This window comes from Elephas maximus, chromosome 7 (genome assembly GCF_024166365.1).
Source record: "Elephas maximus indicus isolate mEleMax1 chromosome 7, mEleMax1 primary haplotype, whole genome shotgun sequence".
Taxonomy (NCBI): Eukaryota; Metazoa; Chordata; class Mammalia; order Proboscidea; family Elephantidae; genus Elephas; species Elephas maximus.
Window position 1 is genome coordinate 27096836 of NC_064825.1, and position 121896 is coordinate 27218731.

Consider the following 121896-nt stretch of genomic DNA (forward strand, 5'->3'; position numbering starts at 1 on the left):
GATTGGAGTCCCAGAACAGGGAGGGAGGACAGAAAACACAGAGAGAATAGTTGAAGATCTGCTGACAGAAAACTTCCCTGACATCATGAAAGACGAAAGGATAGCTATCCAAGATGCTCATCGAACCCCATTTAAGATTGATCCAAAAAGAAAAACACCAAGACATATTATCATCAAACTTGACAAAACCAAAGATAAAGAGAAAATTTTAAAAGCAGCCAGGGATAAAAGAAAGGTCTCCTTCAAGTGAGAATCAATAAGAATAAGTTCAGACTACTCAGCAGAAACCATGCAGGCAAGAAGGCAATGGGATGACATATACAGAGCACTGAGGAGAAAAACTGCCAGTCAAGGATCATATATCCAGCAAAACTCTCTCTGAAATATGAAGGTGAAATTAAGATATTTACAGATAAACACAAGCTTAGAGAATTTGCAAAAACCAAACCAAAGCTATAAGAAATACTAAAGGATATTGTTTGGTCAGAAAACCAATAACATCAGACACCAGCACAACACAAGGTCACAGAACAGAACATCCTGATATCAACTCAAATACGGAAATTGCAAAAACAAATTAAGATTAATTAAAAAAAAAAATGCTCATAAGAGGGAATCATTGAAGTCAATGTGTAAAAGATCACAACAATCAAAAAGAGGGACTAAATACAGGTGGCATAGAACTGCCATATGGAGAGGAATACAAGGCCATATAGGACAATACAAGTCAGGTTTTTACTTAGAAAAATAGGGGTAAATATTAAGGTAACCACAAAGAGGTATAACAACTCCATAACTCAAAATAAAAACCAAGAAAAACGTAACGACTCAACAAACATAAAGTCAAATACTGTGAAATGAGGATCTCACAATTTACAAAGAAAAACGTCTCAGCACAAAAAAGCAAGTGGAAAAATGAAATTGTAAAAAACACACATAAAAAGGCATCAAAATGACAACACTTACTTATCTATAATTACTCTGAATGTAAATGGACTAAATGCACCAGTAAAGAGACAGAGAGTGTCAGACTGGGTAAAGAAACATGATCCATCTATATGCTGCCTACAAGAGACACACCTCAGACTTAGAGACACAAACAAACTAAAACTCAAAGGATGGAAAAAAATATATCAAGCAAACAATAAGCAAAAAACAAGAGGAGTAGCAATATTAATTTCTGACAAAATAGACTTTAAACTTAAATCCACCACAAAGGATAAAGAAGGATGCTACATAATGATAAAAGGGACAATTGACCAGGAAGATATAACCATATTAAATATTTATGCACCCAATGACAGGGCTGCAAGATACATGAATCAAATTTTAATAGAACTGAAAAGTTAGATAGACACCTCCACAATTATAGTAGGAGACTTCAACACACCACTTTCGGAGAAGGACAGGACACCCAGTAAGAAGCTCAATAGAGACACGGAAGACCTAATTACAACCATCAACCAACTTGACCTCATTGACTTATACAGAACTCGCCACCCAACAGCTGCAAAGTATACTTTTTTTTCTAGCACACATGGAACATTCTCTAGAATAGACCACATATTAGGTCATAAAACAAACCTTTGCAGAATCCAAAACATCGAAATATTACAAAGCATCTTCTCAGACCACAAGGCAATAAAACTAGAAATCAGTAACAGAAAAACTAGGGAAAAGAAATCAAATACTTGGAAACTGAACAATACCCTCCTGAAAAAAGACTGGGTTATAGAAGACATCAAGGAGGGAATAAGGAAATTCATAGAATGCAAGGAGAATGAAAATACTTCCTATCAAAACCTCTGGGACACAGCAAAAGCAGTGCTCAGAGGCCAATTTATATCGATAAATGCACACATACAAAAAGAAGAGCCAAAATCAGAGAACTGTCCCTACAACTTGAACAAATAGAAACTGAGCAACAAAAGAATCCATCAGGCACCAGAAGAAAACAAATAATAAAAATTAGAGCTGAACTAAATGAATTAGAGAACAGAAAAACAATTGAAAGAATTAACAAAGCCAAAAGCTGGTTCTTTGAAAAAATTAACAAAATTGATAAACCATTGGCTAGACTGACTAAAGAAATACAGGAAAGGAAACAACCCGAGTAAGAAACGAGAAAGGCCACATCACAACAGACCCAACTGAAATTAAAAGAATCATATCAGATTATTACGAAAAATTGTACTCTAACAAATTTGCAAACCTAGAAGAAATGGATGAATTCCTGGAAAAACACTACCTACCTAAACTAACACAATCAGAAGTAGAACAACTAAAAAGACCCATAACAAAAAAAAGAGATTGAAACAGTAATCAAAAAACTCCCCCCAAAAAAAAAGCCCTGGCCCGGATGGCTATACTGCAGAGTTCTACCAAACTTTCAGAGAAGAGTTAACCGCACTACTACTAAAGGTATTTCAAAGCATAGAAAATGACAGAATACTACCTAACTCATTCTATGAAGCCACCATATCCCTGATACCAAAACCAGGTAAAAACATCACAAAAAAAGAAAATTACAGACCTATAGTCCTCATGAACATAGATGCAAAAATCCTCAACAAAATTCTAGCCAATAGAATTCAACAACTTATCAAAAAATAATCTACCACGACCAAGTGGGATTTATACCAGGTATGCAAGGCTGGTTTAATATTAGAAAAACCATTAATATAATCCACCATATAAATAAAACAAAAGACAAAAACCATATGATCTTATCAATTGATGCAGAAAAGGCATTTGACAAAGTTCAACACCCATTTATGATAAAAACTCTCACCAAAATAGGAATTGAAGGAAAATTCCTCAACATAATAAAGGGCATTTATACAAAGCCAACAGCCAACATCACTCTAAATGGAGAGAACCTGAAAGCATTTCCCTTGAGAACGGGAACCAGACAAGGATGCCCTTTATCACCACTCTCATTCAACATTGTGCTAGAAGTCCTAGCCAGAGCAATTAGGCTAGACAAAGAAATAAAGGGCATCCGGATTGGCAAGGAGGAAGTAAAATTATCTCTATTTGCAGATGACATGATCTTATACACAGAAAACCCTAAGGAATCCTCCAGGAAACTACTGAAACTAATAGAAGAGTTTGGCAGAGTCTCAGGTTATAAGATAAACATACAAAAATCACTTGGATTCCTCTACATCAACAAAAAGAACATCGAAGAGGAAATAACCAAATCAATACCATTCACAGTAGCCCCCAAGAAGATAAAATACTTAGGAATAAATCTTACCAAGGATGTAAAAGACCTATACGAAGAAAACTACAAAGCTCTACTACAAGAAATTCAAAAGGACATACTTAAGTGGAAAAACATACCTTGCTCATGGATAGGAAGACTTAACATAGTAAAAATGTCTATTCTACCAAAAGCCATCTATACATACAATGCACTTCCGACCCAAATTCCAATGTCATTTTTTAATGTGATAGAGAAACAAATCACCAACTTCATAGAGAAGGGAAAGAAGCCTCGGATAAGCAAAGCATTACTGAAAAAGAAGAAGAAAGTGGGAGGCCTCACTCTACCTGATTTCAGAACCTATTATACAGCCACAGTAGTCAAAACAGCCTGGTACAGGTACAACAACAGGCACATAGACCAGTGGAACAGAATTGAGAACCCAGATATAAATCCATCCACATATGAGCAGCTGATATTTGACAAAGGCCCAGTGTCAGTTAATTGGGGAAAAGATAGTCCTTTTAACAAACGGTGCTGGCATAACTGGATATCCATTTGCAAAAAAATGAAACAGGACCCATACCTCACACCATGCACAAAAACTAGCTCCAAGTGGATCAAACACCTAAACATAAAGACTAAAACGATAAAGATCATGGAAGAAAAAATAGGGACAACCTTAGGAGCCCTAATACAAGGCATAAACAGAATACAAAACATTTCCAAAAATGACGACGAGAAACCAGATAACTGGAAGCTCCTAAAAATCAAACACCCATGCTCATTTAAAGACTTCACCAAAAGAGTAAAAAGACCACCTACAGACTGGGAAAGAATTTTCAGCTATGACATCTCCGACCAGCGCCTGATCTCTAAAATCTATATGATTCTGTTAAAACTCAACCACAAAAAGACAAACAACCCAATCAAGAAGTGGGCAAAGGATATGAACACACACTTCACTAAAGAAGATATTCAGGCAGCTAACAGATACATGAGAAAATGCTCTCAATCATCAGCCATTAGAGAAATGCAAATTAAAACTACGATGAGATTCCATCTCACACCAACTAGACTGGCATTAATCCCAAAAACACAAAATAATAAATGTTGGAGAGGCTGCGGAGAGATTGGAACTCTTATACACTGCTGGTGGGAATGTAGAACGGTACAACCACTTTGGAAATCTATCTGGCGTTATCTTAAACAGTTAGAAATAGAACTACCACACAACCCAGAAATCCCACTCCTCGGAATATACCCTAGAGCCTTCACACAAACAGATATATGCACACCCATGTTTATTGCAGCTCTGTTTACAATAGCAAAAAGCTGGAAGCAACCAAGGTGTCCATCAAGGGATGAATGGTTAAATAAATTATGGTATATTCACACAATGGAATACCACGCATCGATAAAGAACAGTGACGAATCTGTGAAACATTTCATAACATGGAGGAACCTGGAAGGCATTATGCTGAGCAAAATTAGTCAGAGGCAAAAGGACAAATATTGTATAAGACCACTATTATAAGATCTTGAGAAATAGTATAAACTGAGAAGAACACATACTCTTGTGGTTACGAGGCGGGGGAGGGAGGGAGGGAGGGTGGGAGAGGGTTTTTTACTGATTAATTAGTAGATAAGAACTGCTTTAGGTGAAGGGAAGGACAACACTCAATACACAGAAGGTCAGCTCAACTGGGCTGGACCAAAAGCAAAGAAGTTTCTGGGATAAACTGAATGCTTCAAAGGTCAGCGGAGCAATGGCGGGGGTTTGGGGACCATGGTTTAAGGGGACTTCTAAGTCAGCTGGCAAAATAATTCTATTATGAAAACATTCTGCATCCCACTTTGAAATGTGGTGTCTGGGGTCTTAAATGCTAACAAGCGGCCATCTAAGATGCATCAATTGGTCTCAACCCACCTGGATCAAAGGAGAATGAAGAACACCAAGGTCACACAACAACTAAGAGCCCAAGAGACAGAAAGGGCCACATGAACCAGAGACCTACATCATCCTGAGACCAGAAGAACTAGTTGGAGCCCGGCCACAATCGACGACTACCCTCACACGGAGCACCACAGAGAACCCCTGAGGGAGCAGGAGATCAGTGGGATGCAGACCCCAATTCTCACAAAAAGACCATACTTAATGGTCTGACTGAGACTAGAGGAATCCCGGCGGTCACAGTCCACAAACCTTCTGTTGGCCCAGGACAGGAACCATTCCCGAAGACAACTCATCAGACATGAGAGGGACTGGACAGTGGGTAGGAGAGAGATGCTGATGAAGAGTGAGCTAATTATATCAGGTGGACACTTGAGACTGTGTTGGCATCTCCTGTCTGGAGGGGGGATGGGAGGATAGAGAGATTTGGAAGTGGGCAAAATTGTCACGAAAGGAGAGACTGGAAGGGCTGACTCATTAGGGGGAGAGCAAGTGGGAGTACGGAGTAAGGTGTATATAAACTTATATGTGACAGACTGACTTGATTTGTAAATGTTCACTTGAAGCTCAATAAAAGTTAATAAAAAAAATGAAATAATTTAACACACACAAAAAAAGTAAAAAATGTCACCCTTGAGTACTGTGCTCTTTTAAAAAATTACCTATATAAGATCAAATAGACAATAGTTACTCTTAAGCATAGACGAGAAATTTGGGGCAGTGAGTCTAAGTTAATGGGAGTGAAACAACTAGAAGAGAAATAATGAAAATGTTGACACAATGTGAAGAATGTAACCAATGTCATTGAATATTATGTGTAGAAACTGTGTTTTGCTGTGTATATTTTCACCAAAAATACAACTAAAAAAGTTTTTTAACTCCTTTACCATTGTTAATGCAGAGGGGTTTCAAGAGGGCGTAAATACAAGTGGATGTGTTCAACTTGCTTTCCTTAATCCGAAGTCCATCTCCAGGTTTTGGTCCCTATTAAGTAAGTTTCAGAAACCCTGGGGGCATAGTGGTTAAGAGCTATGGCTGCTAACCAAAAGGTCGGCGGTTCAAAACCAGCAGGTGCTCCTTGGAAACTCTGTGGGGCAGTTCTACTTTGTCCTGTAGGGTCACAGTGAGTCAGAATCAACTCAATGGCAGTGGGTTTGGTTTGGTTTGGTTTAAGTAAGTTTCAATCACATTTGTTTGAACACACATCTTTTTAAAACTTCCTTGAGATCTTTCATATTCTAGCCCTGCGCCTGGGAGCAGAAGGGATAGTGTTGGTCATTGGTAAACGTGATAAACAAAACTTGTCTATACCACTTTTCTTACGTATTTTAGGTACTTCAAGAGGCTTAACCCAAACCAAACCAAACCCGTTGCCATAGAGTCGATTCCCACCCATAGTGACCCTAGAGGACAGAGTAGAACTGCTCCATAGGTTTTCTAAGGAGAGGCTGGTGGTGTGAGGTCCCCAACTCTCTGCTTGCTTCCCTTTCCCTTTATCTCCTGTGAGATAAAAGGTGGTGCAGGCCATACCCCAGGGAAACTCCCTTTACAATGGATCAGGGATGTGATCTGCTAAGGGTGTTACAATCCGACCCTAATCCTCTTTAGCATAAAATTACAACCACAAAATGAAGGACAACCACACAATACTGGGAATCATGGCCCAGCCAAATTGACACACACATTTTTGGGGGGGACATAATTCAATCCATGACAGGGGTCATGCCCAACTCTAAACTCCTCTCTTTGTTGGCTCCACTGTCCAAAATTGAAGGCCACCTGTTTTCTGTAGCTGCTGCTGCATTTTGAGAGATGTTCACGGGAAGAAGATGCAGGGGTGACATTCACCCACTGTATTTATTACCTCATCTCTCAGAGGGGTGTTTTCACTTCATCTTGGCCCCATGTTCTGGTGCTTTTTTTCTGTATATAACGAGGTGACACACTATTGCTATAAAGGCAATAAGATGCAAGAGAAAAAACATTGGACTAGAAGCCAGGGACTGGATACCACTTACCAGCCATGTGACTGGGGCAACATCTCAGAATCTCAATTTCCTCATCTCCAAAATCACAGTGTTGTTCTGGAGATTAAATACAATGGCGTATGTGAAAGCAGGCTTTGTCTCTGGCATATCAAAGTGCTCCAATGTTATCTGAGTCTAATTGTAGGACTATAAGAGATGACAGCAGCTCCTAGTCTGCTCCCCCAGATGTCATTTCGCTTTTAACGTAGAATGAAATCTTCAGTCACAAGAGTAAGTAGTTAATGGGGAATTTCACATACTAGGGACAGGTTACTAGGGAGCTGGGAAGCAGGTTCTGACTCATCCACTCAAACCCTTCCACCAGGCCTTACTTCTCCACTGTCTGGTCACAACCTCCTCACACCTCAAGTCCCTCAGTCTTGACCCACTTGGCTTCCATATTATTAACTATTTTTTTCTTGTCCATGTTTCACTTGGGGTTTAGTAATCCTGGATATGGCCCTGAAAACCCACAGGGCTCTGACTCTACACGTTCCCAGAGTCCTTCTCTCTGTGTCTAAGTATAGGTAGCACATGCCCACCCAAGTCTCCCCTCTGCTCCTCCTATACAATTTATGGGGAGATCTGACCCCAGACACAAGGACAACATGAGAAATCAGTCACCAGCCTATGGATAGCCCTTCCTGCCACTATACCCACCATGGCACTTTTGGGGTCAAGCAGGGCCCACACATGGCAGGTACAGGTAGCTTTATCTGAGGGAACTGCCTCCCCGGGTGAGTTTGGCCTGATTACTTACTCTATACCTTAGATACCATTAACTGATTTGTGAAGAAGATATATGTTATAAGAACTAGAAAGCTGTATTGTCTTAGCATATCTGGGCGTAATATGAAAATGCTGAACCCCCTTCACCTAGCTGGCTGGTTACTCAACCAACAATTGTCCCTCCTACTAGACTGTAAACCACACAGGGAAGGGGCCTGGTCTGTTTTACTCACAGGCTTCACTGTTGTGCTTGTGTTTACACACAACTTGTCTTCTAGTCCAAGAATCCAGCCCACAGAAAATAATAAATTTTCAAGAATGGATGAATAAAGGATGAAAGAGTGTGGGTAGATAGGATTCATCTTGACTAAAATAAAAGCAGAGCCCTGGTGGTACAATCGTTAAGAGCTACGGCTAAAAACCAAAAGGTTGGCAGTTCAAATCTACCAGGCACTCCTTGGAAACCCTGTGGGGCAGTTCTACTTTGCCTGAGAGGGCCATTATGAGTCAGAATCAACTCGATGGCACACAACAACAAAATAAAAGCAGCCCTTCCAACATCACTGGGGAACAGGAGAGGAGGTAAGTTTGAAGGTGCAGTGTTAGATGCTGAGGGAGTTTCCACAAACATCTTGTTTTATCCATGAACTGGGAAGGAGAGCTATCTTCTGAAAAGGAGGGATGGGGAGAAAGGATGGGGAGGATTGAGGAGCAAAGTGAAGGTCTGAAACAATTCCTGTGGGGAATGAGTGGAGAATGCTGAGCACAGACCCACTGCCGTTGCTGGGGAGCAGAGTGGCTCTGACAGACAGATGACATCAACCAAAAAAGGAAATGGAGGAAAGCCTAAGGCAGGGAAGAGTTTATGGGGATCAGACTTTCAGGTAGAGATAGTCATCTCAGTTCAACCTTCTATGTGCTGGATCTTGTATTCAGTACAGAGAAGTATAAAACAGCCCCTGCCCTGGAGAAGATAGAAAATGCATCAAATATCAGGAAATCATAAATGCCTAAAACTACAAAAAGTCTTGTGCTATAGCTCAGCCGTGGAATCAAAGAATGCTAAGACCAAAGGTTTTTTTCCTCCTCTTCCCTCCACTTTCTATTCTCCTCCCTCCTCCTCCTTCTTTACCCCTCTTCCCCTCCTACTTCTCCAGCAAAAAATCACTGATATTTCAGCTCCTGGACCTCGACACAAAATTCCTCAGTAACTTGCAGTGAGTAGTCCTGGAGCACCACCTCGTGGCTATTCAAAGGATTTCATATTTAGCTCCCAGAGAAAAGGGTTCTAGGCTTTAAGACTAGGAGAAAAAGCACTCATTCAGCACAGAAGCATAGGAAGCGGGGCAGAGGAGGTTACTTGCCCCAAGCCCTAGGGGACGCCAGATGGGGCATGGAATGGCATTCCCAGTTGCCTCAAATATGAAAGGTACCTGACTGAGGCAGCTGGACAAGAGAGGGGAACGCGTTTCTGCTGACCCAACTCTGCTATCAGTGTCTACTTCATCTTGAAATTGGGGCAGGGAGGTGCAATTTAGAGATTGACCCTGGACACTGGAATTAAAAAAAACCAAACCTGTTGCAGTCGAGTGGATTTTGACTCATAATGACCCTATAGGACAGGGTAGAACTGCCCCATAGAGTTTCCAAGGAGCACCTGGTGGATTTGAACTGCTAACCTTTAGGTTAGCAGCCGTAGCTCTTAACCACTGCACCACCAGGGTTTCCAGGATGCTGGAATTGGGGGTGGGTGGGGTACAATGTAGAGATTGCCCCTGGGCACTCTCACTATGCTTCTGATTCAGCAAATATTTACTGAGAACCTACTCTGCCCCAAATACTGTGATAGGCACCGAGAATACAAATATATGTCCTCACAGGTTTCTTAAACAATTATAAAATGAACCGATAAATTCTGACTACATTAAAATTAAAATCTTCTGTTCATGAGAGGATATCATTAAGAGAATGAAAAAGCAAGCCACATATTGCAACACACAACTGACAAACGACTCACATTCAAAATATATAAAGAACACCTTTAAATCAATAAAAACAGAAAATACAATGGGAAAGATACTGGAAATGAATTGGCAATTTACGAAAAAGTAGATACAGGAATGTCCAATAAACTTCATTAGTTATCAGGAAATTGCAAAATTAGAACCACAATGAAATACCACTACGTGCCCACCAAATTGACAACATTTTAAAAAGCCGATATTAAATATTGGTGGGGATGGAGATGATTTAGGACACAATATTGCAATCATTTATTCCCTGTCCTTGAGCATAGAGAATGTGACCCAGCTGGAGCTGGTTGGGCTCACAAGGACCCACAAGGACACCTCATCTGGGCCCTGAGATAAAGACAATAGATGGAATAATCTTGGAAAATATCTTTTAGGGAAACTTTCACGTAAGCCAGAACACAAAAGACTTTCCACTCATCTTTTTCTATTAACATTTAGTGAATAGAAGTTTGTTGGACCAATGAAGACCCTCCTGACCGTGGTTACTGAAACCTGCACCAATGATCTTTAAGAAAGACAATTCAAAACATAAGATCACAGTTTCTAGCCAATCTGTGAAAAGGTGAAGCTTTCAATGGTGTTACCCATTTGTAATGTTAATATATACTGATGATTCTGTAACCTTCCTTGGACTGGGGCAGGCAAGGCTGTGGCAACATGCTTGTCCGTTTTCCCATTCTTGCTTATTCTGTAATATTTCCTTGGACTTGCGCAGACATGGCTCCAGCAACATGCTTGTCTGCTTCTCAACTTTTGCCTTCTTGAATGTATGCCGAATAAAACTTTCTTTTTGCTTTACGAAACTTTGTGATGTTTTTACCCCACAAAGGAGAGCAACTGGAACTCTCATACACTGCTATGGGGATTATAATTGGTACAACCATTCTGGAAAACTGCCTGGGGTTATCTACTAAAGTTGAATATATGTTTATTAAGTGACCTAGAACTTTCACTCCTAGGTATAAACCCTAGAGAAAAAACGTACCTGTACACCACGTTACATATACAAGAATGTTCATAGCAGCCAAAAACTGCAAACCACCCAAATGCCCACCAAGAATAAAAAGGGTAAATAAATTATGGTATATTCACATACAGCAAGGGTCAGAAAACTTTCTCTGTAAAGAGTCAGTAAATATTTGAAGATCCGAATGCTACATATGGTCACCGTCCCATATCCTTCGTTTTTTGTTTTGTTTTGTTTTAACAACCCTTCATAAATGTAAAAAAGCACTCATAGCTCACAGACTGTACAAAAACAGGCCGCCAGTTGGATTTGACCCATGGGCTATAGTTTGCCAACCTCTGACACGGAGGAATACTGTTGTCTTAGTTATCTAATGCTGCTCTAACAGAAATGTCACACGTGGATGGCTTTAAAGAACAGAAATTTATTTTCTCACTGGTTGATTCAGGACACTGGCTACAAAGGCAGGTGCTCTCTCTGTTGGCTCTGGAGGAAGGTTCCTGTCTCTTTCAACTTCTCTAGCCCAGGCATTCCTGTGTTCCTTAGAGAGCTTCTTGTGACATCTATTTTCCCCCTTTTGGGTTTGCTTCTGTGTCTAATCTCCAGTTTTATAACTCAGAGATGATGAGGTTTAGCACACACCCTACACTGATATGGCCTCATTAACTTAACAAAGAAACCCTATTTCCAAGCAGGATTACACCCACAGGTATGGGGGTTAGGATACCAACACATATTTGTGTGGTGGAGGTGTGGGGGACACAATCCAATCCATAACAGCAGGATAGAGCAGGTCTGAACGTGGGGGATAATAACCAGTTTGTGCCCTCTGTGCCCCACCCCCGCAGACAGCCCATCATGGGGATGAGGGAGGCGCGCAGGGGAGCTGTACACAAACAGCAGGAAAGAAAAAGAGATTTAAAAAAAAATACCTATTTTACAGATCGAAAAATTGACAGTCAGAGAGATAACAAAATTAGACCAGAGTCACCCATTAATAAATGGTGAAGATGGGATTGAACCCACGTTGGTTGGGCATGAGCAGGAATAGTGACTGAATCTAGCCTAACACATGATGAATCAAGCTTAGGCAAGTAGCTTGGGTAGGAAACATGGACCACACGGTAGTGTTTCCATTTTACAACAAGGAAACAACAGGCAAGGCCATATGAAATGACCTGCTCTAAGCCTTCTGAGTAATTAGCATCAGGGCTGGGGCTGGTTCCCAGGTCTCCTGTCTCCTAATGCCTTGCTTTTTCCTCCCTCCACACCACTTTCTCTAGCTGCTCTTTCTCTTTCCCTCTCCCTGGGTTCTGCAGCAGCCCAGCCGCTAAGCCCAAACTGCCAGACTTTGGCCCTAGAGGGCTTCTGTTTTTACTCTCTTAATGACAGCATTGATCTGTTCTTGGAAATTTTTTTTTTTTTTCTAGACTGTTCAACAAACTTGCATCAGGGATATTTGATGGTAAATAATGCAAACCCTTGTGTGACTAATGGCCTCCCGTTTCTCTGCATGTAAGAACATACCAACCATTCTGCAGCTCAAAAGTCTACAGAAAGAAGCCTTCTCTCTCCAGCTCTCTTCTCATTAAAACAGAGACCCTGCCTGAACCCCTGGGCAACAGCCCAGGTATAAGAGCAGAAAAGATGTTTGTGACATAGTGTATCAGGGGTTTTGCCATACCAGATTTCAAAGTGAAAGGTGTTGGTGAAAGAGTAATTCTGATGACTCAACACGGGGTTCAGCCTGGGTAGGAAGAGTGTGCATAGTACAATGTCTGACACACATTAGGTCTTCAATAAATATTTATGGAATGATGAGAAGGAAAAGAGGTATGGATTTTTACTGTCCCCCACATTTCCCCCTTCTTTTTTTTTTCTACTAAGAGACCCAGATTCTCCTGACTACATGAGTGCACATGTGACCCAGATGTGGCCAATCAGGGCACTCCATCGCCCATTACAGTGATAGGCCAAAACTGGTCATGTGACCCATGATAGGCCAATCAGTGTTCTTTCCAGCACTCTTCAGCTTGAGCTAGCTGGGAAGTGGACCTTTTTCCTGTGGAGTCACAGTTCTGGAAGGATGAAACTCTGAGGCTCAACGCTATACTCACAGAGGAGCCCCTCCACAATAGTGAGGAATAAAAGAAGCAGTGCTGAGAGATGAAGTAAGACTGACAAGCGCCACCCAGCCCATATAGCGCTTTTCTGTGGCTCAAGAAAGGCACCCCTTCCTCAAGTTTAAAAAAAAAAACAAAAAACCTTTTTGTCAAAATATCATTGCACAACCTGAACAGCCCTAAGTCACTCCTGAAAGTAAGAACAGATGTGGCAGCGCTCTCTGCCATGTTAGCTGAGCCCTGGTATGGTCCACTCTAAAGGAGCTTTATAAGCCAATGGCTATCCTGCCTTCTCCTCGACTCATGAAGTGCCTGTCAGATAGGAATGCTGGGGTCATGAACACAGGGACACGATTCATGCCTCTGGGAGCTGTAGGTGTGGCAAGCAGTCTCGGGGGTGGTCCAAATAATAGCTGGGGCATTTATGTGTGTGTGTGTGTACATATTCTCCTGTGCATGTCTGTGGCTTCATATGCCAACATGGATTTATTAAAGAGGGGGCTCTCCCTCATTGCTCCTCACCTGATCTGACTAGGTTAGTATGTAAATAGCATATATTTCACATGTAATATGACACAACGGCCCTTCTTTAGATGTGGTGCCCTTATGCCGTGCACAACCTGAACAACTGCACGCAGGGACTCTGAGTCTAACAACTTCCCCTGATCCTGGATATTGCACCTCTGTCCTTCCCAGTTGTCTTAGTCATCTAGTGCTGCTATAACAGAAATACCACAAGTGAATGGCTTTAACAAACAGAAGTTTATTGTCTAAGAGGCCAGAAGTCCAAATCCAGGGTGCCAGCTCCAGGAGAAGCCTTTCTCTCTCTGTCGCCTCTGGAGGAAGGTCTTGATCATCAATCTTCCCTAGGTTGAGGATCTTCTCCATGCAGGAACCTCAGGTCCAAAGGATATATTCTGCTCCCAGCACTGCTTTCTTGGTGGTATGAGGTCCCCCACTCTCTGCTTACTTCCCTTTTCTTTTATCTCTTATAAGATAAAAGGTGGTGCAGGCCACATTCCAGGGAAACTCCCTTTACATTGTATCAGAAATGTGAGGTGAGTAAGGGTGTTACATCCCACCCTAATCCTCTTGCCTCATCAACCACAGAGATTAGGATTTACAACACATAGGGAAATCACATCAGATGACAAACAGTAGAAAATCACACAATACTGGGAATCATGACCTAGCCAAGTTGACAAGACGTTTTGGGGGTACGCAATTCAATCCATGACACCAGTTAAAAAGCCAACACATCTTTTTTTTTTTTTTTACATAATTTTTATTGTATTTTAAGTGAAAGTTTACAAATCAAGTCAGTCTCTCACTTATAAACTTATATACACCTTACTACATACTCCCAATTACTCTCCCCCTAATGAGACAGCCCGCTCCCTCCTTCCAGTCTCTCTTTTAGTGATCATTTTCCAGCTTCTAACCCCCTCTACCCTCTCATCTCCCCTCCAGATGGGAGATGCCAACATAGTCTCAAGTGTCCACCTGATGCAAGGAGCTCACTCCTCATCGGCATCTCTCTCCAACCCGTTGTCCAGTCCAATCCATGTCTGACGAGTTGGCTTCGGGAATGGTTCCCATCCTGGGCCTACAGAAGGTTTGGGAACCATGACCGCCGGGGTCCTTCTAGTCTCAGTCAGACCATTAAGTCCGGTCTTTTTGTGAGAATTTGGGGTCTGTATCCCACTGTTCTCCTAATTCCTCAGGGGTTCTCTGTTGTGTTCCCTGTCAGGGCAGTCATCGGTTGTGGCCAGGCACTACCTAGTTCTTCTGGTCTCAGGATGATGTAGTCTCTAATTCATGTAGCCCTTTCTGTCTCTTGGGCTTGTAATTACCTTGTGTCCTTGGTGGTCTTCATTTCCTTTGATCCAGGTGGTTTGAGACTCATTGATGCATCTTAGATGGCTGCTTGCTAGCGTTTAAGACCCCAGACGCAACCCTTCAAAGTGGGAACACATCTCTTTTTTACCTTAAGCAAGTTTAAAATGGGTTCTATAAACTAACAAACAGAATGAAGGATAAAGGAGGGGCCAAGGCCTAAACTCCAGGCCCCAGATGGATACTTCCATAAGAATTGAAATGGCACTAGGAAGGAGACTATTAGAAAACTGAAAGGGGGGAAGGTAAGAGTTTAACCCTTTGGAGCCCAGCGGTACGTAAAGTGACCATGAGCTTCTTCAGCCTCTGGGGTTTATTGGGAAGCTCCTGTACCACTGACAGTGGGTGCTGCACATGAGGCAGGGGCCTTTATGACTGTTTGAAGCTGAAGACATGGGCATGTGCTGCAGATTACTGTTTTTACAGGGTATTGTATGATGTGTAAGAATTTTTGGTAGGAAAAATAGGAATTTCGAAAATTTTTATTTTTTACACACTTGAACCAATAGACCCTGGTGGAGACTCTGGGGTATAATTAGTGGTAATTCATATGTACAACTAAACACTTAAGGTAGGCTTGTGGAATGGAGCAAGAAAAAAAATCCATACTACCTACCAGAAATTCAGATATATGCAGTGATTCAGCATGCTTCCGTTAATGAAAACCCAGTGTCAGCAAAAAATTCAAAGCAGAAAATAACTGGGTCACCAGAGGGTTAAGATTTTAGAGGGAAGGCTGTTCTTGGTAATAACAAAGTCTTGGGTGGGCCAAAGGAGTGGGGGGCTAAAGCAGATGAAGCAAAGGTCAGAAGGTTGAACTGAGAGGCTGGGCCAACCCCTGGGACACTGAAATCACCCAAGCTGGCGGCAGGCCTGAAGTGGACTTACTGGCAAATTCTTTTCTTCCCCCTCAGAACCGCTCCTCTACTTCAACCTGATTGGTTGGTTTGTCCCTGAATTTGCCTGGGATCCCAAATACCCCAACTAATGAGATCTTTTCCCTGTACCTACCTCTGTCATTGTATCCATCACTGAGGCTTGGTGGTGCAGTGGTTAAGAGCTCAGCTGCTAACTAAAAGGTCAGCAGTCCAAATCCACCTGTCGCTCCTTGGAAACCCTATGGAGTAGTTCTACTCTATCCTATAGGGTTGCTATAGGAATCAACTCATGGCAATGGGTTTGGGTTTTTGTTGTTGTTGTTATTATTTCCAAAGAAAAGCCAGATAAGAGGCAGTGTGTTCACTCCTCAAGGAAGAAACCCCAAAGTGACTCTGGGGCCTGTAGATGCACAATCTCCACCCTTCTACCCCACCCCTCCTAGAGCAACTGTGACTTGTTGGAAGAAACGTCTATGTTATCACTTTGCTCCCCTCTCTTCAAAATTACCTCAAATAACCCAGATCCAATGGGAAGAGTGTGTGGTTGGAAATCCAACAGATCTGGTTTGAATCCTAGCTCTGACCTTGGACAAGTTGCTTGATTTTTCTGAAACTATATTTCCTTAGTCCCTGGGTGGTGCAACAGTTAATGTGCTTGGCTGCTAACCAAAAGGTTAGAGGTCTGAGTCCAACCAGAAGTGCCTCAGATCAAAGTCCTGGTGATTGAGTTCCAAAAAATCAGGGATTGAAAATCCCGTGGAGCACAGTTCTACTCTGACACACATGAGGTCTCCATGAGTAGAAATCAGCTCAATGGCAATTGGTTTTATATTTCCTTAACTCTAAAATGGAGATAAAGAAGCCCTAGTGACACAACAATTAAGTGCTCAACTGCTAATCAAAAGGTTGGCAGTTTGCACTCACCCAGCAGTTCCATAGGAGAAAGACCTAGCAATCTGCTCCCATAATGACTACAGCCTGTAGAACCCTATGGTGCAGTTCTGCTCTGTCACTTGGGATCCCTATGAGTTGAAATTGACTTGACGGCACCTAACAACAATTTTTTTTTTAACAACAACAGCAAGAAAATGGGGATACTAATTCCCTTCTAGTAAAGCCACTGTGATAGGTAAATGCAATAACTTATATACAGAAACTGCATTAGTGCTAGCACATAGTAGTTTCCTTCTCCTTAGGCCCCCCCTCCACCACCATCACCCCTTCTGTCAAATCCCCATCTGCCTCAGAGCCCCCTCCGTTAGCTATTATTACGCGTGAGAATGACCACATGGAGCAGTGGACCAAGACCTGGATTAGCTGTCAAATGCCCTGCCCTCCAGATATGGTTCTAATACTTCAAATGGGCATAATACCCAGACTCTCTGACTCTCAATTTCTTCATCTGTAAAATAAAGACGATGACTCTGGTCCTATTCAACTCACCAAGTGGAAAGAAGTATTAAGGGAGCTAATGTGATTTGTGAGGAGCCCTGGTGCCGGAGTGGTTAAGAGCTCAGGCTGCTAAGAGGTTGGCAGTTCTAATCCACCAGCCACTCCTTGAAAACCCTATGAGGCAGTTTTACTCTGTCCTTTAGGGTCATTATGAGATGGAATCGTCTTGATGGCACACAACAATGTGATTTGTAAATAAGAGCAAAAATGGAAGACATGAGTAAGTTCATGATAAAGTATAGTCTGGGGCATTGGTGGTTCAAGTGGTAGAATTTTTGCCTTCCATATCATACATACCCACCAACTATCTGTCAGTGGAGGCTTGCATGTTCCTATGATTCTAACCATGTATCACTGGAGCTTCCAGACTAAAACAGACTAGAAAGAAAAGACTACTTATCTACTTCTGAAAATCAGCCCCTAAAAACCCTGTGCATCACAATGGTCCGCTATCCAACCAGTCATGGAGATGGTGCAGTGCAGCATTTCATTCCATTGCGAAGGTTCCCTGTAAGTCAGGAGTTGACAACAACAACAAACTAGTCTATAGTGCTACCTCCCTGGGGAGTATTTGCATTTAAAGGGAGGTCACTAAGTGACAAAGCTTTACCCATTCTCTGCAGTGAGGTTTAGTCAGCAAATCATTTAATAGAACTGTATTGGGCATCAAGCAAGTGTCCAACCCTGTGCAAAGAATTAGTTCATAAATAAGCCTTCCTCCTCTGTGCTCCTAGACACACGGATTAAACTTTATTCATTCATTCATTCAATAAATTTTTATTGAGCCCCTCCCATTGGAAAGGAGCTACCGTATTTACCTCTTACAGGACACATTTCAATCTTAGTAGTAGTTTACTTGACTGTCACCTCCCACGGACTAGACAGATGGTGAGCTGTTTGAGGGCAGGTGGGATCAGTGTCTGCTGACTGTCTGAATGAACCCAAAGGACTGATCACTCTACAAATACCAGAGCTGCCATAAGCTGCTTCTCTCTGACCATTAACTATACCCACAGGGGCTGCCTGTCACCCTGATCCAGCTGGGGAGAGGGAACCGGACTCACACATTCGGATCACCCCAAACGAACTACTCCATCCGCTCCAGATCTATCAGCAGCAGTGAGGTAGCCAGTCTCCAGGCCCTGGCCGGGTATCAGGCCCCAGGATGGCCCCAGGGATGGGGTGAGGACGGGTGCCATCTCTGTGAGCACAGCCTGGCATTTGCCCAAGCAGTATGTTAGCTCTCTCCAGTCCCTCTGCAGCCCACAAAGCTCAGGGGCCATTACGGCTGGCTCTCAGCACCAGTCAGCTGTGAGTCCTGGACGTCAGCCCACTCAGGAGCATAGATGGAGCCCGCAGCCAATGCATTTCCCTCCAGTCTGGAGCCATTACAAGGCTGCCTAATGGACAGATGGCAGGGCAAAGATTTGGCTCCTCTATCTCTTTTTTGGAAACCCTGGTGGCGTAGTGGTTAAGTGCTAACGGCTGCTAACCAAAGGGTCGGCAGTTCAAATCCACCAGGCGCTCCTTGGAAACTCTACGGGGCAGTTCTACTCTGTCTTATAGGGTCGCTATCTTTTTTTAAGTCCTCCATTTCTTCACCTCTCCTCTCCATTCCTCCCTCCTCTTCCCTGTCCCTGCTTAAACGAATAAGTTATTTTATAAGGAACACCGCAAAGGTGGTTCTTATGAAGCAGAGGTTAAAGACATCCCAAAAGTCCAGCTTTTCCAAACTGCTGTCCCACTCTATCATCTCTAACATCAACTACTCCCTCTCCCCTCAGTACTCTCCCTCCCATCTCTGGGTTCTCTAAGTCACCGCAACATCTCACAGAACTCATGAACCATATAAAGCAAATGGCTCATGCAGTTCTGGTGGCTGGCAAGTCCCAAATCTGTGAGTCAGTTGTAGGCTTCTCTTGACCCACGTGGCTGCAAGAGCTGACAAACCGAAACTGGCAGTTCAAACCACAGGCTTCTGGCTCACAAGGTTGTGGAAGCTGGTGAAATCAGGTCAGATAGGCCACCAGCAGGTCAGACAGCAGACCTCTGGCTCAAATCCCAAGAGCCATAGGTCAATCAATTGCAAACCAAATGCAGGATCTAAATGCAGAGAGAGAGCCCTGCCAGGTCATCCATATGTATATCTTAGATGCAGTCCACACCCCAGGGAAGGGTGTAACTTTAGTAAGGATGAGGCTTGAATCACGCCCTCCTACAAGGCTGTGACCCAAGACACACCCTACACCAATCCTGCTTCATCAAATATGTAGAGGTAAGAATCTACAACACATAAAATGGAGAACAACCACACAACACTGAGAATCATGGCCTTGCCCAGCTGACACATAACCCCAACCATCACAGGTTCCATATACTTTATTTGCACTGTCCCACTCAATCACTGTGTGAGTCACAAAGACCATGGCTAGAAGAGCCACGTTAAATAATTCATTATACTGCACTGCTTCATTTTCTTCTTTGTTCCCCTATCTCTTCTTACTCTTTCTTTACCTCTCACTCCTTTTCCTACTTTCTCCTTTATCCTGTGCCCACTTCCTTTCCTCTGCTATCCCTGTCTCTTTCTATTTTTATTATTTCCCTCTAATTCCATCTCTCTCTCTGCTGCTTTACTTCTCTCTGTCTTTTTGTGTATGTCTCTGTCTGTCTCCCCTTCTCGGTCTTCCTCTTTCTCATTCTCCTTTTCCACTCCTAACTAACACCTCCAGTCTCTCAGCCACTGCAGAGACAGGAAAGTACCAGGCAGGTCCAGGAATAAGAAAAGTCCAGATCAAATGGTATACAGGATACATTTATGGGAGTAATGAGAGGAAAGTCTGGAAAGCTTTTTTGAAACTATTTATTAGATAAACTTGAAACCAGGCTAAGGAGTTTTTTTCCCCCAAAATAAAACACATTAAGATAACACTTCATATTCACAAGAATGGCTAAAAATTTGATTTGACCAAATGTTGGCAAGGATGTAGAGCAACTGAAACTTTCATAAACTGCTGTGGGAATGTAAAATGGTACAATTGCTTTTGAAAACTGTTCTTTTTTTTGTAAAGTTAAACATACATCTGCCCAATGATCCAGCAAGTCTATATATTGGTGGTATACACCCAAGAGAAATGAAAACATATGACAACACAAAACAATGTACAAAAACATGAATGTTTATAGCAACTTTATAATAGCCAAAATCTAGAAACAATCCAATGCCCATTGTAAAAGAGTAAGAACACTCACTCTGTTAAAGTAAAAACAAAGAAATTTATTGAGGGTAATACAATTCACAAACTGGAGATACACAGGGCAGAGAGAAATCTACTAAGTCCTCCGAAAGCATGGAGGGAGAGGTGTCCTTTTATAGTAAAGACAGGGAAGGAGTTGTGTGATGGTCACATGGTCACAAGGTGGGTATGTCATCAGCAACTCTATTTTCAACTACCTTCTTCCTGGAACACCTTGAGTGAACTCGTTCTCCTACAACCACATTCCTGACCCCCACCCTTATTCAGTGGCTTGGGGTAAGATCCAGGCTGGTTAGACAAGATGACTGATAGGGGGCTAGGGTCTTCTGGTCCCATCCAGCTATACTCCCAAGAAAACTCCCCTTTCAACTGATTGGCTGCTCACATCAGATCACAAAATGGAGGATGATTATATAATCTCTGCAAACCACTGAGAACCATGGCCTAGCCTAGTTGACACATAATCTTAACCATCACAGGTGTCTCTTTGTGTAGTAGTAAGGATGTTGAGGGCCATTTGGTTTTGAAGAACTACTTCTCTCATCATAGTCATCTCAGTATTCATTTCTTGGAGACCATGGGTCAATCATTTAAAATACTCTGAATATACTTAGTCAGAACTTTGACATGAGCCATAACATTTCCTAATCCTATCTGAGGTAGAAAAATAGAAGCCAAATGATTATACTATTGAAATACAGATCTGGACTAATAAGCTATTAAAAAAGGGGGACATCAGTTGCAAAAGGACAAATACTGTATAAGACCACTATTATAAGAACTTGAGAAATAGTTTAAACTGAGAAGAAAACATTCTTTTGTGGTTACAAGAGGAGAGGGGGAGGGGGTATTCACCAATTAGATAGTAGATAAGAACTACTTTAGGTGAAGGGAAAAACAACACACAATACAGGGGAAGTCAGCACAACCAGACTAAACCAAAAGCAAAGAAGTTTCCTGAATAAATTGAAAGCTTCGAAGGCCAGTGTAGCAGGGGCAGGGGCTTGGGGACCATGGTTTCAGGGGACATCTAAGTCAATTGGCATAATAAAATCTATTAAGAAAACATTCTGCACCTCACTTTGAAGAGTGGCGTCTGGGGTCTTAAACACTAGCAAGCAGCCATCTAAGACGCATCAACTGGTCTCAACCCACCTGGATCAAAGGAGAACGAAGAACACCAAGGACACAAGGTAATTACGAGCCCAAGAGACAGAAAGGGCCACATAAACCAGAGACTACATCAGCCTGAGACCAGAAGAACTAGATGGTGCCCGGCTACAACCGATGGCTGCCCTGACAAGGAACACAACAGAGAACCCCTGAGGGAGCAGGAGAGCAGTGGGATGCAGACCCCAAATTCTCATAAAAAGGCCAGGCTTAATGGTCTGACTGAGACTAGAAGGACCCTGGTGGTCATGGCCCCCAGACCTTCTGTTGGCCCAGGACAGGAACCACTCCCAAAGCCAACTCTTCAGGCATCGATTGGACTGGACAATGGGTTGGAGAGGGATGCTGGTGAGGAGTGAGCATCTTGGATCAGGTGGACACTTGAGACTATGTTGGCATCTCCTGCCTGGAAGGGAGATGAGAGGGTAGAGGGGTTAGAAGCTGATTTAATGGACATGAAAAGAGAGAGTGGAGAGAGACAGCGGCCTGTCTCATTAGGGGGAGAGTAACTGGGAGTATGTAGCAAAGTGTATATAAGTTTTTGTGTGAGAGGCTGACATGATTTGTAAACTTTCACTTAAAGCACAATAAAAATTATTGTAAAAAAGGGTGGATGTCAGCTGGAAGAGATAAATCAATTAATATATGACCTTGAGTTCAGCTCAAACCTATAGTACCTCTACTAATTCATCCAGGTGGGAGCCAAGACCAAAAATTAGAGCTATATAACTAAGATGTGTTGTTTGGAATATTCAAACTGCAAGAATCAGGAGATGAGAAAAACCCTTACCAAAGGATCTTTGGTGGCCAACATGGTGTTTTTAGTTACTGCAACAGCTGATTCTTACATTAAGAAAAGGAAAGAAAAACATGATATATTTAGAGAACACATTGAACATCAGTAATACTCTCATATAAACCTGACTGTAATTCTTTTAATTTACTCAGTCCTATGTAGTTAATTTTGGTTCCATATAATTCTGGATCAGTAGCAGTCTGAAAATCTTGTCAGCTTCTACATAAAAAACAAAAAAGAGTTCTAAAAATCTTGATTTAGTTCAATAATATTGATGTTCAAAATATTATAGTCCTCTTCATAAGTTTGATATAGTCCATTTTTGTTGAACTATTTGGGTCAAGCATTTTCAGTGCATCAGTAAAACAAAACTCATCTTCAGATGATGAAACTTGATATGGACATATTCTTATATGGACTTATACTAATAATACTTCTAAATAGTGAAAGACCTGATGGGAATTAATTACACAAGTGATGCAAAGCCAAATAAAGTCAATTCAAAAAGAAACTTTCTAAACATAAAGATTAACCTTATTTTCAATGAGCTTCAGATATAATACACAGTAATCTTGATACACAATGCCATATATTCAGGATGTATCAAGAACATACCAAGATTAAGGGCAGAGCCAAGATGGCAGACTAGTCAGATACACTAAGCCATCGGCTGCAACAAAGACCCCCCAAAACAAGTAAAAGAGATACAGACATCAATCCTGGAAACCAGAACCTTAAAGAAGTGATAAAGTATCATACAGAAAGTCACTGAGGAGAAGATAAAACTAACAGAAAACAGGCAAGGAACAGAGATACAAAGTGCAGGTTCCCAGGCAAATGGCATGACTCAGCATGGCCAACTTGGAATAAAACCAACAACCCCACATGCAGAAAGGCACCTCCATGGAATTCTCAATAGGAGATAGAGGTATGGAGCGGAATACCCCCAGGGCTAAGTAAGATCACGTTTGCTGGCTGCAACTCAAGGAAGAGCCCAGACTCTCACCCAGTAACCAGAGGAGCACGCTCCTACAACCCTCAAACCTCTGGTGAACAGCGACTATAACTACCCTATCCCAGCAACCCCAACTGCCAGGAACCATGGTACCACCCCACCCTATTGCCCTCCTCCACCTAGCTCCCTCTGCCTCTGCCTTCACCTCCCCTCCTACTTCTCTCCTCCACCACACTGGCCATGGCCCCAAGGGTAGCAACCCACATCCCAGGCCCTTCCCTGTTGGCTCCAGACCCCTCCCACCACCAGCTGCGGCCCCAGTGGACTTGGCCTGAACCCTGCTCTTCTCTGTCAGCTCCAGATCCTCCTGCCACCAGCTGTGGCCCCAAGGTAACCAAGCCCAAATACCAAGCCCCTTGGTCGCTTGGGATCCCCATACACAGATCGCCGTGGCATGACTCCAGCCCCCAACTTGATTCAAGCTGCAGAAAAATGACTCATCTCCACTCCTTTCCCCTGCTGGGCCTGCCCTGTTGCACCATAGCTCAGCAACCAGCCCTGCACACACGAACAAGGTGATGAGAACTATCACGCCCACAAATGAGCAAAAAACAAAGCACACCCAGCCCACCAGCCCAGACATAACCAAACAATATAAAAAAGCAGGACAAAACAAACCTACAATCAATAACTAAAAAAAAAAAATACCTAAATGTCTCAGAGACAACAGACAATATCAAAATATATTTTTAAAAAAACAGGACAAGATGGATGCAGGTAGTGACTAGAATAATGCACCAACTGACCTTCCATCAGAAGAAAAGGCACTGGAACTACCTGATAGGAAATTCAAAAGTCTAATATTCAGAGCCCTTCAGGGGATTAGGAAAAAGTTCAAGGAAAACACAGACAAAATCATAGAAAACACAGAAAAAAAAACACCCAATATCCAGGAAAATACAGACAAACCAATAGAAGAATTCAGGAAAAATAACACAAGAACAAAATGTCAAAATAAATAATCAACTAGAAAACATACAAAAAGAGCAATTAGATATCCAAAAGATAAATAACAAATTTCAGAAATGGACAGCACAATAGCTTTAGAAGCAAATCTGAAACAATGGAAGACAGAATCAGTGAAATTGAAGACAAATACATGGCTGCCACTGCTTGAGTAAAAATCAGAGAAAAGAATGAAGAAAACCTAAGAACTATGTGGGATGCAATCAAGAGCAAAAATTTGCATGTGACTGGAGTTCCAGAAAAGGGAAAGATAATGGAAAACAGAGAGGATCACTGAAGATTTGCTGATAGAAAAATTCCCTAGAAAAATGAAAGATGAAAAGCTGACCATTCAAGAAGCTCAACGAACCCCATATAGGATAGATCTCAAAAGAAAGTCACCAAGATATACCCTAATAACACTTGTCAAAATGAAAGACAAAGAATCCTGAGAGCAGCTTGAGAAAAATGAAAAGTCACATTCAAAGGGGAAACAATAAGACTAAGTTCTAATTACACAGCAGAAACTATGCAGGCAAGAGGGCAATGGGGTGACATACATAAAACCTTGAAAGAAAAAAAATTGCCAATAAAGAATAACATATGCTGCAAAAAGCTCAAATATGACAGTGAAATTACAGTATTTCCAGATAAACAGAAATTAAGGGAATTTGCACAAACTAAACCAAACTTACAAGAATTATTAAAGAGAATCCTTCCGTTAGACAGCCAACAACATCAGACAATAACCTGAACCTAGGACAAAGGTCAATATCAGCCAAACACCGACCTAGGTAATAAACTCTCAAAGATAAAACAAAACTAAAAGATTCAAAACAGGGAACTAGAGACATCATCTGTAAATGACGACATCAGAACGATAAAAGGGTAACAATGTAAGTACAGAACTGTCAAATGGAGAGGAAGTCAAGGCGATATCAAGTAATAAAAGACTGGTTCAAACTTAGTAAGATAAGGGTAAATTTCAAGTACCCACAAAGAAAGTTAACAAATCTATTCAACAAAATAAAGAAGAAAAACATAAAGTCTCAGTAAACACAAAAGATACAAAAAGAAATAGCACAAACAAAACTCAGCACAGGAGAGTAAGATGAACAAAGAAAACATCAGCACCACAGAGACCAGGCTTATACAATACCACATAACATAAACAACCCAATTTCTTAAAATGTATACAGCGAGTCTTTGGTAAGATTAACCAAATCGACAGAAAAACAGGTTCTAAACAAAATTTATTAACTTGTCAAAGTTTCAGATGGAGGGGTCTCAGACCCTCTGATAACCTTGGGCATCAAACAAAAGTTCCCCAAAGAGGAAAGAAAAGAGAACACAAATGGGAGCTCATTCTCCCAAAGTCGAAAATGCGCAGATGGGAACTTATTTTCCCAAAATAATCACTGAGATTCCAAATTACTTCTAGTATATTTAGCTTATAGTGTTTTTGAACATGAATTCCAAACCAGCATCTTGGTAGAGGGAAACCCAGGCTCATTTATCAAGGATATTAAGAATAGGTTGAAACTCTGGTCTGCTAGCAACAAATAAAATTCCTGCAGGGTTGGAAACCGCTTTCCAGTCCAGTCGTTGGTATTTGATTAGCTCAGATAATCCAGGGTGAAGTCCATTTAGGAATATGGACTTGAAAGCTACTTCAGCTCCAGGCTCTGTTAGATTTAAGCCCAAGTGTTCAGTAAAAAAGTTTACTCAAGTGGTCCCTATAATTATAAACATTCTTATCCTTTTCTTGTTTATACCTTGGACTTTGGCCCAATCTATTTTCCTAGGGAAAAAAACTTGGGGGATAGAATCTGTGAGTTTGCTCTGTGCCAGAGGTACCCGATTTTATACCTAATGACCTTTTTGGGTGTTTGCAGTTTTTCCATCCATCTCAAAGCCTCTCCTACTAGTGTATTTATTAATTGGTGGAGGTCTGGTAAACTAGGTTCTTCATGAAAAAAAAAAAAAGTTAGGAAATTCCTTTACAATTGTACAGAGTTCCACTTTAAACCAAAGAGTAAAGGAAACCTGCAGAAGTTCATTAGTTTCCGCAGAGTATCTTATTTTAAAAGGCATTTCTGGGACCACATCAGTAACTGATTTCTCTAGCTTTTTTTTTTTAGCAGATTCCTTGGGGTAGCAGGGAAATTCAGGAAAAGTATTAGTTGAGAAGTAAGAAGGTAGAGAAGGTTATAAAATAGAGTTAGCCAGCAGAGGGGCAGAAAGAACGGGGGGGCAGGAGAAACAAGGGCAGGCACCTGACTGCATTTTCTTTAGTTGTTTGGTCAATTTAGAAATGCTATCCTGCATAGAAGCAGTTTTACTTTCTTGATGTCTTTTGGAGGCTTCCAAATACCAATCAAAAATAGGCATTCCATTATGGTTGCCAAACCCAGGAGCCTTGTTTTTCCAATTTCCCACACAAAAAATTAATTTAGCCAGGTCAAGGGAGTCCCATAGTGGTGGCTTACTTTCAAAACTGTCTTTAGAAAAAGCATGCCAGCGTTCCAAAAACAGGCAGGTATGAGAATCATAGTGTTTGTTCATATAAGTGGGCATGGTGCCCAAGGGCAGCCTGCCAAGTTCTTAGAACTAGCATTCCCCATTCTACCAAAACAGTGAATTCACATATGCTACTGAAACCTGAATGTGCACTGAAACCTAATGGTGTGCTTATACCTGAAATGAGTACTCAGAAGAAAGCAAAGAGTGAGTTCAAGCTTAATGGACTGAAACTTTTGGCCCACCCAAAGCCAAATTAGAGTCTTAACAGTCCTGGGAGTACTGAAGTAACAGCCCACTAGGCTTAATCTGACAATGAACTCCTCATAATGTTTAGAACATAAACTGAAAATGAAAGTAAAAGAAAAAAGAGTCCAACAATAAATCTCAAAGTGCATCAATGCAAATACAGCAGAGCTTGGATTCGAGACTACCTGGAACAACTTCCAGGAATTTGGGGAGGTGGCAAGCCCAAGCAGCTCTGCTGGCACCAGAAACCCAAGTCCTCAATGTCCCAGGGACCACTGAAGGCAATGTGTCTTTGAAATTCCACTTCTGACACCAAGAAATGTTAAAGAGTAAGAACGCTCACTCTGTTAAAGTAAAAGCAAAGAGATTTATTGAGGGTAATACCTTTCACAAATTGGAAAAACACAGGGTAGAGTGGAATCTACCAAGTGCTCTGAAGCATGGAGGGAGGGGTGTGCTTTTATAGTAAAGTTGGGGAAGGGCAGTGTGTGATGGTCACATGGTCACAAGTGGGTACATCATCAGTGACTCTATTTTCAACTACCTTTCTTCCGGAACATCTTGAGTAAACTCATTCTCCTACAACTACATTCCTGACCCCCAACAGCTACTAAATCACATTCCTGACTCCCACTCTTATTTAGTGGTTTGGGACAAGATCCAGGCTGGTTAAAAAAGATGACTGATACGGGGTCAGGGTCTTCTAGTCCCACCAAGCCAGAAGCCCAAGGCCATATGCATATCAACAGGAAAAATCAAGGTTACATTCTCAGGAATGCAAAAGCAGTTGCTTGTAACAAAATGGAATTTTGATTCAGACCTCATGTCAGCCATTTTATTATGCCCAGTGCCTCAGTTTTAGAGGTTTGCTAGCACACCAAAAATAGGAGAATGAATAATCACGATCTTTCCACACAATGGAGCATTACTTAGCAATAAAAAGAAACAAACATGCAACATAACGATGAATCTCAAAAATACTATGCATATGTAAAAAATGTTGAAATGGCGAATGTTTTGTTATATATGTATTTACCACAATAAAAAATATTTAAAAAACACATTAAGTTGAGTGAAACAAGCTGTTATGGATTGAATTGTGTTCCCCAAAAATATGTGTCAACTTGGGTAGGCCATCACCATGGATTGAACTGTGTCCCCCAAAAACATATATATCAATGTGGCTAGGCCATGATTCTCAGTAATTTGTGATTGTCTACCTTTTGCTTTGTGATGTGATTTTTCTATGTGTCATAAATCCTACCTCTGTAATGTTGACATGATGGGATTAGTGGCAGTTATGTTAATGAGGCAGGGCTCCATCTACAAGATTGGATTGTGTCTTGAGTCAATCTCTTTTGAGATATAAAAGGCAGAAGAAAGCAGAGAGACATGGGAACCTCACACCACCAAGAAAGCAGGGCTGGGAGCAGAGTGCATCCTTTGGAAGCAGGGCTCCTGCACGTGAGAAGCTCCCAGACCAGGGGAAGATTGATAACAAGGACCTTCCACCAGAGCTGAAAGAGAAAGTCTTCCCCTAGAGCTGGCACCTTGATTTTGGACTTCTAGCCTACTAGACTGTGAGAGAATAAATTTCTCCTTGCTAAAGCCATCCACTTGTGTTACTTCTGTTACAGCACCACTAGATGACTAAGACATAATTTGGTACTGGAAGGGGGGTGCTGCTCCAACAGATACCTAAAATGTGGAAGCATTTTGAAACTGAATGAATAGAGGCTGGCAAAGTTTCAAAGCGCCTAACAGTAAAAGCTTAGATTGCCTTGAAGATAGTGTTGGTGGAATTATGGTCATCAAAGACAATTCTGATGAGGACTCAGAAGGAAGCAATGTGAGCTGTTACACTGGAAATGTTGCAGACGGCAAGAAGCAGCAACAGGGAAATGGCAGCAGCAGAACCAGGAGTTCAGCAAAAGACAGTGCTGGAGACAGCCCATGGAGGAAGAAAGCCGAGTGCCTCGGTGCAGGAGGCTTCCTGGCAGAGTGGGATGCCTCTGGACACTTGCCCACAGAGCAAGAGAGCTGAGTGCCTTCTGGCCAAAGTTTACTGGCAGAGTGGGGTCCCTCCAGGCACTTATCAGTGGAGCTATAGAGCTTTGGAACACTTACCCCAGCAGGGCAGATGCCAGTGGTGATGCCCAAGGGGCCGAGAGCCCAAGGAACCGGGAAGCAGGAGCTGAAGAGACAAGGAACACAGGAAGCTGAGCTGCCTCAGTCTTAAAGGGTGGAGCCATGGCCTCTGGAGTGTTTAAGGGTGGAGTCACCTCTCAGATGGACTAGGAGAATGGCGTGCCTAAAGCCAAGGGAGCGGAGTTGCTGTTCCAGTGGGTTTGGAAGGCAGAGATGAAGCCCACAGCTGAGGGCCCTCCACTCAGAATCTGGAGAGTGTGGACAATACCTGGAGTCTGGAGGACAGGGCCATTGTCTAAATGGTCTCAGAGAACAGATGATTACTTTCAAAGCTTTGAGGGCTAATGTAATGTGTTCTGCTGATCTGCCTGGTGCCTGTTATGCATTCTCTCCCTCTAATTTCTCCCATTTGTAATGGAAATGTCTAGCTTGCAGCTATGGCACCATTGTATTTTGAAAGCAGATAACTTGTATTCTATATGTAACACGCAAAGAAGAATTTTTGGACTTTGGACTTGGAGTTGATTTAAGACTTTTGCTATGATATGATGGACTGAATATGTTTTACATGTGACAAGGATATGAATTTGGGGGGGCTAAAGGGTGGAAGTTTCACGGATTGAAATTTGTCCCCCAAAAACATGTACAAAATTTGGCTAAGCCATGATTTTCAGTATTGTGTGATTGTCCACCATTTTGTCATCTCATGTGATTTTCCTATCTGTTATAAATACTATCTCTGTGATGTTGATAAGATGGGATTAGCAGCACTTGTGTTAACGAGGCAGGGCTCAATCTACAAGATTGGACTGTGTCTTGAGCCAATCTCTTCTGGGATATAAAAGAAAGAAGAGACTAGAGAAGAGAGGGACATCCCACTACCAAGAAAGAAGATCTGGGAGCGGAATGCATCCTTTGGACCCAGGGTCCCTGCACTGAGACACTCCTAAACCCATGGGAAGATCGATCACAAGGACCCTCCCCCAGACCCGACAGGGAGAGAAGGCCTTCCCCTGGAGCTGGAACCCTCAATTCGGGCTTCTATCCTCCTGAACTATGAGAGAATAAACTTGTGTTTGTTAAAGCCACCCACCTGTAGTATTTCTGTTATAGCAGCACTAGATAATGAAAACATAAGCCAAACACAAAAGAGTATAACTCCATTTACATGAAATTTGAAAATTTGATTGCAGCTTTGTTAGACCCTAAAGCAAAGGGATGTCTTTCTGGGTCATTAAAACTAATTTACAGTGATAAAAATGAGAACGACAGCTGGCCTGGATGTGGCAGGGTTGAGAGGAGAGGCAAAAACAGGAAAAAGATTAACTGGAAAGAGGCATGAGGGGACTTCTCAGATGATGAAATGTTCTACCATTTAGGGTGGCAGTTACATACCAAAACCAACTCTGCTTCTGTTGAGTAGATTCCGACTCATGGCAACCTCATGTTACAGAGTAGAACTGCTCCACAGGATTTTCCTGACTGTAATATTTATGGAAGCAGATCACCACGTCTTCCAAGGTACTGCTGGATGGGTTTGAACTGCCAACCTTTAGGTTAGCAGTCAAGTGCAAATCATTTGCACCATCCAGGGATCAGCAGTTATATAGATGTATACATTTATCAAAACTTATTGAGCTAGATAATTAAGATCCGTGCATTCTTTTTGTATGTAAATTATATCTCATTTTTAAAAAATCACTCATAATTACATAACTCATAGAAAGATTTCAAAAAAAAACATTGCCATTGAGTTGATTCCAACTCATAGTGACCTTACAGGACAGAGTAGAACTGCCCCATAGAGTTTCCAAAGAGCACCTGGTGGATCCAAACTGCCAACCTTTTGGCTAGCAGCCATAGCACTTAACCACTGCGTCACCCAGGGTTTCCATAAACCTATTCAATCTGTATGCTGAGCAAATAATATGAGAAGGTGGACTATATGAAGAAGAATGGGGCAACAGGATTGGAGGAAGACTCATTAACAACCTGCATTATGCAGATGACACAACCTTCCTGGCTGAAAGTGAAGAGGACTTGAAGCACTTACTAATGAAGATCAAAGACCACAGCCTTCAGTATGGATTACACCTCAACATAAAGAAATAAAAAATCTTCACAACTGGACCAATAAGCAACATCATGATAAATGGAGAAAAGACTGAAGTTGTCAAGGATTTTATTTTACTTCCATTTGCAATCAAAACCCATGGAAGCAGCAGTGAAGAAAACAAAACACACATTGCATTGGGCAAATCTGCTGCAAATGACCTCTTTAAAGCGTTAAAAGCAAAGACGTCACCTTGTAGACTAAGGTGTGCCCGACCTAAGCCATAATATTTTCAATCACATCATATGCATGTGAAATCTGGACAATGAACAAGGAATACTGAAGAAGAACTGATGCCTTTGAATTGTGTTGGCGAAAAATACTGAATATACCATGGACTGCCAAAAGAACAAATCTGTCTTAGAAGAAGTACAACCAGAATGCTCGTTAGAAGCAAGGATGGCGAGACTGCATCTTACATACTTCGGACATGTTGTCAGAAGGGATCAGTCCCTGGAGAAGGACATCATGCTTCGTAAAGTATAGGGTCAGCAGAAGAGAGGAAGACCCTCAACAAGATGGATTGACACAGTGGCTACAACAGTTGGCTCAAGCATAACAACGATTATGAGGATGGCACAGGACAGGGCAGTGTTTCATTCTGTGGTAAATAGGGTCACTATGAGTAGGAATCAACTCGATGGCACCTAACAACAACAACATAGAAAGATACAGCTGCATTTTCTTTTTTCTATTCACATGCAGATATTTTCATAATTGTAATTAAATAGTCATAGCAAAGATCGTGAGGATGGCACAGGACCAGGGAGTGTTTCATTCTGTTGTACGTTGGGTCACTGTGAGTCAGAACCAACTCAACAGCATCTAACAACAAGACAATTAAATACCATATGCAGTTTTTCTTGTAACATCATTTTGTGCACTTTTCCATGTCATTAAAATTCTTTGAAAATTGTCCCTTTAAATGGGAATAATAGTTAATCATAAAGATGTATCATAATTTATTTAACCATTTCCCTATTATTGGACATTTATGTTATTTCCAGTGTTTCACTATTATAAATGGCAATGACGTGACAAACATAAATGAAAACGTGTCATCATTGAAAATATTTACTTTAAGTTAGTGATTAGGACTTGCTGCCAACATGGCGCTATAGACAGAAGCACCACGCCATTCCTCCAGAGCAAAGACCTGGAAAACTAAGTAAAACAGAGACAAATGTCAGTCCTGGAAACCAAAGTGTCAAATGAAGAGATGAAGAACTCAGTCAAGCACCGAATGGTAAGAAACTGACAGAGAACAGACAGCAGGAGAGATACACGTGGAAGGCCCCTATCAGCTAATGAAGCATGGATTCACCATCTTGGACTCCTGTCAAGAGTCTGGGGAATAGGGAGCAGAGGAAAGCAGCTTCATGAAGCTCCAAGCAGGAGACACAGCACCCAGTAAACAGTGATACACACTCTCCCACCCCCATCCACTCCCCACTGCTCTACCTCCACACTTCCTGCCTAGTAATGGTGGCTCCACCAGCCAGGAAGTGCAGCATCCATGCCACTTGGATTTCCCCCACCCACATCAGAGATCGGTGGACAGGGGGTATGGGAAAGCAGCTTCAAGAAGATCCCAAGAGGAGACAGAGCATCTGGTAACCAGCGATATACGCTTTCTTTTCCTCCAATCTTCTTCCCCCCGCCCCTCGGCCTTCTCTACTTCCCGTGGGCCACAGTCTCTTGGCTGGGAGGCAACTGCTTCGGCCCCAGGCCACTTGGATTCACCCTGACAACAGTGGCAGGCTCCCTGAATGCCATTTGTCTGTTACCGATGTTGCTTTTTTCCATTTCTTTTGTTTTTTTCCTTGCCTCCCACCACCTCCCCTCCTTTCTCCTGAACACCTGGCTCCGTGTGCCATATTTGCTTCCTCTTGAAAGGCTCTGAAGCACCATTTGACTGGGGAACCATGCCCCTGGACTGCGACACCACGCTGGTGGCATCCCGGGGCTTTTTTTTTTTTTTTTTTGCTCTGTTTTGCTTTGCTTTGTTCTGTTTTGTTTCTTTGTTTTCTTTTTCTTATTGCAACTTGAGAGTCCCTTCTAGCTGGGCTCCGCTGCATGGCTTAGGAGCCACTTCCCCAGCTGCACAGCCATGTCAGTGTGATCCCTGGGGGCATTTTTTTCTTTTTTCCTTTCTGTCTTTCTTCATTTCTCAGTTCTCCTCTTTCTATACTTACCTTCTTTTCCTGTCTCCTGAATAGCTGGAGCTTTATGACATCTATACCCGCCTCTAGTCAGGCTAGAGTCTAGGAGGACAGTCTAGGAGCCACTTCCCTGGTCTTTGCAGCCACACCAGTGGGACCCCTGGAGCTTTTCTTTCTTTTTTGCTTCTCCTTTTTATCCAAATTTTTACCTAGTTATTTTTTTCTTTTTCTCTTTTTGTTTTTCTCCATTCCTCGGTTTCTCATCTCTCCACTCCAATCACAAGCTACCTTAGCACTCTTTCCTTTTTTGTTGTTTTCTTTTGGCTATTGTTTCTCTCTCCTCTTTCCCATACCCGTATTAGCTCCACACATCACAACCTTCCCCCCTTTCCTGCCTACCTGCAATGTGTGCTGAACATCGCGCTCCTGAGCAGCACATGCATGGCCTACCAGAACCTGCCCAGCACTGATTCCTGGCCCACCCTGTCCACCCTAGTATGGGCCACAAACAACACAAACCAGCCCCTCGCCTTCAGCTGGACCTGCCTTTCTGCACCATAGCTGAGCAACTGGTCCTACCAATTGGACAAGGAGGTGAAAAGTATCACGACCACAGACAGGTAAACAACAAGGAACACACAGCCTGCATGCTCAGACATAACCAAATAAAACAAAAAAGCCAGACAAAACAAACAAATCTACAATTAATAAATGAAGAAAATAACTACTGAATGTCCTGAAGACAGCAGACAATAACAAAACATATTTTAAAAAGGACAGGATGGTTCCACTAGGCATCCAAAATAAAACACCAGACAACTTTCCAGTAGAAGAAAGGGCACTAGAACTACCTGACAGGGAATTCAAATCTCTAATATTCAGAGCTCTCTAAGAGTTGAAGCAAAAAGCAGCCAAAAATGAAGAAAAAATGGACAAACTCATGAAAAAGGCAGACAAAATCATGGAAAATACAGACAAAAAGTGGAAGAACTCAGGAAAACAATACAGGAACAAAATGCCCAAATAAATTCACAACTAGAAATCATACAAAAATGACAATTGGAAATCCAAAAGATAAACATTTCAGAAATGGACAGTGTCACAGAAGGGCTGAGGAGCAGGTTTGAAATGACGGAAGACAGGATCAGCGAAATTGAAGACAAATACTTGGATACAACCCTGTTTGAGGAAAAATCAGAAAAAAAGAATGAAGAAAACTGAAGAAACCCTGAGAATTATGTGGGATACAATCAAAGCAAAAATTTGTGAGTAATCGAAGTTCCAGAACAGGGGGAGAAAACAGAAAACATAGACAGGATTACTGAAGAATTGCTGACAGAAAGCTTCCTTAATATCAAGAAAGATGGAAAGCTGACCATCCAAGAAGCTCAATGAACCCCATACAGGACAGACCCCAAAAGAAAATCACCAAGGCATATCATAATCACATTTGCTAAAACCAAAGACAAAGAAAAATTCCTGAGACCAGGTCGAGAAAAACAAAAAGTCACATACAAAGGAGAAACAATAAGACTAAACTCTGATTATTCAGCAGAAACAATGCAGGCAAGAAGGCAATGGGATGACAAGCATAAAACCTTGAAAGAAAAAAAAAAAAATTGCCAACCAAGAATAATGTATTCTGCTAAACTCTCATTCAAATTAGGACATCTCCAGATAAACAGAAATTAATGGAATGTGTAAAAGCTAAACTAAACTTACAAGAATTATTAAGGGGAGTCTTTTGGTCTGAGAAAAAAATCAGACCACAGCCTGAATCTAGGATGCAAGATTGTACCAGTGAGATACCAATCTAGGAAATGAACTCTCAAGGCCTATCCAAAACTGTTGTAAAAAGAATTACAACAGGGAACCACAGAGGTTAATCTGTAAATGACAACATCAGAACAATAAAAGAAGGAATAAACAGTATAGGTACAGAACTTTCTAATGGACAGGAAGGCAAGGCAATACCAAGTAATAATAGACTGGTTCAAACCTAGGAAGATAAGGGTAAATTTCAAAAAAAAGTTAACAAACCTACTATTCAAAATAAAGAAAAACATAAAGTCTCAATAAAAACAAAATCTAGAAAAACACCTGAAAAAGGAATCCAGCACAACAAAGTAAGAGGACCAAAGAAAATGTCAGCACCACAAAAAAAAAAGCACTACAAAATTACAGCAATAAACTCACACCTATCAATAATTATACTAAAAGTAAATGGCCTAAATGCACCCATAAAGAGACACAGAGTGACAGAATGGATAAAAAAAACAGGATCCATCAATATAAACAAAGACAAATTTATTAAAAATAAAAGGATGGAAAAAATACATCAAGCAAATAGCTATCAAAAAAGAGCAGGCATGGCAATACTAATCTTGGATAAAATAGACTTTCAAACAAAAACCATCATAAAAGACAAAGATGGGGACTATATAATGACGAAAGGGATGATCCATCATGAAGACTTAACCATAATAAATGTCTACACACTCAATGAAAGGTCTCTAAAATACATACAACAAACTCTAAAAGCACTGCAAAGAGAAATTGACAGTTCCACAATAATAGTAGGAGACTTTAACACACCACTCTTGGTAAAGGACAGAACATCTAGAAACTCAAAAAGATACAGATGGGCATGATCAGTGAACTTGACCTCACAGACATATATAGAACACTCCACCCAACAGTTGCAAAGTACACATTCTTTTCTAATGCACAGGGAATGTTCTCCAGAATAGACCACATCTTAGGCCACAGAACAACCCTCAACAAAATCCAAAACATTGAGATAATACAAAGTATCTTCTCTGACCACAACGCCATCAGAGTAGAAATTAACAATACAAACAGCAAGGAAAAAAATCAATTACACAGAAACAGAATAACACCCTGCTTAAAAACCACTACGTAACAGAAGAAATCAGAGATGCAATCAAAAAATTCCTAGGATCAAACGACAATGAAAACACATCATACCAAAACCTTTGGGCAGAGCAAAGGCAGTCCTCAAAAATCAATTTGTAGCAATAGATGCACACATCAAAAAACAAGAACAGGAAAAAATCAAAACGTTAGCTACACATCTTGAACAAATAGAAAGACAGCACCAAAAGAAGCCCACAGCTACTAGAAGAAAGGAAATAATAAAGCTCAGAGTACAAATAAATGAAATAGAGAATAGAAGAACGATTGAAAGAATCAACAAAACCAGAAGTTGGTTCTTGGAAAGGATCAACAAAATTGACAATCGACTGGCCAAACTGACAAAAGAAAAACAGGACACAAATAACCCAAACAAGAAATGAAATGGGGAACATTACAACAGATCCAAAGGAATTAAAAAAGGATCATTACAGAGTATTATAAAAAATTACACTCTATATTGCAGCTCTGTTTACAATAGCAAAAAGCTGGAAGCAACCAAGATGTCCGTCAACGGATGAATGGGTAAATAAATTGTGGTATATTCACACAATGGAATACTACGCATCGATAAAGAACAGTGACGAATCTCTGAAACATTTCATAACATGGAGGAATCTGGAAGGCATTATGCTGAGCGAAATGAGTCAGTTGCAAAAGGACAAATATTGTATAAGACCACTATTATAAGATCTTGAGAAATAGAAAAAACGGAGAAGAACACATACTTTTGTGGTCACAAAGGGGGGAGGGAGGGAGGGAGGGAGAGGGCTTTTTATTGATCAATCTGTAGATAAGAACTGCTTTGGGTGAAGGGAAAGACAACACTCAATACAAGGAAGGTCAGCCTAATTGGACTGGACTAAAAGCAAAAAGGTTTCCGGGATAAAATGAAAGCTTCAAAGGTCAGCGGAGCAGGGGCTGGGGTCTGGGGAACTTGGTTTGAGGGGACTTCTAAGTCAATGGGCAAAATAATTCTAATATGAAAACATTCTGCATCCCACTTTGAATTGTGGTGCCTGGGGTCCTAAATGCCAACAAGCGGCCATCTAAGATACATCAATTGGTCTCAACCCACCTGGAGCAAAGGCAAGGGAAGAACACCAAGGTCACACGACAACTAAGAACCCAAGAGACAGAAAGGGCCACATGAACCAGAGACCTACATTATCCTGAGACCAGAAGAACTAGTTGGTGCCTGGCCACAATCGATGTCTGCCCTGTCAGGGAGCACAACAGATAACTCCTGAGGGAGCAGGAGACCAATGGGATACAGACCCCAAATTCTCATGGAAAGACCATACCTAATGGTATGACTGCGACTAGAGGAATCCCAGAGACAATGCTCCCCAGAACTTCTGATGGCACAGGACAGGAACCATCCCCGAAGACAAATCATCAGGCATGAAAAGGACTGGTCAGTGGGGGGGAGAGAGATGCTGATGAAGAGCGAGCTAATTAAATCAGGTGGATACTGGAGAGTGTGTTGGCAACTCTTGACTGGAGGGGGGATGGGAAGATAGAGAGAGAGGGAAGATGGCAAAATTGGCACGAAACGAGAGACTGAAAGGGCTGACTCAATAGGGGGAGAGCAAGTGGGAGAAGGGAGTAAGATGTATGTAAACCTACATGTGACAGACTGATTGGAATGGTAAATGTTCACTTGAAGCTTAATAAAAATTAATTAAAAAAAAAAATTACACTCTAACAAATTTGAAAACCTAGAGTAAATGGACGAATTTCTAGAAATACACTACCTACCCAAACTAACACAAAATGATGTGGAAAATCTGAACAGACCCGTAACAAGAGAAGAGATTGAAAACATACTAAAAAAAAAAAAAAAATCCCTGGCCCACATGCCTTCACTGGAGAATTCTACCAAACATTCAGAGAAGAGCTTACGCCAGTACTACTCAAACTATTTCAGAGCATAGAAAGGAAGTGATACTTCCGAGTTCATTCTATGAAGCCAGCATAACCCTGATACCAAAACCAGGCAAAGACATCACAAAAGAAAATTACAGACCAATAGGTCTCATGAATATAGATGCAAAAATTCTCAACAAAATTCTAGCCAATAGAATTCAGCATCATATCAAAAGAATAATACACCACAACTGAGTAGGATTCAAACCAGGTATGCCAGGACAGTTCAACATTAGAAAACCAATCGATGTAATTCGCCACATAAATAAATGAAAAGGAAAGAAAAAAATCACACGATGATCTCAATTGACACAGAAAAGGTGCTCGACAAAGTCCAACACCCATTCCTAATAAAAAAAAAAAACTCTCAATAAAATAGGTATAGAAGGGAAATTTCTCAACATAATAAAGGACATCTATGCATTTTTTTTTTTTTTTTTTTATGCAACGGCCAACATCATTCTCAATGGAGAGAGGCTGAAAACATTCCCCTTGAGAACAGGATCAAGACAAGGATGCCCTTTACCACCTCTCCTATTCAACATTGTGCTGGAAGTTCCAGCTAGAGAAACAAGTCAAGGAAAAAGAAATAAAGGGCATCCAAACTGGTAATGAAGAAGTTAATCTGTCCCTATTCGCAGATGATATGATACTATACATAGAAAACCCAAAAGACTCCATGCGAAAACTACTGGAACTAATAGATTCAGAAGGCTAGCAGAATACAAGATGAACATATGAATATCAGTTAGATTCCTATACGCCAATAAAGGGAACCATGAAAATCAGGAAAACAATACCATTTGTAATAGCCCCTAAAAAATTAAAATACTTAGGAATAAATCTAACCAGGGATGTAAAGGACTTATGCAAAGAAAACTACAAAAGACTACAAGAAACCAAAAGAGACCTACATAAATGGAAAAACACACATGCTCACAGATAAGCAGACTCAACATTGTGAAAATGACAATTCTACCCAAAGCAATGTGGCGTAGTGGTTAAGTGCTACAGCTACTAACCAAGAGGTCGGCAGTTCAAATCCGCCAGGTACTCCTTGGAAACTCTATGGGGCAGTTCTACTCTGTCCTATAAAAAAAAAAAAACTCTGTCCTATAGGGTCGCTATAAATCGGAATCGACTCGACATTAGTGGGGGTTTTACCCAAAGCAATCTACAAATACAATGCAATCCCAATCCAAATACCACCAACATTCTTTAAAGAGATGGAAAAGCTTATCATTAACTTTATATGGAAAGGGAAGAGGCCCCAGATAAGTAAAGGACTACCGAAGAAGAATAGAGTAGGAGGACTTGCACTACCTGACCTACTATACAGCTGTGGTAGTCAAAACAGCCTGGTACTGGTACAATGACAGATACATTGACCAATGGAACAGAATTGAGAACCCAGATGTAAGTCCATCCACCTATGGTCACCTGATCTTCCCCAAGTGCCCAAAGTCCATCAAGTGGGAAAAAGACAGTCTTTTTAACAAATGGTACTGGCACAACTGGATGTCCATCTGCAAAAAAATGAAACGGGACCCACACCTCACACCATATACAAAAACTAATTCAAAATGGATCAAAGACCTAAATATAAAGCCAAAAACTATGAAGTTCATAGAAGAAAAAATAGGATCAACACTAGAGGCCCAAATACACGGCATTAACAGGATAAAAAACAAAACCAACAACCCGCAAACTCCAAAAGATAAGCTAGATAACTGGGACCTTCTAAAAATTAAACATTTATGCTCATCAAAAGATCTCACCAAAAAAAGTAAAAAGAGAACCTACAGACTGGGAAAAAATTTCTGGCTATTACAAATCAGACAAAGATCTAATCTCTAAAATCTACAAGAAAATCCAACACCTCTACAACAAAAAAGACAAATAATCCAATTAAAAAATGGGCAAAGGAAATGAACAGACACTTCACCAAAGAAAACATTCAAGTGGCCAGCAGACACATGAGGAAATGTTCACAATCACTGGCCATTAGAGAAATGCAACCACAATGAGATACCATCTCACCCCGACATTACCGGCATGAATCAAAAAAAAAAAAAAAAGGAAATAATAAATGTTGTGAGAGGCTGTAGGGAGATCAAACTCTTATGCACTGCTGGTGGGAATGCAAAATGATACAACCATTTTGAAAAACGATATGGCGCTTCCTTAGAAAGCTAGAAATAGAAATACCATATGATCCAGCAATGCCACTGCTAGGAATATATCCTAGAGAAATTAAGAGTTGTCACACGAATAGACATATGCACACTCATGTTCACTGCAGCATTGTTCACAATAGCAAAAAGATGAGAATAACCTAGATGCCCATCAACAGATGAAGAGATAAGCAAACTGTGGCACACACACACAATGGAGTATTACCCAATGATAAAGAACAACAATGAATCTGTGAAGCATCTCATAATGCGGATGAATCTGCAGGGCATTATGCTGAGCGAAATAAGTCAATCACAAAAGGACAAATATTATAAGAGATCACTACTATAAAAACTCATGAAAAGGTTTACATACAAAAAGAAACAATCTTTGAAGGTTATGAGGATGGAGAGGGGTGGGAACGGAAAAACGCTAAATAGACAGTAGCTAAGTGGTAACTTTGCTGAAGGCTAATACAGTGCACAATACTGGGGAAGCCAGCACAACTCATACAAGCCAAGGTCATGGTAGCTCCATAAACACATCCAAACTCCCTGAGGGACGAAATTGTTGGGCTGAGGGCTGTGGGGACCATGGTCTCAGGGAACATCTAGCTCAATTAGCATAACATAGTTTATAAAGAAAATGTTCTACATTCTATTTTGGTGAGTAGCATCTGGGGTCTTAAAAGCCTGTGAACAGCCATCTAGGATACTCTACTGTTCTTACTCCTTTGGAAGCAAGGGAGAATGAAGGAAACTAAAGACAGAAGGAAAAGATCAGTCCGAAGGACCACAGCCTCCACCAGACTGAGTCCAGTACAACTACATGGTGCCCCGCTACCACCACTGACTGCTCTGACAGGGATCACAATAGAGGGTCCCCGGCAGAGCTGGAGAAAAATGCAGAACAAAATTCTAACTCAGAAAGAAAGACCAGACTTGCTGGCTTGACAGAGAGTGGAGAAACCCTGAGAGTATGGTCCCCGCACATTTTCACCTCATTAATGAAGTCACTCCTGAGGTTCACCCTTCAGCCAAAGATTAGACAAGTCCAGAAAACAAAACGAGACTAAAGGGGCACACAAGCCCAGGGGCAGGGACTAGAAGGCAGGAGGGGACAGGGAAGCTGGTAATAGAGAACCCAAGTTTGAGAAGGGAGAGTGTTGATATGTCATGGGGTTGTTAACCAATGTCATAAAACAATGTGTTCTAACTGTTTAATGAGAAACTAGTTTGTTTCTGTAAACTTTCATTTAAACTACAATAAAAAAAAAGTTAGTGATTAAGGGTATGAACTCTGGAGTCAGACCAGTTAAATTTGAATCTTAGCTCCACTGCTTACTAGTTGTGCGACCCAGGCAAGTTAGTTAACCTCTCACTACTTCCCTTTCCTCATTGGAAATGGAGATATTAGTAGTAACTTCCCTCATGGAATTGCTGTGAGGTTAAATGGGATAATACATGTAAAGCACTTAGAAAAGTGTCTGGCATTTAGTATGCCCTCAGAAGGTGTTAGCTATTCTTAGTATTACTAGGGGAAGGACATAAAACTGCACTTAGTAAAGAGAAACTAATTTGCTATGTAAACTTTCACCTCAATCGCAATTAAAAAAAAAAAAAAAAACTGCACTTAGAACAATTCATGTTGCAAGCAAATTAGAAAAAAAAAATTAATATTGGAGGACTGAGGGAGACTGGATAGAGGCATTAGTCTTCTCCAAAAGTCTGTATTTGGGTTGACAGAGTCTAGTCTAGGGATGGCTTATCCCACATTCACCATATCCCTTGACCTTGGCAGATCTTACTATCCAATTATAACTCTTCTCACGGAGCCCCAATATAGTCTCACAATTCCTTGCAATACATCACTGCAGGCTTCTATTACTATTTAATTTGAGTTAAGGTAAGGGATGGAGTTCTTTATCATTTCTGTTCTAGAAGAATGGTTCTCAACTCTGGCTCCATGTTAGAATCACCCAGATGGTGGGATGGGCACACCTATAAGATGGTCCTTATCATGGATTGAATTGTGTCCCCCAAAAATATGTGTATCAATTTGGCTAGGCCATGATTCCCAGTACTGTGTGATTGTCCATCATTTTGTCATCTGATGTGATTTTTCTGTGTTGTAAATCCTATCACTACGATGTTAATGAGATGGATTAGTGGCAGTTATGTTGATGAGATCTACAAGATTAGATTGTGTCTTAAGCCAATCTCTTTTGAGAGATAAAAGAGAGAAGCCAGCAGACAGACATGGCCAAGAAAACAATGCTGAGAGCAGAGTGTGTCCTTTGGACCTGAGGTTCCTGGGCACAGAAGCTTCTAGTCCAGGGAAAGATTGATGACAAGAACCTTCCTCCAGAGCCAACAGAGATAGAAAGTCTTCCCCTGAAGCTGGAACCCTGAATTTGGACTTCTATACTGTAAGAAAATGAACTTCTCTTTGTTAAAACCATCCACTTGTGGTATTTCTGTTATAGCTGCACTATATAACTAAGACAGTCCCTATTATGCATTGAATTGTGTCCTCCAAAAAGATATGCTGAAGTGCTAATCTTGAATGAGACCTTGTTTGGAAAGAAGGTCTTGTAGATATAATTTGCTAATTTAACATGAGATCAAACTAGACTAAGGTAGGCCCTAATCCAATATGACTGGTATCCTTGTAAAAAGAGAAGAGACAAAGGGACACACAGATACAGAGGGGAAAATGCCATGTGACAACAGAGGCAGAGACTGGAGTTATGCTGCCACATGCCAAGGAATGCCTGGGGCTACCAGAAGCTGGAAGAGATAAGAATCTTTCCCTAGAGCCTTCTGAGAGAGTATAACCCTGCCAACACCATGAATTCAGATTTCTAGCTTCCAGAATCATGAGAGAATAAATGTCTGTTGTTTTAAGCCATCTACTTCATGGCAATTTGTTAGGGCAGCCCTACGAAAGAAATACAGCCCCCAATGGCCCCTGCCTCTTGGCATTCATCCCCTCCCTTTTAGTGTGGGCTGGGCCTAGTGCCTTGCTCCTAACACACAGAATATGGCAACAATGACAGGTTTTCATTTCTATGATTAGGTTATATAAGACTGACTTCTCTCTTGCTGGCATCCTCTGTTGCTTGCTGACTTTGACGAGGCAAGCCTCCATGATGGAGAAGTCCATGTGGCCAGGAGCTGAGGGCAGCAGCTGGCCAACAGCCAACAAGAAACTGAGGTCCTTGGTCCAACAGTCTGAGAAGAACTAACTCCTCCCAACCACCACTGAGTGAGCTTGGAAGCTGACCCTGCCTCAGTTGAACCTTGCTTGCAGCATTCTGAGAGGCCCTGAGCCAACAGCTTGATCTCAACCTTGTGAGAAGGACCCCCAAAGCAAAAAACCCAACTAAGCTATGTCCAAATTTCTTAAACTACAGAGAATGTGAGATAACATATGTGTGTTATTTTAAGCTCTATATTTTGGAGTATTTGTTAAGCAGCAATAGATAACTAAAACAGGTGGAGAAGACAAGCTTTTTAAAAATATACTGATGCTAACTGATTAAATCAGACTTTCGAAGGGTGGGACCCAAGCACTGGTAGGTTTTAAATTTCTCCCAGGTGACTCTAATATATAGCCAAATTCCAGTCCCACTGACTGGACTTCTCAAACTATAAACTGCATAGGAATTATCTCCGTGTTTTGTCAAAACGTAGATCTGGGGTGGGGCAAGATTTTGCATTTCTAACAAGCTCCTAGGTTCTGCTGAAGATGGTGGTCCCTAGACCACTTGAAGATTAGAAGGCCACTAGCGACTCTAGATAAAAGACAAAATAGCCCTGAATCATGAGTATTGCCCTGAAATGGTAAGGAGCAGAAGGATGCAAAGCATTTACAGAAAATAACCCTAGGTCTGGGCAATTGTTTGGGCATGGAGCGCCAGGGTGAAGCATGAATGACAGGTGCTTTGAAGTTTTAAGTCCAGACAATAAGGAGAAAGATGGCACTTTTAGCTGAAAGGGGAGTGAAAGAACACAAGCCTATTGGGATGGAAAAATAAATGATGGAAGTAACCTGTTAGGGAGGATTAGGACATGATTTTCAGGGCCCAGTGCAAAATGAAAACGTGATCCCCTTGTTCAAAATGAGGACAGCACAGCGTTAAACCAACAGCGAGGCCCTCTCAGCCCAGAGTCCTGTGCCACTCACAGGCCTCACGGCCATGAAGCCAGTCCTGGGGAAGATTAATCAATCAAGACCCACTCCAAGAAGCTACCTTTACCAACCTGGTCACCCCTCTCCCACCCCCTCTGCCCTGGGGGATGCCATGTTGTGTGCCTGGGACTCCCTCACATATACACAGCTCTGGTCCTACTAGCTCCTGTGTCTCCCAGGTGAGACTGGCAGTTGCTGGAAGATAGATAGAGGGACTCCTTTAACATTTCCTCCTACCAGGTCTTGTACAGGACTGGAGACAGCTTGTATAGAAGCAGGACCTGAACCTGGGTCACCTGTCCTGCACCTGCCTCCACTCTGTTAATGCCCATCAAGGCCAGGGCTATCACCAGGCAGTTTTTCCCTCACTCCAGCCCCACCCTGGATCTGAGGGCCTCTCCCCAATTGGCCATTTAGATAAAAGGCTACCAACAGAGTTCATAGCCTGTAGCCCTAAGAATATTCCTAAACAGTTATTTTTAGCACAGTGCTTAACGGTCCCAATCAGAAAATAGCTGTCCCATCCCTGAGGATTGGCACCAGCCCCATCCTGATGGTCTAGCATTTATTGGTCCCTTGTTGTCTTTTGAGTTGCTTACAATGCTAACCCTAACACCTTCAGGATCACTCAGTCCAGACCCCATACTGCCTTAAAAGGGGCTCAGGAGTCTCTTTCTGGTCCATGAGTATGAACAAGGGTTCACAACCAATTTACTGGAAAAAAAATGTAGTTCAACTACTTTACTTGACAAATGGTTTTCCCAGTACTTATAATCATGTCTCAAACCCAAGAAACTGAAATGTCAAGAGGATGAAAATAACACAGTACACACAATCTACAAAATTCCATAGAGTTTTACCTGCTGCAAGTCTGCACATACAGTCCTGAAATTGTTGGTAAATGGTAGGATGTTTGGCATCTTGCTCTGTGACTTTATACCTAAGGAAGAAGACAATGAATATTTATTGTGAAACTAGCATGTGTTGGGCATTGTGCTAGGCACTCCACATATTATCTAACAGCCTAGAAAAGCAGAAAATAACAGAGCGATAGGGAAAACAGTCTCATTAGCCAGCCAGCTTGGGTTCAGGTGCAGCTCTGCCACTTACTAACTGTGCCTCAGTTTTCTTGTTTGTAAAACAGACAGAATGATAATTACAGTAGTGCTCTCACTGTGTTGATTAAATCATTCAAGAATTAAATGAGTTACCACATATCACTGAAGATAGCACTGACTTTCCAGTGAGTAGTCTATCATATCTTCACAATAATCTTGTGAGACAGTATGATAATGCTCAGTTTACAGATGAAGTAACTGAGTTCACAGTCATGAAGCTATTTCCTCCAGGTCACAAAGCTAAGTGTCATAGTTGGCATTTGAACACAGGAATGCTCTAAGTACTGCCCAATTTTGAAATTCCTGGAGTTATTTCTTACATGAGACCCCATCATGTCTCAGGCAATGCTGGTAAAATGGAGAACAAGGAGGATATGGTCCCTGTCATGGGTTGAATTGTGTCCCCCCGAAAATATGTGTCAAATTGGTTAGGCCATGATTCTCAGTATTGTGTGGTTGTCCTCCATTTTGCGATTGTAATTTATGCTAAAGGGGATTATGGTGGGATTGTAACACCACCCTTACTCAGGTTACCTTCCTGATCCAGTGTAAAATGAGTTTCCCTGGGGTGGGGCCTGCACCACCTTTTATCTCTTAAGAGTAAAAGGAAAGGGAAGCAAGCAGAGAGTGGGGTACGTCATACTACCAAGAAAGCAGCAGCAGGAGCAGAGCACATCCTTTGGACCCTGGGTCCCTGTGACCAGGGGAAGATTGAGCACAAGGGGCTTCCTCCAGAGCCTACTGAGAGAAAGCCTTCCCCTGGAGCCAACGCCCTGAATTTGCACTTGTAACCTACTAGACTGTGAGAAAATAAATTTCTCTTTGTTAAAGCCATCCACTTGTGGTATTTCTGTTATGGCAACACTAGATAACTAAGACAGTCCCCCTAGTTCTAACTGGGGAGTTGAGAGGAGACAAACAAATAGACAAACAAGATAATTTCGTATAGTTTTCATGCAATGAAGATAATAAAATAGACCGATGTCAATAGGCAAACACCAGAAACAACCCAAATGATTATAAATAGGTGAATGGATACACAAACTGTAGTATATCCATACAGTGGAATAACAAGGACTGAAATACTAATACAGACAACATCGGTGAATCTCAAAGTCATTATGCTGGGTGGAGAAAGCCAGAGACAGAAGACGATACGCTGTATGATTCTATTTATATAAAATTCTAGAAAATACAAATGAATCTATCATGACAAAAAAACAATTCAATGGTTGCTTGAGTCTGAGGGCAGAGAAAGGAACTACAAAGAGGCACACAGGAAACTTTTATAGCAATGGGAATGTTCTGTATCTTGATTGAGCTGATGGTTCCATGGGTATATACACGTAACAAAAAGAAAGATTGTAAAAAAAAAAAAAAAAAGTGCCTAGATGGCGCAAACGGTTTGCACTTGACTGTTGACCTAAATGTTGGCGGTTCAAACCCACAGAAGAAAAGGCCTGGCAATCTGCTTCTGTTAAGATTACGGCCAAGAAAATCCTATGGAACAGGTCTACTCTATAACACATGGGGTTGCCATGAATTGGACTCTACTCAGTGGCAACTAACAGCAATCAGATTGTACACTTTAACTGAATGGAACTTCCAAAAAAAAAAAAAAAAAACCAGTTTCCCTTCAGAAGATTGCCAGGCCTTTCTTCTGAGGTGCCTCTGGGTGGGTTGGAACCACCTACCCTTTGGTTAGTAGCTGAGCACTTATCCATCTGCAACACCCAGAGACTCCAGGATGGAGCTTACTGCACATAAACTAAACCTCAATAAGAATGACTTTGAAACATATGACATGACAATAACCGGGGTGGTAGGTGAGGCAGAGCTAACTCAGATTGGATAGTCAGGCCTCTCACGTGGGATAAAATTAGTGCTTAGAGCTGAGTGATGAAAAGGATGTTAAAACTGTAAGAAACCAAAGATAACTAGCCCAAGGACACCCAAATATTTCAATCAGTTGCTAATTAGGGACAGGGAACACCTGGCCCCTGATGCAGGTGATAACAGTGCATTGTCTGTGGAGAATTTAAAAACAAGAATAAGGTCCGATGTGAACGTTTTTATTGCCACCATGTGCCCACAATTCTAAACAATGACAGTGATAAAATACTCCTTGCCGGGGCAAACAGCTCCTACACCAATATTTTCAGTAATGGGTCACAGGATCAGAAAATTCTCTGTGACAAGTGGACCATGTTATTTTTTATTGAGAACAGTGGTAAATTGTAATTTTTTTTTAGATGTGATATAAGCTTTCATGACACCTATTTCTCTTCGGCAGTACTCTTTCATAGTGGCCTGGCTTCACGACTTTTTTGTTGACTTTTATTGGAATTAGACTCTGAATGCTCAGTTCCCATCTCGTACGTGGGATACCAAGCTCACCGAATGGTGATGGCAGGTCCTGCTTTACCAACAGGCTCACAAAACCCATTGAACCCGTTGCTGTTGAGTCATAATGACCCTAGAGGACAGGGCAGGATTGCCCCCATAGTGTTTCCGAGGCTGAATTCTTTACAGAAGTAGACTGCCACATCTTTCTGCTGCAGAGTGGCTGATAGTTTTGAACTACCTGCCTTTCGGTTAGCAGCCAAGTGCTTAACCACTGCACCACCAGGGCTCCTTACTGCCAGCTAATTCAGGAAAAGGGGTTTGTTTACTTTTAATTTTGTTTGTTTTGTTATGCTTGACTGTAAATCTCCTGCAGACCATATTCTGAGACCAAGCACACAGCATCTGTCCCAGACCAAGTACCCAATGGCTAACCCCTCATTTTTATCAATGAAGAAACTGAGACCCTGAGATATTAAACCATTTGCATAGTGGAACAGTTAAGACCAGAATTCAGGTTAGGTATTTGCACTCCACCACTCTGCCTCCACTATATATTTATTCAGCATCTTCTGTATGATCAGCATTGTGCAAGGAGAGAGCCCATAAAAGATCTGGAAGAAATGGTCTCTGCCCTTCAGAAGTAGATAGTCTTAGAGTCCAGGACTAAAAAGCATGGCTACACTAGGGAAACGTATTCAATGGTTACTGAGTGCCTATTATGCAAGGCACTGACTAGGTACTACGATAATAACCAACATGGATTAGGGATTGCCTATCTGACCAGCCCACTATTAAGCACTTCACACCTGTGTCTAACCCTCGCAAGAGCACTATTAAGTAGTAATATCAGAATCATTTTACCAATGAGGAAACCGACACTAAAGGAATGTCAAACAATTTGTCTAAGGTCGCACAGCTGCAAGTGGAAGAGCTGGGCTTTTCCTGGGTCTGCTTGACTCCAAATCAGTTCTTACCCAATAAGGTCCCCACCCTTCCCATTAACACGTGGAAGGGATGCAAAGCAAACAAGCAATGGCACTCACCCTTAAGAGATGTACGGCTTGCCTGTGTTAATAACCACAATTTCTGGCTATAGAGCCTAGATACAGACTGTGTGGTATAAGCAGTTTGGGCCACTGAAGCTCAAAGAAGGAAGAATCTTCCCCTTGGTAGGCTTGGCTTCTGTGTGGTTCCAAGGTGACACGGGGAACACAGACCAGTCTACCTTAGAGAATCTTAGAGCACTATATGGCACGATAAAACCTAGCTCAAAGGAGCAAGCATTAATGAAAATTTGTACTGGCCTTCTGTATCGTACCATTCAACACAATTCCATCCCAATTCAGCCACTGTCTGTAACCACAGCAACCCACATCCCATAATAAACAACGGCTGTATTTTCAAGAGAGAAAAGAAGCAGGAACAATGGGATGGCATATTCAAAATCAGGACTGTCCTAGAAAATGAAAAATGTGTATGGGGATGTACAGCTGTCATAAAGGTAGTTCTATAAACACACAGTGTTCCCTTATCTAGGAAGGGAAGAACGGGTCCTCAGGTTACACTGGTGGGTGCTGCTTTCTTTTCCAGAGTGGCTGACTGGTGAGAAGAGTTATCAAATACTTGAGGGCTATAGTGTATGCCAAAAATTGCAAAGGATGAGACAACATTTCATACTAAATGTGAATCGTGAATTATACCTGCAGTGTGATGGATCGCTGTTACATGCTTTTTCTCACCATGGTCTTGTAAACTCCACGCAATGATTAGGTGTGTTATGAATTGAACTGTAACTCTCAAAAATGTGTGTCAGGTCCTCTGGCCAACACGGCACCATAGACAGAAGCACCACACTGTCCCTCCACAGCAAAGACTCAAAAAACTAAGCAAAACAGAGACAAATGTCAGTCCTGGAACCCAAAGTGTCAAATGAAGAGATAAAGAGTTCCGCCAAGCACCGAATGAAATAAGAAATTGACAGAGAACAGAGAGCAAGGAGAGATACAGAGGTCCCCTAACAGTTAATGCAGCACAGATTGGCCATCTTGGGCTCCTGTCAGAAACTGGCAGACAGGGAGCACGGGAAAGCAGCTTCACAGAGCTCCCAGCAGGAGACTGAGCACCCAGTAACCAGTGATACACACTTTCCCACTCTCCATCCTCTCCCTGCTGCTCTACCTCTGTGCTTCATGGCAGGCAGTGGTGGCTCAGCCAGCCAGGAAGTGCAGTGTCTATGCCACTTGGATTCACCCCACCCACATCAGATATCACCCAACAGGGAGTACAGGAAAGCAGCTTCATGAAGTTCCTAGCTGGAGACAGAGCATCCAATAACCAGTGATACACGCTTTCCTAGCCCCCACCCTTCTTCCCCTACCTCTGCCTCCTCTGCTTCCCACCAGCTGCAGTCTCTTGCCCCAGAGGCAACTGCTTCAGCCCCAGCCACTTGGATCAACCCCACCCAAATTGAGTGCCAATTGTATGTTTCTGGCATTGCTTTTTTCTGTTTCTTTTGTTTTCCTCCATGCCTCTCACCACCTCCCCCTCTTTTCTCTTGAACACCCGACTGTGTGTGCCATCTTTGCTTCCTCTTGAAAGGCTGCGAAGCCCCACTCTACCGGGGAACCACTACCCCCGCCCGTGACACCACCCTGGTGAGATCCCCAAGGCTTTTTTTTTTTTTTTTTCCTGCTTTGCTTTGTTTTGCTTTGTTCTGTTTATTTGTTTGTTTTCTTTTTCTTTTCGCAGCTTGGGAGCCCCTTCAAGCTGGGATGCGCTGCACGAATTAGGAGCCACTCCCCCAATCTGCACAGCCACATAGGCGGGATCCCTGGGGACATTTCTTTTTTCTTTTTTTCTCTTTTTTTCCTTTCTGTCTTTCTTCATTTCTCAGTTCTCATCTCTCTATACTTATCTTCTTTTCCTGTCTCTTGGATACTCTGCACTGTGTGACATCTATACCCCCTCTAGCCAGGCTACATTGCATAGCCTGGGAGCCATTCCCCCAGTTTTTGCAGCTGTGCCAGTGGGGCCCCTGGGGCTTTTCTTTTCTTTCTTTTTTCTATTTTTTCTTCCAAACTTTTATCTAGCTTTTTTTTTCTTTTTCCTTTTTGTTTTTCTCTGTTTCTCAGTTTCGCACCTCTCCACTCCATTGGCAAGCACCCTTAGCACTCTCTTTTGTTTGTTTATTTTTGGTTCCTATTTCTCTCTCCTCTTCCCTATACCCATATTGGCTCCACACATCACAACCTTCCCCCTCCTTCCTGCCTACCTGCAACGTGCTTTGAACATGACACCCTGGAAGAGCACAGGTGTGGCTTACCGGAAACTGCCCAGCATTGATTCCTGGCCTGACCTGTCAACCCTAGTGTATGCCACAAACAACCCAGCCCAGCCCCTCCCCTTAAGCTGGACCTACCCTGCTGCAACATAGCTGAGTGACTGGCCCTGCCCACTGGACAAGGAGGTGAAAAGTATCCTGACCACAGATGAGTAAACAACAAAGAATGCACAGCCACCTGCTCAGACATTACTAAATAAAACAAAAAAGCAGGACAAAACAAACAGATTTACAATCAATAAACAAAGAAATTAACCACTGAATGTCCCAAAGACAGCAGACAATATCAAAACATAAAAAAAAAAAAAAACAGGATGGTTCCAGTAGGCATCCAAAATAAAACACCAGATGACTTTCCAGGAGAAGAAAAGGCACTAGAACTACCTGACAGGGAATTCAAATCTCTAATATTCAGAGCTATCCAAGAGTTGAACCAAAATGCAGACAGAAATGAAGAAAAAATAGATAAATTCATGGAAAAGACAGACAAATTCATGGACAATACAGACCAAAAAAATTGAAGAATTTAGGAAAACAAAACAAGAACAAAATGCCGAAGTAAATTCACAACTACAAACCATATAAAAACAACAATTCGAAACCCAAAAGAAAAACAACAAGATTTCAGAAATGGACAGTGTCATAGAAGGGCTGTGGAGCAGGTTTGAAATGATGGAAAACAGGGTCTGCAAAATTGAAGACAAATACTTGGATACAAATCTGAGGAAAAATCAGAAAAAAGAATGAAGAAAAATGAAGAAACCCTGAGAATTATGTGGGATACAATCAAAGGCAAAAACTTGCAAGTAATTGGAGTTCTAGAACACGGGGAGGAAACAGAAAACACAGAGAGGCTCACTGAAAAATTGCCAATGGAAAACTTCCCTAATAACATGAAAGATGAAAAGCTGACCATCCAAGAATCTTAGCGGACTCATGTACGATAGGCCCCAAAAGAAAATCACTAAGTCATATCATAATCACACTCGCTAAAACCAAAGACAAAGAAAAAATCGTGAGACCAACTCAAGAAAAACAAAAAGTCACATTCAGAGGAGGAACAATAAGACTAAACTCTGATTATTTGGCAGAAGCCATGAAGGCAAGAAGGCAATGGGATGACGTATATGAAAACTTGAAAGAAAAAAATTCCCAACCAAGAAAAATATATCCTGCAAAACTCTAATTCAAATATGATGGTGAAATTAGGACATTTCCAGATAAACAGAAATTAAGGGGATATGTAAAAACCAAACCAAACTTACAAGAATTATTAAAGGGAGTCCTTTGCCCTGAGAACAAATAATATCAGAGCACAGTCTGAATCCAGGACACGAGATTGTTCCAGCCAGAAACCAACCTAGGAAATGAACTCTCAAGGACTATCCAAAACCAAAAGAATTACAACAGGGAACCACAGAGGTTAACCTGTAAATGACAATAATGTCAGAACAATAAAAGAGGGAATAAACGGTGTAGGTATAGAACTTTCTAATGGAGAGGAAGGCAAGGTGATACCAAGTAATTATAGACTAGTTCAAACCTAGGTAGATAAGGGTAAATTTCCAGGTAACCACAAAGAAAGTTAACACTCCTACTCACCAAAAAAGAAGAAAAACATAAAGTCAGTAAAAACAAAACCTACAAAAGCAAATGAAATCCACAAACAAAAGGAACTCAGCACAGGAGAGTAAGAGGAATAAAGAAGATGTCAACATCGCAAGAAAAGCACTACAAAATGACAGCAATAAACTCATACCTATCAATAATTACAGTGAATGTAAATGGCTTAAATGCACCCCGAAAGAGACACAGAGTGACAGAACAGATAAAAAAAATAGGATCCTTCAATATGCTGTCTACAAGAGACACACCTTAGAAACAAAGATGTAAATGTATTAAAAATCATAGGATAGAAAAAAATTTATCAAGCAAGTAACTACCAAAAAAGAGCAGAAGTGGCAATACTAATTTCAGATAAAATAGACTTTAAAGCAAAATCCACCATAAAAGACAGAGATGGGCACCATATAATGAATAAAGGGATGATCCATCATGAAGACTTAACCATAATAAACATCTACGCATCCAATAACAGGGCTCCAAAATACATAAACTCTAACAGCACTGAAAAGAGAAACTGACAATTCCACAATAATACCTGGAGACTTCAACACACCACTCTCAGTAAAGGACAGAACATCTAGAAAGAAACTCAAGAAAGATACAGAAGAGCTAAAGGGCATGATCAGCCAACTTATCTTATATATAGAACACTCCACCCAATAGCTAGACATTACACATTCTTTTCCAACAACAATGGAATGTTCTCCAGAACAGACCACATCTCAGGCGACAGAACAACCCCCAACAAAATCAAAAACACTGAGATAATACAAAGTATCTTCTCTGACCACAGTGCCATCACACAAAAAAGTAGAAATTAACAACACAAAGAGCAAGGAAAAAAATCAATTAAATGGAAACTGAATAACTCCCTGCTTAAAAACCACTGAGTAGGAATCAAAAAATTTCTAGAATCAAACAAGAATGAAAACACATCATACCAAAACCTTTGGAACACTGCAAAGGCAGTGCTCAGAGGTCCATTTATAGCAATAGATGCACACATCAAAAAAAAAAGGGGGGGGCAACATCAAAACATTAGCTACAGAACTTGAACAAATAGAAAGACAACAGCAAAGGAAGTCCACAGCCACCAGAAAAAGGAAATAATAAAGATCAGAGCACAAATAAATGAAATAGAGAATAGGAAAACGACAGAATCAACAAAACCAAAAGTTGGTTCTTGGAAAGGATTAACAAAATTGACAAACCACTAACCAAACTGACAAAAGAAAAACAGGAGAAGACACAAATAACCCAAATAAGAAATGAAATGGGGGACATTACAAAAGACCCAACTGAAATAAAAAGGACCATTACAGAGTATTATTAAAAACTTGAAAACCTAGAGGAAATGGACAAATTTCTAGAAACACACTACCTACCCAAACTAACACGAAATGATGCTGAAAATCTGAACAGATCCATAACATGAAACGAGATTGAAAAGGTAATTAAAAAAAAAAAAAAAAATCCCAACAAACAACAAAAAAACCCTGGCCCAGATGCCTTCACTGGAGAATCCTACCAAACATTCAGAGAAGAGCTTATGCCAGTACTACTCAAACTATTTCAGAATGTAGAAAAGGAAGCAATATTGCCGAAATCATCCTACGAAGCCAGCAAAACCTGATATCCAAACCAAGCAAAGACACTACACAAAAAAGAAAATTATAGGCCAATAACTCTCATGAGTATAGATGCAAAAATTCTCAACAAAATTCTAGCCAAGTGAATTCACCATCATATCAAAAAAATAATACACCACGACTAAGTAGGATTGATACCAGGTATGCAAGGATGGTTCAACATTAGAAAATCAATCAACGTAATTCACCACATAAATAAAAGGAAAGAAAAGAATCACACGATCATCTCAATTGATACAGAAAAGGCATTCGACAAAGTCCAACATCCACTCCTGATTAAAAAAAAAAAAACTCTCAATAAAATAGACATCCCCACCGTAATAAAGGACATCTATGCAAAACCAACGGCCAACATCATTCTTAACAGAGAGAGGCTGAAAACATTCCCCTTGAGAACAGGATCAAGACAAGGATGCCCTTTACCACCTCTCCTATTCAACATTGTGCTGGAAGTTCCAGCTAGAGAAACAAGTCAAGAAAAAGAAATAAAGGGCATCCAAACTGGTAATGAAGAAGTTAAGCTGTCCCTATTTGCAGATGATATGATACTATACATAGAAAACCCAAAAGACTCCATGCGAAAACTACTGGAACTAATAGATTCAGAAGGCTAGCAGAATACAAGATAAACATACAAATATCAGATTCCTATACGCCAATAAAGGGAACCATGAAAATCAGGAAAACAATACCATTTGTAATAGCCCCTAAAAAATTAAAATAGAAATTAAAATACTTAGGAATAAATCTAACCAGGGATGTAAAGGACTTATGCAAAGAAAACTACAAAAGACTACTACAAGAAACCAAAAGAGACCTACATAAATGGAAAAACACACATGCTCACAGATAAGCAGACTCAACATTGTGAAAATGACAATTCTACCCAAAGCAATCTACAAATACAATGCAATCCCAATCCAAATACCACCAACATTCTTTAAAGAGATGGAAAAGCTTATCATTAACTTTATATGGAAAGGCCCCAGATAAGTAAAGGACTACTGAAGAAGAATAAAGTAGGAGGACTTGCACTACCTGACCTACTATACAGCTGTGGTAGTCAAAACAGCCTGGTACTGGTACAATGACAGATACATTGACCAATGGAACAGAATTGAGAACCCAGATGTAAATCCATCCACCTATGGTCACCTGATCTTTCCCAAGTGCCCAAAGTCCATCAAATGGGGAAAAGACAGTCTTTTTAACAAATGGTACTGGCACAACTGGATGTCCATCCACAAAAAAATGAAACGGGACCCATACCTCATACCATATACAAAAACTAATTCAAAATGGATCAAAGACCTAAATATAGAGCCAAAACTATGAAGTTCATAGAAGAAAAAATAGGATCAATGCTAGAGGCCCAAATACATGGCATTAACAGGATAAAAAAAACAAAACCAACAACCCACAAACTCCAGAAGATAAGCTAGATAACAGGGACCTTCTAAAAATTAAACATTTATGCTCATCAAAAGATCTTACCAAAAGAGTAGAAAGAGAACCTACAAGACTGGGAAAAAATTTCCGGCTATTACAAATCAGACAAAGGTCTAATCTCTAAAATCTACAAGAAATCCAACACCTCTACAACAAAAAGACAAATAATGCAATTTAAAAATGGGCAAAGAAAATGAACAGACACCACCAAAGAAGACATTCAAGTGGCCAGCAGACACATGAGGAAATGTTCACGATCACTAGCCGTTAGAGAAATGCAGCCACGATGAGATACCATCTCACCCTGGCATTACTGGCAGAAACCAAAAAAACAGGGAATAACAAATATTGGGGAGGCTGCAGAGAGATCGGAACTCTTATGCACTGCTGGTGGGAACGCAAAACAATACAACCATTTTGGAAAATGATATGGTGCCTCCTTATAAAGCTAGAAATAGAAATACCAATGATCCAGCAATCCCACTCCTAGGAATATATCCTAGAGAAATAAGAGTCGTCACACGAATAGTTATATGCACATCCATGTTCACTGCAGCATTGTTCACAATAGTAAAAAGATGGAAACAACCTAGATAGAGGCCTATCAACAGATGAATGGATAATCAAACTGTGGTACATACGCACAATGGAGTATTATGCAACAATAAAGAACAATGATGAATCTGTGAAGCATCTCATAACATAGATGAGTCTGAAGGACATTATGCTGAGTGAAATAAGTCAATCACTTATTGTAAAAACTCATGAGAAGGTTTACACACAAAAAGAAACAACCTTTGATGGTTATAAGGGGAAGGGTGGAGATGGAAAAACACTAAATAGACATTAGATAAGTGGTAACTTTGGTGAAGGTTAAGACAGTACACAATACTGGAGAAGCCAGCACAACTTGTCCAAGGCAAGGTCATGGAAGCTCCATAGACATATCCAAACTCCCTGAGGGACCGAATTAATGGGCTGAGAGCTGTGGGGACCATGGTCTTGGGGAACATCTAGCTCAATTGGCATAACATAGTTTATAAAGAAAATATTCTACACTCTACTTTGGTGGGTAGCGTCTGGAGTCTTAAAAGCCTGTGAGGAGCCATCTAGGATGCTCCACTGGTCTCACCCCTTCAGGAACAAGAAAAATGTAGACCACATCTACCACGGCCTCCGCCAGACTGAGTCCAGTACAACTAGATGGTGCCCAGCTACCACCACTGACTGCTCTGACAAGGATTACAATAGAGGGTCCTGGACAGAGCTGGAGAAAAATGTTGAACAAAATTCTAACTCAAAAAGACAGACCAGACTTGGTGGCCTGACCAGAGACTGGAGAAACCTTAAGAGTATGGACCCCAGACACACTTTCAGCTCAGTAATGAAGTCACTCCTGAGGTTCACCCTTCAGCCAATGACTGGACAGGCCCATTAAAACAAATAAGACTAAAAGGGCAGACCAGCCCAGGGGCAGGGACTATGAGACAGGCGGGAACAAGAAAGCTGGTAATAGGGAACCCAAAGTTGAGAAGGGAGAGTGTTGACATGTCATGGGGTTGTTAACCAATGTCATAGAACAATGTGTGTACTGACTAATAAGAAATAAGTTTGTTCTTTAAACCTTCATCTAAAGTACAATAAAAAATTGAAAAAAAAATAAATGTGTGTCAACTTGGCTAGGCCATTATTGTGTGGCTGTCCTCCATTTTGTGACCTGATGTTATTATCCCGTGTGTTGTAAATCCTAACTTCTATGATGTTAATGAGGTAGATTTAGAGGCTGTATGTTAATGAGGCAGGACACAATCTACAGCATTAGGTTGTATCTTGAGTCAAACTCTTTTGAGACATAAAAGAGAGAAGCAAGCAGAGAGAAGAGGGATGTCCTACCACCAAGAAAGAACATCTAGGAACAAAGTGCAACCTTTGGACCTGGGTCCCTGCACTGAGACACTCCTAGACCCATGAGAAAATTGATGACAAGGATCTTCCCCTAGAGCTGACAGGGACAGAAAGCCTTCCCCTGGATCTGGCACCCTGAATTCGGACTTCCAGCCTCCTAGACTGTGACAGAATAAATTTCTGTTTATTAAAGCCATCCACTTGTGGTATTTCTGTTACAGTAGCACTACATAACTAAGACAGAATTTGGTATCAGGAGAGTGGCGTGCTGCACTGATACTTGAAACATGGACACAGTTTTCAAACTGTGAAAGGGAAGAGGCTGAGTTTTAAAGGGCCTAATTGTGAAAGCCTCGATTGCCTCAAAGAGACTGTTGATATAATTACGGACATCAAAGGCAGTTCTGCTGAAGGCTCCGGAGGAAGTCAGGAGAGCTGTAACATCAGAGACAGCACAGACGGTAAGAAGCAGCAGCAGAGAAACAGCAGCGGCAGCAGCAGCAGAACCAGGAGACCAGAGTGAGACGGCACAGGAGCCGATTCATGGAGCAACAGGGCTGAGTGCCTTTGGGCAGGAGGCTTCTTGATAGAGTGGGGTGCCTCCAGGCGCTTATCAATGGAGCTAGACTTGCTGACCTGTGGACCAAGAGAGCTGGGTGCCTTCAGGCTGAGGTTTACTGGCAGAGTAGGGTACCTCTGGGCACTTATCCGCAGAGCTGAAGAACTTTGTGACACTTACCCAAGCAGGGCAGGGGCCAGGCAGGGCCAAGAGACCTGAGGGGATGAGAGATCAAGGAACTAGGAAACAGAAGCTTTATGTACAAGAAGCACAGGAAGCAGAGCTGCCTCAGTCTCAAAGGGCTGGACTATGACCTCTGGAGTGTCAAAGGGTAGGGCCATGGCCTCCTAAAAAAAAACCTAGGTCTCAAAAAGTCAGATTTTCATCAACTCAGTTCTGGAGTGTAGCCCTGCCATTCACAAGTACCAGGAGGATAAGGCTGGATCTGCTGGCCAAAGCTGAGAGGGCAAGGCTGCCATGCCCAAGGGGCAGAAAAACGGGGCCTGCAGGGGACAAGAGGGTAGGGTCACCACTCAGACCAACTAGCAGAACGGGGCTGCCTAAATCCAAGGGAGCAGAGTTGCCATTCCAGTGGGACTGGAAGGCAGAGCTGAAGCCCAGGGCTGAGGATTTTCCACCCAGAATCTGGAAAGCGTGGCCAACACCCAGAGTCTGTAGGGCAGGGCTACTGAATAAGTGGTCTCAGAGAACAGAGGTTTATTTTCAAGCCTTAAGAGCTAATGTAATGTGTTCTGCTGGGTTTTTCACTTGCTTAAACACCACCAAATCCGGTGCCATCGAGGGGATTCTGACTCATAGCAACATTATAGGACAGAGTAGAACTGCCCTATATGGTTTCCAAAGAGCAGCTAGTGGATTCAAACTGCCAACCTTTTTGGTTAGCAGCCAAGTCGTTCCTGATCCTGAATTATAACCTGCTATTTCCCTAATAAACCCCATAACTGACAGTATTGTCTGTGAGTTCTGCCTGGCCGTTGCAATAAATTATCGAACCCAGTTAGAGAAGTAGAGAATGCTGTGGGAGGGACAGCTGATGTCGCAATCTGTAAAAAGGTTGCAGAGAGAAGGCAAGTCTGACCTCCGCCTCAGAACAACCAGCCTTGGGCTGCTGATGCTGACAATGACTCTCTCTCCCTCCCCTGGTGAAGTTAGACGAGGAGGTCAGACCCCACCAACACACCATTTTTACAATATCCTTTTCACAAAAACAAGCATCCTCAATACTCAGTATTAATGACCCTTCAAATCCTAGTCCTACTTTTCTAGACTCTACTCCCCACTCTAGACTCTACTCCCCACTCCTCCCCCTACACCTCAACCAGACAAATGCCACACCTGCCATCTTGCAGGCACTAAATATGTGTTGAATGAATGGAATGGTCAATATAATCATGTCTTAAAATGGCTCATGCTATCTCCCTCCTCCCCTCTGTAAAATCCTACACTAAAGAAAGGATCTGATAAACTCAAATCTGAGCACCATTGAACATGACCACAAGAAGCCTCTAATCTAGAGCAGTGGTTTTCCACCCAGGTTGCACGTTAGAGTCACTCGGGGAACTTTCAGAAAATACTGATGCCTGCAGCCCACCCCCAGATAATCTGATGCAATTCAACTGGAGGAGAGCCCAGGCATTGGTGTTTTTTTTTCTAATGTGTAGCTAGGGTGACAATTTCTGCAACAGTCCCTCGTAAGTCCAGAGAGGAGATATCACTCCATGTTCTCCATGGCCAGAGGCAAGATATAAACTCCCAATATCACTGAGTCACTCCAACCTTTATCAGCTCTTTATCTCATGAAATTCATCTTCTAACTTTCATCTCACAGACTTCAGCTTCTGTCATTCATACAGTCACTTAAACAGTTATTAAGCACGTACCACGTGCCAGGTGCTAGGCAGTAAGCCAAAAAGCCAGTTTCCTATCACTATGCCCTCCTCAGGAAGAGCCTGTGTACCTGGAGACCTCTCACCTGTCACATGGAGAGTTCCTGAATGAAGACTGAAGCCAAGTTGAAACAAACTCAACTGGGAGGTGAGGTAAGAGACAGAGCCCTAAAGCTATGGTTTGAGTTCTAGAATTCTGTACCCTTGTGCTTGCCAGTTACATAAGTAAATAAGCCCCTCTTTTGCCTCAGCAAATGTAAGTTGGATTTCTATGATATAAAACTGAAAAAGTCCTGACTAACACAAGTGGTCTTTTTGGCATTTTTCTGGTCATCTTTATTCCATGTAAGGGAATTCAGGAATCACTTGCATCCATTTGTTTATTAATCAAACATTTATCAAAGTTGCCCTTACCAGGCAGTGTACTAGGCACCGCAGTGCCAAAGAGGAGTAAGTCATGGCCCCTAGTCCCAAGAAACCGACAAGCTAGTGGAGACAGAATGATATAAACTAAGAGAGGCCTTCAGGTCATACCCCTCCGGTTTTAACAATGCCAGCAGTGGCCATACACCATTCCTAGAGAAGGCTCTATCTTTCCATCTCTGAGCCAAACACTTGGCTGAGGAGCAAAGTACCCTGATGGGTCAGTCTGGGTCATAAGCCCACCCTGGAGAAGCCAATAGGGTCCCTCTAGGTCCTCAGGCAACAGCTTGTACTTCCCCTCCCTCCCTCCATCACCCAGCATCCAGCTGAATCTTGAATCAATACCAGTAAACTGGGTGTGAACGGAAGGAAATTGCTCATTATTTGCCATTATTTGCCTCTGACTGTGTGTATTCTGTCTCTCTCTCTTTTTCTATTTCGTTCTCTCCTTGGATCTGGTTCAACCAGAGTACAACCAGCTCATCTGCCTCTGGCGCTAGAGAACCTGCGGGAGCCAGAGGAGGAGGAGAGGAGGTGGGCGGGCAGGAGCTGGAGCAGCGGGCGGCAGGCGCGGCGAGCGCACAGCCGGGGCCCCGAGCCGCGCCGCCCGCAGAGCCCATGCCCGGCCGGTGCCGCCCCGGGCTTGCTCATGAGGCCTCTGCCGAGCCGGAGGAGGAAGAACCGAGGTATCTCCCTGGGACTCTTCGCCCTCTGCCTGGCCGCAGCCCGCTGTCTGCAGAGTAAGCTCAGGGCGCCGGGCGAGGCTACCGGAAGGCGGGTGGTGGAACGGGGGACGCGGGAGGGTTCCCGGGTCTCGCGGCTGCCCGCCGCCGGCCCGGCTGGCAGGAAACGCACCTCCTCCTTGCCGTGCTGGGCGCGGCCTGGGGCCCCGATGCACCCCGCAGCCGGAGAGGCGGAGGCAATGGAGGAGGCTCCCCCAGGTCCCCGCGCCCTGGGCCATTTCGGTGGCCCTGCCGTGCGCTCCGCGCCCGAGAGGAGCCAGCCCGGCGTTATCCGAGCCGGAAGCCGGGCCCGAGATTACCGGCTCCCGGCCCGGTGGCGGCCTCTGGTGCAACATTTTTTTTTTTTTTTTTTTCTCTTTTCCTGGAATAACCACTACTACAGCTGAGGTGTCCACCACTGCAGGGCCCCACAGACGCCGCCCCAACTTGGGGACCCCTTCCTCTCTCCGTGGGCTTACCCAGGTTATCAATGCGTCATGCAGGCCTGCTCCTGAAGCGAAAAGTTCGGAGGGTATAGGTTGGGCATTGGGCCCTGAATTCCTCAGGTCAGGGGTGGTCCTCGCGGACTCCGCCCCGAGGGGATTACTTTGGGTGGGCGGGCCTGCAATTCCCGGGGTCTGATGGAGTGTAACAACCTCCCATCGACACGAACAGATTATAACGCACTTTTGCTTTCTCATTTAATCATTTCTCATCTCATTATTATCATTTCCATTTTACAGATTAGTGAACTGAGGATTAGGGAATGACCAGAGCAGGGCCACTAGGGATGGGAAGGTTTATGAAGCATTTATGCATTCACCATCTATCGGGTTTTACAAGGCTTATATGATACTCAGGACAAGCCTATGAAATAAACGCTACTCCTATCTTTGTTTCACAGATGAGGAGCCTGAGGCACAGAGAGGTTACCTTGTTTGCACATGGTTGCCAGCCAGTCTTGATCTTCACACCTCTCCGGTAGAACCCAGGCTTACAGGCTGCATGTCTCAGTTTGGTTTGGTCTGGCTCTGGCTAGTCAGTCAGGTGGATGGATGGGTGTGTTTGGTATTGCAGTGACATTTTCTGTTGTTTTCAAACCCTCAAGCACATGTTTCTAACCACCATTCTTACACAAAATCAGGGCCAGCCACTCACCACAGAGTATCATTCATTCATTCATTCACTGCACCCGCTGCCTGCAGGAAGTAGGCTGGATGGGTACTGGGCATACCATAGTTCACAGACAGGGCATCTGTCCTCGGTAGGCTTATGGTATCTCAGGGAGACAAGACAGAGAAGCAAACAAGAGTACCAGCCTGGAGTGGCAACTCCTGTGAAGCAGCAAATGCCTGTGCTCTGGGAGCCCCAGAAAGGTCTTAGAACCCAGACTTGGGAAACCACAGCAAGCCTTCCAAAATGAAAGCCACATCTACCCAGAACTAACAATGGACAAAGGCAGCCAAGGGAATGGGAGGGAGGGAATGCAGGATGTCCCAAAGACGACAACACATGCATGACCTGGAGGCAGATAAAAGTTAGCTGTCCCTTGATTATCCGTCTCCTGCACAGCTGTAAACTCCAGGGACATAGGCATTCATTCTCACTTCTGGGTCCCCAGCACCTGCCCAGTGCTAGCAGGAGCCCAGCCCTTAGACGATGTTGAATGAGTGTGCACCTGCCTGAATGAGGACTGTACTCCTGGAATGTTGTAGAGTGGGCCTTGTGCCTCTCTCACCAGCTCCCTCCATTCTCTGCCTCTTTAGCCTCTACCAAAGGCTTCCATCTAAAAAGTCTGATTTTCATTGTTTACACTGGTCTGTGTGAAAGTACACACACACACCCTACATTTGAAACCTTTCATCTACAAATGGAGCTTAAAAGCTTGTCTACTCAGGAAGATGGCAGACCTCTCTCAGCAGGCCAAGGTGGGAAGCCCGCCTTTCAGGATCCAAGCTCATTTTCTTTCCCAGCTCTCAACAAGGCCAGTGAGCACTCAGGGCTCCTTCTCATTTAGAAGCTCGTGATCCTAGGCTAAAGCTGGACAGTTTAGTTAATGGCCTGGTGCAGAGTCAGCTTTGCTTCTGTCTCTCTCTCTCTCTCACACACACACACACACACACACACACACATGCTTTTTAACATCCCCACCTCAGCAGGGTGGGGCCAAGGCTAGAGGAGTTGGCCCAGGGAGTCCCCAGAACAAAAGAATAGGATGGGGGCTGAATCTGGGCCTGGAGAAGAGGTGGAAGACCCAGAGCTGTCACAGCCAGAGCAGAGCTGTGGGTTCTGAGTAGGGAGGAGAAGGCAGAGCCGGTTTAGTATGAATCCTCTCGAGACCCCTGGATCCATCCCTCCAAACGTGCAGCCCCTATTTACTGAGTACCTACGATGTGTCAGGCTCTGTGCTGACCCCTGAGGAGACAGAGAAGCGAGGTGTGGTCTCTCTCCACCCTGTCCTTCCAGATTGTAATTACAGAGAATGGTTTTGCATCCATATAAATGTTCCCATTGAAAAAAAAGGTGGTCTTGAACGTGCTTTTTAAAAACGTAATCATACCATTCTTGTTATTCAACAACTTGATTTTATGCCTTTTTTTTTCACTCTATCTGTGTTGATAAGCAGAGATTTTGCTTATTCCTTTTAGCTGCTATACAGTATTTCATCATGTAAATGTGCCCCGTTTTCTGTAGCCAACTGATGGGCATTTATTTTCTGCTTTTAGTCCTGAGGCGGGGGAGGAAGAGACCCCTAATACAGGGTGGTGAGTGGAGAGCTAGTGGTGTGCACATGGTATGAAGGGTATGGAAGGGCGAGCACCCCCTGCTGGCTGACAAGTACCACCTGCACACACACCTCCCCACCACCTCCCAGTGTTGGGTGGACACCAGGGTTAGTGCTCAAAGAGTGACCAGGGGAATAAATAAAAGCTATTGAGGGAGGGATGAAGTCAACCAGAAAGTCACCCAAATTTCTTCATTTCTGATCTCTAAGAGGCTTTCTGAGTACATTCATTGCTGGCTTGAGGGGGATGGGGCTGGGTTCAGGAGACCCTCCTCTCTATCGCCAGGACCTAAGGACAATAACTCAATGACTACATACTTCCTCCACTGTAAGACTTTTTTTTCTCTTTTTTACATTTTAAGATATCTAAAATCAGGATACACATTACAAATCAAAAGCTTCAGTACAATCTCAGTTGGACTGGACTGAAGTTGGGTTCTTCTAGAGAGGATGTGTGTTGCTTCTGCCAGTCACTGGTAGTTGGAGAAATAGAGGCATCCTACCTGGGAGTCAGGAAAGGCTTCATGGAGAAGGTGAGGTTGAGTCTTGAAAGATGAGTGAGTACAGCAGAACAGGGTGGAGAGGAGAATTTCAAGCACACAGCAGGTGCTCAAAAATAGATTTATTATTCTTCTTGGGAGGAACCCTGGTGGCACAATGGTTAAGGTTGTCGGTTCGAACCCACCCAGAGGCTTCACAGGAGAACTACTTAGCAATCTGCTTCTGTAAAGATTACAGCCTACGAAACCCTATGGGCCGGTTGTACTCTGTCACATGGAGTCACTAGGAGTTGAAAATCAATTCGACAGCACCTAATAACGACATTTCCCCTGGGGCTTGGCAGGACCTAGGTGTGCTAAGCAACAGAAGAGGAAGTGGGTGTTGCCCTAGCATGTACCTCCTGGGAACTTAGCCAGTGTCCCACTCAGAGACTCTACTGACCCTGTGCACTCAGGACCCTGGTGTCTCTGCTTCTGGGTTTTCCCTGGAAAATGGGCTTGGTGTAGAAAAGATTTTACTTATCCAGAGGAGCTGGGAGTTAGAGGGAAGAGAATTGGCAAATTCAGAGTTGGAAATGATATTCTCCTGTAACTGACTTTTTGGGCTGGGAAAGTACCAGTCAGCCCTGGGGGCAAAGGGGAAATGACACACTGAACCGTAAAGGTAGCACAGGACATTCCTTGTTCATGTGTTCAGCTGCTCAAGGAAGCACATTGGCTTTTCCCCCTGCTGGGGTGCACCCTGGGGGTGCTAAAGCTGTGCCATGCTGACCCTAGAGGAGCCTCAGCTAGCAGAAGGGAAAGGGCTTGGGGGACCAGTTCTGGTCCAGGTGCTATCCTTAAGTCCCTTAAGTGAGGTCACTTTCCTTCTCTGAGCATGCAGGGAAAGGAGGGTGGGCTAGCCTAGTGACTTTGTTGTTGTTGTGACTGTTGTTAGTTGTTAATGAGTCGGTCCTACTCATGGTGACCTCATGTGTGCAGAGTAGAACTGCTCCATAGAGTTTTCAAGGCTTTGACCTTTTGGAAGCAGGTCGCCAGACATGTTTTCCAAGGCACCTTTGGGTAGGTTTGAACTGCCAATCTTTCAGTGAGCACTTAACCATTTGCACTACCCAGGGACCCTTACCCCAGTGACTAGTACTTTAGAACCACCTGGGGATCTTTGACCAGCTACAGATACCCACGCCCTATACCAGAGCAGTTAAATCAATAACCTGAGTGCATGTCCCAGGCTTTGTTTTGCTTTCAAGTTCCTCGGGTGATTCTAACGTGTGGCCAGGCTGAGGACTTCGGGACTAGACCATTTGCAAATCCCCTCCATTATTCTCATCCTGTGGAAATAACTTGTTGGGAAGTTCTCAAAGCCCCCACTGTAAGTCTCCCTTATGTCTTGTCTGTGACTTTATCCTGACAAACCTATAAATACTTCCCCACCAGGCTTAGTTCAAGAGACAAAGCTGCTTTGCTTTGAAGTTTGGTTTGGCTCAGTAAGTAGTTTGTGAGCACCTACTACATGCCAGGTACTGTACTAAGAACTGGGGGTACATAGCACAGTCCCTGCACTCAGGGATCATGTAGCCCAGAGGGGAAGTCAGATTCCCAAACAGATGACTTCAACACCCGATGCCACAGGGGCTTGGAGAAAGGTATTGGCCTGGTTTGGAGTTGGGAGGAGACTTCTTGAAGAAGGAGCCTTGAAGGTGAAGTAGGAGATAGTCAGGTGAGCAGGGAAGGAAAAATTCTGAGTGGCAGAGAATCATGAGCACCACTTCTCTCTCTGTGGGCCAGAAGAGGGGCGACCATTCCTTAGTTAAACCAGGTTTTTCAGCTCTTGCCGATTTCTTCATAGCTGACAGTTCAGGAAATGAAGCTTGGGAAGATCTTGGACCATGGATGGAAGGTGCTGGAATAATATCTCTGATAGACTCTTAAGCTAATTCCAGAGAATCAGGAGAGAGATGTGGGTCTTTCAGCACCAGGCACTGTCCAGGGGATCTAAGGTTGAGGCCCCTCGGACTGTTTGCCCTTCTGTAAAATGGGGCTAATATGATATCCCTGCCCCCAGGCTCAACATGGGCCTGGATCAGATTCCTTTTGGAAGCTAGTGCCTAGAAGCAGGACACCAGATCTCTCCTTCCCTCGCCAACCAAGCCTTCTACATACAGTTTGGAATGGTAGATCTGTCAGTTCAATTCAGCAGCCCCTGTTTGAATGAGCCATCCCTCATGGCCCACACTGCTGTGTGCTGGTGATGCAGGTCTAAGCACATCAGAGAAGTGAGGGGACTTTCCCAGAGTCACCCAGCTAGAACGTGGTGCCACCAGAACAGAACCTGGGCCTTCCAGCAGCAGAGTATGTGCTCCCTGCACCTGGGATGGACCTTCCCAGGACATCTCTAGCCGCCATCTTGCCCTCTTCTGCTCCCACGGGCAGAGCCTCCCCCTCCTGGAGTCACCCAAGGCCAGAATGAGGTGTCCTAATGGCATTCTGGGGAGGAGGGTGGATCTGACAGCTTACCACAGCAGCCGAGTTTCCATTTAAGGGTCAAAGAAGCAGTTTGCTTGCTTCCTTTGTTTTAAAAATTACACTTTTCCTGGGTGTGTTTGCAGCAGCCTGAGGTACAAACTGCACCACGAATTGTCTTCTGATTAGTCCTGGGATTCTTCTAGGTGTGGCAGGTATATAACCTGTTATATACCCGTGGCTAACATTTATTGTTTATTTACAGTGGTGGGGGAGGAGGGGCACTGTGCTAGGTGTTGGACGTGCACTTGCTCAGTTTTATTCTTTTAACAGATCAGACCTGTGAGGTGGCTATGGCCGTCTCTATTTTACAGATGAAGGACAGAGGCTCTGAGACTTTGAGGTTACTTGACCAGAGTCACAGCGTTAACAAGTAGCAGATCAGTATTTGAATCCACATCTGCTTGACTCTTCTCTGAAGCCCTTGCTTGCCTGGTAGGATTCCTTAGGGTTCTCGCTACATATGGTATGGCCCCCATCTGCCAGAATCTTAGAAGCTGGGCTTTGTGGGCGTGCGTCTGTGTGTGTGTGTGTGTGTGTGTGTGTGTGTAAGAGGCAGTTCAGACAGGAGGATCACACATATATTTCAGAGAGGGTGAAGGAGAAAAACTGAGTCCCAAGGATCCCACCTGAGCTGGCTATGGGGTCTTAACCCTGATGCTGTGCTCAGTTTGGCATAACTCTGGGCGCCCCACCTCTCCTGCCTCCAGACTAAATGTATCACCTGTAGGGGAAGTCACTGAGCCAGAGTGCATGTCTACATGTCAGGCACTCTGCAGGGCTCTGGGTCTGCAGTGGGGAGTCAAATAGGCAGCACCTGCCCTTGTGGAACTTACAGTCTACAGGGGGACAGACATTAAGTAAGTGCATACTTATGAACTGTGATAGTTACTATGGTGGAAAGGTGTTATAAGGACATGTCAGAGGGGACTCGACCTACACTCGTGGTTGGGATAAGCTTCCCAAAATAGGTAATAGTTGAAATCTGAAGGGTGAATAAAGGTTAACAGGGAAAGAAAGGAGGGAGCAAGGTAGAGAGAATAGCATGTGCAAGGTCCTTGTGGTGAGAATGAACGTGATGAATCCAAGGCACTGAAGAAAGGGCAGTGTGCTGGGAGCCCAGAGCATGAGGGGCGTGTTGAGGGATCCGAGGTCTGAGAGGTAGGTAGGGATCAGACCACACCGGGCCAGTTAAGCCACTGAAGGAGTTTTGACTTGAATCCTAGACCCCTGGGGAGGTAAAGAAGGGCTTTAAGCAGGACAGTGATATGGTAAAATTTATGTTTTGAAGATATCTCTCAGGCTGCTGTGTGCAGAATGGGTTTGAGGGGATGAACGAGCATGGTGAGACAAATTGGAAGACGATTGTGACCACCCACGTGGGGGTGGACTGGACTGTGTGCTGGTGGAGGAAAGAGAGCACACTGGTCAGATTCAAGTTACATTTTGGAGGTAACATTGACAGGGTCTGGTGACAGATGGGATGTGGGGGTGAGGGAGAAGGAGGTGTTGAGGTGATGGCTTGTAGAACTGGCTAGCTGTGAAAGCCTTTCACTGAGTTTGGAAACATCAGACCAGATTTTTGGTGTGGGGGTGTGTGTGTGTGTGTGTGTATGGTGGGGGGTTATACATTGTTTTGTTTTTTAATTTTGTTTTCATTTTATTTATGTTTTGAATAGGTATTATTTGCACACAGTCCAAAACTGAAAAGGCGCCTACTTAAAAGTCTCCTTCTACTCTTGTACTCTAGCCACCTGGGTCCTCCCCTTACTTCCTAAAGGCAACCATTGTCACCACTTTCTTCTGATCCTTTCAGAGAGAGTCAATGCACATAGACACGATTGTATTTCATTTATCTTTGAAGATGCCGATTTTGAGGTGCCTGTCAACTGTCAAGTGCCCATGTCAAGTAGGCAGCTGGATTAATGAGTCTGAAGCTCAGAGGTGTAGGCTGGTGATATGAATTTGGGAGTCACTGGACTAAAAGCCGTGTGCAAGGCTGGGATTGCCTAGAAGATATGAGAGGGCCTAGGACCATGTCTAAGGAACTCCAGCGTTTAATGGCAGATCAAAAAAGATGAGACAGCAAAGGAAACTGAGCAGGATTAGTCAGAGATAGAAGGAACACCAGGCAGGTGTGGTGGCCTAGAAGCCCAGAGGATGTTTCAAGCAAGAGGGAGTCATCAGCAGTGTCCCAGAAACGGAAGGTCATCTACTGAGGATAAGAAGGAACTTGGAGGTCCAATGAGACTGAAGGGGCCTTGTAATAGTCATTGCGAAAGAAGGAAGAGTAAATTTACGTGAAAAAATAGTAGGATTGTCTGGTAGTATGGAGAGCTCGCTTGCATTCAGTGATCATGAATTTATACAGAAAATAATGTATTCTCTTGTCTGGGAGGATGTCTGCTGTGGGCCATTCTCCTGCAATGTTGGCTACTTAGATACAAGCAAAGAGAAAGTAGACAGTTGTTGATCCAGAGGTAGGGTTTTGCCAGGCAGATGATGATGAAAAGACAAAGGTGAAGGGACTGTAGAGAATTGGCAAGAGTGTTTAGGATATAACGGAACATGGAATCTAAGATGGATAGGAAGGGCAATGGATTGGGAGATGAACTGAGGATGATGGATTGGGAGAAAGTAGAAGGAGCTGATGGAGTGGAAGGACTGATGAGGCCAATGGAGGAAGTTGCTTTACCGGAGGCCGAGGTAGAGGGAGGAGGTACCTATAGATAAGGGTGAATGAATTGACCATAGGGATGTCGAAGATACTCAGGATGATGCCAGGACTTGCAGAAAAGAGGTGTCAACGTGTTTAAAGAATGAGGAGGAAAGAATGGGGACAGCGAGGTCACATTGTTGAGAAGGGTAGAGGGTGACATAACCTGCAGGAAAGTGGAGATTGACAGTCTAAACCTAGGCTGTCCAATAGAAAAATAACATAAGCAAGTCACAGATGTAAAGTAAAATTTTCTAGTGGACACATTTAAAAATGTAAAAGGAAACAGGTGAAATTAATTTTAGTAATATATTTTATTTAATCCAATGTATCCAAAACATTATCATTTCAACATGTAATCAGTATTTCGAAATTATTACTGAAATGTTTTACATTCTTATATCCTACTAAGTCTTCAAAATCTAGTGTGTATTTTATGCTTACGGCACATCTCAATTCAGAGGAGCCAGTTTCAAGTGTTCAAAGCCAGAGGTGGCAAGCAGCTACTGTATTAGACAGCTGCGTCTGGACTCTTGTTGCTTGTCATATCTATCTCCCATATCTTCAGCACCAAGAAATATATATTTTGGGAAACATAAGGGAAGTGTAATACTTCATGTCTGTACTCAAGTGCTTTCTCTTGCTGGAGGCAGTTGTAGGGCTGTGAAAGGAGATTTGGGTTTCAATTTCGGCTCTGATTTTTTGCTTAGCAAGAACTTCGGTATTTATGTTATGTCTCTGAGCCTCAGTTTCCTCACCTGTAAAGTGTGATCAAATAAGCAAGTGCCTGTCAAGCACTTACATCACTCCCTGGCAGGTGTACTCCACAAGACATGCAGTGTCCTTGCCTCAGTTTCCTGCCTGCCTCATAGGGCGAGAAGGTGCTTGTGAAGGACTTTCTCAATTGTGTAAATGTGAATTACTAACAGTTTCAAATGTGAAAAATCTTGGGTTCAGAACCAATCCTGGCATGTATTTTATTTACTTGCAGGAGCACAGTGTTTTTATTTCTTAAGTAATTCACAAACTTACTGAAATATTCAAACAGTTTGAAAAGGTACAGAGTGAAATTCTATGCCAGATTTCTCCCTAAAGACAACCACAGCTCCTGGTTGTTAAAAGTATCCTTCCAGAGGTGTTCTGTGCATTTAAATGGATAAGTGCGTGTGTGTGTGTGTGTGTACACATAAAATTATTTTTACTCTAATGGAGGTGTTCTCTACATACTATATGTATATATATCAAGCCCCAGTGCCGTCGAGTCGATTCCGACTCATAGCGACCCTATAGGACAGAGTAGAACTGCCCCACAGAGTTTCCAAGGAGTGCCTGGCGGATTCGAACTGCCGAACCTTTGGTTAGCAGCCGTAGCACTTAACCACTACGCCACCAGGGTTTCCATATATATATATACTTAATTTAATTAAAACTGCTGTGCAAGTTTACACAGCAAATTAGGTTCCCATTTAACAATTTCTACACAATTTGTTCAGTGACATTGATTACATTTTTCACAGTGTGACAACTTTCTCATAATTTCTGTTCTGGTTTTTCTGTTTCCAGTAATCTAGTCTCCCTGCCCCCTTGCCTTCTTGTCTTTGCTTTTGAATAAATGTTGACCATTTGGTTTCATATAGATGATTTTTTAAAGAACCCCAGTATTCATGGATGACATTGTTTATTTTATGAGCCAATCTGTTATTTAGCTAAAAGATGATCTCATGAATAGTTTTGGTTCAAGATTTAAAGAATATCTCAGGGCAATAGTCTAGGGGAGTCCTCCAGTCTCAACTGATTCAGTAAGTCTGGACTTTTTAAGAATTTAAGTTCTGTTCCACATTTTGCTCACATTCCAGCAGGATCCTGTTGTGTTCCTGATCAGAATGGTCCGTAATGGTAGCTGGGCACTATCTAGTTCTTCTGATCTCAGGGTCGATCAGGTCATAGTCTGTGTACACTATTAGTCCTGTGGACTAGTTTCTTCTCTGAGTCTTTGGTTTCCTTCTTTCTCTTTTACTCCGGACGCATAGGGGCTAATCACTTAACAATATTTTGAGAACATCTAATATCAACACATACAGATCTAACTTTGTAGTATTCCAAAGTATGAATATTGATTATTTAACTGGTTCCCTACCAGTGAACATATAAGTTGTTTCCAGTCTTTTGCTATTAAAATTGATTATACTATGCCCAGAGACTAGACTTACACATATATATTTGCATACATTGCACTTATTACCTATAGGACAAATTTCTAAAAGTGGAATTTCTAGGTCAAAGAGTACATGCTTTTTAAATAGTTTCATAGATTTTGCCAGAGTGCCCTCCAAAGAGGTTACACCCATTTACAATTTCCACAGTAATGTTTGAGTTTGACTTCCGCACACTCCTGACAACATAGTATATTATCAAAGTTTTTTAATCTTTGCCAGTCTGATAATGGCCAAATTGCTCAACTTTCCCAGCCTCGGTTGCATTGGGCTGTGATAATGTGCACATAACATCTGGTACCAAATAGGTGTCACCAATAGAAATGGTGGCTAATGCTATTTTTGGAGTGATTTTTCTGGTTGAGGTAAGAAATACAGAAAGGGGACCAACCTGCCCGTGTCCATCGAACCTGCGTGTGTCCACGTGGTTTGCGTTTGTCTGACATCTGGGTGACTTCCCATCGTCATTAACAGAGCAGGCTCACCGAGGAGCCCCCTGGGGATTGCACCTGAGCATTGGTCTCTGAATGCTCAGGAAATGAGAGGGGGAATTACTAGCTGAGCTATCAGGAGGGAAAGGTACGGTGCAAACTGTTTGCAGAGGTTAGTTACCACTGTTCCTGGCAGCTAAGCCTGAAAGCCATTATTTGGGGTTACCGTGCTGGCCTACACAAGCTGTGTTTCCGAAATCACAGGCTCGCCTGTTTAAAGGAGGGCAGAAGCTGGGCACAGACATGGACATATTAGTCGTGTCTTAAAACTGTGCTGTTTCCCCTCCTAGCTGATCAACTCAGAGGACTTAGGGCTGGGAAAGGGGCTGTGTTAGCACCTCTCTCAGCTCAATCCATTGCTCCTCAGCTCAACAAACATCCCCCCTTCCTGATCTCTCCAAATTGGCAACAGTTTGACAGGCAGGACATTCATACCAGTATTTTTTGAGCACCCACAAAGTACCAGGCTGTGTGCTGGACGCTGGGGCTTCTGATGGGTAGGGCGGAGTTCTCCAGTGCAAACCTGCTGAGCAGGAGGGGCAGGGTGGGGCATAGGGCACAGCCACACCTAGCGCCGCAGGCTGTTCCTGGCTCTTTGGGCTCCAGCGCTGGGTTCTCTAGAAGATGCAGAGGACACCACACGTAGTGGGCCCAGGTCCGATCACGTGTATAAGTGATAAAATAATGAATTCCACTGCCAGGTTGCCCTTCCAGAAGCCCAGTTCAGCTCTTGCCATTACACTGAATCCTGTCCTGACTTCACTGCCTGAGGGATAAAGTTCTCACTCCTTGGGTTAACTCCACACTGTTCCGCCTCTGCACACCCCCACCTTCTTCATAGATTCCTCATGCTGCAGCTGCGGTCCGTTAAGCCTCCTTGGGTCCACTTACTATTCTCACTATCCGGACTGCGCTTCCTCTCCTTGCCACCCTTTAAAAATCCTACTATTCCTGTTCCTTTCCTAGCTCCTGAAAACTTTATGGCTCCATTACCAAGACAGTGGAAAGTGCTTGGGATTTGAATCTCTGCTGGCAGCTCACTGTAACTTTGGGCAAATTACCTAACCTCAGGAAGCTTTAATTTCTCCTCTGTAAAATGGAAATAATATATGCTTCATATATTCTTCACCAGGCCAGCAATCAATGAGCAGTGGTGCCCTGCTGTTTAAGAAACTTTGAAGGGTGAGCTGTTGGGTTCAGTGACTACTGGGAGGTCTCCATTAAAATAGGAGTACAGTGGGATTGCTGACCCTTGAGAGGCTAGGCTACCACATGTGTTAGGGAGCCAAAGGTTTAAGGGAAGAATGGTTTCCTCTTCCCTCAGTTTAAGCCTGGAGCGGCTGCTTCTGCATCTCCTGAGGGTGATGAAGGCCCTTCTGACCTCCCTGTCCTTCAGAAATTAGCAGTTGTATAACTTGGAGTTTTCTTTTTGTTCTTCAACATTTCTTTGTGGAGTCTTAGGGTGACCAATTATCCCAGTTTGCCCAAGACTGTCCTGATTTTGGAGGCCCTGGTGGCGTAGTGGTTAAGAGCTCAGTTGCTAACCAAAAGGTCAGCAGTTCGACTCTACCAGCCACTCCTTGGAAACTCTATGGGGCAGTTCTCCTCTGTCCTATAGGGTCCCTATGAGTCAAAATCGACTTGATGGCAATGGGTTTGGTTTTTTTGGGTTTGGTGGTGCAGTGGTAAAAGCACTGTGAAGATTACAGCCTTGGAAACCCTATGGAACAGTTCTTTTCCGTCCTATAGGGTCACTAGGAATTGGAAATCAATTTGACGCCAGTGAGTTTTGTTTTTGGGTGGCGCAAATGTTTAACATCACCATTTGATTCCACCCACAGCTGTCTCAGACAAAAGGCCTGGCACCTACTTCTGAAAAATTGGCCAATGAAAACTCCGTGGAGCATAGTTCTACTCATGGAGTCGCCATAAGTTGGAATCCATTCGAGAGCAGCTGGTTCTGGGTCCTGATTTTAGTATCCCAAGAAGCCCCTGAGCCCCAGGCAAACCCCAAATGTTGGTCACCCTAACAGGCCAGTGGCAGTCTGGACCAGAGAAAGGAGAGCAGTCAGGGCTGCAGCTCCTGAACAGGTGTTAGGTGTTATATGCCCATCCAGGACCCGGACCACTGCTGGGCTTCACATGTGTGATCTCACCATCATCATAGCGTTCCTCCTGGGAGGTTTTTTAGGCCTCATTCTACAGGGAAGGAAGCGGAGGCTCACACAAGTTAAGGAGCTTTCTCCAGTTCCCACAGCTAGGAGGTGCCCAAGCCAAGATTTGAACCTAGGTGCACCCTGCTGGCACCAGCCCTCTCCTACTACACCTAACTGCACTGGAAACAACCCTTTTGTGATGTGATGCACCACTCCACCACTCCGCTTCCACAGTTTTCTGAACGAGGACTTTTGAACCCTAGGTCTTGCAATTTCCGTTTTAGCTGCTTAAAGGCTTGATGGTGACGACAGTGATGCCTGTTCCCTCTTCTCAGCTGCATCTGATCATCCCACTTTCTAAATAAGTGATTTGCCAGATAAACGAGAGAGCAACGAGTTATCTTAATTAAGGTGTCTCCTCTGTGACACCTGAAATTCAGAAACCACGTCAGCAATAAATCTGTCACCGTTAGTCAATATTCTTGTCCGTCGTAATCTTATCCAAACAGTACTGATCTTTATTGTGATTTTAGGAAATATATCCCTCCTAAAGAATCAATTTTTAGAAACTGGTGTAAGAAAGAGAATAAGTAACCATTCTGAGTATCCTATCCCAGCTCATTGCTCAGTAGGGGCCTTCACCTGCTTAGTACTTTCTCTGACGAGCTTGCCGATTAGTTCCCAGAGGGTCTCATCTCACCTTACCATCTCCAGGGAATGGACTTTCAGAGGGTCCCTTGGTTCAAGTTCCAGGTGACTTCTGCCCTGCCAATATCTTCAGTTTTTGTGACCTGTTCGTTAAAAGAGGCATCCCCCATCTAATATGGGAGATGGGTAGACATTTAGTGTCTCTCTGCGTCCTTTCACGTGAAGATGAAAAGGAAAGTAAACTTTTAAACTTCAAGCTTTTCTTTAAAATTTGTTTATAAGACTCCTTGGTCTAATCAGAAGAACTTAAAAAGATTTTTTAAAAAATAAATCTTATTATTATCAATTCAATAAATAACAATGAAAAATACAAAATTATATAAATATTGCTATGAAACCAAAAGAGATGCAGAACAGAACTTCAAATTGTCATGGACTCCCAATTTCCTGGAGCCAATACTGATGAACTCCTGAAACTATTGCCCTGAGATAATCTTTAAACCTCAAACCAAAAATTCCCCTGAAGTCTTTTTTAAAACCAAACGATAGTTTAGCTTTACTAGTAAAGAATGTCTGCCTTGAGCATCATGATGTTTTAAGAACTATCTATATGGGATAAAACTGACGACAGTAACTCGAAAGATTAGATAGGAACCTTACTTAGGGGGCAGTGAGTTCATGTTAATGGGGGAAGAACGACTCAGAAAAGCCGGGTGAGAATGGTTGTACAACTTGAATAATGCAATCAATTTCAATGAATTTTACACGCAGAAACTGTTGAATGGGTGTATGTTTTGCTGTGTATATTCTCAACAACAAAAATTTTTAAAATTATATAAATGCATAACTTGGAAAATAAAATTCCCTTGCCACCCAACCTCTAAAGGGTAATTCCTATTAGCTGATTAGCACATATTACTCCAAAATTTATCTATATGTAATAAATACATATTAGTACATATTTATACAAATATAACCCCCATGCATCTGTTAGTTTGTTGTACTGTGGGGGCTTGTGTGCTGAAAGCTATGCCAATGGTATTCAGATACCAGCAGGGTCATCAATGGTGGACAGATCTCAGCTGAGCTTCTAGACTAAGACAGACGAGGAAGGACCTGGCAGTCTACTCCTGAAAAAAATTAGCCAGTGAAAACCTTATAAATAGCAGCAAAACACTGTCTGATATAGTGCCAGAGATGAGCCCCTCAGATTGGAAGGCACTCAAAAGATGACTGGAGAAGAGTTGCCTCCTCAAAGTAGACCCAAGCCATGGTGTTTTCAATCACTTCATATGCATGCGAAAGCTAGGTAATGAACAAGGAAGACCGAAGAAGAATTAACACCTTTAAATTATGGTGTTGGCGAAGAGTATTGAATACACCATGGACTGTCAAAAGAATGAACAAAGCTGTCTTGGAAGAAGTACAGCTAGAATGTTCCTTAGAAGCAAGAATAGCGAGACCTCGTCTCACATACTTCAAACATGTTATCAGGAGGGATCAGTCCCTGGAGAAGGACATCATGCTTGGTAAAGTAGAGGGTCAGTGAAAAAGAGGAAGACCCTCAATGAGATGGATGGATTGACACGGTTGCCACAACAATGGATTCAAGCATAACAACAATTGTGAGGATGGCACAGGACCAGGTGGTATTTCCTCTGTTGTTCATAGGGTCCCTATGAGTCAGAACTGACATACTGGCACCTAACAACAACATACAAATATAAACGAGATCATATTATGCTGTTTTATAATGTGTTTTTTAACTTAGTAAACATATCATGGACATCTTTCCATGTCCATACAAAGATCATTCTTATTAATGGGTACCTGGCATCTATTTTATAAGAAAAATCTGATTTACTGAACCAGCCTCCTTGAGTAGAACTTTTGAGCCAGGTCGGAATATTGGCCTAGCCACAAAGTTTCCCTGGACTTGTTCTAGAATGATTTTAGCAATTGTTCTTGAGAGGACAGGGGTGGTTACTCATTAATTCAACCTTTTTAACAGTTGACAGCCTTAAAACCTCTGCAATTGTTAATTTTTCCATCTCTGCCGTAGACCATTTATTCTTAATTTTATACATGTAGACTGATAGAGAGAGGAAGTCTTTGTTCCTAAGACCTAGTTAAATGCTTGGTTAGTTTGTCTGATTAATTTGTTTTTCTGGTCAAGACAAAATACAGAAACCAGTAAGGGTCCACTGGCTGGTTTCTACTGGTATCAGTAGCTGAGAAACTTGGGGTTGTTATTTGTTTTTCAGTTTTGTTGTTTCTTGAACCAGAGTAACTAAAAGGCTCAAAATGAAGTCCCCTAAGACTGAGCCCTGGTGGCTGAGTGGTTAAAAGCTACAACTGCTAACCAAAAGATTGGCTGTTCGAATGCACCAGCCACTCCTTGGAAATCCTATAAGGCAGTTCTACTCTGTCCTATAGAGTCGCTATGAGTCAGAACTGACTGGATGGCACCTAACAACAACAACAAGATTATTAAATCCCTGGGTGGTACAAAGGTTTGAGCTTGACTCTTAACCTAAAGCTTGGCAGTTTGAACCTATTCAGTGGCACCAGGGAAGAAAAGCTTGGTACTCTGCTTCTGTAAACCCTATGAAGAACAGTTCTACTCTGCAACACATGGGGTCACCATGAGTAGGAAACAACTCAGCGGTAGCGGGTTTGGTTTTTGAGGGTATTAAAAGGACTGGTAGTCTCCCAGGAAGGAGCCCTAGTGGTGCAATAGTTAAATGCTCTGCTACTAACCGAAAGGTTGCCAGTTCAAACCCACGCAGCAGCCCCATGGGAGAGAGTCCTGGTGATTTGCTTCCATAAAGATTACAGCCAAGAAAACCGATGGAGCAGTCCTCTCTGTCAGATGGGGTCGCTGTGCGTCAAAACTGACCCGACAGCACCTAACAACAACAGTCTCCCAAGACACTAACCTATTGGTAACCTTGACCACCACGGTTGGTCACACAGAGTGGTTAACCTGATTAATCTTGACTAACCTGGTTAACACAGAATACACAGGAAATGCAGAGGTTATGATATAGCTTTGTCACTCTTTTAAATATAGTTCTCCAAATCTTACCGTAGTAACTATTCCATTTGTTCATATTTGAGGTAAGAGAAATAAGAAAATATAAATGAATGGATAAATGGTAGATAGAGAGAGAGATGGATAGCTAGATGAAAACAAGGTAGAACAGGAAAAGCACAGGGTTTAGAAACAGAACTGGATTCAAATCCTGCTTCTGCCATTTACTAGCCACATGGGCATGTTGCTTACTCTCATAAAAAATAAAAGAAATAATGATTGTAAAGTACATAATAAATACCTAAGATAGCAATTGGCACACGAAGCATTGATTAAATGATAATTCTCTTCCCTATGTGTATTTACCTTTTAGATGGGCCTAATTTTTCAAACCACCAAGCAGCAATATCCCTATCAGGAAACTTCTCCTGCCACTTGTTGCAGTAAAGATTTAGTCATTCACTTAACATTTATTGACCAACCACTGCGTGGCAGGTATTGGCACACAAGGATGAAGAAAACACATGGTTCTTGCCCTCCAAGGGCTGACCTGGAATTTGACCTCTGTTTTCTTCTTTATCACACTAACCTTAAATTCTGCACTTTGTTCTTTGTTAAAGAATAACCATCCCGCAGAGACCATGTAACACACTGAGAGCTGGAATGAGACAGGGTGATCCAAGGAGTCATGAGAACCATCGTCAGTTATCTGAAGGGCTCCAAAATACCAGCAGAGAACTTTTGTAGTCCATGTGGCTACACAGGGGGCAAATTTCAGATCAAAATAAAAGGAGCTTTCTAAACAGAAAAAGACAGTTACCATCGAGTTAACCCTGACTCATGGTGACTGCATGTGTGTCGGAGTAGAACTGTGCTCCATAAGATTTTCAATGGCTGATTTTTCAGAAGGAGATCTCCCGGCCTTTCTTCTGAGGCACCTTAGACACAAACCTCCAAACCTTTGGTTATCAGCCTAGCATGTTAACTGTTTTTACCAGCCAGGGAACCCCTTCTAAAACAGAGCTTCCCCAAAATTGAAAAAAAGGCTTCCTTGTTAGTAGAGACCTCGCTTTTGCTATAAAAAAGGGTTCAAACAGAGGTTGAATGGTGAGCTGTTTGAATTCTCACACTGGGTAGGAGATTGACTACTAAGGTGCCCTCCACCTTGGAGAGTCCGTGATACTATTTTATTGAGCCCCATGAGCATAGCAGCAGACCAGGCACTCTTTGCCCTGTGCTTTTATTCCCACCGGTGGCCCATGGGCCAACGAACCCATTCGGTAAGAACACAGGATGCAGAAAAACTGCCTGTCCAAAAAGATTTCCCCACCAATTTGCTCTAATGCCAGAATTTCTCAGTCTTTGGCTTTAAGACATGAGGGTCCTTGTTAAAATGCAATCTGTTCAAGGAAATGCTCAAAAACCAATGAGGACATTTCAAAGGACACATGAATGGTCTGAAGAGGCTCCTACTGGCCAAATGTAGGATAACCCAGAAGGAAAAATTATAACGATGATAATGGATTATGACATGTTAAACAAAAAAAGAAGTCATGGGTCAATACCACACACCACACCCATTGCTGTCGAGTTGATTGCAACTCATAGTGACCCTGTAGGTCAGAATAGAACTGCCCCATGGGGTTTCCAAGGAGTGGCTGGTGGAATCGAACTGCCAGCTTTTCAGTTAGCAGCCATAGCTCTTAACCACAGCACCACCAGAGTCCATAGAGATGCTAAAAAAGGGAAGAGGGCAGAAAAAGCTCTTCATGATAGAAGAATGGCAGCCAACAAATATAGGCGGAATGATTGAATTTGAAAACCACTATTTTCCAACCATCAGTGAAATAACTAACATAGGTGAGGCTCATCTGAAGATGCTAAACTCTGTGTGAACTGCTGTTGGACAACAGGATATTCACACAGTCTCTAAGTACTAGTCTACAGACGATGTATTAATTACAGAGGGAAAAAATACCCTTACAATGAAGAGACCTGTCGGACACCACCTTAACCAATAATGGGGCAAACTAACATTATTTGCCTTCTAGAGTGATCCAGCAAGAACGCATCACCTTTCCAGTATTTTTCCTAAAATGTCGAATCTGAGTCTAAACAAACAAATGCAGATTGTGGAGCATTCTACAAGAAAACTGGCCTAGACTCTCCAAAATGTTCGTGTCATGAGAGCCAAAAAGGTGGGGAAACTTTAGTAGATTAAAGGACATTAATAAGACATTACAGGCAATAAGCCATCCTTGACTGGATTCTGGATTAAAACAAAAAAGTGATTGTAAAGGTCATCTGGTGGATAATTAGAGCCATTTGAATATATACTGTATATTAAAAAAAACAAAACCTGTTGCTGTCAAGTCAATTCCAACTCATAGGCACCGTACAGGGCAGAGTAGAACTGCCCCATAGAGTTTCCAGGGAGCGGCTGGTGGATTCCAACTGCCAGCCGTGGAAGCTGGTTAGCAGCCAAGTTCTTAACTACTGCGCCACCATACTGTATATTAGATAATATTATTATAACAATGTTATTTTTTTTTCAAGGGGCGTGGATAAAAATGTGATTATGTAGGAGAATGGCTTGTTTTTAGGTGAAGTGTCAGAATGTCTGCAAGTTACTTTCAAATGATTCATCAAAAATGTTAAATATATGTGCCCAGCCACAACCGATGACTGCCCTGACAGGGAGCGCAACAGAGAACCCCTGAGGGAGCAGAACAGTGGGATGCAGACCCCAAATTCTGATAAAAAGACCAGACTTAATGGTCTGACTGAGACTAGAAGAATCCCGGCAGTCATGGTCCCCAAACCTTCTGTTGGCCCAGGACAGGAACCATTCCCGAAGACTACTCATCAGACATGGAAGGGACTGGACAATGGGCAGGAGAGGGATGCTGATGAAGAGTGAGCTACTTGTATCAGGTGGACACTTGAGACTGTGTTGGCATCTCCTGTCTGGAGGGGAGATAGGAGGTTAGAGAGGGTTAGAAACTGGCAAAATTGTCACGAAAGGAGAGACTGGAAGGGCTGACTCATTAGGGGGAAAGTAAGTGGGAGTATGGAGTAAGGTGTATATAAGCTTATATGTGACAGACTGACTTGATTTGTAAACGTTCACTTAAAGCTCAATAAAAATTATTTAAAAAAAAATGTATTTCCACAAAGCCAGCAGGGGGGAAAAATGTTAAATATAGAGAGATTGATAAAGAGAGAAAGCAAATGTAGCAAAATTTAAATATAAATAGAGAGATAATAAAAGAAATGTGGCAAAATGTTAACGATTGTGAGCCTAGGTGGAGGAGATATAGATGTTAATTGTACTAGTTTTTCAACTTTCCTATGAATTTGACTTTTTTTTTTCTAATACAGAGTTGAGGACAAAATATATTTCTCTTATTTGGCAGCAGTAACTCCTGAAAGCTGTAATTACTCCCCAACTTTTCACCATGGAGTTTATGAGACTATCTCCAGTCACCTACCAGGCCTGAGGAGAGGGTCACAAAGGGGATGTGCTAGGATGAGAGAGGACGATAAAAAGGCCTGGAAAAGTGTCAGGCATGTACCTGGACCCATGGCAGCTGGGCACCCAAGGAGTGAGGAGGCGAAACAGGAATTGTGAGTGGAAACCAAGCTTAAATTCTGCCCTTTTCACTTCCAGTCTCTGGCCAGCCCTGACCACCCCTCAGTGTGGAGGCATTTGTCACATTCTGTGCCCTCCACTCTGCCAACCACTGACCTTTAAGCATAGAGGCTAGAAGTGTAAGCTTTGGTGTTGACAGCCCCTGTGTGACTCTCAGCCCTGCAGGGTGGACTTGGGCAAGCTATTTAGTCCTGTTGAGCTTGAGCTTTCTGATATGTAAATCCTTGATAGAGCCACTGTAGGCTGTACGAGACTTTGATGAGATGATGTGTGTAACGCAGTTAGCACAGGGCCTGGTGCATGGCACGCCCTTAATATACGTATAAAAACATATACAGAAGCTCAGCTAATGGCACTATAGCTCACCTGTTTCCCAAGCAGAAACCTCTGCTTGATGCCTCTTTGCCTCAGCAACCCCCATATCCCATTTCCCCAGCATGTTCTCTCCTCCCTACTTCCAAATATATGTCCTAAATCAGACCACCTGACTGGTCTCCCTGCTTTTATTCTCCCCTCCCCACCATCACCTCCAGAACATTCTCCACAGCAGTCACTCCTCTGCCTGAACCCTCTTTTGTTTTTCCATCACCTTGAACAAAACCCAGCCCCTGACTCTGGCCCACAACGTCATGACTTGGCTCCTACCCAGCTCTCTAGCCTTATCTTCTAAACTCTCCATTGCTCACTGCATTCCAGCCATACTGGTTTTTTTTTTTTTTTGAAACACACCAAGTTCCTTCTCATCTCACAGTTTTTGTATTTGTTGTTCTTTCTGCCTAAAAGGCTCGCTGTCTTCTCCTCCTCCTTGTCCTTTAGGTCTCAGTTCAAAGGTCATTTCCTCAAAGAGGTTTTCCCTGACCATCCTGTCTAATAAGGTGTGCCACTTTCACCCTCATCAGTCACTACTACCATGTTTTATAATCTTCAGAGCATGTGTCATTATCTAAAATTGTCTTTTGTTTATTAATCTCTGGTATGTCTTGCTTACTAGAATTTAAGATCCAGGGAACAGTGACTTTGTCTTGTCCTGCATTGTAGCATTAGCACCAAATCCTAGAAGAGTATTTGACATGTAATGTTCTTGTTAGATGCTGAGTCAATTTTGACTCACAGCGACTCCATGTGACAGTGCAGATCTGCCCCATAGGGTTTTTTAGGCTATAATTTTTACAGGAGCAGATTGCCAGGTCATTCTCCCTTGAAGCTCCTGGGGGGCTTCCAACTGCCAACCTTTCCGTTAGCCATCAAGCACTTAACCATTGTGCCATCAGGGCTCCTTATCTGGCATGTAATAGGCAATGAATATTTGTTAATGAATTCTGTGAAGTTAAATATGAGTTCATGTCATGCCCAACATCTGGCACTCCATCCTGCAGGTCAGGGCATATCGTTGTACATTCCCCAGTCTGCCATCAATGCCACAGTTAAAGAAGACATTCTGCTCTCGGTTGAATACTCCTGCCTCGGGGTGCCCACCATCGAATGGAAGTATACCTCCAACTGGGGTGTGCAGAAGATCGTGGAGTGGAAGCCAGGGACTCAGGCCAACATCTCCCAAAGCCACAAGGACCGAGTCTGCACCTTCGACAACGGCTCCATCCAGCTGTTCAGTGTGGGCGTGAGCGATTCTGGCTACTACATCATCACAGTGACGGAACGCCTGGGGAGCAGCCAGTTTGGCACCATCGTTCTGCATGTCTCAGGTAAGACTGGCCCAGGGGCGTGGGCACCCCTCTGGGCTGCGAGTGTGTGGAAGGCTGACTTCATGATATTAAGAGACGTTATCTTCCCGTTCCCCTCACCTCCGCCCCTAGAGATCCTCTATGAAGACCTCCACTTTGTCGCTGTCTTCCTTGCTTTTCTCGCTGCTGTGGCCGCAGTGTTAATCAGCCTCATGTGGGTTTGTAATAAGTGTGCATATAAGTTTCAGAGGAAGAGAAGACACAAACTCAAAGGTAACTGTCTGGGCCTTGTGATAATTCATGCTTTTGAAGATGGAGGTGGCACACATTATCTTGTTCTCACTGAGAAGCCACTGTGTGGCTCATCTTCAACTCACTGACTTGTCTTTTGCTTTACAGAAAGCAGAACTGAGGAGATTGAGCTGCAAGACATTGAGTGTTAGCCAAGGCTGGACCCAGTTACATTCCTACCTCAAGAGGAAAACATTATTTTCCAATGAAAGAAGCAAATGCAGCCGATCCATACTGTTGTCCTGCCACAGCAACCCATTGGCGATGGGACAGCAAGAAGTTAACAGACTGACTGCATGGAGTTGAAGGCTATGGACTGAACAAAGCCAGCTGTAGCCTTTGCACTAAGTTCAAGGAGAAGAGCACTGAGGCTCTGCGCCAGGAGCTTTGCTTGGCTGCAGCTTCCGGCCACGTTGGTCCATAACCAATGGCACAGTGCAGCTGCTGGCAGCTTGCTCACGACACTTTGCTGTGGCCCAGGGACTGGCCTGTTGGAGGAGTCCCTGTATCAGAGGCCAGAGTATCTCCAGGCTCAGGAGTATGCAGCCCACATTCGAACATGCTCTCTGTGCCTTGTGTTCCCGCTTGCTCTGCAAACTGCTTGCGTCCTCCAACCCCCACAAGCACTGCTGTGGGAGCTACTGTAAGCAAACCTGAGGCTTTTAGACAATCTGCTGCTTAGGAGCCAGAGGCAGACAGAGACTGAGATGAGCACTACTGGGCTGCAGTGAATTGCTCAGGACAGGGCAAGGCCCTGTGGCTTGGAGTTTTGGGAAGAGAAGCTCGATTAGTTCCTGAGGGGCCAGCTTTGGGAACAGGAAACAGAGAGATTATCTTTTGTTTCTTCCCTCATTCCAACACTAATTGGTTTTTCCCTCCCATGACCCCAAAATTAGGCCAGTGTGAGCAAAACTGCACCTCATCTCCACTAAGCTTCAAATGCAATGTGATGGGCAGCATCTGGCCTCCAGGCAGCCTCTTGAAGAGCTGGGTAATGCAACCTGGGTGAAAGCTGAACCTGAATAACCGGGTGGTACACCTGGATAATCATTAGGCCTGGGGTTCTGTTCTTGCCCCCTCAGTGATTGCCACTTCCTGCCTCAAGTCAGGCCCTTCCCTCTCCTAACTGGGCTAAGAACACTTGGCCTCACCTACCTCACAGCCAGGATATCAAACAAAGCACACAGTCTGTATAGAGCACTCCGAGCAACTGAAGGAAAGCATAAGGAGCCTACAAGGATCTGGAAAGCAAAGAGCACTTATTATCTGAGTGCTGGAAATTGATAAAATGCCCTGGGATATTGGGGTTCCATGTAAGATTGGGGACTGAGCCATAGGTAGTCTTGGCCCTTATTCTCTCAGGTTGCTGCTCACCATGTTTACTCTGAAAGTTTCTCTATCCCAGCTTCCATTTGGCAAGCTCTAATGCAGGCACGAATTAATTTATTTCCAATTCTTTTCTCTTCCCAGCACTCTTAACTACAGACCACAGGTACCACTCCGATTATGATGGAGGCAGAAGTTATTAGCGATGTTCCCAGCCGTCAGCTGGAAATTCACCCATGTAAACACGGGCGCTAAGACACTCCCTTCTGTTCTCCCTCCCTTCAGGTCCCCAGTGTCCATATCTTTAGTATTTCTCATGTGGCAGGTAAGGGGTTACCTGAAAAAGTTAGTATGAGGCCTTTCCCTAAATAATGAACCCAGAGCTATGGGAAGAAATCTTTTGGAGTATTCAGACATGTACTATCAATAATCTAGAGAAAGGCCTAGACGACAGTAATTGGTCTCTACAGCTGGTCTGTAGCTGTAGTACCAGACACACAGAAGTTACAAAGAGCCCTCAGACACAAAGAACGTCTACACGCTCACATAAGCAAACATGCACACCACACAAGCAAACATGCACACCTGGGCCCTCTCCCAGCAGCTGTCAGAGGAACCGCCCCCCCCCCCCCCCCCCCCGCCACAACAGTTTGCTTCTGTCAGTCTCTAGCACCATGAAGGAACACGGTAAGAGTACCCCCGACAAAAGGGGATCAAGGACAGTCTAGTTATTGCTCTCCCCTCTTTCACACAGAAGGCCCATCAGCAGGAAACTGGTTTGGAGCTGGGTAGCTGCTGGCATACGTGGAATATGGAATATAATACCTGCCCTCCAAAACTCTACCCCGGGATGGGCCTTCCTGGGCAAACTCAGATGTAAACTGAATTGCTCAAAAAAATCTCATCATGGTTTCTTCCTTCAGCTTTCCATTTCTCTGAAAAAAGCATTTATTTTGCACTTTCAAGGCTCCCTCCATCTCAAACATTCCAGTGGAAAAGTTTTTGATTCTGGAGCCTTTTTTTTTTTTTTTTTCCCAAAAGAGGAATATTACATATAGAGATTTACCAGTATGAATGTCAAGCTATATGTTTCAAGCTGTGGAAATAAAAACTGTTTTGAAGAACGAAATAAAACCAGAAGCCCTGGCCCTTTGTGTGTGGACCCACCCTTGCTAAGAACAGAGGCTCTGGGTGATTCTTTTCAGTCAGGGCTGGAGAAAGATGTGTCGCTTCCACAAAGATTACAGCCTTGGAATCTCTATGGGGCAGTTCTACTCTGTCCTATAGGCTCATTATGAGTCGGAATCCACCATACCGCAATGGTATTATGGGTGCCTCTCTGTGCACCTGAACCGTTCCAGTTGCCAGCTTTTCCAATTCTGGAGAACATAGTTCCTGAGGTCGCTATTTCCATTGCCTTCTGAATATTAGATGGGTCTTTTGGGTTGGTTTTAATTACAAAAGTGATCAATCCTTCTGTAAAATTCAAATGATTCTTAACTCTCTATATAAAGTAAAAGTTAGTGAAAGTTTTCCTTTCATCCCCAGTGGTTAAATTTGACTTTTATGCATATATGAACATATCTGTCTATACATACACCACAACTATTTAACCTATTTTCTTTTTAGGCAAATGGAATTCTATTACACATATTATCCTACAATTTGCTTTTTTCCCCTAATGTATCTTGGGCATTATTTCGTGTCTCTATTCTTCACTTTTCTTAAAATGCCTGTACAATGCAATCCATAGCATGGATACATTATTGTTTGCTAAAAAATGACTTTTTATTCCAAGTGACATACACATAAATAAAAGCCTTGGGCAAACTTTGTATTCCACCAGACTGGCTCTCAACCAAGGGCTTACTCCTGTTATGAGCTAATGCGTTCAGCTCTTTCTCCTAAGAATCTCTTCCTCTTTCAGAGGATTCAGGAATTGTAAGAATATTGGCAGGTTTGGCACATCAAGCTTTTATGTAAAGTTCATCAGATATTGAATGTTTTGGGGTGGGATGGTGAATTAGTTATCTAGTACTGCTATAACAAAAATACAAGTGGACAGCTTTATTCTCTCACAGTCTAGGAGTCTAGAAGTCCAAATTCAGTGTGCCCGCTCTAGAGGAAGGCTTTCTCTGTCAGCGCTGGGGGAAGGTCCTTGTCATCAATCCTCCCTGGTCCAAGAACTCCTCAGTGCTGGGACTGCAGGTCCAAAGGACATGCTATTCTCCTGGCTCTTGTTTCTTGGTGGTATGAAGTCCCCACATTTCTCTGCTCACTTCTCTCTTATATCTCAAAGGAGATTGGCTTAAAACACAATCTAATCTTATAGATTGAGTTCTTCTCATTAATATAACTGCCACTAATCCCACCTCATTAATATCATAGAGGTAGGATTTACAACACATAGGAAAATCACATCAGATGACAAAATGGTGGACAATCACACAATACTGGGAATCATGGACTAGCCAAGTCAACAGATATTTTTTGGAGACACAATTCAATCCATGACAGAAGGAGAGTGCATTGCTAGTCCAAAGTTTTAGGTTTAGATTTGCTCCTACAAAGTGAACAAACAGGTAGGTTAAATCCCTATGTTGCAACAGACCAGTGGTTGTTCAGGCACTTCTGTCTTAGTATTTTCCTTAGGTACCTCATGTTTTAAAAAGGTTTTTTCCTATTAAACAAAATGAATTTATTAAATAATCAGTTGTTTTCATTCATCAACAATGCATAAATGACAATTTAAAATTCGTGATTAATGAGATAACCAGGGGTATCACATTGATTTGATGGTGTTCCAGCAAAGAAATCTGATGGTGAAGCTTTAGAGTGAGGCTTCGTCAAATACCAAACACATCACACATCTCTATTACGTCTGTTTGGTCTCAAGAGGCCCAGGTTGGGGGCGCTTAAAGATTCTGCCATTGGCTTCATCTCTCTGGCATACTCACTAAATTATCAGTTTTTCAGATTGTATGTCACTTTTGTATCTCAAACTTCTCCCTCATCTATCAAGTTTCAAGTCAAATACAGTCTGTTGTAATATAACAAATGTTTCTATAACAGCAAGAGGCTCATTCACAACTGGTAAATAGGGAAATGAAGACAGTATAACATGGAAGCTGTTCTGGTTCCTAAGCAAGGGGGGCCAGAAGAGTGGGAGTAGAAAAAGTCCTCAGTCATTCAGAGAAATACAAATAAGCACCTGAACCCGGGGGTCCTAGCATAATTTATTTAGCCATTCTCCTACTGAAGAACATTTGGATTGGTCTCAATTTTTTACTTTTACAGACTGCTTTAATGATCCTTGGAGCCCTGGTGGCACAGTGGTTAAGAGCTACGGCTGCTTGCAGAAGGTTGGCATTTTGAATCCACCAGCTGCTCCTTGGAAATCCTATGGGGCAATTCTACTCTGTCCTCTAGGGTCACTATGAGCCAGAATCGACTCCACAGCACTGGATCTCGGTCATTTTATGAGTCAGTGCAAGTATTTCTATATGATAAACTTCTAGAAGTGGACTTGGAAATAGGTAAAAGCAAACTGCAGAACGCTGAAGCTATGGTCACTGCTTTCTGAGTAGTGCTTGTACCATGGTGCTACCTAAAAAGATGGAGTTTTTCAGTTGTGACTGGCCATCAATAAGGCTTGGAAAATCAGTAAGACTTGGGAAGAAGTTTCCATGCTACAGTGAGATTCAACATGGCTTTAGCCGCAAGGGTGTAGGTCATAAATGAGGAACAGGAGCAGGGAAGTTTAAAGACAATCAGGAAGATTATGAGAGGGCGTGGCCTTAAAAATAAACTGGCAAAAGTTAAAATCTTCATACCCACAACAGCACTCACTGTCTCCACCACATACAAAACATCTGTCACATTTGAAAAACACAGGACATCCTGAAAGGCTTTCTCTTAATAAAAAAATAAAGCTAGAGTCTTAACGATTTTCCTAACTTATAATTGGCTAGACCCTTAGAAAACAGTTGCTTAATGCTTTATATTTACATAGCATTTTAGATTTTAACACGTGTCACCAACCATATCGAAACCTCTGAAACACCCTTGAAGTTAACAGAGGAGGCATCCTGGTCGCCTTTTTATACATAAGGAAACAGGTCCAGAGAGGGGTAACCTCGCAAGCTCATGGACAGTCAACATTCAAACCCAGCTTTTTTGCTGATAATTAAATACTTGTAAGGGGGACAAACTGATTTTCTCCAACTTCTTTCCCAAGATCCACAGCACATGCTCCCAACTCCAGGTAATTCAGGTTGATATGGTAAGTAGAAAAGGTAAATAAACCATAAGGCACAAGAGCTGCTGGCACAGCAACTAAGCTCCCTTATCTCCCCCACACTTGTTTTAGTTCAGGGCTTCAAACTGGTTCATTCTGCTCCAACCCCCTGCTGAGAAGTTGCATTTCCACCCCAGGTGTTCTGAATCAGAGTCTACGTTTTAACAAGACACCCAGGTATATGTAAGAAATCACTAGGAGCTTTTGTTAAAATGTAGATTCTGATTCAGTACAGCTGGGGTGGAAATTGCAAATTCTCAGCAGTGGGTCAGAGCAGGAATGAACTAGTTCGAAGCCCTGCTTTAGTTTCTGCTATTTTATAAGTGGTTAATGGCTAGTCACTAAGCAATGACTTTAAAATCAGAAGAAAGGAAGACATGAAGGAAATGCAGATCATGACCGTGGTCAGCTACCCCAGGGAAAAAGACCAGGTGCACGTCTTACCAACAGTGCTACTCAAAGGGCGGTCCTGGTTCGTGAACTGTTACTGGTCCACAGATACGCATAGAAAGAGAAAAGATTCAGAATTTTTATATCAATTTGACAGTAATTTTGTATCTATTAAATCAAATAAAAGGGATACGTTTTGTATCTGTTTACAAATTTCACTTTTTAAATTCATTTTTATTGTAGAAATGGCGTGGTGGCAGCGGTAGCCCTCGTCCTCTAACTTCACAAGGGGTGAGGAGAGTCGTTATCAGCATCACCAACCCAAGGCTGACATCTGTGAGGTGGAGGTCAGACGTGACTCCGCACTCCAACCTCTTTACCAGTGCTGACACTGGCCGTCCCTCCCACTGCACACTCTAACTTCTCTGCTAGGTTCGATAATTCATTGCAATGGCCACACAGAACTCACAGACCATACTCACAGTTAGTTATGGGATTTATTAGGGAAGTAACAGGTTACAATTCAGGATTAAGAATGACTCATTTTTTTATCAGGACAGCCTTTTCTTAGCTGTGCCTGCAGACAGGCCTCTCTCAGGCCTTTGGGCCCTGAGCCTGGCCTCTGCCCTACTTAGGCAGGTGTTACAAAGCTCTTTAGCTCTGCCAATAAGTGCCCAGAGGCACCTTACTCCACCTGTAGGCTGCAGCTCGAAGGCACTCAGCTCTCTCGCTCTGTGGGTTGGCACATCCACTTTAACCGCCTTGTTCTCTGGACCAGGAGGCCCACTACGCTGTCTCGTGTCAGTTTCTTGGTTCTGCTGCCCCTGTTTCTCTGCTGCCACTTCTTGGCATCTTGTCTCTGGCGTTACAGCTCTCTCTCTCTGTCTCATGGGTCTAAGAGGTTCTCAGTACAGGGACTCTGGATCCAAAGGGTACAACTCTGCTCATCTCTTCTTCTTGGTGGTAGTGAGAACCCCCCCTTTCCACCTCTAGGATAGCTCATTTTAAGCCTAGTGGGATGGCAAAACTGACCAATCCCCTCATTAGGCTCCATATACCTTATCTGCATGGTCCCACCCCACAAGGGTGCCATGTACCTTATTTCCATTATTCACAAGTTATCCAATCCCCTTGGTGGGCCACAAGCACCTCATTGGCACAGCCTCACACAGTCGTTTGGTGGGAGTTATAAGACCATGGAAAGAAAGACCATATAAAAGTGATCTATCACATAGCAACTGTATTTTATCAAAGTTATCAATCTGTAGTGGATGGAAATTTTAAAAAACAAAAATTGATCCTTCACTAAGTTTGGGATATAGTACACTACAATGTGAACCTTTGAAAGCTATTAAAAGACCTTATTTGAATAGAATTGTACAGATTAAAAAAAAAAAAAAAAACTTATTGCCGAAGGTTCCGCCTCATAGAGACTCTATAGGACAGAGTAGAACTGCCCCATCGGGTTTCCAAGGAGTACCTAGTAGATTCGAACTGCTGACCTTTTGGTTAGCAGCTGTAGCTCTTAACCACTGTGCCACCACAGTTTCCATTGTACAGATTAGCCTAGTAAATTAGCCAAGGCAAATGTTGTAAGCCATCATAATTTCTGAAGCACTAAAGATTTTTAAATAATGATTAGTTGCCCAAGCATGCCACTTCCTTTAATTCCCATGGATAGAAAGATGCAGTACCTTGATCAGAAGGAGGAAAAACATAGTTCAACAAAGGTGTTAGGTATTTCATTGCCTACAAGCTGTTTTTCTTTTAAAGAAAAAAAAAAAGAGGAAAAAAATAAAGAGGCACTTTAAAAAAAAAATTACCTCACATACTGATCTTATGAATTAATAAAACAGAATGCCTATTTTAAAAATGAAGGCCTTACTCATAATCAGAGAGCCCCATATAATAAAATTTTCAGTGGTACCAAAAGGCTCGTAAGATTAAATCTACCACTCACTAAAGAAATTCAGAAATTCCTCAGGCACACTTTAGGACTGGGGCACTATTTCCATGAAGTCCCAACATGTTACTGGGAAAAGATAATCCATTAATCCACTAGTTACTTTCCCTTTGAAAAAGCAGAGAGCTCATGGAGTAAGATAGGACCAAAGACTTCAATTGTAAGCAGTACTCCCAGGCACTGGGTGGAGGCTGGAAAAGAAAACCCCAGGGGAGAGCTACAAATGAGCATGCACTGAGTGACTCAAGGAGAGTGGGGTCTTTAAAGTGGGAGAACAGGTCAAAAAGGGACACGAGAAAGCCCTACAGATACAACTGCCTACTTCTCAACTATACATACCTTCAAAGGGTCCTTTTTGTGAAGTTCTCAAAGCATCTATCTTGGCTAGTCTCAAACCAAAAAAACCAAACCCATTGCTGAGAAGTCGAGTCAGGCATGCATAAAAAAGACAACTGGAGAAAGAGGTAATTCATTACTAATACAGGAGCACACTTTTATAGCTCTGGTACAGAAGGTGCCTGTGTTGGCATGTACTTTGTTGCATTTCACGGGAAAGGTCTCAGTCTAAGTAAATTCCTGTAAGAAAGCTGGGTCATAAAGGCTTTTTAAATGTTCCCAAGCAATTCCTTTCACAAACAGTAAGTAGAATGAGACCAGTCAGTTAAGGACACAATTCATTTGGATAATTAAGAGTTCAGAAAGTATTTGGAGATTTTTAATCACTTAACTTTGTTCGATGTCAACATCAAAGAACAAATATTTGAAAAAGCAAATTCAAAGACATGAGTTAGTAAAATGTTCAGACTAACTGCACACACACACAAAAATGTATCATTTTACCTCTCTCCATACACTGTAACTGTACATATACCAGCATTTCAAAGCACTTGTCACTTATAAAGTGAAAGATTTCAAAATGCTAGGTAAATATTTGCTAGTTATCATTTTTAAAAACAATACTCCTTTGGAAGGGTTCTCTTCCTTGTGCTTCTAGTTGATGCTGCAAACATCTCAAGTCAAAGTTTCTAACTGCTCTGGAAAAAATCATAGTAGACAAGGGCTAAGTGCAGACATGAGCAGCTCCATTTTATAAACAAAGTTTCGACCTTCCATTTTATTCCACTGAACTTCTCTGAAAGGTCCACGAAGATGATTCCACTTGCTATCTTGTAAAACATCACTTTTGGGGAGGTCTTTACACTGATTACGGGGAAATTGAACCAGGACCTTGCTGCCACTTTCAGGGCCATTACGAACTGTGGAACAAAACCAAAATATCAACACACTCATTTTCCAAATTAGAAAACAGGGATAATTTTCACAACTTCATTCTACTGTGAATACAAAAACCTTGTCTGCCTACCAACTTAAACATTCTTGTTTAAAAATGCTTTTCAGTTTTAATATGCTAAGCAAACGTACTAATTTATACAGCTGGTATAAATATTCATCAATTACTGTTTTCACTATAAAAATTAGGTGAGCTGAATCTTGGTTTAAGTCAAATGTCCTATATATTTTCAGGAAATTGCCAACTTATTTTTTTTAATGTGTTCATTTGATATTTTAGTAATTCAACGAGTTTGTTAATATACACCTATTATATAATGAAACCCAACCATTCAGAATCAGGACTGGGAGGGATAAGGGAAAGATTAACCTGAATTAAGAACTTTAGGTTTTAATAAAGTTTAAACTATTACTCAGGAAAGAAGAAAAGAGTATTTTGAAATTTCTATCTATAAAGACCCAGCAATGTCCAAACCTGCAGATTCATAAGCTTGAAAACATTTCTAACTACCTAGTCTTTCAAATATTTTTAAAGTATTTAGGGCAGTTATTTAGATAAGATCACACTAAAACCAGAAGCACTCTAAGTTTAAACTAGATAATGTATGTGCAGGTGTCTGTTAAAGTACCTGACTCACCCCATTGCCATCGAATCCATTCCGACTCACAGCAATCCTGTAGGACAGAGTAGAACTGCCCGATAGGGTTTCAAGGCTGTAAATCCTTACAGAAGCAGACTGCCACAGCTTCCTCCCGAGGAACGGCTGGTAAACTCGAACTGCAAACCTTCTGGTACACAGCCGAGCGCTTTAAACACTGTGCCATCAGGGCTCCTACTAGGTGCTTAATAAAACAGCTCTCCTCTGTGTTCCATCCCTTTACCATCTTTAGGATCAGGTATCATTGTTTGCATATTTGCAGCAGTACATTTTTAAAAAGCTAATTACCTTTAATCAATTAAAGGCTTAAAACTGTAAGCCTAACAATGCTGACAGCAGTTTTCAGTCTATCTCCTAGGAAACTATGTTGCTAAAAACAATTTTCATAACTACTGAAAAGAGGGGTAATAACCTCTTGCTCTGAATAATAGCTATGGTCATAAAAATGCTCAGCATAAATAGTACATTAGCTCACTTACTACAGAGATAACTTAATTTTAACTATGTGTAACCATCAAAGCTAAATGTTAAGACCAAACTCCCAATGGTCCCTTCTCATTCAAACAAGCAGACAATACCTGAAATGGCATAGTCACCACTTGGGGAGGCTACTGTTATGGCGGAGGCATTGCCAATACTCTCTATGGGCCCCAGTCCTACGTGATTACTGAAGCTCAGTACTTGCCATCCCATCACCTTGGCTAGCTGCTGAACCGCGTGCACCTGATGCTGTGACATCTGTGAAGAAAAAAGGAAACTTTATTGACAATCAGCAGGGATATTTACTTTGCAGTGACTTGGCACAATGATCACAAAGTAAACCTGGGGTATTCAATGTCTAGCACAGGTACCCTTTCTCGTGTTGGCGAATCTTCCTCTGGGTGAGTATTGGAGGGAGACAACAGGACACCACTTCCCACTGCAGAAGCTAAATTAGCCTTTCCCTGCCCACTGGCAGCGGGTCACAGGCACGTGACCTAAACTTGGCCAGCTGGAGACTCCCATCTGGATCACTGAATCTGGCACAGCTTCCTTGCCCTCTGGCTTCAGATTGGGTTCAGGTAACAGGAACCGTGACAGGATGGCAAGAGAGTGAGGCCAAGGTATTGATTCCCCTGGTTGCCTCCCTGTGAGGCTATCTCAGCTGGCTATGCCCCCCGACTACAAACTACTGGTATTCTAAAGGTGGCCTATTCTACATGACTCTTCCCTTTAGGGTTCCTATAACCTCTCCCTGTCCTTATCCCTTTGGACCTATGACTGGTACCTACTAAGTCCCTTGGGCCTGGTACTATTAGCAGCAAGTTACTGCACTACCCCTTGTGGTTCTCCTACATCCAGACCTTAAATACAATGGATTCTTGTCATTCGCATTAGTTATATTCTATAAAGTGCTGCGAACACTGAATTAGTGAATACCAAGCTGTGTTCAACCTACAGGAAACCCTGGTGGCGTAGTGGTTAAATGCTACGGCTGCTAACCAAAGGGTCGGCAGTTCAAACCCGCCAGGCGCTCCTTGGAAACTCTACGGGGCAGTTCTACTCTGTCCTAAAGGGTCGCTATGAGTCGCAATCGACTCGACGGCACTGGGTTTGGTTTTGGTTTGGCTGGTTCAACCTACATGGGGCTCCTCAAGTTTTTCACCTCTCTGTGCATGCCAACAGCAGCAGGTTTTTTTTGATCTGTGCATGCACATAAGGAGCCCTGCTGGTGCAGTAGTTAAAGCGCTTGGCCACTAACCAAAAAGTTGTCAATTAGAAGCCACCAGCAGTTCCACGGGATAAATACATGGCAGTCTGCTTCCATGAAGATTACAGCCTTAGAAACCCTATGGGGCAGTTCTACTCTACCCTGTTGGGTCACTATGAGTCGGAATCGACTCCACAGCAAGTTTTCGGGTTTTGGGTGCATGTGAATGTCCGTGAATGACCACAAAAGCACTGCAAGTATTGATTTGGGGATTATAAATAAATATTAGCAAGTACGGAAATTTGCAAACACGCAATCTGCAAATAATGTGGACCAACTGTAGATCCTTAGACTCTTCTGGAATTATCCTTCTGTGTGTCTATTTCCTGTTAAGACCCTGGCTGATATTCAGGGACAATTTAGAATGCATTCTGCCACCAGTGGTGAAGGCAGGAGTGCCAGGCGGGAAACAGTGGAATTTCCGGGCTGTGGGTCTCACTCACTAGCTTTCTTTGGTCCCCATCCATTTCTAAGCCTTGCTCATTAGACTTCCCAACAATAATTACTTTTTGTGTTTAATTTGACCAAAGCTAATTTGTGATGTAATCAACCAAGAGCTTGGGCTGCCATGCCTCACAAATGCGTTTTATTTTCATGACACCAGAGAAGCAGATCAGTAGAAAAGATTATTGCTTTTAGGGTGGAAAGTGTTGGTATTTTTTTGAATTTTCAATAGTGATATGAAAATAAAATATCTTACATTAGCATTTCAAAAATACACTCTTTTCCATAATTAAGCATTTTCCCATAATTCAGTATTTCACCAGATCATCACATCTTCCAGGAAGGAGACAGGAAAAATATTGTTCTTGTTTTACAAATTTGTCCAGTGTGACACACCAAGTTTGAGGAGGAGCTGCGACTGGAACTCCTAACACCTACTCCAGAGCACTGTCCACACTGCCGCTTAATATGAGGAGCTCTTTCTTAAAGATTAAGGTTAAAATATCCCATTTATTACTATGGAGAATGGCCATTATAGTTTTGTATTGGATCCTCCTTTCTCTGGTTTTCTTGGGTTAATACTTCTCTACTCACACGTAGTCCTGAAGGGATTGTAAACTTTGGTAAATATGAAAAACAAAAAAATTTGCTAGTCTCAGACCTGGTTCTTAATCTTAAACACAAACTAAGTGGAAAGAAATCTGGGACAGTTAATCAACACTTTCAATTAAACTACAGGTATCAAACATACACTACAAATTAAATAAAACGGCAGAAAAAATTGTTTTCTTCTCCTATATAATCTAATACTCTAAGAGCTGAAGTTAAAAGCTTCCATAGAAGGAACTATTGTTAATTTTCATTGAAGTCACAATGGCATTAGAGTTACATGGGAGAATATTTTTACTCCAGAGATGCATGCTGAGGTATTTATGGGTGAAGTGTTATATTGTCTGCAAAAAGTTTTTTAAAAAAATCAGATACATGACAGATAGATAGAAAGATTGACAGAGCGAGTAACTGTGGAAAATGGTAACAACTGGTAGACCTAAGTGAGGGGTATACTGGTACTCACTATACTATGTTCAAAGTCTCCATGGAAGATGAACAGTGAATGTGCTGGCATTTTACATGATACTAGCTAGCCCATTCTAAAGACAGACACCCACAGAACTATTTGACTTACCCAAGTTTACAATTCAGAGATAATTTTAAACAAATCCCCATACCAAATAATCTGGTTCCTAATTAAATCTTAGTTATAAATCATTGAATAGTGCAAGAATTGATTTCGATGTGACCAAAAAGCAAATTTCCCTTGGAGAAATTTGAACTGTGCAAAGAATAACTGGCACGTTTTCAGTATTTTATCAGTCAAGAGTCCAGTCTTATTATACACACACACACACTCCTGCTTATTTCACTGTCACTTTCTAACAAAATGTACATTTCCTCCTATTACATAAAACCATTAAAATCTTTTATTAGCTTTGCTTAGTTTTTATTCAGAATACTTTTTAACTATTTCCTGCCCAAGGTGTTCTTCAAAAAACTAATTTATGACATGGTTATGAGAGGAAGGGGCTCAAAACCTGTAGCTGGGTCTGCAACTATTACCTGAGACAGAAGAAAATCCTGTAGCTCCTGCTCCTGATGAGACAGTGTAATTACTCTTCCATCTCTGTGTACCACGCGGATCTGCTCAACTCCAATATTTAATTGCAGCTGAATAGACCTTTACAGACACAAATACTAAACATTAGAAATGTTCAAAATTACCTTATACTATGCCACAGACATTGATTCTTTACATCAAAGGAAAAGAAAACAATAATAATTATCTACTCCAACATCCATGGTTGGGGAGAGGTCTTTTTAGAATCAACTAAACGTACTCATGCAACACTACCACAGGCCACAGTGAGCACCAGGTTACTGAGAAGGATACAGGACAGGAACTGCGGCCTGCCACAGTGCAGCCTCAGCTGCTTCTCTTCTATGGCAGTCCTTGCAGAAGGGCACACAGCTGTCTACACAGCAGCAGCACAGCTTAGCTGCAAGGAGATGAGATCCACATTGGATAGGTGCAAGACCTGCCCTGATTTAGAAACCTCACTCCACGTAGGAGCTAAGAACCCTTGTGACAACTCCACAGGCATGGTTTCCAGGGTCCCCATCAGAAACATGTCAGTTTTAAGAGTCACCCTATCCAGGGAAGCCCAAGATGTCCCCATCAGGTATTTTTAATTCCTCCCAGTCCAGATATATTTTACAAATTTGGCATCATTTTACCACACGCAGTATCACCTGGTATTGTAGGTTACATCTTTCTTATCAGGTTACCAGGGGACTAGAGGTAAAGAAGTAACCAGAAGTCATATTCTTGTGTAGAAAGGGAAAGGTTTTGTTAATCCCTTACCCCTTCCTCCTAAAATAATCGGGAAACAATCCAGAATACGCACACCTGCTAACTTGGCTTAGGTCAAACAGAGATACTTAAAAAATAGCTAATGAATAACATGTAGATCATACTCTTGCCAAACCAGCTTGCTATTTTTTAGCATATGATCTGCACAGGAAACACAAAATTCTCCAATTTTGCATTTTGGCAATTATCTACATACAAATATAATTTTGATTAATTAAAATTTTCATATTCCATTCTAAAAAAACAAAACTCAGAAGACTTAAATGGAAAGATTTATAAATCCAAGCAATTTTTTTTTTTTTTTTTTAAACAAATGGGAGGGAACAGGAATTCTCATCACTCTACTTGTAGGAACTTATCCTATGCATACATTCACACATGTACAAAATCACTTTCCTGCACCCAAGCTAAATGATCATCAATAGAAAACTGACTAAAAGTTCCGGTATATACAATGGAACACTACGAGGCTGTAAAAAATAATAAAGCAGGCTTATACATGTTGATAAGGAATGCTTACTCACCAATATACTACTAATGAGTAAAAGAGGCAAGGTACAGTGTAAAAAAGGGGTGGGGAGGGGCGGAGGAATACATATGCTTGTAAACACACAGAATTTCCTAGAAGGATGTATAAGGAACTTTTAAATTATTGCTTCTGAAGAGGGACTAAGGGATAAAGTTGTGAGAAAAAGAATTATCTTCAATTTTAAATAGCATCAGCTGACCTCAGCTATAAAAGAGAACATTATACACCTTCTCACTTATCTACGATCTCTTAATGTGACATTTCGTATTTACAAGAGTAAAAAAAAATACTAATTTGTTCACTAACAATGTACATCTGGCCATAGTGAATGCTGAGGTACGAGGTGAAAGTAATGCTAGCTGTGATAATTAAGCTTATGTGTCAACTTGGCTGAGCCAAGATTCCCAGTGGTTTGGCCATTACATGATGTAGTCATCCTCCATTTTCACATAATGACCTGGTCTTTGGAACCTCACCATGTCAGTAAGTGAGGAGAGGGTGTACTACCTCCTCCTACTTCCTCTACCGTCCTGTTTCTGTCAAGGCAAGTACTATCACTAACTTTTCTTCTAAGAAATTTATAACATTTATACTGGGTCCTATAACCATAGTCGCATAGATGTTTCATCTTAGTTCTAGGTGTGAACAATTTAATGCTGATTTTTTTCATTTTCCTTTCCTCTGTGCTCTCTCTCTCTCAGCTTTTTATTATGGAAAATTTCAAACAAACAAAGTCTAGAATAGTTAAATGAAACCCTATTTTCCCACTACATAGCATTAATGGTTATAACCTCTGGCCAAACTTATTTCACGTATATTTAAAACCCACTCTTCAATTCCCCACCTATAAGTCACTCCCATTATTTTATTATTTCTTTGGGTACAGGGGATGAAAAACTTCTATGATCCAGCTTCATTCTACCATGTTTTCCCGGAAATTTGAAGACATTTTTTCCCCACTGTGTTCTCTTTTATCTTCTATTTGATTTTTTTTTTCTTTAACTACCATCACCTACTATTCTTCATTAAAAAAATAAAATCTCCACGTTAAAAAATAACATTATAAATGTACTTTATGCCCATTTTACCTAAGGGTGGTAGTTTTGTGTGTTGCAGAGTGTTTTGCTCACTGGAGAGACCCACTGTGCCTGGTTAGGTCTGTCTGAAATAAGTAGAGCAAGTGAAGCTTGAAAAATATAAAGCACTCACAGATCCTGATAAATGTTTGTTAGTGACTCACTCAGACTGACTTAGGGAAGGGGACTCTGCTACATTCTGTCAGCTGTTAAATTTCAAAGAGGCTCAAACGCAGGCCAAAAACACTTTTTCCTGGCTATTACCCAGTTTATATTAACTTGTCATTTGTAAACACAAATCAAGTAGACTGCACCTCTGTGAAAGCTGGGGACAAAAGCTATTTCACCCCTTCATAGCAGGCGTCAGCCAGCTGTAAGAGCATAATCACGAAACGGAAAAGCCCCACTATCAACGCCAGACCAGGGAACAGCTACAAAACTTAGTCCGTTTTGGGCACAATATTGAGGGTACAGGCTCTATGGTAAATGGCCCTACTTTACTTCAAATATCCTAGGCTTGCCACAGTCTCTAGCAAGAACTGAAGCAGACCTCAAGTCTAAGGAAGTTAGAAGCTTTCTGTTCAGTGCTGCGGTTCATTTTTTATCATAGCTCAAATACGTGACATTTACCTAATAGAAACTATTTTAGACATTCTTACTTCTCATTCTTACAAATACCCTACAGTTGGTATAATTAACTGTAATGTTACCCTATCCTAGCAAATAAAAACCAAAAAGCTTGATCTAATCACTCACCAATATCAATACATAAAAAGCAACTTCACATATTAAATGGAAAACTTTTATTTTTGATGCTTACTTGCATATTTGTTCATAACCTTGTGATGTGATTAAAACTTTCACACTAGATTCAGAAACATCATTAATGTTTGACCAATGAGCCTGTATCTGAGGATCCTCGATGCGACTTGCTAAGCTGTCAATGGTTGCGGCGGTTCTTTTAAAGAAAAGAAGTTAAAAAAAAAAAGGTCACCATATAAAATTTTAAATCATTTATCAATTTTATAAAAATTTAAAAACTAAATGGCTTTTAAAAAATACCACCATCTGAAAGGCCAAGACTTTACAAAAAAGCCGGCTATAGTTCTGAGAACTCTTTTACATCGCTCTGATGCACGGTTTTAAACTTTACATCACAACACACTCTCAGGCACATACTTGGGATTATCACGATTCATGGTGGATTTGCTACCCTTTAACTCTACCCATTTCCTCTCACTAAGGAAAGCTTATCAGAACACATGTGAGAAAGATATTTCTAGGGCACTAACCTAATTTCTATAAACAACATCAATTCATAAATGTCAGTACTTGATCCCTGCTAACAAATGTCTTGAGCCACAGACATACGCAAGACCCACTGTTGTAATGGAATTATAATCATATGCAAGAGAAGCTAGAGACATTTTGTACAATCAAACCTTTTACTACAAGAGCAATAAAAATGACAAACACAGATGAGAAATAGGATTTATCAAATGTTCATCATGTACCAAACATTATAATAAGTGCTTTAATGAATTATATCATTTAATCTTAGACACTGTGAGGTAAGTGTTATTATTATCTCCATTCTACAGATGAAAAAACAGAATCTGAGAAACGTTAGGTAATTTTCCCAAGGTCACATAGCTGTAAGCTGATTAAAAACCCCAGGAGTCTCATTCTAGAGCCATTAATTTTGCCTTTATATCTTAGCTTATATGCACCAAACAGCTACTGCTTAGAACCAAAGAATAAATCATGTAAATTAAGCAAACTACTTGGAGGCCCTCAGTTTCTAATTATCTAATTCTAACACTTTTTAGGCAAGAGAAAGAAAAGGGAGGAAAACAGGAAAAAGGACCAGCTGCTAAGCACATGGGGCTTTACACAAGCAGGCTTAGGGTTTGCTCTTTTACGCTGTTTCTGCCCAGTGCTTTTCCTTTTAATCTGTTCTGATTTCTCTTCTTTTTTCATGATTGACTTCCGGGAGAGTGCTTCAAAATTCCTACACGGCAGGTAGATGTACATGATAATGTTCATCTCAGTATTGCATATGACAACAAACTGGAAATAAAAAATGTCTAGCAATTGAAAATTGGTAAAAGAAATCACAGAAGGTTTACATAAGGAGATATTAAAGGCTATTACCTTTGGAAAGCATTTAATAAAAGATTAAAAAATTTACAATATAATTTTAAGTGAATGCAGGATAGAAGTACACGATCCAGAATGTCTTTAAAAAGTAAGATACACACACACACACACACCCCCATACCCAAACAGACCAGCATGTTAGTAGTTCTTCCTGTGTATGTGTTTACGAGAGCCTTGGTGGCACAATGGTTAAGTGCTCAGCTGCTAACTGAAAGGTCGGCAGTTTGAACCCAGCCACTCCTCGGGAGAAAGATGTGGCAGTCTGCTTCCGTAAAGATTACAGTCTTGGAAACCTATGGGGCAATTCTACTCTGTCCTATGTAGGGTAGCTATGAGTTGGAATTGACTTGATGGCAACAGGTTTGGTTTAGTTTTGGATGATGTTATAGCGGTTAATTTTAATTTTATTTTTGTACAATTAGAGTCTTTTTCTATAACTAAGGAAAAAAGGAACATTTTTAAAGCTTTGCTGCTTCCAATACTATAAACTGCTCCTCTGAGATAAATAATGGTTCTGAAGGCAGTTATTCCCCTGCTCCTCATTTACTTCAGGGAACACTGAATTTTACGGACAATCAGAAATTTGCAAGACTAATAAATGTCTAGAGCTGCTATAAAAGAATTGCAAGAAATTTATTTTCTCACAGTTTAGGAGACCAGAAGTCCAAATTCAGAGGGCTGTCTCCAGGGGAAGGCTTTCACTGTCAGCTCTGGACGAAGGTCCTTGCCTCTTAGGAGTTTCTGCTTTTGGGCAATCTTCATGTGGCCTGACATCTCTCTGCCCCCATCTCTGCTTTGGTCACTTGTTTAATCTCTTTTGTGTCTCAAAAGAGGCAGACTCAAGATACACCCTATACTAATCCTGCCTCATCAACATAATAAAAACAACCCATTCCCAAATGAGATTATAACCATAGGCATAGAGGTTAGGATTTATAACACATACTTTGGGGGAATATAATTCAATCCATAACAGCTAATAATACACTTAAATTAAGCTTTATAATTGAAATGTATACATGGACAGTAACAACAATAACCTACCACATAACATGCTATTGTTTGCAAAGAACTTCTGCACACATTATTTAGTTTAATCTTAGGACCTGAGTCTTATATCCCCAGGTGACAGCAGAATAAATGGAAGGCCACAGCAATTAAGTGGCTTGTCCAAAGTTACCAGGGGTGGCTGAGCCCTGGCTTAGAGATACCTTTTACTCTAAATTCCTCACTCCTTCCATTGCATCTTGTTGTCTCCTCTAACATGTCTTCCTAATTCATTTACCACAAGCTGAAGGACTAATTTTTCATTCTAGTGTGTTAATAAAACCATGACTATATTAACAAGAAAAAACTGAAAATCAAAAATAAAATATCATCTGTAAAACAACAGTCCACCTATGCAGAAAATTCTGCAGTTCTATCAAAGAACAATCATGAATGAAGTAAAAACAGTCATATTCACTAAGTTCCAATAATGTAAGAGTACCAGCTAACGTATGAAAAAGATACAATAATAGCCAATCACATAAGGTCCTTTTTTAAAAAATGGGCACGGAAGACAGAAAGTAAGTGTTGGTGTTGCATACACCCAGGAATAAATCCTGGTTTTACTATTTCTTAGCTCTGTAACCTTGAACAAGCTGCCTAACTTCTCTAAGCCTCAATCTTATCAGTAAAAACAGGGTAACGCTACCTACCTCAAAAAGTGTGGATTAAGTCAGTCTACATATAAGAAGGTGGCTTCCAAAGTTCTAAAATGTGACAACAAAAAAATATAGAACGCTTCAAAAAAAAAAAAGGTTTAAATCAGTTCAAGAATAAGTATCTTATGAATTACTGAAGAAAGGAAAATGTTCTAAGGCACATTCCTAGGCTGTTGTCTCAAAATTTTCCCATCAGTGTTAGAGATAATTAAGTTAGATCAGCCATGGATCTAAGTCTCCCCCTCGACAGTCTATGACCACTATAGTCACCTTTCCTCGCCATGGCAAAAAAGGTAAAAGTATCTGTTATGGATTGAGTTAGGTTCCCCAAAAATGTGTGTCAACTTGGCTAGGCCATGATTTCCAGTACTGTGTGACTGTCCACCATTTTGTCATTTGATGTGATTTTCCTATGTGTTGTAAATCCTACCTCTGTGATGTTAATGAAGCAGAATTAGAGGCAGTTCTGTTAATGAGGCAAAGATCAGGTTGTATCTTGAGTCAACCTCTTTTGAGATATAAGAGGAGAGCAGAAAGACAGGGGGACCTCCTACCACCAAGAATGAAGAACCAGGAGGGGAGCGGGTCCTTTGGACCCAGGGTCCCTGCACTAAGAAGCTCCTAGATCAGGGGAAGATTGATGACTAGGACCTTCCCTCAGAGCTGACAGGGAGAGAATGCCTTCCCCTAGGGCTGGCACCCTGAATTCGGACTTCCAACATCCCAGACTGTGAGAGAATAGATTTGTTTGTTAAAGCCATCCACTTGTGGTATTTCTGTTATAACAGCACTAGATAACTAAGACAGCATCCAAAAAATAAAGTACATGAAATAATAAAAGACTATGGCCCCTGGACACCTTTCTAACTCAGACTTGAAGTCACTCCCTTCAGCCAAAGATTTGAGAGGTCTATAAGACAAACAATAACACATGTGAGGAATGTTCTTTTTAGATCAATCAAGTATATGAGATCAAATGGACCACCTCTGCCCAGGAACAAAGGCGAGAAGGCAGGAGGGGGCAGGAAAGCTCGATGAATGGACACAGCAAACCCGGGGTGGAAAAGGAAAGGGGGCAAGTGCTGACACAATGCCAGATTGCAGCCAATGCCATGAAACAATCTGTGTATAAACTTCAATGAGAAACTAATTTGCTCTGTAAACTTTCACCTAAATCATAATTAAAAAAAAAAAAAAAAAGGAAGGTAATTCCAAAGAAAAATAGTAAATGTGTTCATCCATACCTACTCCTCAGAAAAATATGCTTAGCTTGTTTAATTATTTTTTCCAGAAGCCCTTCACTGGACTGTAATGAATTAATTTCATTTTTATCAAAAGCTTGAGGCCCTGAAAGTCTCATTCTCTTGTGGCCAAAAGGTGCACTTGCTGGATGAGGCATCATGACGGAACTCAAGGTCTGTTTATGAAACTGTAACAAAAAAAGCCATTTTTAATGACCAATACTCACCATGGGAAATATTACGCAACATCTGATCAAAGCAGAGCTCACATTTTAGAAATATGAAAGCAATGTGTTTGAATCACATATGAGCAATCCTGGCATACAGATGAATGCGAATCTACTGGGCCATATATAATGTTTGTACAGAAGTGTCCCCCTCAAGTTCTGTTTTTTATTTTAAAAGTTTTAAAATCCAAAATCAAATAAAGTTCAGTAAGTCAGATCAAGAGAACATATGCATTTAGTAAAGAGTTATTCCACAATACACATTTAGTAAAGAGTTATTCTACAATACCCTAGGTTAGCCGTTCTGCCTATCAGAAGCAACTGAGAAGCTTTTTCAAAGTACAGAACTGTAGGCATCATCACAATCAATGGAACCAGACTTTGGAATGAGGCGAGGGGAGCTGGAAAATGTATTTGTATTAAGTTTTTGGACCAGGCAGTGTTTCATTCTATCGTAAATAGGGTCACCGTGAGTCGGAATCGATTCAAATGGCACCTAACAACATTAAGTTTCTCAGGTAATTCTTTCGAAATTAGCCTAAACTGTGAATCAGGACTCTGGGAACACAGGTCTAATAACCTAACGGTAGAATATGTCCTGAAATAACTCATTTCAACTGTCCAGTTCACAGGCACCCGCAAGACACTTCCCCTGATCCCCCAAACAGAATCATCCCTTCTGCACCATTTAACATGCACTTCTTATACCTCTACTATAAAGCTCGTTGTATATTTCTACCACTAGGAATAGGGACTGTATTCTGATTATCTCTGTATCCCCCAGCAAAAAGCAAGGATCTTTCACTTCACAGATGGTCAGTGATTATTGCTGCTCTGTGAGTAATCAAGACCCAACCGAGGGGAGGCTTATGCATACGTACTGCCCTGGATATGCTCACCACGGTGTAAAGAAAAACATTTATTTCATTACCTCTCTAATCAGTAAATGCAAATTATGTTCTAGAACATAAAGATGGTCCTCTGGACTTTGCTTCTCAGTAGCAGATTTTTGGGATTTCTTATCATTTGAGGAATGACACAAAGAAATAGATAACTGTAAGCCTAAAACAAAAAAAAAGGGACAAATGAAAATAATCTAAAATATGGAAAGGAACAAACTGTTTATCTTCATAAAGTATAGTCATATCCCATTGTCAAAAGACACATTCAATATTTGAAGATCAGACCTCGTAATTAAGACCTGTACACCAAAATGACTGTTTATGAACATAATAAACTACCAAGTATTTAACAACTTAAATTCTGTTGACCTCCAGTGTGGCTGTTGACTTGGAGCTAAGGCTCAAGGCAGCTGAACAGAAGCTACATACTTACTTGCTTCTTCCTGCCTTTAAAATTAAACAGAGCTGGTATCTCGTCTTACTGACTAGAAGATAGATACTCTTCCCTGCTCCCGTGAAAACCAGGACGGGAGTTTTCATTTCCAGAACCCATTCTTTTGACAAGACCTAAAAAGATACTCCCAGAACTTACGTAAAACATAAGTTTACTACAAACTGACCTTCAAGGTAAGCCCAATTACTTTGTAATAATACTTGAAAATCCAATGTCTACCAATTTGGAGCCCTGATGGCATAATGGTTAAGAGTTTGGCTGCTAACCAAAAGGTTGGTAGTTTGAATCTACCAGCTGCTCCCTGGAAACCCTATGGGGCAATTTTTTTTAGGGTATTTAATAAACTAAACTTTTTCTTACTGTTATCTCTTTAGACAATAAGGCGACATCCCTGAAAAATCTCCCACAGATGGTGTTAGGATGGACACTTCAAAGCAACTGCTGAATGGCAGCCACACTAGTGCAAATTTTTAACGATATGCTATTCTAAAATCCAGGACTTCCGTCATTTAAGACACAGAATAGAGTCAGCACCATAGTTTGTGTTGTATGCTTTATTGGCCACCTCTTTGCTCTTACCGTTCCCCTAGCACACCCAAATAGATGCCCCCTTTGTCCTGTTCCCCCAGTTACAACATACTGCTTAAGAATTTCAAAAGGGTTGGTCTCTCTTACCTGGAAAGGGCTGAGAGATAATCTGGTTTTTCACCACAATGTGAGGGATCTGTGATTTAATTTGAACAGCTTCCCGAGAGAGCTGTGCAAAAATTTCTTTACACAAGAGAACATTTTGTGCCGCTTCTAATTTCGTCTGCCAATGTGGGGAACCTGAAAAACAGGAAATATACATGTATCTAAATACATTATACATTAACTAGCTTACATGGTGATCTAAACAAATAAAAAAAAAAAAACAGAAAACAGTATATTAGAAAAAAAAAAATTTTTTTTTTTTTTTTTTTATGTATAATCTCATTTCTTTTACACAGAAAACTGGTAAGGTCAATCTTCAAAAAATATTCCATAGCTATTCACTAAGGGTTCATTAATTTAAAAATTATAGAATCTCAAAAACCAAAAACCAAACCCAGTACCGTCAAGTCCATTCCAACTCATAGCGACCCCACAGGACAGAGTAGAACTGCCCCACAGAGTTTCCAAGGAGCACCTGGTGGATTCAAACTGCCAACCCCTTTGGTTCGCAGCTGTAGCACTTAACCACTACGCCACCAGGGTTTCCTATAGAATCTCCCAGCCCCCTAAAAGGCTACAAAAGTACATTTCTTATTGTTCCTACTCCAAACACCTATTCTTCCTATCTGTATTTATCTTCGATTTATTTCCAAATGTTAGGTTCAGATTAAACTAGAAGTTAGAGAATAAAACATAACTACACCTGGTTTGGACTTGGGCAAAGGTCGTTTGAAGAGGTTAACTGTGCCAAGGTCACCTATGTCTGGAGCCTGTTTTTGAATTGAAACCTATGTGACAATACAAACAACATGGAAAAAAAAAAAAAGTCAGTGAATTAGCTTCTGAGCTATTAATAAGAAATTATTTTAAAAATACTTTGACAGTTACCTTGATATATGCAGATCCCTCTAAATCACTAGGAATTTGGACATCAAGGGGACAGTAATCTTCTGGTATTTTCTTATCCAGATCAATATCTGTATTCTTTATTACTTCAAATGTACCATGATGGGGAAAGAGAGATCCTAACGGGGTATTAAAAGAAAAATAAAAAAGTTAACATTATTTAACCTACATAAAAAAAAAATTATATATTAATACTTCATAACCCCACTGCTGAACCATAAAGTGTGCGTGCGTATGAGAAAGATTTGGCAGAGATAGGGGAGGGGTGGTAAGCAAAGGGAGGAAAGAAGGGGCGGAGTGTTATTTACTTTAAAAATAAAAACAAAAACACTCCTTAATCTAACGGCATCAGTATAATATGGACTCTATGGGCCACCCAAATTGTTTTACTTCAATGGCACTGTGATACAAAGGATCTACTACAAAATGCCTCCTCAGACTTAAAACTTGAAGATGTAGTACTTCTGGAGCTTAGCCTCTGTAGAAAGGTTGCAGCTGAAGTGTTCTGAATTCACCAAGAGAAAGACAAAAGGACAACAGACACACCCTTTTTAACCAGTTCCTAGATTTTTATGTGTTTTTTTGTGTAGTTCAGTAAGTTCTGGGTTGTTGAATTATGTGACGAGTGTGTGGTTAAATACAATTGCCGTTTTATAACATGGAAAGGTTTTTAAGACCTTCCTGCAATTAAAAACAGAATGTAATTCAATTCTCTTATAATCATGAGTGACAATCCCACTGACAGAAACTAAGAAAAGTATTTTTATGTAATCTACAATGTTCACAGGCAGAAAGCGCCATTTCTACAGACTACCCATCAAAGTGTAAAAATGGCTTTACTACCTTGAATTCACTTTTGAAATAGGATTTTATTTCCAGAATTCAAAACTCCCTAATTTGACCTAACCACCTCAACTTACCTTCAGTTAGTTTTAGGAAAATGATAGCTTGCTCCAGCGAGTGATTCCTTTTTAGACCTCAACTGCAATATCTGAGAATTAGCTTCAAACCATTTTTACTTTCATTATCTCCTTCAACCCTTTACTATCTGCTAGGAAGGTACTGGAGCCCCGGTGGCACAGTCATTAAGAGCTCAGCTACTAACCAAAGGATCGGCAGTTTGAATCCACCAGGCGCTCCTTGGAAACTCTATGGGGCAGTTCTACCCTATCCTATAGGGTCACTGTGCATCAGAATGGACTCGACAGCAATGGGTAGGAAGGTACTGCTATCCTCATTTTACAATTAAGAAGACAAAAGCTAAATGACAAAGGTATACAACAAATAAAGGGGCAGAGTGGTATTTAAATTCAGGTGTCCTAACTCCAAAGTAGAGTTCTTCTCTGCTATTGTTATCTCAACCATTATAGCCATGACTCCTTTCCTTATTCCTTGGAATTCAAAACTTTTACCCCATTGAGCTGTGAACCTTATGAACTTTTAACTTACAGCTCTTCTGATTACCGCTGAGCAACTTACAAGACACTGCCTTCATTATCTTGAAAAACCTATTATAGCTCAATGACAAAGGATTTATACCAAAAGATGTGAATTTGAGAGCATCAAACTTTGGTATAATCCAACTAAATACATATTGCTTATGTCAGTGTTGCAGCCTTGGTTGAATTGGGATAAGGAAGGCGAAGTGTTTTCACCATCCTCTCTCTTTACCTAGGACCTGAAAACAGCTTAGTAAGCTAAATGGAAGAAAAATAAGGAAAAACAGAAATTCTTTTCTCCTTTTATTCTCAGGTTTAAAGGGTTACAGGTAAGGTCCTGATTGAGGAGTCTAGTTCTACCTCATTTCTGACTAAAATGGCAATTATGGTTCAGGGTGTGTTAGCACATAAACCCTGTCTTTAAACTTTTTGTTAAATTTACCTAAAAGGTTTTCAGATTAGATCTATAGTATTTATTATATCATTAAGGAGTCCTGGTGGTACAAATGGTTAAGCAGCTGGCTGCTGGCCAAAAAGTCAGTGACTCCGTGGTTCTGTGGGAGAAAGACCTGGCAATCTACCTTCAGAAAGATCACAGTGAAAAAATCCCATGGAGCAGTTCTACTGTCAGTGGGGTTGCTATGAGTTAAAAACAATTCAAAGGCACCTAACGACAACATTATAAGCTTAAATAAGAGTGGTTTTAGCTCCTTTAGGCTAATGTATAGAAATCAGAATATCCAAATGTAGTATTTGAGAAACAACAGAAGAAATATGCAGCATTCCAATCAATCTTGCATATACTTAGATGAAACACATAGTTTTACAATTATCTATACCTGCACTTCTGTAGCTCAGATCTCCAAGAATTTTATCTCCAACTTTTCTGAGTTTCCAGTGTTGCCTTAATCGCAAAAGCTCAGAGTTGAAGTCTCTTTGTAGCTTATTTTCTTGATTTTCAGTAACTGATTTAGTTAATCTTTCTGCCCCCTTTAATAGGATTTGCGCTGCTCCAGCAAGTGACTTCTTTTTAGATATCAGTTGTAATGTCTGAGGGTTCTACAAAAACAATCCAAAAGCGTGGCTCTGTATTATTTATAAATGACTTTTAAATCACACATTTTTTTTTCAATAAAAAAATACTAAAAAGAAAATTTAGAAATTAAAGAAAAGGAAAGAGAAGGTGGGGAGTACACATAACAATATAGTGTTGTTTTTTAAATAACCCTAAAACTATTTCTCTGGTCAACTCACATAAAGACTAGAAGTCAGAACCTACCACTGCAGTCAACTGTGCCCAGTCTAGATTAGGCCACACTCTGGTGTGTATACCCTTTGGTGACAGTCACTATACTTCCGCTTAAAGTCTATAATCCCTGCTTGAATGTAACCCACATGATGGTAGACTCTATAACAATGCCTGGCATATGATATTTGACACAAAGAATACATGAACGATCCAACCAGTACAGTCGTGAAATTATCTTTTATAATTGCAACTTACTGAAGTGCCTTGAGTACCCTGGTGGCATAGTGTGGTTAATTGCTACAGCTGCTAACCAAAAGGTCAGCAGTTTGAGTCCACCAAGCACTCCTTGGAAACTCTATGGGGCTATACGGTCACTATGAGTTGGGACTGACTCGACAGCAATGGTTTTTTTTTTTTTTTTAAAGGGAAGTACCTTGAAATTAAGACTGAAAACATGTAGAATGAATATTAAATTGACTTCACTAAATGCTAATTTCTTAAAAAACTGCTTAAAGTTAAAACCTATATATTATATATACTTATATAAATATCTGCTACCACCACCAATTTGTGTATTTTATTAACCAGAACACATCTCTAAGTAGTCAGGTTTAACAAAATAAAGTTTCTGGCTATCTAAGAGAGAAAATCACATAAAATGTTTCATACAAACATCACAACAATCGTCTGGTCGTATCAGGGACCCGCCATCATCAAATCGATTCTGACCCATAGAGTAGAACTCCTGACAGAGGAGAACTGGCCCATAGGGTTTCCAAGGAGCGTATGGTTGATTCAAACTGCCAACCTTTGGTTAGCTGCTGAGCTCTTAACCACTGGGCCACCAGGGCTCCAATTCTAAGAAGCTTCTACGGATCTTAAGAACTCCCTGGAGACTCACTGGAAAACAGTGCACAATAATGGAAAAGGCACTGGACTATGAGTAAGGGGCTAGACTTCTAGTCTTGGCTCTCTAACAACAGGCTTTACTGCAACCTGAATATATCACAATCTCTCAAGGCCTTGGTTCCCTCTCCGTAAAATGAGGAAAGCAGACTTAATGACCTGTAAGATGTCTTCCAGCACAATGTTTCTAGATTTTGAGATTATTAGAAATTATTATGCAAGTAATTAAATTCAGTTAGTTTTATGTGCAAATAGTTTTTTACATTCACTGTTTTTCTCCACGTCACTAACTTGGTCATGGCTGACACCATCATAAGAGCCTCCTAACTCAACTCCCTGACTTCAGACTCTTCATTCACCAAGTCACCCTTCTGTTTTCATCTTCCGCTATTCAAAAACTGAGTATGTTCTTCATCAAATGTCAACAATGCTACCCAGCTTTTAATGCCTTCTACAATTTGGTCTTTCCAACTTTTCTAACAAGATACTAAAAAAAAAGGTGGGGGTTAGAATTTAGATAATAAAAGGATGAAGGCCATCCTAGCCTTCCCACTTTCTAGCTATGTGATTTAGATCAGCTACTTACCTCTCTGAGCGCATTTTATCAACTGTGATGTGGTGGTTCAGTGCTATGGCTGCTAACCAAGAGGTCGGCAGTTCGAATGCACCAGGCACTCCTTGGCAACTCTATGGGGCAGTTCTACTCTTTCCTATAGGGTTGCTATGAGTCAGAATCGACTCGTCGGCAGTGGGTTTGGTTTTGGTACTTACCTCTCTGAGCACATCTTAACTGTGAAAATGAGGGTTGTTGAGAGGATTAAATTAGTTAATATATGAAAAGCTCTTAGAATAACACCTGGTACATAGCTACTCTATAAGCATTAGCTGCTGTTATTATCATTTTTACGCTCACAACCTACATGATCCCAGTTCATTTTGAGGGAGATACTGAGAGCTAGAGCAGTAGGAAGAACTCCATGGAGGGCATTCTCAAACCACGTCCTGAAAAATGGGTAAAATAATCATTCCTGTGTCCTCTCTCCTGCTGTTCCCCTGTCTAGAATAGTAGTAAGGTACTGAAACATTTCTTAAATTCTTATTATGTACCAAATGCTATTCTAAATGCATTTATCATCTCATTTGCTCAGAACAACCCTACAAAGTAAGATTTTTAAAAACCTAGTAATATCTCCAGATGAGGAAACCACGATGTAGAAATGTTAACTTGCCAACAAGTAGAGGAACTCCTTAACTACCTAAATTCCACCCAATTTTCAGGGCCTGGTTCAGGGCTGCCTCCGTGGAGGCTCTAAATATTATAATAATGATAACAGCTAATATTTATAGAGTAGCCATGTGTCAGACACAGAGCTACTAGTTTTTTATGTGATAACTACATTATCTCGTTTTATTTGTTCCACACTTACTGAGTGTCATGGATTGAACTGTGTCCCCACAAAAATATGTATCAACTTGGTTAGGCCATGATTCCCAGTAGTGTGTAGTTGTCTTCCATTTTGTGATTGTTATTTTATGTTGAGAGGATTAGGGTGGGATTGTAACATCATGCTAATTCGTGTCACCTCCCTGATCCAAGGTAAAGGGAGTTTTCCCTCTAAGAGATAAAAGGAAAGGGAAGCAAGCAGGGAGTTGGGGACCTTATACCACCAAGAAAGCAGCACCAGAAGCAGAGCATGTCCTTTGGACATGGGGTCTCTGCACCTAAGAAGCTCCTCGACCAGTGCAAGATTTAGGACAAGGACCTTTCTCCAGAGCCGACAGAGAAAGAAAGCCTTCCCCTGGAGCCAACATCCTGAATTTGGACTTGTAACCTACTGGACTGTGAGAAAATAAATTTCTCTTTGTTAAAGCCATCCACTTGTGGTATTTCTGTTATAGCAGCACTAGATGACTAAGACACTGAGTATCTGCTATATACCAGGCACGGTGCTAGGCACTGGAATTACAGAGACAGATAAGACAGACATGTTTCCCGCCCTCTGGAGTTTACATTCTAGTGCTGACAACACATTTTGAAGCATTATAGAGAGGAAAACAGAGTTAGAAAGAGAAAATAACTTGCTCAGTACCACACAACTAGTGAGGGGTAGAGGCAGGATTTGAATCCAGCTCCATCTGGCTCCAAAGTCATTTTTTTTTTTTACCATCACACTCTTGTTTAATATATTACAGACCAAGGACCAGGTTGTAAAAACTTGTTACAATTTGGGGACTTTTAAAGTATTCCATTATTAATGAAACTTAACTTTTCCAAGGGCCACAGGTATTTAATAAATGCTACCTAACACACAAGAGGAGATACAGTTTTAAGCCTTTGTTTTAGGCCGTTTAGTCTCTAAGCTACCAGTCAGAATCGAGGGCACCTAACAACAACAGTCTTTAAAGTTTCATCTAGTCTTCATTTTGCAAGAAAAGAAAAGAGTACAGTAAGCACACAGCCTACAAAGTGGTCCTGGGACTTAATAAAACGGCACCATTCTTCGATTAAGGCCCACTGATGTTCTTATACCTGTTTTGGAGGAAGTGCATCCTGAGAAACAGGGTCAAGTGTCATGAACTTTTTATCCCTTACGATGCTGAGAACGTCATAGAGGACGCACATCTCTGTCAGGGCGCTTCTCAGATTGTTCCTCACTGAGTCCCAAGGCCAAAGGGAAGGCTGAAATTTTACCAACCCTGAAAAAAGAAATATACAAGTATTAACTACACTGAAAAGAAGACAGAAAGCTCATTTGCAGGTTTCAAAGTATTAAAAAGAGAAATAATGAATTTTATTTCAAACTGATCCCTTTTCTTTTATTCTGTTCCCTTCATTCTTTCTTGAATCTTTGTTAACATTTACGTTAGCATTCCTGCAATGGCAAAACAAATGCGATATCCAATTTCCGCAGGTTAAATATATCAGTGCAACACTTAAGCAGGAGCTCAAAAACTTTAAAAATTTATGCAAGCCTTTTAATGACCTTCCCTCCCCCTCCTCAGCTTTTAAAACATGAATAAGTAATTGTAAAGAATTTCCAAAATACAGAAAAATACAAAAACAAAAATTACCTATAATGTCATCATTCAGATATTAACCACTATTAATGTTATCTTTCAATCCTTTTTTCAAATTAATTTTTTAATGAAATATACAAAAACATGCTCAGTGTGAGAAAAGTTCAAACAATGCAGAATTATAGAGTAAAAAGTCAGAGTCCTCTCCCTCCCCTCTCTTGAGAACTAACCTCTTTTAATAGTCAGGGTGTACCCTTTCAAATGTTTTTCTCTGCATTTACATACAGGTTGTTGTTGTTGTTACCTGCTATCAAGTGGGGCCCCCAACTCATGGACAGCCCATGCACAACAGAATAAAATGTTGCCCAGTCCTGAGCCATCCTCATGATCAGTTGGGGATCTGACCACTGGGATTCATAAGGTTTTCACTGGCCGATTTGCAGAAGTAGAACGCTCATAGTCCACCTAAGTCTGGAAGCTCTGCTGAAACCTGTTTAGCATCATACCAAAAAAAAAAACCCCACTGCCATCGAGGTGATTCCGACTCATAGTGGCCCTATAGGACAGAGTAGAACTGCCCCATAGAGTTTCCAAGGAGCACCTGGCAGATTTGAACTGCCGACCTTTTGGTTAGCAGCCGTAGTACTTAACCACTACGCCACCAGGGTTTACTTTAGCATCATAAAAAAAAGCAACCCGTAATTCTTCACGGATAGGTGGTGGCTTCGCATGAGGTGCACCGGCCAGAAATGAACCTGGGTCTCCGGCATGCAAGGTGAGAATCCTACCCCTGAATCACCAACGTCCCCATTTGTATACATATGCTCCCATTTTTCTGTCATTTGTTTCCTCCCTCCCCCCACTTAATAACATGTTCTAGAGACACTTTCACATAAGCACATATAGATTTACTTCATTTTTTTTTTAACACCGATACCATGACCTAGCCAGGAGGCCCAACCCAAGTGCCCCGGAGAAACAACTCAACAGCACCTAACAATAACAACACGACATTCTGGAGCATGAATGTACAATAAGTTTAACCATTCCCATTTAATGGACATGGAGATTGCTTCCATCAGTGTTACAGTAAACATCCTGACCGCATTAAATTCTTAACCATGGTATTAGTGGGTCAAATGATATGCACATTTTAAACATGCTGTATATACCAAAAACCAAACCCACTGCCGTCGAGTCGATTCCGACTCATAGTGACCCTATAGGACAGAGTAGAACTGCGCTATAGAGTTTCCAAGGAGCGCCTGACGGATTCGAACTGCCAGACTCTTGGTTAGCAGCCGTAGCACTTAACCACTACGCCACCAGGGTTTCCACATATCTGTATATATTGAACTGCTAAACCGTCTTCTAAAAAAGCTCTGAAGGAGCCCTGGTGGCGCGCTGGTTAAGTGCTTGGCTGTTAACCAAAAGATTGGCGGTTCAAATCCATTAGCCACTCTATGGCTAAATCCATTAGCCACTCTATGGGAGAAAGATGTGACATTCTGCTTCCACAAAGATTTATGGAATTCACATTCCTAACTCTGGGTATTAACAGTCTTGTAAATCTCTACTAATCTTACACATGAAAATAGTATCTTACCGATGCTTTAATTTGCATTAGTGAGATTGAGCATATTTTTTTATATTTATTGGCATATGAAGTCTATCCTTTTTAACCTGTTAATATCCTTGGCCTATTTTTTCATTGATTTGTCATTTTCCTTCCAGTTTGAAGGAACTCTTTGAGTATTAGGGATATTAACCAATTGTGCTGACGTCAGATGGATCCTGGCTGAAAGCAGAGAATACCAGAAAGATGTTTACCTGTGTTTTACTGACTATGCAAAGGCATTCAACTGTGTGGATCATAACAAATTATGGATAACATTGGAAAGAATGGGAATTCCAGAACACTTAATTGTGCTCCTGAGGAACCTGGGCGTAGATCAAGAAGCAGTTGTTTGGACAGAACATGGGGATATTGCGTGATTTAATGTCAGGAAAGGTGTGACTCAGGGTTGTATCCTTTCACCATACTTATTCAATTTGTATGCTGAGCAAATAACGTGAGGAGCTGGACTATGTGAAGACCATGCATGGCATCAGGATTGGAGGAAGACTCATTAACAACCTGTGTTATGCAGATGACACAACCTTGCTTGCTGAAAGTGAGGAGGACTTGAAGCACTTACTGATGAAGATCAAAGACTACAGCCTTCAGTGTGGATTACACCTAAACATAAAAAAAAAAGAAAGAAAACAAAAATCCTCACAGCTGGACCAATATGCAACATCATGGTAAATGGAGAAAAGACTGAAGTTGGACTTCATTTTACTTGGATTCACGATCAACACCCATGGAAGCGGCAGTCAAGAAGTCAAAGAATGCATTGCACTGGGCCAATCTGCTGCAAAAGACCTCTTTAAAGTGTTAAAAAGCAAAGATGTCACCTTGAGGACTAAAGTGCGCCTGACCCAAGCTATGGTGTTTTCAATCGCCTCATATGCATGCGAAAGCTGGACAACGAATAAGGAAGTCAGAAAAAGAATTGATACCTTTGAATTATGGTGTTAGTAAAGAATACTGAATATACCATGGACTGCCAAAAGAACGAACAAATCTGTCTTGGAAGAAGTACAACCAGAATGCTCCTTAGAGGCAAGGGTAGTGAGACTTCAGCTCATGTACTTTGGACATGTTATCAGGAGGGATTAGTCCCTGGAGAAGGACATCACGCTTGGTAAAGTAGAGGGCCAGCGAAAAAGAGAAAACCCCTCAAGGAGATGGATTGACACACTGGCTGCAACAATGGGTTCAAGCCTAACAACTATCACCAGGATGGCGCAGGACAGGGCAGTGTTTCCTTCTGTTGTACGCAAGGTCCGTACGAGCCGGAACCAACTGGACTCAAAGGCACCTAACGACAACAACCAGTTGTGTATCATATGTGTTGCAAATACTCTTCCTACTCTGTCAGTTATCTTTTTGCTTTGTTTATGCTATTTTTTCCTTTATTCTTTTTTAATTTTACATAATTAATGTATTTATTTTTTCCTTTATAACTTGTTTCCTACCTTGCTTAAGGTCTGTCCTGCTCCCTGAATTATACAATTATTCTTTTAATATTTCTTCCAATATTTTTACCTTCTTCATTTGGCGCTTCACTCTTTGTGGAATCAATTTCCATGTGAGATATGAGGTAGTATCTACTTTTTTTTCCCCAAATGGACCCAACTGTCATAACACCATTCGCTTGACATCTTTAAACTTCCATTTACACAGGGTCTGTTAAATAACTAAATAAAGAATTTTGATTTTTTTTTCCCCTGAAAATGAGATCCAAAACCACTCATACTGTTTCTACAATTCTACAATAGCCCCCTAGCTAGCCTCCCTCTTCCAGTTTTATTTTCTCTGTAATCCATTTACTGCATGGCATCCAAAGTAATCTTTTTAAAACAAATTCATCTCTGTCTCTACTCCAAAGCCTCCAAAAGCTTTCCATTGTCCTTGTAACAGCCAAAAGCATATCCTGGCCCACAAGGCTTTCATGATCTAGTCCCTGCCTATCCTTTAAACCTCACCTAGTACTCCAGTCAACACAACTAGTCAAGCCAGAGCAGCGCTATTACCTTATGAGCTCAGACATAACCTGTGCCACATTACAACAGTTTTATAAGAAAGACCCAGTGAAACCTGTGAAAGCCGGAACTCAAAAGGCCTGCCTTGTTTTCCGCCTTTGGCAGGGTGCAGTCTTAACACTTTTCTATTACTATTAGTGGAAAATATTTGCCTTTTCCTTCTGTGACAGGTTTCCGCCTTACAGCTTCCAGCTTCCATGGGTTCTACTGTATTTATTTAAACGCTCCCACTCAAGAAGACCTAGTGTCCTAAATTATCCCGCTGTAAAAAAAGCGATGATGATGAGCACAAGAATTCTTCCTCACGGGTGTTAACTTTCAAACTGCTCCCACGCACAGCGTCGCGCCCAGTAGGGGAGAGGCAGAGTGACATTACCGAGCGAGTACTAGGACCCCGAGACCCTGCTAGGCGGAGACACAGTCTCACCTTCCTCCTCGTCCTGGTCCGCGCTGGACCCGGCGCCCGGCCAGTCTTGCGCCTCGCCCTCGGCGCCCGCCGCCTCCTCCTCCTCGGAGCCGGAACCCTGACTGAAATCGATTCGCTGGGCCAGACGCGCCAGGTTCTGCGACATGGACAGCGGCTGCAGATAGGTCTCAGTGCCATCCAGGCCCACCTCCTGGACCTGCTTTTCACAGGCCGACTCGATGCTGATCCGCACAGCGCGAACCCCAGACATGCTGGCGGCGGCGTGCAGCGAAAGGAGTCCCGCGCGAGGTAAAAACCGTGGTGGAGTCAGAGGCGCCTACGCCAAGAGCCGGGAACCAGGAACCTGGGGGCCTGGGAGCAGAAACTCAGCTGTCGGGCCGGAAACAAAGCGGAGGGCCAGGGACTCTCCCAGCATGCACTGCAGCCCTCGGCTAGCAGTCTTGGGAGCGCCACTGGGCGGGCGTGGGCTGCTCCGGGCGCGCGCGGCGGGAGAATCCTATTGGAGATCGGGAAAAACTTCCTGGGGTCATGGCGAAAGGCGTTTCGGGGTCTTCATCGGTGGGACTGGTTGCTGACAGGATTTTTCTTCTTCATAAGACTTTTAGAAGTGTTTTTAAACTTTGTGTTGCTTACATCACTGAACAGCAACAAAATATTAATGGAGTAGCTGGTGCCCTTCTCTGGTAGTCTGGCCATGCACATTCGTGTACAAGTTTTTGTATCAATGTAAGTTAATTTTCCAAGGTAAGTAAATATCTAGGAGTGGGACTGCTGGGTCATATGGTAAATGTTTAAGTTTTTAAGAAACTGCTGAACAGTTTTCATGAGTGGCTGTTCCATTTTGCATTACCACCGGCAATGTATGAGAAAGCGAAGTGTTCCATATAATCCCCAGTACTGGGTGTTGGCAGTCTTTTTTTTAAGTTTATTGTAATTTTAATTTACATCTCTCTAAAAAAAAAAAAATTTTTTTTTTTTTTTTTTAATGACTTAATGGGAAACCCTGGTGGTGTAGCGGTTAAGAGCTACGGCAGTTCTAATCCACCAGGCGCTCCTTGGAAACTTACAGGGCAGTTCTACTCATAGGGTCCTATGGGGCAGTTCTGCACTTTCCTATAGGGTCGCTATGAGTCGGAACCGACTTGTTGGCAGTGGGCTTTTTATATCTTCTCTGGTGAAGTGTATGTTAAAGTCTTTTGGCCATTTTAAAATGAGTGTTTTCTTACTGTTGAATTTAGAGAGTTCTTTTTATTTTCTGGGAACCCTGGTCGCACAGTAGTTAAGAGCTCAGCTGCTAACCGAAAGGTCAGTGGTTCGAATCCACCAGCCACTCCTTGGAAATCGTACGGGACAGGTCTACTCTTTTCTATAGGGTTGCTTTGAGTCAAACTCAACGGCAATGGGTTATATTTTCTGGTACAGAATTCTTTGGGAAGATCAATAAATTAATAATACTGTATTTTGACCGTGGTAAAAAGAGAGAAGACACAGATAGATCACTAATATCAGGAATGAAAGTGTGACCCCAATACTCCCCAGCATGTTTTCTCCTTTTCAAAACGGGCGATTGAGAACTTGTCAAACGCCATGATGAACCTGTAAGTTTTTCTCCTTCCTCTGCCTGCCGTCTGTCTCCTTTGCATACCTTTAATGACTTTGTTCTTTGTTTTAATCTGATGCAAATAACTTTGTTTTGTTCTGTCCAACCACCTATGACTTACACTTCCCCACAGGAAAATCAGACCCCAGGTGTCTGATATGTGTATCTTTAGCCTGATAAAGAGATGTCAGGCATGTATCTCTTCAGTCTGATAGAGTCTTTTGTCACTACCTTATAATGAATAACTTTTCCGTCCAGGCCGTGTGCTGACCACAAAGACACTTCTAACCCTTATAAGATTCTGTATAAGCGCTAATGTAAAATCGCTCTTCCATACTCCATAGAGACAGCCTGTGTTGCTGCTGGGTCTCCAGTGATGTATACATCTCCTGAGTTAACTTTCTTACTCTTTCTGACTTGGAGTACGTTTTATTGGCTCTGCTGCTCCAGGGCACAGACCCTAATCGGGTAACAAAAGGATACCACTACAGACCTTAACCAGTTGCCCTGGAGTCAAGGCAACTCCACCTGTATCAGAGTAGAACTGAGTGTGCTCCATAGG

At 41.9% G+C, this 121896-nt stretch overlaps 2 protein-coding genes and 1 long non-coding RNA gene across 6 annotated transcripts; 1 reads left to right on the forward strand and 2 right to left on the reverse strand.

The window, feature by feature from the left end:
- Positions 1 to 29176: 29176 nt before the first annotated feature.
- On the reverse strand, positions 29177 to 62517 carry LOC126078772 (uncharacterized). The gene is made up of 3 exons (XR_007518158.1): positions 62395 to 62517; positions 45732 to 45811; positions 29177 to 29410 (listed from the first exon to the last, which is right to left on the reverse strand). It is a non-coding gene; the product is annotated as an uncharacterized LOC126078772 (long non-coding RNA).
- Positions 61589 to 86555, forward strand: VSTM5 (V-set and transmembrane domain containing 5). Of its 3 annotated transcripts, none has more exons than XM_049889544.1 (5): positions 61864 to 61879; positions 82398 to 82608; positions 84010 to 84336; positions 84448 to 84588; positions 84715 to 86555. In XM_049889544.1, the coding sequence occupies exons 2-5, from the start codon at positions 82551 to 82553 to the stop codon at positions 84756 to 84758; spliced, it is 570 nt and encodes a 189-aa protein (XP_049745501.1). In that variant the 5' UTR covers positions 61864 to 61879; positions 82398 to 82550; the 3' UTR covers positions 84759 to 86555. The 3 variants fall into 3 exon arrangements, with proteins under 3 accessions (XP_049745499.1, XP_049745501.1, XP_049745500.1); XM_049889543.1 differs by having other exon boundaries at positions 61879 to 61933; XM_049889542.1 differs by lacking the exon at positions 82398 to 82608 and having other exon boundaries at positions 61589 to 61933.
- A 2159-nt stretch (positions 86556 to 88714) lies between these two features.
- MED17 (mediator complex subunit 17) lies at positions 88715 to 120231 on the reverse strand. 2 transcript variants are annotated; one of them, XM_049889513.1, is made up of 12 exons: positions 119735 to 120230; positions 115172 to 115338; positions 111326 to 111545; positions 109030 to 109166; positions 108845 to 108929; positions 108124 to 108276; positions 107024 to 107154; positions 105869 to 106053; positions 101579 to 101716; positions 98343 to 98460; positions 95110 to 95269; positions 88715 to 93838 (listed from the first exon to the last, which is right to left on the reverse strand). In XM_049889513.1, the coding sequence occupies exons 1-12, from the start codon at positions 119982 to 119984 to the stop codon at positions 93627 to 93629; spliced, it is 1956 nt and encodes a 651-aa protein (XP_049745470.1). In that variant the 5' UTR covers positions 119985 to 120230; the 3' UTR covers positions 88715 to 93626. The 2 variants fall into 2 exon arrangements, with proteins under 2 accessions (XP_049745470.1, XP_049745471.1); XM_049889514.1 differs by lacking the exon at positions 101579 to 101716 and having other exon boundaries at positions 119735 to 120231.
- Positions 120232 to 121896: the final 1665 nt, after the last annotated feature.

What these genes read in the sequence shown, in the direction of transcription:
- VSTM5 (XM_049889542.1), top strand. Translation starts at nt 61,843, where the DNA reads ATGAGGCCTCTGCCGAGCCGGAGGAGGAAGAACCGAGGTATCTCCCTG. An exon ending in CATCGTTCTGCATGTCTCAG is followed by an intron (nt 84,337 to 84,447) that starts GTAAGACTGGCC and finishes CTCCGCCCCTAG; the next exon opens with AGATCCTCTATGAAGACCTC. An exon ending in GAGAAGACACAAACTCAAAG is followed by an intron (nt 84,589 to 84,714) that starts GTAACTGTCTGG and finishes TTTGCTTTACAG; the next exon opens with AAAGCAGAACTGAGGAGATT.
- MED17 (XM_049889513.1), bottom strand. Translation starts at nt 119,984, where the DNA reads ATGTCTGGGGTTCGCGCTGTGCGGATCAGCATCGAGTCGGCCTGTGAA. An exon ending in GGACCAGGACGAGGAGGAAG is followed by an intron (nt 115,339 to 119,734) that starts GTGAGACTGTGT and finishes TTCTTTTTTCAG; the next exon opens with GGTTGGTAAAATTTCAGCCT. An exon ending in TCTGAGCTACAGAAGTGCAG is followed by an intron (nt 109,167 to 111,325) that starts GTATAGATAATT and finishes ATACCCCGTTAG; the next exon opens with GATCTCTCTTTCCCCATCAT.